Source organism: Anopheles coluzzii, chromosome X, assembly GCF_943734685.1.
Source record: "Anopheles coluzzii chromosome X, AcolN3, whole genome shotgun sequence".
Classification (NCBI taxonomy): Eukaryota; Metazoa; Arthropoda; class Insecta; order Diptera; family Culicidae; genus Anopheles; species Anopheles coluzzii.
The window spans coordinates 17,578,571-17,722,219 of NC_064669.1; the positions used below are offsets into that span (position 1 = coordinate 17,578,571).

At 45.0% G+C, this 143,649-nt stretch overlaps 8 protein-coding genes across 30 annotated transcripts in view; 2 read left to right on the top strand and 6 right to left on the bottom strand.

The window, feature by feature from the left end:
* Window positions 1-217: 217 nt before the first annotated feature.
* On the top strand, window positions 218-6,480 carry LOC120961729 (uncharacterized). The gene is made up of 3 exons (XM_049609415.1): window positions 218-584; window positions 1,210-2,578; window positions 5,545-6,480. The coding sequence occupies exons 2-3, from the start codon at window positions 1,304-1,306 to the stop codon at window positions 5,764-5,766; spliced, it is 1,497 nt and encodes a 498-aa protein (XP_049465372.1). The 5' UTR covers window positions 218-584; window positions 1,210-1,303; the 3' UTR covers window positions 5,767-6,480.
* Window positions 6,481-9,990: 3,510 nt separating this feature from the next.
* Window positions 9,991-11,415, bottom strand: LOC120954884 (uncharacterized). Its single transcript, XM_040375186.2, has 2 exons — window positions 10,889-11,415; window positions 9,991-10,791 (listed from the first exon to the last, which is right to left on the bottom strand). Exons 1-2 carry the CDS (start codon window positions 10,904-10,906, stop codon window positions 10,315-10,317), a joined length of 495 nt encoding a protein of 164 aa, XP_040231120.1. The 5' UTR covers window positions 10,907-11,415; the 3' UTR covers window positions 9,991-10,314.
* A 20,710-nt stretch (window positions 11,416-32,125) lies between these two features.
* LOC120949387 (inositol hexakisphosphate and diphosphoinositol-pentakisphosphate kinase) lies at window positions 32,126-79,359 on the bottom strand. 18 transcript variants are annotated; one of them, XM_040366727.2, is made up of 16 exons: window positions 79,066-79,359; window positions 78,517-78,931; window positions 76,893-78,178; window positions 56,889-57,215; window positions 55,955-56,045; window positions 54,937-55,855; window positions 54,739-54,857; window positions 53,200-54,515; window positions 50,053-50,175; window positions 49,529-49,985; window positions 49,337-49,423; window positions 41,907-43,982; window positions 36,263-36,688; window positions 34,673-34,817; window positions 33,704-34,022; window positions 32,126-33,637 (listed from the first exon to the last, which is right to left on the bottom strand). In XM_040366727.2, the coding sequence occupies exons 3-16, from the start codon at window positions 77,028-77,030 to the stop codon at window positions 32,699-32,701; spliced, it is 7,482 nt and encodes a 2,493-aa protein (XP_040222661.2). In that variant the 5' UTR covers window positions 77,031-78,178; window positions 78,517-78,931; window positions 79,066-79,359; the 3' UTR covers window positions 32,126-32,698. The 18 variants fall into 18 exon arrangements, with proteins under 18 accessions (XP_040222661.2, XP_049465267.1, XP_040222588.2 ...); XM_049609310.1 differs by lacking the exons at window positions 76,893-78,178; window positions 78,517-78,931; window positions 79,066-79,359 and adding exons at window positions 57,618-58,186; window positions 72,883-72,934; window positions 73,062-73,774; XM_040366654.2 differs by lacking the exons at window positions 76,893-78,178; window positions 78,517-78,931; window positions 79,066-79,359 and adding exons at window positions 57,618-58,186; window positions 72,829-72,934; window positions 73,062-73,774.
* Window positions 79,360-82,143: 2,784 nt separating this feature from the next.
* On the bottom strand, window positions 82,144-85,274 carry LOC120949463 (myosin regulatory light chain sqh). 3 transcript variants are annotated; one of them, XM_040366780.2, is made up of 3 exons: window positions 85,140-85,274; window positions 82,633-83,232; window positions 82,144-82,531 (listed from the first exon to the last, which is right to left on the bottom strand). In XM_040366780.2, exons 2-3 carry the CDS (start codon window positions 83,151-83,153, stop codon window positions 82,501-82,503), a joined length of 552 nt encoding a protein of 183 aa, XP_040222714.1. In that variant the 5' UTR covers window positions 83,154-83,232; window positions 85,140-85,274; the 3' UTR covers window positions 82,144-82,500. The 3 variants fall into 3 exon arrangements, with proteins under 3 accessions (XP_040222714.1, XP_040222722.1, XP_040222731.1); XM_040366788.2 differs by lacking the exon at window positions 85,140-85,274 and adding an exon at window positions 83,437-83,568; XM_040366797.2 differs by having other exon boundaries at window positions 82,144-83,232.
* Window positions 85,275-87,187: 1,913 nt separating this feature from the next.
* On the top strand, window positions 87,188-88,804 carry LOC120952016 (peroxisome biogenesis factor 10). Its single transcript, XM_040371082.2, has 2 exons — window positions 87,188-87,940; window positions 88,040-88,804. Exons 1-2 carry the CDS (start codon window positions 87,425-87,427, stop codon window positions 88,430-88,432), a joined length of 909 nt encoding a protein of 302 aa, XP_040227016.2. The 5' UTR covers window positions 87,188-87,424; the 3' UTR covers window positions 88,433-88,804.
* A 109-nt stretch (window positions 88,805-88,913) lies between these two features.
* Window positions 88,914-115,808, bottom strand: LOC120951985 (sushi, von Willebrand factor type A, EGF and pentraxin domain-containing protein 1). 4 transcript variants are annotated; one of them, XM_040371044.2, is made up of 11 exons: window positions 115,730-115,808; window positions 113,872-114,518; window positions 99,406-99,582; window positions 98,679-99,248; window positions 98,445-98,597; window positions 95,825-96,151; window positions 95,225-95,755; window positions 94,559-95,152; window positions 90,497-90,850; window positions 90,246-90,425; window positions 88,914-90,148 (listed from the first exon to the last, which is right to left on the bottom strand). In XM_040371044.2, the coding sequence occupies exons 2-11, from the start codon at window positions 114,077-114,079 to the stop codon at window positions 89,628-89,630; spliced, it is 3,615 nt and encodes a 1,204-aa protein (XP_040226978.2). In that variant the 5' UTR covers window positions 114,080-114,518; window positions 115,730-115,808; the 3' UTR covers window positions 88,914-89,627. The 4 variants fall into 4 exon arrangements, with proteins under 4 accessions (XP_040226978.2, XP_040226995.2, XP_040226962.2 ...); XM_040371061.2 differs by having other exon boundaries at window positions 113,872-114,514; window positions 115,566-115,782; XM_040371028.2 differs by having other exon boundaries at window positions 115,566-115,782.
* Window positions 115,809-121,141: 5,333 nt separating this feature from the next.
* Window positions 121,142-133,275, bottom strand: LOC120955671 (uncharacterized). The gene is made up of 4 exons (XM_040376752.2): window positions 131,278-133,275; window positions 123,428-123,727; window positions 122,909-123,339; window positions 121,142-122,829 (listed from the first exon to the last, which is right to left on the bottom strand). The coding sequence occupies exons 1-4, from the start codon at window positions 131,833-131,835 to the stop codon at window positions 122,382-122,384; spliced, it is 1,737 nt and encodes a 578-aa protein (XP_040232686.2). The 5' UTR covers window positions 131,836-133,275; the 3' UTR covers window positions 121,142-122,381.
* A 3,808-nt stretch (window positions 133,276-137,083) lies between these two features.
* LOC120949772 (filaggrin-like) overlaps window positions 137,084-143,649 on the bottom strand; it is a 10,524-nt gene continuing 3,958 nt past the window's right edge. The window contains exons 2-3 of the mRNA XM_040367276.2: window positions 142,146-143,649; window positions 137,084-139,173 (exon numbers count right to left, since the gene is read on the bottom strand). The exon at window positions 142,146-143,649 is cut by the window's right edge and continues 2,711 nt beyond it. Coding sequence (XP_040223210.2) covers window positions 137,797-139,173; window positions 142,146-143,649 — 2,881 coding nt within the window. The 3' untranslated portion in view covers window positions 137,084-137,796. The remainder of the gene's footprint in view (window positions 139,174-142,145) is intronic.

Below are 143,649 nucleotides of genomic sequence, written 5' to 3' on the forward strand. Positions count from 1 at the left end.
ATTTGTGGCACTTGGGTTTGTAAAGCAACTTCTTCGGTAAAAAAAAGTTATATTTAATTAAAAAAACACAAATAGATTTGTTTTCTATTATTCCGTATTAATTTGGCCAAACAAATTTGGCTTTTAAATGGAGTCAATGAGAGATGAATTCCGGAATTATTCCTGCAATGTAATAAGGCCTGAATAGGGTTAAATGCGACGGCACTGGGACTTTGAGGAGTTGTATGGAGTGCGAAGGCTCATGCGAGCTCGCAGACTGCTCGAATTTGTTTAGCGGGTGTTCGGGGAAATTTTGTCCCAAAATGTGACCACTTATAGCCCAGTGTGCACCGCGGGACGTATAGGTCACGAAACGGGTTGCCGTTTGACAGCCGCTTGCTGGAGCGAAAACGTCTCAGCATCCATTGTCCGTGCACGCACACACGAACGAACCACAAAAGCATCACAATTCTCAAGAAAAGCAGGCAGGCCACCGCATCAGCCATTCTTTTGTTCCGTGAAGAAACCCAGGTCCCGTCGCTGCCGGCGCAGCTGTACTGATATCCCGCAGAAGCATTCTATCGTCAAACAGCGCACATTGGGAGGTAAGTAATGCTGGGCGGAAACATTTCACACCAAACTGCTTTTCCCCTGGCCGTCCCGATTCCGGTGGGCTTGGGATGTGTTTGCCTTTCTGGCCTGTACCTATCACCTAGATTCCCCGTTTTACTGTATCGACCTTAAGTGCGGGAGACGCCGTGACAGGATTGTTCATGGAAATTGGCCATTTTTTCGCGTAGCTGTGTGTAGTTTACTGCTCACTACAAGCATTGTGTGGTTATGTGCGTGCGTGTGTTCGTGTAACAACACTGGTAAGCCCTCAAACGAGCGCCCCTATGCATGCGCGCGTGCGCTTGTGTGTGTAATTATTGTGCCTTCAACGCGTTCCGTCCGAAAGCCCGTTGCAAACACTATCAACCATTAGAACAGCTATTCCAAGAAAAAATCAACCTTAAACTTCTACAATCCAATGCCTGCCGCCATACTGGCGCTCCATGACCGGTGGGACTTATGCTGCTGCTGCCCCGTCAATACTAGAAGTCTGGAAAGTGTGTTGAAACTCGGTTTCTGCCGGCGTAAATGTGTCAAGTTTGCGCTTACGGCACTTTAGGGAAATCTTAAATATCATTTTCATTTATTCCCTGGTACATTGTTTCCCCTTTTCGACAGGCTGCTCGACGCCATCACACACTCACAGACACACCAATACAGCAGCGCCGTGCCACACATCGTAGCGCAGCCATCAGTGTAATATCAAAAAACAATGGACGAGGACATCAATCTCAGCCTGGATGAGATAATCCGGAAGCGACACGTCGCCCACCCGAAGGCCCGTTCGGCACCGGCCGGCGCTGGCGGCAAACAGCCCAAAGCCGTGGGTGGTGCTGGTCCGCGGGGCGGTGGTACATTCCGGGAGGAGAATGGGGGGTACCGTGGGGCAACCAAGCCCCGGCCGGTGAGGGACGCGCGGTACAAGATCATACGCAACAAGCGCGCCAAAATCCGGGACGCACGCGACCACCTGACCGAGCAGAAGCTCGGCCGGGTTGAGCGCTACCGGCAGCAGAAGCGGGACCGCCAGCTGCTGGAGCATGGCTTTCGAGCGCTGATGCTGCCACCGTCACCGCCGCGCGGTGCATTGGCCGCCTTGTCCTCCAACCAGCGGAACATCGGCGGCTACGGGCCTGCCGAGCATCTGCAGGTGCAGCTGCACAACCGCCGGCGCTACGTCGAGCCGGAGTACATACCCGGCGTACACACCGGCATGGTGCCACAGCCAGCGCCCCTGTCGATGTCCGCCCTGCCGCACTTCCGTGGCAACCGTCACATCTCGCTGATGGCCGTGGACGACGAGGACATGGACGACGACGAGGAAGACGAGTACGAGGCGTACGGCGTGCTCGAGGTCGACCGGCTGGCAATGAGCAAGTCGCTTGGTAGTGGTGGCGGCGGCGGTGGACTGCTGAACGCTTCCCGGACGCTGCACAACGATATGTACGCGCTGCCGAGCTCGATTCCTCCGTTTCCCCGGTTCCGCACGGTCCGTGCGACCGGCAACACGATCGCGAGCGCCACTTCGGCGGGCACCGCCGGCAGCAACGGTTCGTCGATGCTGAGCTACTCGGCTGCCCGGCCGTCCAGCTCCACCGTCCACTCGGACGACCCGTTCGACCACTACGAGGTGAACCAGCGGCCTAACATGAGCGTGCCGCCGCCGCCGCTCCCGGTCAGCAGCAGCAGCAGCAGCCGGCCGCTGCGCAGCATTCTGCGCACCCGGCCCAGCACCACGCCGCCACCGACGGGCAACGGCGGCGCCGGCGTACCGGCCAATCTGTCGCCGAGCATGCGGGCCCGGCTCGAGCGCGCCCCGAACCCGAACAAGTCGATGGGCATCTTTGCGCACAATTTCAACGGTGATCCACCGATCAAGAACTACCGCACCCGGACACCCTCACCTCCACCACCGCCCACACTGACCACTGGGTACCGTATCGTGGTGAGCAATCTGCATCCAAGCGTCACACAGCTCGACATCAAGGTACGTAAAAGAGAGAGGGGGTGAATGATGTTTGAAAAAAAAACGGTAAAATACGAAATGTGTTATTTCAATCGTGGCACACATGAAGCACGTGTTAGGTCGCATGGTCATGCTTTTCAAGTTTTTAGTTTAATTCATTCCCGTGCCTCAGCCCGTAATGTGATAAACTCGTTATGCGGGAGGCTCTTTTTCGTGTACAGTGGACCCGCTCATAACGAGTTTAATCCTTTCCGGTGACTCACTCGTTTTACGTAAAACTCATTTGGGAGACTTTCTATTTTGAATGAAAAGTGAAATAATTGCTTCCACCTCAAAAAAACATATACGCCTCTGAAAAAATGAATAATGTCTTTATACAGTCGTTGCCGTTAAATGTTGATTATAATTAACCTATGTTTTGTCTCGAAGGCAACACATTTTTGAAAATGAGTCAATTGCTTTACTTACAAAATCCTCTTAATTTTGGAAAATAAAGTGATAAAGGTGGGCATGTATTTTCAGGTGTTAAGAAATTGCTTTAGAATTTATTAAATTTCATTATTTTTCCTTAAAAAAAAACAATTAAACTACACAGTTTTTGCATTGCATAGGTGCTTTAGAGTGAAAATTTGTTGGCAATGACAGTAATACCTACAATTGGGAAGATAATTGTAGTTCACTATTTCATTGTCATTATTATTGATCCATTTGAATGATTAAGAGATCGATTGCTTTAGTCTTTTATTTTACAAAGCACGGTTCGTGTCGATGTGTTGCCTAGACATTCGAATTTTTTATATTTACTCCAGTTACATCAGCCATTCAAATTTGTTAAGGAAAAAAAAGGTCATTAAATATTGCGATAATTTTATTGGCATCAAATCTACAACACTTGCCCACCACATATGTAGTCATATGAAATTCCTACAAGAAACACTCGTCATACCACACTTGTACATCACAATGTACGACTCGTTTCCTCCGCAAAAAATATCTTCTCTTTATATATATAAATCTAGAACTGTTGAAGCTAGTGCGAAATTTGCATTTCGCGCTTAATTTGCGTTTGGCGCGGATTGCGCGCAAAGCAGTGTATTTTCAATTAACATGATGTTTTGTATATTGTTCCCAACCTACTACAGGCCAGCAACTTTACACCAATGTGTATAGAAAACATTTTCCGTTGCATCAATATTTGGTACGCTTTACAGGCGGTCATCGAGATACACGGTACCTCTTATACCCGGATACGGAGCAAATGCATAATAATTCCCCTGCTGGTCGAACTATATAATTTTTTAACAAGGTTTAAAATTGTTTTTTTTACTTTTCATTCCCACTGGTGTTTTACTTGGTTTGGTTTTGATTTTACTTACCATTTTTACTGGTGTTTAACTTTCAAATAGTTTTATCGATTCTCGCGCTTTTCGGGTATGGGGTGCATACTCATTCTACCTAGCACTTTATTTCTATAACCACCTACCCGGGTATGTTTAGCACTTTTAATTCCAAATAACTTTTGATAGAATAGAGCTATCGGCATGAAATTTTAGGGATGTCTAGAAAACATGTTTTCTATTTCATAGCCAAAAAAAAAATAGAATTTTGCAAAAAAATTAAACATTTTTAATTAAACATTCGATTTGTACCCCTTGCTTCCATGACCGCCTACCCGTGTAGGTAATGCATACAATAACTGGGTTTGGTTTCGGTTTAGTCGTTAATTTTGTGATGATATCTATAGAAATGTATATACCCATATTCATAGATGTTATTCCAAATGTTGTCTTAAATGCTATTCCCAATATTCTTCTTAAATCATATAGCTTGAAATGCTTGACTTGATAATCAAGAGGACAGGACGGTTTACAAGTGTCAGTTGAACTATTTATTGTGAATTAAACCTAGTAGCCAAAAACGATACATCTTGCAGTTATGACTTCCAAAGAAGTATTTTTTACCAGTTCATTCGGATAATAAAATTTTTCAACCGGGTAGTGGAATCGTGCAAGCAATGTTCTGTGGAGGTTTGCAATCATGTTATGGAGTGTTGCAACCGAATAGTGTACTTTTGCATTTAGACAAGCGTTATCAGTAATTTTTATTCGTTTTGACGGAAGGTTAAAATGCTATGATTTTCCAGTGGAGCAAGCAATAAGTAATGCAATTCTATGTCGAGGCCTAAAACGGATTCTCTGTCGCTACCATTTTCCATATGTTAAAATATCAAGTATGAGAAGTAATAGTAGTAAGGGGAATAGTAGTGGTTTATAAAATTAGTACATTGTCATTTGTATTGTAATATATAATGGGTCCGTCATTGTAGGCTCTCCTCATTGTTCTTTAAAGTTTTTGTTTTATCTATCTAGACATCATTGGGCTACCCAGACTGCTTGGCACTGTTTATCAAAATTGTAAAACCCACTCACCTAGCCCAAGAACTGCTTGGGCTTTTTGCCCATGAGGTTAACAGGGTTAACCTCTTAAGGGTTAAGAGGTTAACAAGCAACGTTGTAAGGGGTCATTATGGCGTTAACTTTAGCCAAGGGCCGTTTATATCTTGTTTTGATTTTTTGTTAAACTGAAAATTTTTTTTTTTGAATGTTATACGGCTTTCTAAAGTTAAATATATAGTTCCAATTAAAAAAAACAAAACTATAATTTTGATTAAAGTAGCCAAAATCATAAATTAATTAATTATCTGTCATCTCGGGTCACATTCTCCCTGATCTCTCTGTCTATATATTTTTATTACACCCTGTTCCAGCTACTTTTTAATCTCGGATCGTTTATATCGAATTATGTGCTGCCTACTTCGATCCGCAGCCCACTATGATCGAATACGTGTGGTTAAGTTGCGTGCCGTTGCCATTGAATTCTTGACAACTTCAATCTTTACCTATGTACAGCTCATAGCAGATGCAAATTTCACCATCTCAATCTTATTCCAAATCTCAACTGTTCAATTACCATCTCCCCAAAACCAGGAGCTGTTCGAAGACATTGGCGATCTGCTAGAGTCACGTCTCGTCCGTCCGGGCATAGCCGAGGTGATCTACCGCAATCTGAAGGACGCCGAACGGGCGGTGGACGCCTATCACAACCGTCAGCTGGACGGGCAGCCGATGAACTGTCTGCTGGTGAATCCGCGCGCCACATACAAACCCACCGCCACCACAACGTCTACGGCGATGAAGTATGGGCGGTAAGTTGCCACGAGGATGGGCCGGGGAGGAGGCCGCCAAAGCTCTAGACATCGTTAGGGGTCGCGCATCGAATACAAACGCATTTTTGTATGGAGCGAGTTAGGGGATAAGATTTTAGGGAGTAAATGACCGCATGAATATTGCTATCGATAAAAAAGGAAAGGTTAATATAGAATGAAAGTGTAGAATGGTTTGTATCGTGCCGATGAATTATTATGAATTATGTATCGTTTGGCAGAATTAGGCGAGATGGAGGAGCTAGATAGAGTAAATGAACAGAAACGACCGCTGATACGTTAGAGAGCTAGAGTGTTCCGTAGCAAAACAGGAGATTGAAACACGACGTCATCAACATGCCTATCTAAACCGAGCGAAGAATGCTTACGGGAATTGGTCGTCTTCACTGAATATTGCTATCCATAAAAAGAAGGGATCATACAGAATTAAAGGGAAATATGGTTTGCCGAATCACGTTTGGAACAATTAGGTGAAATGGGGAAGCCAGATACAGTAACTTAACAGAAACGGATACGTTTTTAGGAAAAGACGTAAGAGAGCTGGAGTGTTCCGTAGCAAAAAAGGAGATTGAAATACGCGTCATCAACATGCCTATCTAGGCCGAGTGAAGAATGTTCACTGGAAAATGTTGTATTCACTGGATTCACAAATAAAAATAGCCGGAAAATGCATTTAACAGGCGCAATGGCAGAAACAAAAGTATTACATTTTTAATTGATAAATAACAGCTCGGGCGTGTTACTTAAGATACAAATTCTTAAGTTCGACTTTAAACGTTCTATTGGAAAGAAAAAGAATCGAATCGATAACTCCATCCTCACGTAATACCTACAACCATGCAGCGAATGTCCGCTATTTTCAGGCACGACGACGTTCAAAGTACATGCAGTTCAGCAATAAGTTCATCTGTGGTGCCATCTGAATTAATTACCGTGATGCGCTTTAGCACGACCCAGCACTGTTTTCAGTCGGTCGAGCGCCCGCTCCGGTGTACTTTAAACCAAATGCTTTCATCATTGTGATATGCTTCTCGCTGACTCGCTGCATCTGGAGATTCATACCCAAACCTTTTAAGAATGCTACATTATCTCTCTCTCTCTCTCTCTCTCTCTCTCTCTCTCTCTCTCTCTCTCTCTCTCTCTCTCAAATTTTAACTTCATTTGCGCTTATAAGACTACTTAAGTTGTTTAAATCCTCACAAAAATCATAAAAGCAAATTGGATTCGAATGAGTACAAGTTTAGAATAGAATAGAAATAGAATGCGCAACGCAGGCTGCAAATTTGCAGATTCTCATTGTCTGGATATGTCAAACGTAAGATACCAAAGAGAATGCGGCAAGCAGTCATCCCGCAGAATGACAACAACCTTTTTCAGAAGCTCAAACAAATTTTAAGCAGATGTTAAATCGTTATTGAGATGTTAAAATTCATGCGCAGTTTTATGTTCCAACATTTAAGTAATACGAGCATATCAAACGTAACAAAACTATTTCAAGTGTACCACTCGTACACCACTCGGCGGGTATGCTTGCATAATGTTGTAATTTTGCTGCTGTTTTATTTTTTATAGATACATTTGAGACTATTTTACTTCTTTAAATATTAACGTAAATTTAAACTTAATATCTAACATTTTTCTTTGCCAGCTTTTTCCACATGGTCATTATCCTAGACGTACTCATTTTTGTTTTTTATCATGACATTTTGAAATTGAATGACCACTGTCAAATCATTTCTTATTGGATTTTGTTTTGCAGAAAGAAGCTTTGCTGTAACAATTTTTCAACCTGTACCATCATAAGCATTCTGCATATTTTTTTACAAATGAGTTTTATTAATGTATTTGAATAATGTTCCCACAGAATCTTGGTGTGTTTTTGAGCGCGTACCAACAAAATTATGCCAAAGGACATGGCATAAAAAGGGCTGTTGATGTTTCTGCTGCTGCTGTTGCTGCTGCTGATCTATTGTGTAATTTGGAACTGTTCCGCGAATTTCAAATACATCACTAGAGGTCCTATTGCTACGGCACCTTCTTATCTTGCTTCTTTTTATTGTTCTTCTCGAACAGTCTTACGGCCATCCGGAAGTTCTAGCTCGTAGATATGCACCCCGAAACGGTGATAACTTCATCCCGAGGGCACTGCTGCGTCCCGAGCTCATCGTTTCATGGCACTCTTTAATGCGTTTTGGCGTAAGCAGAAGGAGCGCCTGTGTTCGAACAGGGTATTGGTACTGTTGCCGTTCGCTTACTCATGCACATGTCGATGCAAGTGGTGACATCATGATCCTGCTCTTCCGTCGCGGCCGCTGTGATCTGAGGGTTTGCGTTAACGCCAACGCTTTAGGAGCATACTTCAGGTAGGAAAGGACATTCTTACCATATTGTAGTTGGTGATCAATGTTATCCTTTTTCTCTCACTCTGAAGGTAGCAGCAGGTAGAATAGGATGGTTGCTTCAAAGACGCAGCTAGTCAATCAGTACAATCGAAGAGATGATAAGGTTTACTGTAGATAAGCCTGTAGCCAGTTGAAAGCGAAGCCTAAATGCCACTACTGTCCGGAAGCAATCATCCAAACCAACCGAAAGGTACACTTTAAATTTACTTTGACATGGATGGCAAGATAGGCACGAAGCGATTCGTTCTCTCTGAGCTTTGATCATACGAACCTGGAAGAGAGTTGGATCGCATCAGGCTTTATCGTCCTGGTCTACCACGTCGATACTACTCGTGTCTGATTTCCATGGGTATTCACGGAGTTTGAACGCCCTGTGGAACATACATATCTTAATCCGGAATTACAGCTATTGCATATGTATCGATGTGATCGTAACTCGTCGCGCAGGTTCAAGTTCTGCCAAACTGTAGCTGCTGTGGATACGGACGCATGCATTTGTTTCGTCCAAACAGACACAACGTAGTGAATCTGCAACTGTAAGCAAAACTCGATGCTTCATTAAACCGAGAGGAGCGGTTTTACGGACAAAAAGAATGCGAATGTGGTTCCATGCACCTGTACGTTTCATATTGTTCGTGGAATTTGACACTCCCGCCCACCAACTGCGGATTGGTCCCATTGGCTCATGCTAGCAGTCCTCGTGGCATTTAAAAAGCACTTTAATCTTCGAAGAAGATCCGAACGCGTAGAATGGGTCCAATAGGAATGAGACTATTGAATATGTCTGTGCCGATTTACGTATCGTTGAAACTGGACTGTAATTGGATTGTAACTTATAGTTTTGGGATAAATAAAGCCAAGATGCTATGCACGCTTTTGTTGGGAAGTGTCTGAGCGTTTTGTTGGCGTTTTTCATAACGCTTTGCTCAGTTTTGCGTGAATCCACGGTCACGGTGTGGACCAATTAATAAAATAGCATCAATGTAAGTTTGACTATCTGTCCAACAAAGTTAAATTTTTTTATACGCATAATTTGAAGAATTTGGAAGAAATCCGAAGTGAACCGAATTAGAGGTATGTAAATTTACTTATTAAACATATGCTCACACTCATGCTCAACACATGCTTAAATTCATGGACATATGTGGTGCAGATTGGAGTGGAGAGCACTACTGAACAATTAATCAAACAAGCCAGGGATACTTATGTCACAATGCTTTCTTAGTTCATCCTCTTGAAGATCGCTTCTAGAAGCTCCTGAGATCATTTTCGTGGTTTTTCAAATCCAGTGCTATTCTCAATAGTATTCCTTTTTGCCAAACATGTATCAACTGTGTTGGTCAATCCGGTGAGTTCTTTTGTGATTCACTGAGATAATGGCCGGTATTATTGAATCCGTTTGTAGTGGGGACGTACCGCGCTCACAAGAAATTCTAGGGATGGCAACACATTTCTTGAGCCCGGTCCTACAACGCCGCGGTAAATAACTGTAGCAACCATCTAGTACGTTAGGAAAATGAGTGTCGGGACGTACGCCTCCGCTACGAACGGATTCAATAACACCAGCCAATCACCTGATCAGCAGGTTTCTGAAAAAGCATCCAGAAATGATGCAGCTTTTGAATGAATCGATTAGTACTCCCTGAACAAGAAGCCAAATCAAGATACGGTCTAGATTTGAACCATGAATGGTGTTTCGGAATCGGTTTTTGTCGTAGCTGTAGTACTATATTGTTCACTGGTGCGCCCTGTTGTTGAGTACGGATCTGTTGGTTTCTGTAACAAGATGTTCGAATGAAACACGAAACTTGAAGTTGTGTAAAGGCACTTTAAAAGTTGCTTATATTATCGCCTCTGTGTGGCATTCGTTAGTAACCTGTTACGTAAGAGTGTTGATGCTCCAGATTAGACTACCCTTTGCGAAACCTTTTCGTACTGCAGGCTTTGCCACTAGCGTCCCGTTGCTAATGTTTAGCTTTAGTTTAGTAGCAATACGTAAGTTTTAAGCAAATATGTTCAACCGTAGAGGCAATCTTAATAAAATCAAGCGATGTTAAATTAACTGAAGTTAATTATTAGATATCATTCGATCTCCGTCCAACTTTACTATCTCCATTTAAGGTCACCTATTTTTATGGCAGGCGATCAGGGATCACCAAGCACCGTTTCTTTTTCGGTACCGGTACACGCTTGGGTTCGATCAGACAACGCTCCGCAATCGGCCGTTTTGCTGTCTGTTGCATCGGCGTCACCAGACACCGGTTCCCGTCCTGTTGAGTTTGGGGCACCGGTTGGTACGAAATCACAACCGTCGTTCCCGTCTGACGCTTATCTACAGCTAGTTTCCGTTCTACAACCCTAGGAATAAAGCGGAAACGTTGGGTGTTGACCGTAACTTCTCTCTCCGTACATGCCCCCGGAGACGGGTTCTCATCCGGCTGGGTGGTAGACATGGGTTGGTGACATGGGTTGGGGATTGTCACGTTGTTTGGTACCAGAGGACTCCAACGAGTACGGCGACGCAGGGGAATTGCCTGAGGAGATATCTCCGATGTTTCCGATCCGGTAGAACGCAACAAGCATTCTAATTTTTGGTTCTTGTCCTTCATCTGGAAGTTGTCAAAAGCAGAAACCCGCTGTTCAGAATCTACTCACACCAAATTTCAAGCAATGGAGTTCCAAAGATAATAAATTTAATTTACATACCTTTAATGTCTCTGCCATTGCACAAATTAGAGCTGGAGTAGATAGACGCTTTAGAAATGGCGGCAAATGGCTCCTGGAAACGTCAACCGAGTAACAACAGAAACACAAGGTGCATTGAGGATATCAGATGCAAGGTGGATTTAAAAATATCAGGTGGTGGAATCTCAAGGTGTTATAAATGACAAGGTGAAGTTGTTCAGAGCAAAATGACATTTCTCGACTTGACATTTCTCTTCCGGGGGCTCCGGTATAAAAATCGGGGAGGGCTGGTGCGGGGTAATGAAATTTGTATGCAGAGAGTGACAGATGTCCCCCACAATGTCGCCCAGCAAAAGCGATAAAAATCAACCTTCTAAATACATTATCCTTGGTGGAATCTAGAGTATTTTGACAATTCGTCACTTGACGTAAGGTCCCCAGGGTTCAAACATTGTTTACATTTTTTTAAATGGTTCATTTAATTTTTGTACATCTTTTTCTCGATTAAATATTCTTTAAAAATATATGTTGGGCTTTGCGAGTTCATATGTAACATTAAAACATAGATTTAAGTGTGTTATTTTGTGTTATTTTGTAAAATTATTCTATAATTCATTGTGTTTGCGACAGTTCCCAAGTGCCACAAATCCACTAAACGACCACTAAACGGCTTCTAAACGACTCAAGTTCTCTACCTAAACGGAATATAGAAAGACTTCGTTTAGCAGACGGCAAACGACTCATGCATTCTAAAAATAGCAAAAAAAAGCTGGTGGCGCCATCTGTTTGTGGGATACCCAACCAGTTGAGCTTCATCGCTTGGAGGAGAGCTTTCTCATTTCCTCTGTACTGCTGTATGGTTTCGCATTGAAGTTATGCATCGCTAGAACTAGAACGGCGATGCGATTGTTTAAATACTAAACTCCAATGGAAACCACCAGCACTGAAGCAAGTGAGATTTGAGTAATGGTCGTTGGTGTTGATACCCGCGTATCTGACCACACGACCATTCATAGAGATTTTTGCTCGGAAAGTTAGAAGGCTATATAGGTCATGATAAGATGAAACTTGTCGAAACACATTGCAAGAAAAGGCTAGCAATATAATTATGAGTTGTAATACGCCATCTATTGATCAAACCAATGAAGCTGTGGAGCTTTTATTTTTTTTCTATGGATACTCAATTTTCCAGTCGTTTAAGCTTAATCTGTGGCGCTTGGGATATAGCCTTCTAACTTTCTGAGCAAAAATCTATATGAATGGTCGTGTGGTCAGATACGTGGGTATCAACACCATCGACCGAAACTTCGAAACCATACAACAGTACAGAGGTAATGAAAAAGCTCTCTTCCAAGCGAGGAAGCTCCACTGGTTGGGTATCCCATCAACAGATGGCGCCACCAGCTTTTTGCTATTTTTAGAATGCATGAGTCGTTTGCCGTCTGCTAAACGAAGTATTTCTATATTCCGTGTAGGTAGAGAACTTGAGTCGTTTAGAAGCCGTTTAGTGGTCGTTTAGTGGATTTGTGACACTTGGGGTATTTCGTGGTTTTTATACTGCCGCTCGGAATCCTTCCACAGACATGGATATGTTCCAACCAGCTGGATCAGGTGCAATACCTTTTCCGTTGCTTGTATTGGCTAAAAACAAAGGAATTATAGGACAATAATGATTATTTATTTGGGAGAACAAATAAACTTACGTTTTTTCTATTTTTATATGAACCAATTAGTGTTTCCATGTCGAATTAATCTGTCGATGGTATCTTTGACCGGCGTACCAAATATGTCTGTCTTGGATGTTCATAAGAAAACTGATAATAATAGTCCCAAATGTGTGCCCAACAAAAACAAGATATTTTTTCAATAATTGTGTTTCCAACCTACCTTTACTCGTTTTACCTACCGAGACACACTGTTTATAATTTTAAATTATTTTATAACATTTTCTTTCATATTAAATTTAAATTTTTGAAATAATTATGCAATTTACAAATAAATTTTATTTTTCAATGTCACTTTCCAACACTTCAATGTATGGTATAAACATGAGCGATAACAGATATGTCACTGTGTAGCCGCTCGTAACCCGCATACATCAGGTTACGAGCGGCGACAAGCTGACAGTTATAGAACAAAGGATATCGGTAGCTGTCATTTGTAGCCGCATACAAGTAGCTATCCTCTAGCCTTAGCTTAATGCATTTTGATATTTGACGAGATAATTTGACTTGACATAAGGTCCCCGGGATTCAAAGCATTAGGTGCAAGGCCACGCAAGTGACAAAATCAAGGACTGTGTACAACAACCAAGGTGTTATAAATGACAAGGTTAAGTTGTTCAGAGCAAAATGACATTTCTCGACTTGACATTTCTCTTCCGGGGGCTCCGGTATAAAAATCGGGGAGGGCTGGTGCGGGGTAATGAAATTTGTATGCAGAGAGTGACAGATGTCCCCCACAATGTCGCCGAGCAAAAGCGATAAAAATCAACCTTCTAAATACATTATCCTTGACAACAACATCAAATCCTATACAAAAGCATGCGGTGAAATTGCATTCGGCCAAGGTGTATAGATATTAAGAGGTTAAGTGTTTCAGAGCAAATTGACATTTCAGGACTTCACATAACAGTACTTCGGTCTCCGGTATTAAAATCAGGAAGAGCTGGGGAGGATATAGAAAATTGTATGCGATTTGACAGAACAATACTCTGTGGTGGCGCCCGGCAAACGCGCTAATAATTCACATTCTAAATAAACACAACTTGCATCCCAAGTGCCACAAATCCACTAAACGACCACTAAACGGCTTCTAAACGACTCAAGCACTCTACCTAAACGGAATATAGAAAGACTTCGTTTAGCAGACGGCAAACGACTCATGCATTCTAAAAATAGCAAAAAAGCTGGTGGCGCTCTCTGTTGGTGGGATACCCCAACCAGTTGAGCTTCATCGCTTGGAGGAGAGCTTTCTCATTTCCTCTGTACTGTTGTATGGTTTCGCATTGAAGTTATGCATCGCTAGAACTAGAACGGCGATACGATTGTTTAAATACTAAATTCCAATGGAAACCATCAGCACTGAAGCAAGTGAGATTTGAGTAATGGTCGTTGGTGATGATACCCACGTATCTGACCTCACGACCATTTATATAAATTTTTGCTCAGAAAGTTAGAAGGCTATATAAGTCATGATAAGATGAAACTTGTCGAAACACATTGCAAGAAAAGGATAGCAATATAATAATCAGTTTTAATACGCCATCTATTGATCAAACCAATGAAACTGTGGAGCTTTTTTTTTCTATGGATATTCAATTTTCCAGTCGTTTAAGCTTAATCTGTGGCGCTTGGGATGCGGCGATGTTCTGGTCGTTCCCTGCATCCTGGATAACTTATGTCATGTGATGAATTATCAAAATGCTCTAGATCTCCCTATTGAAAGTATGTGTAGTGTTTAAGATTTATTTAATCAGAATGAACATTAAATAAGATATAACTAGCCTACTAGGCAACTCTGATATGTTGCTTCTTCCAATACTCCTCCTCAACGTAATCAGATAATTAGGATTTTAAACCCAATTGTAATGATAGTTTGACTATCTTGATTTCTCCAAGCGGCTTGGTTAGCATGTCAGCTAACATATCTTCTGTAGGGCAATATTCCAGTTTAATTATTCCATTGTTGCATAATTCACTCACAAAGCATTCCCTTGTATGAATATGCTTCGAACGTCGATTTATACGCTCTGACCCTATGAATTTTCATTTCATTTCATTTCATTTCATGTCATTTATTAATTTCAATATGTCTGCCTCTGGGGTTGAATTGCTTAAAACCTAGTTAGCCCTATTGGTACTAAACTAACTGTAACTTAACTAAACTAAGGGGAAATAGGAAAGGATGTAACAGAATGGAAATCCATAGTGAAAAGAAAATAAGCAGCGGATAAGAAGAAAATATTAAAACAAAAAAGAAATTAAGAATAACAGAGACATAATTAGAAAGAATAACAAAGAGCCGGAACATAAAATTAGAAATTAAAATCCCAGTAATGTTCATTGAATTGACGCAAACAAATTAGCCACGGGTCGTTAATGCCAAACGCTGTATTGCGGAAAGGTATTTCAAGAGCAGTCCGATTTCTTAAACACCTGGAAGGAACATACCAACTAAGTTGGGAAAGCAAGTCTGGAGCATCTATATTCCCTCGTAACAAATTGCTGATAAATGACACACATGTTTTAGTTTGTCTAGATTCGAGGGTGTCGAGATTGAACAATATGCAACGATCACTGTATGACGGTAATGCGGAGGTGGAATTTCCAAAGAGGCGACGATATAGACACCTAGTGAAGCGCTTTTGCACGCCTTCGAGTTTGTTATTCCAACCTGCCCTGTTAGTACAGAAGGCAACAGAAGCATACTCAACAACAGGGCGCACTAGGGAACAATACAATGCCTTAAGGCACCTTAAATCGGTGAAGCCCGACGTCATGCGAAAAATAAGGCCAAGGTTTGAATAAGCTTTACCGATGACCAATTCAAGGTGACTATCGAATGATAGCCTTTCGTCTAACATAACACCTAAATCGCAAACACATGACACCCTGTTGATAACAGTGTTATGAAGAACATAATCGTGAATAAGAGGGGAATGACGACGACAAAAAGAGATCACGCTACATTTACTAGGACAGAGCTCTAAGAAGTTTGACGCACACCATGAAGAGAGGGAGTTAAGAAGAGATTGGAGTGCGCTGCAATCGTCCTCTTGCATCACTGGAACAAATACTTTAATGTCATCTGCATATAGAAGGAAGTTAGGAGATGGGAGAATAAAACTAATGTCATTTATGAATAACAGAAACAAGAGGGGACTTAATACACTTCCTTGAGGGACACCAGAGGAATTGGAAAACGGTAAAGAAAAGGACGATCCGTAGCTTACATGAAGATTTCTATTAGAGAGGTAAGACCCAATCCAGTGAACGAAAAACGTAGATAAGCCTAATTTAAAGAGCTTCATCAACAATAGTTTATGAGATACTCTATCAAAAGCAGATTTAATATCAGTATACACTGTATCAACTTGGTAACCTGTATCTAAGTACTGGAACAATTTGGATATGAACGACATAAGGCTAGTGGTAGTGGAACATTTTGGCATAAAACCATGCTGATTAAACGTTATATACTGCTTCGATAAAAACAAAAGCTCAGAATGAACGATGATTTCCAATACCTTGCCACTAGCGGGAAGTAGGGAAATACCACGATAGTTGCTTACTTCAGATTTACTGCCTTTTTTAAAAATAGGACGGAGCCAACCTGTTTTCCATAGAGCAGGGAAACATTCATGTTGAAAGGAGAGATTGAAAATGAATGTCATTAAGGGAGCAATAGCGTTGGAGCACTTTTTAAGGATGATTGCAGGTATACCATCTGGGCCAGGAGAATAAGAAGGTTTCAAGGACAATAAAGCTGTAGCAACATTTTCGACGGTACAATTTAGGGAACGGGAATACAAAACATCGCGAGGTGTAGTAGAAAGTCCACCCTCTAACATTTCCTCTTCATTAATGTAATCAGAGTAGGCGTTGGAGAAGTGATCGGCGAAAAGTGCGCATATCTCTTGTTCGGAACTTGCTGTTGACGAACCATAAGACATGGTACTGGGCAGACGATGATTGTTACGAAGGGAATAGATATAGCTCCAGAACTGTGTTGGGTGAACAGTAAATCGGTATTGCAAGAAAGCTATGTAGGACTTATAACGGGCCCGATTATAAATGCGATACGCCGTTACTGCATATTTGAACAGTCGTTTAGTGTATGGATTGTGGTATTCCCGATAGTCGCGTAAGTAGCGCTGCTTATCACGTTTCATGGATCTAAGGATTGAATTGGATCAGGGAGGAAAAGAAGGGGCTTTACGTAAAGGACAGCACAATGGGAAAGCTGAAAACACTAGCTGTGTGAAAATAGAGACCGCCTCGTCCAGCGAAGGTGCCGAGTGCACACGGGACCAATCGGTATCTAACAGCAAATTATTAAGTTTTTGAAAATCACACTTTCTAAAATTATATGAGCGATTGAGGTTCCCTGCATTACTCCTAACATGAGACGACAATTGATTAACGGATGTGTGATTAATAGAAGTACACAATTCTAATGCTGGGTGGTGCTGATCTTCAGGTAATAGAGGAGAAGCGGCTAATGAAGGAATGCTGACGTGAGACGCGTAGTTATCATCTGAGCTTACGCAAGTTATAGAAGCGAATAATGTCGAAAAACGCATCAACGGATGTAGGGGAAACTTGTGCACGAAAATACTGATGAGTTGTGTCGTGTATCCATGAAATATCCGCTCGATCCGTCTCCAAAAAGCAGCATACGATCATGTTTTTTCATCCTCGACACTATACTATCGATCGTTGCCTCAAGTGCACTGAGCGTATTTTGATTTTTGGCAAGAGAAGGGGGTATGTAGATTGCACCGATGAAGATAGAGCAGGAAGGAAGCTTGATTTGTAACCAGCACTGTTCGAGGCAAGCGCTCGGCGGTATAACCTCACAGGTGTTTAGATGACGAGATGCTGCGATGAGAGTGCCTCCGCCCCGAGAGAGAGAACTGTTGAATGCCGTACGATCACCGCGGGTTACTGTATACTCAGAGCCGAATAGAAGCGAGGATGGAATGTTCTCATCCAACCAGGTTTCGGTGAGTATGATGATGTTGTAGTCGGACTCCGATATAGATAACCGCAATTCGTTAACTTTGGTACGCACACCACGAATGTTTTGATAGTAAATATTGAATGCTGTTGAATATTGCGTATGACCGAGAAAGGGAGCAAAAGTAGATGGGGCCATAACAGTCAATGTAGACGGAAAGGCAGGCATTGCACATACTGCTGCTACTGTTGATATTGATGTTGTTGAATTAGTTGAAGTAGCTGTTGTTGTAGTTGCTGTTGTTACTATGGATGTTGTTGTTGGTATTGTTGCTGGCGTTGATGTACGTATTGTTATAGACGTTGCAGCAAAATGTTCGTCTATGGTGGGTTGATGGTTTGGCTGCGTAGGTTGTAATGCAGTGTCGGGGATACTGGCGATGATGGGGACGAAAGATGATTTTATACAACTTTGGTTGTCTTCCATCACTACGATAGGTTGTCGTGGAGCTTCACCAAGATCTTGCAACAGACGACGTAACCAAACGATTTCCTGGCTCGCTTCGCTCAACGCCACGAATTCTGCTTCCATTGACGATAATGTGACGCATGTTTGTAATCGGCTAGCCCGGGAAATAGCCCCTCCTGCCAGCAAGAATAACATTCCAGACGTCGATTTTCGGGTCTTCAGATCTCCAGCCCAGTCAGCATCTGAATATACAACTAAACCTGTTGCCTTGTCGTCATAGTGTAATCGCCAATGTTTCGTCCCTTTCAAATAACGTACTACACGTTTGTCCATTCTGCCTCAGTTGGTGAGGCCACACGTCGTCCAAGTAGTGATGTACTCACCGCTATGTCCGGTCTAGCACACACTGCGATATACAAAAGTGCTCCGACTAGGCTTCTGTACGTAGACGAATCTTGCAGTAGGACACTCTCGGTTTCCATCTTTGCGAATGCTTCTTCCATGGGTGACTTTGCAATTTTCGCGTCACGGAGTCCAAAACGTTCAGCAACTCGTTCGATGTAACTCTCTAGTGAAATACTATAATTTCCATTCTGTCGATGAACTTCTAGACCTAAAAAATAGTTCAGGTCTCCTAGATCCGTCATTTCAAATTCCTTTTTCAAATAATAATAAATTTCCCCTATATGAGCTTCTTTCTTACTTCCGACTAAAATATCATCGACGTACACTAAAATGTAGATTCGATCGCCGCTAACATCTTTAGTGTATAAGCAGTGATCCGCACTACTTTGCAAAAATTGCATTCCAACAAGAACGTCATGTAATCGATGATTCCAGCACCGAGCGGACTGCTTCAGTCCGTAAATGCTCCTCCTAAGTCTGCATACTAGCTTTTCTGCTCCTTTCTTCTCATATCCAACAGGTTGTTTCATATATATCTCCTCTTCGAGATTACCATACAGGTATGCAGTCTTCACATCGAAGTGCTTCAGAATCAGCTTTTTCATGCTTGCAATGGCCAATAAATTCCTCAGGGTTGTCTGCTTCGTAACGGGGGCAAAAACTTCATCATAATCTTCCCCATATTTTTGACTAAATCCCTGTGCCACCAGCCGCGCTTTGTATTTCAAAATATTGCCAGCTGCGTTTCGCTTCCGTTTGTAAACCCATTTACAACCAACTGGTTTACGGCCTGCGGGTAGATTCACCAAATCCCATATACCATTTGTTGCATGAGATTTCAGCTCATCGGCCATGGCTTTCTTCCATTCAAAATTGTCCTCACAGTTTAGCGCCTCCTGTATGCTTCTAGGTTCCTTCTCCTCCTCTTTGGCGATTAAAGCTTCCTCAATCAACCGCTTGGGAGGAACACCCTTATTAGATCGCAATGATCGTCGAGGAATTTCGTCTAATTGAAGTTCTTGAAATGACTGTTCACCCTCGGACGCGTTTTCATAAACCGTATCGTCCAGTTCATCCAATGGTTCATCATGTATCATTGTTTCGAGTTCCTGTGTGATGGTGGTTTCATGATCTTCAATCTCAGCCACTGCTTCGGTTTGTGTTTCAATACTTTCGTAGTTTTTCATCAGTGTGGTCCTCGACGATGGTAGGTGCACCATTTCGATAGTTGGTTCAATCGATTCAGTGTTGTTTCTCTCCAAATCCGTTTCGGGTATTTCTATAAATTTGGCATCTCTACTAATCACTATCTGATTAGTTTTACGATCCAAAAAACGATAGGCTTTTCGTTCTTCAGCATATCCAACGAAAACCATTTTCTTTGCCTTCACATCAAGTTTAAAATGCTTCTCTTTGGGTACATGTACGTATGCTTCCGAACCAAAAATTCTGATATGACTATATGATGGTTTCTTATTAAATTCATACGGTGTCTTCTCAATTGATGATGATGGTAGCCGATTCTGCAAATAGTTTGCAGCCGTTATTGCTTCCCCCCAATACTGCTTTCCGAGACCAGACTCAGCAAGCATGCACCTAACCATTTCCACAACATATCGATTCTTTCGTTCCGCTTTTCCGTTCTGTTGAGGTGAATAAGGAGCTGTCTTTTGATGAATAGTCCCGCTTTCCGCTAAAAACTTCTTCAATTTTGCTCCAGAATATTCTCCTCCTCCATCCGTGCGTAGGATTCTTGGATAGCACCCAAACTGATTTTTTACTAAGTTAAAATACCCATGTATATTATACTCAGCCTCTGACTTTGCCTTCAACAGATAGATAACAGTATATCCACTAAAATCATCTAACATCGTCATAAAATATCTGTTACCTCCCGGTGTAGTAACTTCCATAGGGCCTCCAATATCAGAATGAATTAAATCACCAACTGTATGCGACTTACTTGAAGATTCTTTCGGGAACGATAAGCGACTCATCTTTCCTACGCAACACACTCCGCAGACACGCTGAACATCGCACCTCTTGATTTATAGTCCATATCCAAGTTCTTTTCGAACAATCGCAGAGATGGCTTTGGGATCTCTATGGCCTAAACGACGGTGCCACAGATGTTCACACAATTCCGGGTGTTTCGATTTTGTAAGTACAGGCGTCCCCCGAGTTACGACCCCCTCGAGTTACGACGATTCGCAGATACGACGATTTTGATTTTGACAGTTAAAAGTTGTCATTGACAAGAAATTGATGTATTTTTTTGAATATCTGGGCTGATAACCGTTATACACACATTTCCAAAGATTCCACAACTACCCTATCTTGAATATCTATATTGTGTACTGTTTTTAAAATATAATTATTACATTATCAAACATTATTTTAAATAAAATACACGATATCATAAATTCCAACTCTTCAACTTCGGTTATAAACTTAATATTCATAGATATTCAACATACGACTTTTTCGACTTACGCCTTGCTTTGGGACATTTTTTCGGTCCCAAATACAGTCGTATCTCGGGGAACACCTGTAGTACTTTTTCCACGTAATTTTTCAGCCGATAGAGTCCACTATGTCGCTCGCCTAAAATCATTGTTTCTTGTCCTCGCATAATTTTGAAACCGTTTCTATCGAATAAAATGTTGAATCCAAGGTCACAAATCTTACTCACCGACAGCAAATTTCCAGCAAGTGATGGAACAATCATAACATCGTTAAGCGTAACCTTCACTCGATCACCATTGTCTGTTTCAGACACGATTGTTCCAATACCAGTACCTTTACACGCTATATTCGTCCCATCAGCTAAGCAAATCTCCAGTTTTCAGGACGAATTTTTGTTTTTCAAAAAAAAAAAATCATTGTTTGTCATGCGTGACGTCGCGCCAGAATCCAGATACCACCAGTTTCCTTCACATGCTGATGTGACGTTCAAACACATCTCCTTTTTAGGGTGAACTTCTTTAACTAAGTTGGCTCTGGCACCTCTCCGGTTGTTTTTCATACAAAAATCTTTTCGAACGTCAGCCATCAGTGGACAATCTCGAATAAAATGTCCCTCTTCTTGACAAAAATGACAAACGCCACGTTTCTTCATCTTTGGCTAAACCTTGATGCTGGTTCCAATTTTCAACGCCTTTTCATCACTCGGGCCACTTTGAAAATCGTAACATTCTTACCTGCGACGCCACTCGTCACGCAATTTATTCTTTACAAAATCCACCGTGATTTGATCCTTCGGGTAGCTTTCGATGACGTTGATGAGTGTTCTGTAGGACATAGGAAGACTTGAAAGCATTACAGCCACAAACTTTAAGGCTTTAAGCCCTCATCTGCCACTTCCAAACGATTGTGCATCGCCGTCAACTGCTTAAGATTTCTCTGGAAGATTGCCGTCTTCTGGCAGCTTCAAAGAACACATCTTTCGCATTACCGTCATCATCGTATTCATAGATTCTACTTCGTGGATGCTCATGAGAGTGTCCCACATTTCCTTCGCGGTATTTTTGCGGCAAATGTGGACCAATTGATCGTTTTCCACGGCCAAACCGATCATATGACGCGCCTCTCCGTCTTTTTCAGACCAGGCCGCCATCTCTTTTTCCTCCGTTGGCTTCGATTCTTTCACGGTTTTCATCAGCTTCTCCTTGGTCAACTTCAGCTCCATTTTGAACTTCCATATTTCAAAATTCTGGTCGTTAAGTTTCTCAATCTTGTCGTCCGCCATTTTTTTTCTTGCGACAGGGTTCAACCTTTTTCGACCAACCAAGCACTTATGAAACTCCGGAAAAAAATGAAACGATGAACTCCACTGATTCTAATTCAATTTAATCCGCTTTGCACTGGACCTATAACCTATTGAAAGTATGTGTAGTGTTTAAGATTTATTGAATCAGAATGAACATGAAATAAGATATAACAAGCCTACTATGCAACTCTGATATGTTGCTTCTTCCAATACTCCCCACCTCATCTCTTTAACACACCTTGGCCCGCGGGGACACCGTGGCCTCACGCCTAATTGTGTGTTCCGGGGACTGAGGCCCGTGTCTGTGCTCCATCGCATGCAAGGATAATGTATTTAGAAGGTTGATTTTTATCGCTTTTGCTGGGCGACATTGTGGGGGACATCTGTCACTCTCTGCATACAAATTTCATTACCCCGCACCAGCCCTCCCCGATTTTTATACCGGAGCCCCCGGAAGAGAAATGTCAAGTCGAGAAATGTCATTTTGCTCTGAACAACTTAACCTTGTCATTTATAACACCTTGATCGCATGCGATTTTATCGCACGTGCTGTCAAACGCCTTTTCGTATCATATTGCGATTATTTGGATGATTTTCATAAAATAACGATTATGACAAAATTAAGTTGAGATTGTTCCTACAAAACACCATACATTTAGTTTGACAGATAAAATCGGATGCGGCGTCCGACGAAATCGCACGTCCGACGTTATCTGTCAAATCTCATATAAAATTTTGACAGGCCTTCCGATAAAATCGCATCCGATGGAGCACAGACACGGGCCTGAATGTATGCAATTTCACCCACACGAGCTGTCAAACAGCAGTGCTGGCATTTCCACTAGAATCCGACTCCAACTGAGACTTCAGTGCCTGATGTTAACCATGGCAGCGTGTAATACAGCTTTTTCGATTGAGGATTTCTGTTAGGCTGGAAATAGACGAACCGAGATCATCGCGGTACCGCGAAAATCGCGTATGACTTGAGCTGTCAATTATGTTATAAAATCTGACAGATAGGCGAGATAATCGCGGTTCGTGTATGGAACCATCCGATGTCTGGTGACGATTGAATGTGCCAAGAAGAAATATTTTTCTATCAATTTGCGAATCAAATTATTTATTTCACATAGTTTATGCAAAATAAAATACAAAACTCATTTTTTGACACGAGTTTTCACACAAATCCGCCAGAAAAAGTAAAAATAATCGGTTCGCGCTACCGCGAAAATCTCAGCAATACCGAAGTTGGGTATCTCTGCGAAACTGCAGGCGCCATTGGAGGCGCGGAAGATTTGACAGCTCTACTGTTATACAACTGTTATAAACAAGGCGCGAATTTCGCGGTACCGCGACGATCTCGGTTCGTCTATTTCCAGCCTTACAATCAATTCTCGGTTGCTAGTGGATTTGCAGGATATAAAAACGACATTATACGCACGGCACAAGAGGCGTAAACTCAAAAAGTTAACGCTTGATTTGTATGAAAGAGCGTAAACTTTCTGACAAAAGATATTTACGCTTCGTATGACGTCCGTATTAGCCCTGCAAAACGTGCCCAAACAACGTTAAATAGTGACGCTGGTTGTGAGCTCCATCAGAAGAAAGATGGATGGTGTTGTTGTGAGGCACAACAAATAATCCTTTAATATGTTCGAGTGAAGCAAGGTGTTATAAATGACAAGGTGAAGTTGTTCAGAGCAAAATGACATTTCTCGACTTGACATTTCTCCTCCGGGGGCTCTGGTATAAAAATCGGGAAGGGCTGGTGCGGGGTAATGAAATTTGTATGCAGAGAGTGACAGATGTCCCCCACAATGTCGCCCAGCAAAAGCGATAAAAATCAACCTTCTAAATACATTATCCTTGGAGTGAAGGTTCAAAGATATTTTTCAGCTTCTTGTACCAGCTAAATTGATACTCAACAAAATAATAGACTAACTCTTAAAGAGAAATTCGACTAAATTAAACTTATAAAATTTAAGTATCGAGTTCGCAATATGGCGGTCCTCGTATAACTACAAGTTTTACCACGTTAACGCGACTGTTATTCCGATTGTATGTTAGGCCGCAAATACACGACGCGCGTTTCCGCGGGCGCGTTCAAACGCGTATAACAGTTCCGCAGAGATATCCAGCTGAGCATCTCTGCGTTTCCGCGGTAGCGCGTTCGAATGACATTTCATTTCTATGGCTGGATTGTTATACGCGTTTCCGCGGGCGCGGAAACGCGCGTCGTGTATTTGCGGCCTAAGAATGAAAATTAATGCGTTTATTTGCTCATTCTACAACGAATGCTAGGTACAATATGCTTGCTGATCGTTCTTTATTATTTATATTTAACTCACCTAAGTTGAATTGCACACAATCGTTACGATGATGATGCGACGACTCTGGCGAAGACTGCATTCCAATCGTGATGATCAATTATATTTTGATGGTGCGTGGGTGCCAGACGTGGATGATTTTGGATGCTTGTTGTTTCGTTATTCAACGCTGCGAAGACGGATCTTTTTACTGTACGTTGATTTGTGCTGATGGTTGTTTTCTGTAGCTACGATTGGAAGGCTAAATGTTGAGCTAAGTTAAGTGCCACTGGACGCTGCTGAGTTCAAACAGAACGCTAGCATAGATTATAATCTATGATGTCCTTAAATGTCGATGTTATTTTTCAGGTGGTTTTTCTGAATTGCAGCATTCTGCTGATTTATACCATGAATACAGAACTGATGTAGTATTTCAGTGGAAATTTGTAGCAAATGTAGCATTGCTTTAGTATATTGATTTATATGCTTGAATGGCAGTATTTTTGTTTAACCACTGCCGTGTAGCCAGAATTATCGCTACCGATGCATACACATTGTGCATTGTGTAGTGTCATTTAAGATAACTTTTGACAACAGTAGATATGTGAAGAGATCCAGGTTTCTCCCATTCACGATTGAATGTTCGAAATGCGATTGATTTCTTCATAGATGATCTCGGAGTCGTTTCGTTCACACTGTCGTTGTAAATTCACTTCCCAAGTAAGGTAGCCGTAGTATGGATCCAAATACAAACCGTATGTGTATCGTATGTGCACAAACGAGCAGTGTTACCTGACTGGTAACCCGATCGCATCTACCCAGGTGGAACTTGGCGTTTGATACAGGATTTTCCAGGGGAATCATAGTGGAACTCTCCTTTGACTCTTTCATATGGGATGTGAACTTAAAATAATGGAAATTGGACTCTATGGCACCCTGTTTGGACAGGCTCCTTGGAAATTCCTATTAGATTTGTCCAACAGAGCTATAGATTCCAAATCCCATTACATAAAGTGCATTTATCGTAGAATTCAATTAAGTGTACCACAGCTATCAACTCCTGGAAAACCCTGCACCCTGCTTGCTGAACCATTGACGCTGCCAACGATATGCACTTCCCCTCTGGTTATGTGATTCCGGTGCAATTCCCTAGATTTTACATTCATCGATAAATAAACCACACCAGAAGAATGCAAGTTACCTCAAATTTTGAGATAATTCTTTCAATATATACGCATAGCCAAATGTTCAAATGTGCACGAGAAAACGCCACAATTTTTTATTGATTGATTATGCCGTGTTCCGAAGTAACGACCATCCCAAGATAGCAGAGCTCCTTTACTACCTCGAGGTTGTTGCCGTCAACTAATACCTTGTTTCCCAGATTGTTGTGGTCCGATCAGACCTAGCCTTTCTGTCTACCTGGGTGTGCCACTCACCGACAGCAGTCGACGGCTGTCGTATGATGTGTGCGTGAGTTCCCGGGTCGCTGACCAGAGAAGCAGAAGGGGGGGGATAAGGGAGCGAAGAGAGAGAGTAGGGACATTCGTGCGGCTGAGCTAGGGCAGATAGGATTGAACACGGGCCCGTGGATTAGTAGTATATAATTAGGGAATAAAGTTTTTATACGTTATGTCGATGCAAAGTGAATCGTCTTCGCCGTTGTAATTACGTCCATGCATCCGACATAAAAGTGGCGACGAGGTTTTTAAAGTGTTATTTATTCAATTTTTAATTTATTACTTGTGTGTGTGAAAAATCGGACACAAAGTTCCGCCATCGCGTTGCGTTCTTCGTGCTCGTTACCATTAATCCGCGTCGTAAAGTCTTTCGCGCGTCGATCTGTGTGAAAAAATTCCGCCGTCAAGGAAAAAGCGCAAGATGAGCAGCCCCGGAGGAGACCCACCAACGGAGGAGCAACGACGTTTATCGGAGCTGTTCAACACGGCTTCCGTATTTAACTACCAGCCAGCCGCACAATCCGCGAACCCGCCATCGCAAAATGCTGCCAACCCGCCATCATTGGCCCCAGCTGCATCAGCATCATCAGCCGAAGGGACGATCATGTTGCAAATGCTAAGTCTGATGCAGCAGCAAATGAAACAGCAGCAGCAAATTATGGCTCAACTACTGCACCAGCATTCTCATCCAACACCACAGCAACAGCAGCAGCAGCAGCAGCCACCTTCCGCAACACATAATCCAGAACATATTATGGATGTCTTAGCGAATAGCATCAGTGAGTTCAGGTTCGAGGCTGAGTCCGGCGTAACGTTCGAGGCATGGTTTTCACGTTACGAAGACTTATTCGCAAATGATGCCTCCCGGCTCGATGAAATGGCCAAAACCCGATTACTTGTGCGTAAATTGGGAACAGCAGAGCATCAGCGTTATATAAGTTTCATTCTGCCCAGTTTACCGCGAGATTTATCGTTCAATAGTACAGTGCAGAAGCTTAAGCTTCTTTTTGGCCACGCAGAATCAGTATTGAGCAAGCGGTACAAATGTTTGCAGATCGCAAAATCAGGGAGAGAGGACGTTATAGCTTACGCCTGTAAAGTAAACCGAGCATGCGAGAATTTCGAGTTGGCAGGTATGAGCGAAAACCAATTTAAATGCCTTATATTTGCATGTGGTTTAAAGAACGAGGCTGACGCAGACATGCGAACGAGGCTGTTAGCAGAAATTGAGCGACGGAGTGATCTAACACTTGAGCAATTGGCAGCTGAGTGTCAGCGTATCGCCAGCTTAAAGAATGATAGCAACATGATAGCGTCGGGCAGTGAAGAGCAAGTGTTAGCAATTAGAAGAACAAGCCATAACTCATCAACACGTCACATTCAGCATGATCAGAATGCACAGCATAAAGTATCTTCATCAGAAAATCAACCATCTAATCCATGCTGGTTGTGTGGAGCGTATCATTGGTCACGCGATTGCACATATAAAACGCATAAATGCCGCAATTGCAATCGCATCGGACACCGCGAGGGGTACTGTCTAAAGCCTCATCAGCGAGGGGGACGACGCGGTTTTCGGAGAAGGTCACAAGTAAGCGTCGTAGCCATTAACGAATGCAGAGCTGTAGGAAAGCGTAAATATGTTGACCTTACTATTGGGCGCGTGTCGGCCAAACTTCAGTTGGATACAGGATCCGACATAACGATCATCGATCGGCAACAGTGGCATCGCATCGGGAAACCGCCCTTGAGTCAACCAAAAGTTCGAGTGAGAACAGCTACAGGCGATAGTTTTACTCTATGCGGCGAATTTCGAGCTAATGTTACGATAAGGAGCGTCACGAAGCTGGCTACGATCCGAGTGGCAGAGGCGAACATTTTGCTGCTTGGAGCGGACTTGATTGATCTATTCAATCTGGCAACAGTGCCGATGGACAGTTTTTGCAGTCAAATCTCAACCCAGCCCACATTGAGCAACAATCGTTCGGAAGATAATTTAAAGGTTTTAGCCATTCAAGCCACTAATCCGTTTCCTATTACTTTTGTAGATGCACAGCAAGTCAATTCATCGGAGCCAAAGGTGCGCAAGCTAAGTAAAGAAGGATGGCCACCAAATGCATCTCTTGAGTCAAGCTCAACACACTCTTGCCAGCAGAAGAAATCGTTTCCTTCGGAGGACAAATGCATTTTACTCGGGGAGCGAAGGGTCATGCCGCAAAAGCTTCAATTACGTGATTGGGCCCAAATGCAGCAAGGACACCCCGGCACCGTACAAATGAAGGCTTTAGCGAGGAAATCTGTGTACTGGAAACCTCTCGGCAGCGACAGGGCAGACATCCCGAGCACTTGTCAATCTGGTACAGCTACAACCATATACTCACTACATTCAGCTTTGGTACCGAGCCCATCACGTATACATGAAAAAAACAAGCCCGTACAAATTTAGATTTTTTATATTCTAATTCTGCCCCTTCGAATCCATCTAAACCAGTAGCTAGGGAGCAAATGTCAATTTAGCCCAGGAGCAGTAACATTGAGCTGGTACATTCACCACGCCGCTCTTCTATGCTTAGAAGAATTGCGCGTAGGTTCGACGAGTATCAGCTCTAATTAAAAGGGGGAGATGTTGTGGTCCGATCAGACCTAGCCTTTCTGTCTACCTGGGTGTGCCACTCACCGACAGCAGTCGACGGCTGTCGTATGATGTGTGCGTGAGTTCCCGGGTCGCTGACCAGAGAAGCAGAAGGGGGGGGATAAGGGAGCGAAGAGAGAGAGTAGGGACATTCGTGCGGCTGAGCTAGGGCAGATAGGATTGAACACGGGCCCGTGGATTAGTAGTATATAATTAGGGAATAAAGTTTTTATACGTTATGTCGATGCAAAGTGAATCGTCTTCGCCGTTGTAATTACGTCCATGCATCCGACATAAAACAGATCTAAGTTTCCGACAAGCAGATACTTCATCTTCGTCGCATTGATTCTCAATCCAATACTTGCTGCTTCACGTTTGAGTCGGGTGTACGCATCACACACCTTCACTGTCGTCTTGCCGATGATGTTCATGTCATCCATGTCAAGAAATTGGAGAGACCGGTAGAGGATCGTGTCCCGGATATCGTGGTTTAGCCCCGCGACTCGAATGACACCTTCCAGGGCGATGTTCAAGAACAGACAGAAGAGTCCGCCACCTTGCCTCAGACCCTTGTGAGATTCGAACGATTCCGACAGCATGTTCGATACTCTCACTATGCAGCTCATTCCGGTCTATGCGTCGTAGGACGCCTTTAAATCGATGAGCAGATGATACGTAGGTATCAGACGCTCTCGGCACTTCTGGAGGATCTACAGAAAAGTAAAAAAAAAAAATGGTCAGTGGTGGATTTGGCTCCGACAAACCAAGCTTGGAAGATGCCGACGAAGTTTGTAACAAGGGGCAAAGTCTGCAGAACAGGATCTGGAACAGGAGTTTGTCGGCGGCATTGATAACTGTGATGGCTCGAGAATTCGATCATTCCAGCCTATTGCTCTTTTTGTATATTGGTTGAATGACAGCCTGCTTCTACTTCTCCTGCTCCCAGAATTGGCGGGGCATTCATCCAGAGATGGTGGGACACCTCGTCTGTCAGGAGATTTCTTTCTTCGTCGGACTATTCCTTTTGCTCTCTACATTGTAAGCGGCTGATCTTCTGTTCTGCTGCAGTTCTGATAGCTCGTAGCAGCATAAGCCAGTGGTCTGCGGGAGGTATCACGGCAATTTTGTTGTCGGCCGAAAGTGGTCGAATTGTGGTCCCGAAGGGTAAGGATGATATCCGTCTCGCTTTAAATCTCAGAAGCCAACAAAAAAAAAAAAACAAACTTTAGGGCATCATTTAGAATGCTCTCTTTGGAAAGGATTCTAGGTCAATTAAATGGTGCGTCCTGGATTTCTACGATTGATCTTACGAGCACATTATTTCAAATTGAATTACAAAAACAATAGTAACGTCAAGTCATTTTTTGCTGACAGTGGAATGTAAAATGCTCCTTTTTTGACTTTGTATTTCACCAGACCATAGGAGTTACTTATTAATTAAATGACATCCTTGTATAAAAAACATCAAAAACAGATCATGTTAGAAAGCTCGAAACAGGCCTAAAGCATTGAAAAGCTCATAACGTACGTTTTAATTTCAAGAAGTGTGTTTTCAGCTCAAAGTCTGTAAAATGTTTGGGATATATTTTATCTGGTGAGGGCTCTAGAGTAAAAAAGCAAACTAACAAAGAATGCTGTAGAATTCGTAAATAATTGCGATACGCGCATCACAGTTTGAAGAAAAAAGTCACTAGTCCCTCTTCGCAGCGGGTCATATATGAATTATTCGTATCCTAAAGTATCTGTATAATGTACATGTATATATAACTTTGTAATGTACCCTTAGCTGGTGTATAGGCACCAGTTCATTATACATACACTTTCGGCTAATTTCTTTAAACATGCTGAAGGTACCAACTCTATGATTATTGTACGCGTGTCCGTGTTGCTTACGCTTTTCGTTGAACTCAAGCATCGGACCATTAAAGTACTTAACAAACTTAGCCGTTACAAACATTTTATTACAAACTTACCAGTTGCTGCCGCAACAGGGAGATATCGATGAACGATGGTTCAGTCTAGAAATGGAATTACGAGAGGAAAGTTCGCATTGACTATTTTATCATGAAACACTTGGAAATCCTCATGAAGTCTAAGCAAAAATAAAAAATATATACATGGGAGATCACGAAAATGTTACTTTTTAATTTTGCAAAACTATATAGCTAATTTTCTCATCCTGTTTCTGTAAATTTTTGCACTGAAAAGGTTTCTCTTTACGAGAGTTAATATATTTTCGGATCAAATGATGCGAACGCTTTGAGTTCCAGATTCTAACTGTCTTTATTTCTCCTAGTTTGGTTCCTATCAACTCTAATCCTAACCTTATCTTGTATGTATGAGTGTACGGCTTATCTTATATGAATATGGTACTTGGCTATAGCTATTGGTAAATATAGTGGTGTGTCACATACACATAGGATGGTTAACTCGAGTAATCACTACAGTGATCACATTTTAAACGTGACGGTCAGTTACGAATTTTAGGCAAAGGAAACGTGAGGAAAGGTAAGGCAAGATTTTGTAAAATCAACAACGTGGCCGTTTTTTATCTGTACCTAAAGTAATAAACTCTACACAGGAAATACCGTACGAACATGCATGATATAATTATAAGGTTCTGATTTCTTGAAAAATGCAGCAGAGAAAACATTGCAACAGGAAAGCACAACATAATAGTACAGTTCAGTATAGCCGAAACAGTACATAATTAGGGATCATTATCACTCTTCAAAATAAATGATAACCTCTTTAAGGGTTGACATACGAAATAAGCATAACATGTTCTGCATGCGCGCACAACTTGGTACACAACTTCGGGGAACGAACACGAACCACAATAACACAAGCGGCCTATTCCCACACACCTAGATATGAAATCAGGTGCAATAAATTGGATCGACAGAATCCAGACTAGAAATCCAGTTTTTTTTCTTCCATAATTTCGCACTAACACCACCTCAAGGCGTGTCGGACATGCACGTATACTATTACAACTATTAAGATATTGTAGAAAGAATATTGTAGAAATTAACTGAACTCCACAATTCTAAAACGAACCAGTGCGGTCGTGCCTCGCGTTTTATTTTACCTTCCTTAACACGTCTTCGTAGAAGTTCCATGGAAACTTACAGGCTACGTGATACTGAGTACGTCTCGAAAACCTTTATAGGCTGGTCTACACCGTTTAACATCCTAATCCAGATCCGGTAGGTTGCAAAAATAGTGTTTGTGTTCTTGGTTCGCCTGCTCCATCTGGAAGTTGATAGAGGTAACAAACTCACAGTTAAGTGTATGCTCCCCCCAATTTCCAAGTTGAACCTTTGAATGCTGTTGCTATGTAGAAAATCTGAGTTACAACGAATGGACGCGACGCGACCCTACAAAATAGCAAGGAACTCACTTTTTATTCATCGTTTTGTTTTCTTTCGTAACTCTTCTTGCCCTCATGTCCCCAGTTTTCCACGATTAATTAAAATGCGCATTAGTTTTCACAGAGGAATTAAAATTAGCGCAACTGTGACACTCATTTTGACATATTCGTAAACAAATAGTTTTATTTGTATCTGTTTTTATTGCTGCAATAATTCCAATAGTTGCAAAAAGTATGTGTTTATGTTATTGTGTTGCAAATATTTCTCTAATCCTACAGTGCAGGGGACTCCAAACTGTTAAGTTCGCGGACGGCATTGCCTCACAAATAACTTTGTTGAAAGCCATTTTAACGTTACTTTTAGAATGGGTGAAAGTTCAAATCTCGATTTGATTAGCAGATACTAACTGAATATATTAAACATTCTTTTATTGAATCGTGAAGTTCGTCTTTCAAAAGCAAATATTTAAATCTTGAATAATTAATCGAAAAAAAAACTATTTCATTTAACTTTTGCAAAGTCATCGCGGGCCGCCTTATAGGCTCTTGATGGCCGCATGCAACCCGCGGACCGTAATTTGGAGACCCCTGTTAAAAAGCACCACCCCAAATGTATGGACATAGCCACCGCGGGATCTACACACCGTTCGTAAATCTGTTTCTCTTTAAGGCCTCTTTCTTCCTCTCTCTCTTTCTTCTCTCTCTCTATCTCTCTCTCTCTCTCCCTTTTGCATCCCTCATTTCGTCTTCGAAGAAGCAGCGGAAGGTTCCGTGTCCGGTTCCGTGGCCCTCAACTGTTCCGGTTCCTGCACGATCGACGTGGTAAACCGGCTGCTCACACCGGCAGCACTGGAATGTTGCGGGCGAAGTGTGGTTTTGCTGTATCGTGCTGTGCCCGTCGTCGCCACCGGACCATCGCTGGCTCGCCGGTATCCTCCATCCGGTGTCGATTCTGACCCATGCTGCTGCTCCTCGACACCGAACCGTTGATGGTTGGTTTTGCCGTGAAAGCTCTTGGTAACACGCGTCAGCCTCGGCGGCTCTATAAAGCCTTCCCGTATGACAAGTGCACCGGGAGTGTGTGGAATTGGTGGTGGTGGTGGTGCTGCTGCTGCTGCAGATGACGTAATTGATGACTGTGCCAGGCGGCCAGCTGGAGTCGTGTTGCGATCGCTATGTGTCAGCTCGTCAAAGGACATATGCAGCCGGGACAGAGGCTGTTGCTGCTGCTGCCTACCGCTTGCAGGGAGATCCGATTTGCTACCCCCACCGCCGCACCAATCGTGGACCTGTTGCTGTGACACGCTTTTACCCTCCTCTTTTTGATTTTCGTACAGACTAATTTGACGTTGGATGCGGAAACCGCGCACGACACGGTTTTCTGATTTGGAAGTGTCGAGCTCGTGCGGGTCACTCCCACCGTCAGCCGGATTTAGCGGCTCGTCGAACGGCAAGGCTCCCCGGAACGGCGAAACCTTCTTCCCGACCGCACTGCTGTTTACGCTCACCATTCCACTCCCCTCCTTGATGCTGCTGGAGGAAGCGAAAGAAGCGTCCATGCCCGTGCAGGGCATTAGACAGCATTGCTGGTGGTGTTGCTGTTCGCCCACACTCAGACACGTGTCGGTGGAAATGGTGGCATCTTCATCCTCCTCCTCCGTCGTGTTTGCCGTGGTCTGGGGAACAACGCAAACGCATTAGCTCGGAGCATGCGAGCTCTGGTTGAGAATGGAAAAGCTTACCAGATCGTAGTTGGTGATCGATCCTTTCGTCGCGTCGTTAGTGTTGCTGTCTCCCCAGTCGGAGCAAGCGCTCACCGGCGTGAGATCGCCAGTGCTGACATCCATCGCGGAGCCACGACGTCGAGTGCCATCATCGAGTAGCAGACCGGTGGCGCCCGGGGGTTCGTCTAGCTGTCTTGGTGCTTCCGGGTCCTCGCCACCCTTGTTCAGCTCTACCGAGCCCGGATGCTTCGGGGAAGATATTTGGGCACTGGCGCTGAAGAGGTGCGGCAGTGCTACCAGCTGTTCACCGGGGCCGCTTGCAATTGCCGCCAGACTGCTGAAAAGAGTGTAGTGTTAGGTAAATCTGATTCAGATTCATGAATCTGAATGAATCTTTGCAATAATTCAATGAATCTGAATCTGGGTTGGCAAGATTCGTGAATCTCAAAGATTTATCAATCTACAATCTACAGATTCGGCAATCTCGAGTTTCTTATTATTCTTCTTTTTGCCGTAATAACGTGGTCATGCGAGCCTATACAGACTTTCGAGACTTCTTGGCAAGTACCACGCAGCCGGATAGTTTGTTTTGCTACGGGGAGACGGTCCAACTTAATATTTTGAACATCATACATCTCTAAAGATTCATGAATCCCTGTAGATATATGAATATTAATGGATCCAGGAATCTTTCGAGATTCATTAATCCTAGAAGATTCAAGTATCTTTTGGGATTCATGAATCCCTGAAGAATCATGATATTTTTGAGATTCATAAATCCTTGGAGATTCATGAATGTTTTGAGAAACAAGAATCTTTGAAGAGTCGATTTGAGATTCGAATCACTCATCACTGAAGATTCATATGAATGAATCTCAACGAAAGATTTATGAAACTCAACATTGAAAAAGTACAGAAAAAATAAATAAAATTCGGCGTTAACTGCTATCAAAGCATGTCAAAGGCTGATTGTCAAAATACGCTTACCCATCAGTGCTGCTGGTAATGCTAGCGGACATGTCACTGCTTGGGCAGCCACGCGAATATACCTCCGAATAGTTTGGTGAGGATGGGCCACCGCTCGACAGCGCACTGATGCTGCTGGTCATACTGCTCGAATGATCGCTCCAACCTGTAAGGGAAACGAGAATGGTGTCCCCGTCCAGCCCGGTGTGCCGTAGCGAACATTACCAATTGCGAAAGCGGTCGAGGAAGAGTAGAATAGAAAGAGAGAAAGGGATGGTATTATGTGAAAACGAAGTTAGTTGGATTAGAAAGTAAATTTGAAAATGTTTGAAAGTAGCGTTAGACGAAACAATGTTATTTTTCACACATAAACACACACACACACACACAAACAAAACACCCATCAACACCTCAAACAGAACCAAAACCAAAACTTACATGAAAACGAGGAAGAAAAATAAAACAACTTAAAACCAACAATAAACCTCATCGACTTTCGAACTCAAAGTAAAACGATAAACTTATTCTGGTGTTGAAAAACATGTACGTTTACTTTGCTCATTCTAGATCACGTCATACACGATCACACTGACCCCTAGATAAAGGTTTACAGCCGTGTACGTTCCTTACGTACGCTCGCTCACCAATTTTTGTTTGTTTGTTGTATCACAAATCAGTTAATTTTTTTTTTTTTCTAAAGATAGCATTACAACATTGTTCACATCGATATTTCCAAGTGATGCTGATCATCCAGATGCAGTATGATTGCTGGATGACCACAACCATTAAGTTAGTCTGTTGCTCAGCCGGTACGTCAGAATCATATTGCTCAACATTGATTATGTATTGTTTTAAACTAGTTTCTCCAAACACCCTGTACCGCTTCTCTTTTTATGCATAAAATATTATTTAGCAAGCTCTATGATGATCGTTGCACAGGATCACAATTACATTTAGTTAGATCGTTGCAGGCTTGGGGCTTTGATTCACAAAACGCGTGTATTCCAACCAAGCAGCATGGTGGAGTGGAGTATGAAATCTATATGTTGCAAATCGCGTTTCACGTTTGACACGGAGAAGCAGTTTCGCACGTACTGGACGGACACAATAGGCGTACTCGCGAGGTGGGTTGTTATGCATACACAAAAAAAAACGATTTCTTATATTCTACAAAGAATGGGTGTAAACATACATTTATGCCTCCGGGGATGTTGGGACAAACAATAAATGAAAGAATGAAACTCGGTTTTTTTCAACCGACATAACCGAAATAAAAATGTACATAACTCAAGGCAAGGTAACACAGACAACACACGTACACTAATATTATTGTGTCCTAGGGCATTGAGTTTCAAATTACTCATGTCAAAATAACCGGTTGCGCAAACCGTTTTTTTTGCAACCACCGTATATGTGCGTGTGTGCGCACAAGTGCATTAACGCAATGCACAGCTAGCTCTCGCTATAGTTTTCCTGTGCTTTATCTTCTGGAAAAGTTTCAACAGGCGAAAGCGCAAAACAAACGTAACAAGACAAGAAAGCGTTGATGGTTCCGTGTCGTCTCCGCTGTCGCGCTGTGCGCCTATGCATCGTCGTCCGAGTCGCACTTACTCTGCTGCGCGCCACCGTTCGCCGGTGTGCTGTTGCCGTTGGGTCCGGGCATTCCTGCGGCCACCGTTGTACTGCCAACTGCCGCACCAGCGTTGCGTGTGCCTGCCCGCGATGCAGCGGTGCGTTCTTCTGCCGTCTTGGTGCCACTACCAAGCGTGGTGGCGGCAACAATGGACGATGGTGGCTGCATGCTGCCACTACCGCTGCCGATGCCTTCGCCGATGCTGTCGTGGCTCACGACCGACAGGCTACCCTTGAGGGCGATCGGGCCGCCACTAATCAGTGGATGTTTCGGGGGCGGCGACGATGCCGGCGTCTTGAACAGCGGTCCAATCGTCATGCGCTCCAGGAACGCGTCCAGTTGCTTGAGTGAAAGCGCATTGTGCAGCGTTTCCAGTGGGCGAATCGGTGGCACACCGCCAAATCCTTTGGAGCCGTTTGGTATTCCGCGAACGCATCGAGAAGATAGGCGGGAATGAGAGTAAGAAGGGTAGTTATTTATTATAAAGTTATTTTAGGTATTTTTAAGTTCTGAGACATCAAAGCATTCTTTGTCACAGCCACTCTTACAGAGCTACTAATGAACGTAGATGAAAATGTATCGTTGCATGCATAGAAATGGTAATCTCTTCTTTCACTACAGTTTCTACACCGTGAAGTTGCCAATATTCCGCTCGACTTGAATGCAAGATATCACCAAGTTACGCGTGCGTAAAATCCAATCGACCAGTTCGCAGATGTTGATGTTTAAGTTGGAATTGAAACCAAACCCTCACGGAAGATGTTCTCAGAAGTTGTGCTACAGAGGCCGGAATTCCAATAAGCGCAGCCTGCGAAGCCAGAATTCCAATAATACCTGCGGGCAGTTGAGTACGATCTGCAGGCTGGAAACTTTAAAAATTGTATGTCTAATTGGATATAGTATTGTACAGAGTGAATTCTACAATTCGTGTCAAACAGATAATAAAATGTTATGTTTTTGTGTTTTTTTAAACTGCCGTCGGCTATAATTCGCGTTTACTTTAAATTAGCAGGCTTACTAATTCATTCGTGACGGACAGATGACAAATACGCTCAGAGAGTAAAATAACGATTTAATCTAATTTAAATTTTTTTTCTTTAATGTTACTGCATCAATTTTTGTATTTTCGGTGTTGAAGTGTTTTAGTTAATTATAAAACATGCTAAGAACATACCAGACACGTACCAGATGTTTCATAGTGTAAAAAAAAACTGAAAATATCTCATTGTAATGTGCGTAATTATCGTTAACGATCGCTTTCTTGCCGGGGTTTGAATGTCGAAAAGAAGACATTAAAGAAGACTGGTTAGTATCGTTGCCGGTCTAGTGTTACAGTCCTCAACTCGTACGACTTAACAACATAAACGTCATGGGTGAAACCCCCAAATGGACCGTGCCCCCGTACGTAGGACTGACTATCCTGCTTTGTGTAATTAGTAAGTCACTGATAGCCAAGCCAATGGTAGGCGGCAGCAGGCCTTGACCGACAACGGTTTTTAGCCAAAGAAGAAGAAAAAGGCTAGTATCGTTCCTCAAATGAAGAAGACCACCTAGAGCAGGGTAAACTTCCAAGAACAGGACCACATTGAGAGTAACTGCGCTGGGCCAAACTATGCGGAGAATAATGCTCCCAATGCCTAATATATTTTAGGCGGTGGTGCAAATTTGGCTAAAAGTAGGTGAATATTTCAAACATTTTCCCTAACCTTTGAAAGAATTATTAGTTTCATTTACATTAAAATATATAAGCAAATGCAAAACACGCAGAGCTGAAATGTTTTGTATCGTAGAATATAGTACCTGTCAGCAAGACTTCAAATGTGCTTGCCAAAAACTTACATTTATTGATTCAATTAGTACCCAGCACACAACCACGTACGTAGATAAAAAAAAAATTTGCTTTTGACTCTCATCGCTTGGCTAAAACATTTCAGTCTCACACATATTACAGGGTTTTTCAGGGGTTCTCATAATTGTGAGACTCTACTATGAGTAGTGTGTCTACATAGTAGTCTACTATTAGTAGACCATTTTTGTCTGTCTTATACGAAATGAACTTTATGTATGGGAATTGGACACTATAACACCCTTTTTGGACAAATCCAATAGGAATTTCCAATTAGCCCGCCCAAAAATTGTGCCATAGAGTCCAATTCCCACCATATAAAATTCATTTCCCGAAAGAAAGAGCCAATAAAGAATCCCACAGCTATGAGAACCTCTGGAAAACTCTGTAATACAGCAAATATCCAAGGACCTGTAAATACTTAACATTGAGTTTTTTTTGTACATTGCAATTGAAGAACAGGAGGGTGTAATTGTTCCACAATTATCATTGTACTACTCAATCTATTCTGCATCTAAAACCGTTGCAATACACTGTTTTCTGACTCAGTGTCTAATATGAACGTCGCCGTAATGTGAACATTATTCAACAAATCACGCGATTTTTTTTAACAGCCCAACAGTCACAAATAATGACAGCTGGTGAAAAACATATTGCATGTTTTGAATAATGTTGTTCACATTGAAAACTGACCCGGACAACAGTGTAAGAAAATAAAACCTATCCTTGAAACTGCTCTCCGAAGTGAGGTGTTTTATAGGCACACAGTTTATTTCTTAGCAATGTTCAATTCGAAGTCAAAACATTTCGATTATGAAAATATAATTATTCTGTACTCCAGAACTCACTTTTCTTGATTTTTTTAAAATAAAATCGATCATACTTATATGCGGCTTTTCAGTAGCGTTTGACTCTGTTGTAATATAATTAACATGAATTAATAACCTAATTAATTATATTTGTAAGATCTTTGAAGGTTGCTGAGTGATTCAAATTTCTCTCTACCATTAAATTAAAACTTAGCCAGTCCCGTGGCACTCGCGATCAATCAACATCATTCAAGCGATCAACGCCACGTAAATTCAAGCCTTCATGCATACCTCCTAAACGTATCACTGACTATTCTGTAAAGGATATATCAATCAGTCACAGATAGCCAAACTCATTAGAGGCTAATGCGGGAGCAAGAAGCAAAATCAAATATTTCTAATGCTTGTTGTTCATATTATGTTCGACAGAACTTTTATCCGATACGAGTAAAAACATGAAATGTTTTGTGTCTCAGTTTTATTAGTTGGGCTGATCAGGATGCATGTCATAGTCAGGATGCAAGACTCACATTTTGGGGTTTTACAGGGGTTCTCTCAAATGGGCAATTGTTTCATGCCACTTTTATACAGGAAGGGACCTTTATGGGGCTTTTTCTATTCTTTTATTCGAATATTTGTCTTTTGTAAGATGCTTATTGTTTTAGACGTCTGATAGTCGAGAATGACAGCAGTAGGCGACAAATAGTCAGATGAACTCTCGGAATTACAAAGAGGAGAATGAGGCCAATTGGCTCAAAGTCTCTATAAAAATAAACAAAACAAACTCTTGGAGATGACTTTAAAACACGCTTACAACACTGAAATATTAGCCAACAAATAAGGAATTTTGTTATAGATAATCAAACAAAATTATTTTTTCTAATCTAATTTAATTAAGTTATCGGTTGTTGCCATGTTTGTCCACCAAACTTCGTTTTACTGGTTACATGATTTCCTTTAATTAATTTGAACACAGTTCAGTACTATATTTTTCATTTCAAGTAAACGGAAATAGTTTACTTCAAAAGTGCCAAAACATCGATTTTGATCCATTTCCCGCTAGGGTTTCGATAGCGAGAACAAATGGCTTGAATCGACTCTGGAATCAAAAGAACACGCAGACGTTTTATGGCTAAAACTCTACGACACACTTTATGGAAACCTCGAAACCGCAATTACAAGCGGGACAGGTTAGTAGCAAAGTAGACCTGATTTGCTTGACAATGTTCAACTCGACATCAATACATCTCGACGTTCACTTCACATAAGAAAGAGTAATGGAATTGTCCCAATATTTTCTTCTTCTTCTTCTTCTTCTTCTTCTTCTTCTTTTTCTTCTTCTTTGGCTCAACAACCGTTGTCGGTCAAGGCCAGTCTGTACCACTTGTGGCTTGGCTGCTGCTGGTGTGGGTGCCGTACTCGCGTACCACCACATTGACTTATTAGTGACTTATTGATTACCCCCCATAACAGGATAATCAGTCCTACGGCGGCACGGTCCATTAGGGGTTTAACTCAAGACGGGCATGTTATTAAGTTGTACGAGTTGACTACTGTACCACGAGACAGGTTTAATTAATCCCAATATTATAAGAACCCCTAAAACCCCTGCATTATAATTATTCACTGACACGAAAGGCACTTCCAGTTCTGCAAAATGTCACTGACATAGTCATGACAATTTCTGACTAAAACAAAATCATGTCAGCGTCACGAGTTCTACAGTGATGAGCAGAGACGAGACTTAAACAGTTGGTACGACCATCACATCCTTGGTGACATTTTAGCAACCAAAGCTTGGTCAGTCACTATGTAATGACTTTTTTTTACTTCGATCAGTTGTGAAAAATGTCACTAACATTGTCATGACAAATTCCGCCTGAAACAAAATAATCTTCTACGGTGATGATCAGAGGTGATCCTCAACTCAAACAGTTGTTACGACCATCACATGCTTGGTGACATTGTGTGCAACCAACTCTTGGTTTAGTCACTTGGGCGCGACATTTTCAGATGGTGATAGTCACTGGAGATATATGCGGTGCGTACGAGTGGTTCCAAGAAACAAAATGAGCATAGTTTTTCGTTCTATTTGACCCGACAGACCATCAAAACCATGCTCATCATGCTCATTTTGTTGCTTGGGACCACACGTCAAGTATATTCCAAGAATGTCATGATTATCACCGACAGAAAATGTCGTAATCAAGTGAGTCATCAAGAGTTGGGTGCTGAACTAAATGTCACCAAGCATGTTTTTGGTACACCAACTATTTGAGTCTCACCTCTGATCATTTCAGTTGTGTACGTTAACTGATTTGAGATTTGTTTCAGGCATATCGGTGACTCGTGACAGCATTAAGCTCAGCTTGTGAGTCAGAGTATCGCGGTTGACAGGTCAAGCACTCGCATGTCGTGTTCGGCATGTCATGACGCACTTTCAATGCAATGAGTATCATCAATGAGCATGAAGCTTCCACGAATATGTTCGTTGTTTTCGTTGGTGAAAATTTCGTGATGCTCATGACATTTTGCAGCACTGGATACTTCGTTGCTCTATCTAGCTTGTTCATTGTGACTTTCAAAGTAAACCTATTGACCATGCGCTTGTAACAATTTCGCGGCTCAAAATAGATTCTTCAGTAATAAATAATAAACTGGTTCAAACATTTGCTCAGCAATGAAAATACGCTTAAAAGAATTTTGACACTGTGTATACACATGCACAACACAAAGGACGTTGCATTTCTTGGGTGGACTTCTTTTCAGCATGTATCGTTGGGAGATTTGTATTCGAACAGAATTCGGAATCGGAACCACGAGGGGCACATATCTCAGACCGCAGGTGAGCGTGTGGTTCTCAATTCCATCTTACACACCAAGCAGCCGTCTAGGGCGGTCGATGTGCCACGGTGTGGGGTGGTTCCGCTGCAGGTAGAATACCCTTCCCTTTCCATTACCCCTTACCTGACGGCGATGCGGTGCTCGGTATCATGTCGCGCAGGTTCGGCGCGGACGAGCTGCCACTGATCACGGCGGTACTGAACAGGCTGTTCGTGCTGGTCGCCATCTTCTTGCTGAACGTACCTAACATTTTAAAGTAGCTCATCTGGCCAGCAATGCTGTGCCGCTGGCGTCGGACCGTCGCAGCGCTCGATCCAGTACCACCACTGCCGGCCGGTCCGGCCCCTGTGCCGGCCCCGGCAAGCCCGCCCGCGGACGACGAGGGCGTCGAGCAGCAGCAGCAGCAGCAGCAGCAGCAGGACGATAGCGAGCCCGACCCGTGCGACGAGCCGGGGTATCGCACGGTGCCCCCGGTGCCGCAGCAGCACGGCGGGCAGCCACCACCACCGCCGGCGAGGGTGGTGGTGCTGGTGGCGAGGCCAGTGTCGGCGCCACCGTCGGTGGGTCCGGCTGCCGCTGCTGCTGACTCGTCCGCTGCCGACGCCGTCGTCGTCGTCATCGGGTAGCCGAGCAGCCCATCACCACTGCTGCTGCCGCACCCGTCTATGGTGTACGATTTGACCAGCACGGGTTTGGGGGTCGGCGAGCGGGCGGAGGAGAGGGTGGGGTTGCGATTGGTGGTGGAAAACAGCGGACCGATCAGAGCGGACGTGGCGGTGACGGCAGGTGTGGTGTCGGCGGTGTTGGTGGTTGTGTGCACATGGGAAGAACAAGTCGAAGAGAAATTACTTGTGTCAGCAGACAGACAGATGGTGGTGTTGTTGTTGGTGTTGGTGGTGGAAGTGGAGGAGGTAATGGAGACGGAGAAAGACGAAAGCACAGCAGTGGGAGGGAAAGAAGGGGAAGTAACGACCGGGGCCACTTTGCTGAGAATGGTGATCGGCCCGGGTTGCGGAACATCGCGACCGGATGATGGCGAAGAGATGTGTGCAAGGGACGGGGAGGAGGAGTTTGCTGACGCGACGTGCCCGTCGTTGCCATCGTTACAGGTGCCGGAAGGGTGATGCTGCTGGGCTCCCGATACCGCGCCGCCATCACCATCGGCGGCGGCCTGGAGCAGCCGGAGCAGCGGTTGCTCACCGTCCTCGTCCTCGTCCGGCGGCGGCGTGGTAAGCGTCACCAGCACCGGCTGGTTCCGCTGGTCGGCCCACGGCCAGGTTGCCCCCGTCAGCGATCGTAGCGCTTTCGCCCGGTCCGAGGGAGCGTGGGCCGCCTCGGCCCAGCCACGCCCGAGCGGTAGGGAGGGATCGCTGGCGAAGCGTGCCATCGCACGCACCGGATAGCGCACCAGCCGCACCGACGTCGGCCCATCGTCCGTTGCGGGCGGTACCTGCAGCAGTGCGGGCGACACGCCAGCGGTAGTGTTGCTGCGCAGGCGGCGCACGCACGGTGGGCTCAACGAGCGGCTGCGACGGTGCATGCTGTCGTCCGCCGGTACCGCCAGCCAGCAGACGGGGCAGCAGCAGCCGGCTGCTGCCGTGCCGCAGTCACCGTGTCGCTGTCGATCGGCTACTGACAGCTCGTCCGCGCTGCGCGCCATCAGCGTCCGACGAGCGCGATGCTTTGCTGCTTGCTCGTCTGCCGTCCCTCCCGGATGGTAGCGGCCGGGATCGTTCGAGAAGGTGTACGACAGGGAGCGCCGAAGGTAGGTGCCGCTACAGTCGTCGTGCTGTCCGAGCGCACTGTAGTAGCGGGACTGGTCCGAGCCGCTCGCCGCATCGTCTGCATCCTCTCGCTGCTGTTCGTCCTCCGACTCTGAGAACGACGACACGTACAGCTCCTGGTCGTCTAGGTTCGGGGTGAACTCGCTGATCGAATCGCAGCTGTAGGACAATTCGGGCGGACCAATGTACAGGCTCGGCCGTACAGCGCTGGCCGGCGGCGGTTCCGGGTGAATGTCGGGCACATCGCTGTCCGCTCCGGTTGCAGCTGCGCGCTCCTCTTCCCTTCCGGTCGGCAAAGCTGACAACGACGAGCAGGTCGGCAAGGCTGGGGCGAAGCATGCCTGTGCCTGCAGTGCGGAACACTCGCACCCGACGCAACGTTCCTCGTCGTTCAGGACAAAGTCTAGGGCGAGATCTGCACCAGCGCGATATGTACAATGGGGCGGAAGAGTAACATCAAAGACCGAGTGGACATGATTCGTTCGACCAAGGTGAACCACCAAGTTTGTTTTTTTTTTTCATCGCAAAAAACAGATCAGAAAAAGAGGCAGATTGGTGTGGAGAAAAAACAGAACGACGCTGGCGGGGTGTGTTTAGAAGAGCATGTGGGTTTTTGGTGACATGTTCAATTTTGGAGCATTTATGTACAACCAAAGTCCCAACAAAAACCGTGATAGTGACAGAAAAACAAAACACACACACACAAACAAACAAACACCATCAATCACACATCGAAACATTAACACACAGACACACCGGGGCACACGCATCAGTTGGCACACAGGCGGCATGGAGACACGTGTTCGCATGAGATTTGAAAATGACCGTTGGTTGTGAGTCGAAAGAGATAAAACCATACGGATGAACACGCGGGTCGCGCAAATTGGCAAAACAGAAAATATCAAACCAATTGCAAAAAGAAAACGCAACATAAACATGGATTTGTTTTGGTAGAGAGAGAGAAAAACGGAAGAAAAATAATGCCATTCCAGGGAAAAACATTTAAAAAAAATTGAAAGTACCACACAAAAAAAACATACACACACAGATACATACAAACGCGCATACCGTGGGTATTTTGGGAATAAAAATCAGGCGCGGGGGAGAAAGGGAAGGGGTGGGATGTGGATTAAAGAAATAATAAATTTAAAATGTTAGCAATTGCCAAAACCAAATTCAAACCATAAAACGTTATTATTTCATTTCGTAAATCAAAATGTAAACGGCACCATAGACGCGCACACACAAACACACTCACACACGGGCACAAACCGTGCGCGTAAAACACATGGGCCGGAAACGTTCCAAAACCGCCACACGAAACAGCACACGGGCAGAGAAAAAAAAAAACATAACACAACATAACGTTGCAAAGAAATATACAGTTACCAGTTTTTAGCGCTCAAGTGTGGGTTGCGACCGTCCCCGAGACGGCAGATCGAGCAGAATTTGTTTTCGTGTGTCGTGGAAGGAAGAAGAAGAGATCACACTAGACGCGGGGGTGTGTAATAGAAAAAAAAACAAACGCCGAATGGATGTGGCAACGTTTTTTTTTTTTTTTTTTTTTTTTTGGAGTGCATCAGATTGCAACAATCCGAAAGCAAAGTAAATGCCAAGGGGAATAAAAAGGAAAAAGAAAAGAAAAAGTAACAACAAAATTAGATCGGGCAATAATAGGAAACAACTCGACGTATGCTTGGACGTATGTTTCAGTGATATGTATCGGATTTGCGGGTTTTAAACAAACAAACAAAAAAAAAAAACAAATGAAGATGACTGTGAAGGGACAGGAAGCAGCAGATCATACTTTGCGGTGTAAATTAGTCAAAACGAAAGAAACTTACAAGACAGCCAAAGATCGAACCACGTTTGAAAAACAGATACGATACTACAACAAAGTGAAACATAAATATTAACGACAGTTAAACTTGACGATAGCAACAAACAAACAAACAAACAAACGGAAAGTGGAATGTGTTTTAAATATTTCTAACAGAGGATTTGATTTCTTGTTGTGATAATTTCACTTGCATTTTCAGAAAAAAATATCAACTAAACCAAAATCCAAACGACTAAACTGACCAAAACTGTTGTCAGTAGATGCATGCAACTGCGCGGCGCTGTGTGGGGGAACATGTAAGTGTGTATGTGTGTATCTGCGAGTTAATCAAGGAAGAATAAAACGAATGTGTGTGTGTGTGTGCCAAACTGGGGAAAAGCAATGGACTCCTCGATCCTATGGTCAAAGTTGCTAAGATGCTAACTGGGCGTCCCCTACCAAAAAGCCAACACACTCATGGGACTCAAACAGGGGAAGATGGGGTCTGGCTGGGTGTGGGCAGTTCGGGTTCGGAAACACAAACAGTCGGGTGAAAGATCAGGCGACGCCATCGGCGGGAGATGATGGTAAAAGCAGAGGAACGAGCAAACGTCTCGTGCTACTAGCGGCCGGTTGCCGAGCGAACCAAGGACACGGAACAATTGCTGGCCAGATGAGTTAATTAGGGAAAAATCATTTGTAACAACATTAGTAAGTACTGTTTCGATTAGCGCGCGGTCTCTGCAGGATAGCCCAACACATGCACATTCTGCTTGAGGAATCGAGGGGGAATGGGGAGAGTTTGTACTGTATGTGAGCACCTGTAACGATAGATGTGTGTTATTGATCTCGCGCGCCTTTCCGTAAACGCTCTAGTGTTGTGCAGGTGTATTTGTGTGAGCATAGAATTGTAATATAAATATGTAGCTTATTACTTTGTGAAAGTTACTTCGAAAATATGTTACACGAGAACCAAACTATGGGATAGTTGTTATATAATCACGACACGTATGTATAGCTTTTCTGAATTGTTTAGAGGATAAAGCAAACTTTATATTACACAAAATCCGAGTTTTTCGAAAACAAACTGGTGTGCGTGTCTAAAAATTCGTCAAAACGACCAAAAGAGGATATGCCGTGGATACAAATGTTATTTAATTGATAAGCAAAATACAAAAACAAAAATATTTAAAAAAAAAAACAATAATTTTGTATGCGATATACATGGAAAGCTGAACAAGTATGCCCACATAAGTAAATTATCAGAGAAAAAAAAACGTTCAAAAGGAAACATATCACAACAAAAAATGACCGTACTTTTGGGGAGTTAAGGCACACTCTAGGAAAAGTACATGAATCACGAGTAAACACTAACAATTCAAATCGTAAATAAATTATACACCATATGCTTACGAAAGCGGCAATTAATTGAACATCTAATTAACATTCCCACACCAAAAAGCAATTATTATTATTATTATTATTTTTGTTTCATCTGTATAGAACCATCATCAAGTAAAACACAAAATTTAAGAAGCCAAGGCGACAAAATTTGCAAATTTTACATGAATGATAATGAAAATATGTACGAGTCTAGCGAGAGGCGAATGAATTTGATGCAATCATGCCGTTCCCTCAAGGTAAATCAAGGTAAAGATAAACTTTAAAAAAGGATCGCCTCTCTACGGATCCCTGAACTGTTAATGAAATGACATACCAATCCAGAGCACAATTAGCATAGGGTAAACGTACCTATAGTGGTGCTAGTACCGATAGCGGTGGTATTACACTAAACGATAATTTAAGAGTAATTAAGTTATTTATGTTATTGTAAAATGTTCTCTGGTATTTAACAAAGAGTTTAAAAGTTAAATGGGACCTTTCCTTTACATAGTTACAAACAAATCTATTATTTTGTTAAATGTGTCAAAATTTTTCCAAAATCCTTAGGATTTCACAACGAAGTTCATATTTTTGGTAACGCTGGAAATTATCTCATAACCACGCAATTATTATTTTTTAACATAACTTTTATGAAATTTTATTGATGTACTGAATTGCTTTTTGACCATATTTTCGTATTTTTAGTTGTTTTTTTATTATTATTAACAGAAATGAGCAACAGAAATGAGTTTGCTGTAAGTAATTTACCAAAAAAAAAGGGCAAAATTCGCATTTCTCGCTAAGTGAAAAATCGACTACGAATCAAGCACTCTTCCCGGCGTGGATATACTACAGTCGTTATAAAGTACTTTAGTCAATCTTTTCATCACTCAAATGTATCCATTTTTTACGATCAATTTCGGTAAGAAATCAATATTATGCAATCATTTATATTATACACAATTTAGAGGTATCTTTGTTTACCACCACTATAGGAACAGAATACGACAACTATAGGAACAATACCACCATTATAGGTACAACGAAGCAACCACAAAAAGATATATTTTTTCTTAAATTTATAGTGTTTGATGGAAAAAATAGTTGTGATTGCGAAGATAAAACATATTTCAATTGTTATGTGTTAAAATATTCATAAATTTCCTGACACTTAAAATTTATTAAAGCACAACTGAACCCATACAAATTGCTCCATTATTGAGACATTTACTGTAATTAATTAACTAGTTGAACAGCGTATTTTACCCGTGATTGACCGTATTTTCAGTGATTGACGGGAGCAAGGCTCGAGCAAAGTTTTTGTTCTCCGTTTCGAATCATTCGTCGCGTGGGGAGAGAGGGAGTAAGATATAACAATGATAATCAAGCTTATTTTATCCTTTTACTCGATTCGATTCATTTACTGTCGGAAATGATTTGAAAATACTCTCACGTCTCACATCAAAATTTGACCATAAGCCAAAAGATAAGGAATTTACTAATTGGTAATCAAAATCAATCTCTTTTTCTTATCTTATTCGATTGAGTTATCTCATTTTTTTTCAATCTGGGGCATCAAATTTGATTTTAATTGAGTTGAAAAGATTTTCTTATCATTACATATTGTTTTCATCACAGAAAACTGCAACAGTTGACTTAAAAACTGTCAATTTGATCCATTTCCATCCTAGCTTGATATCGAGAACGGCTGGCTTGAATCGACTCTAGAATCGAAAACACGAAGACGCTTTTATGGACTACTTGACACATTTCTACGGAAACCTCGAAACCACAATTAGAGACAGGATAGTTTAGTTTCAAAGTTAATCGATTTTTTTTTTTCTAGGTAATATTCATCTCGACGTAGAGAAAGCTCGATTGCAAGAATAGAAAAAGCCTGAATGATTCATGTTTCAGATTGTGTAGTTTGCAGAACAGACATGAATTATTTTCTTCTAAAAGTTTGTTGCCATTATTCCATTATGGGTCTGTGCATTTTCTAAAAAATAGTGAGACTGTCAAAGTGTTAGTCTTAAATCGCTAGTTTATATTTGTCTGTACATAGCTTTCCTCTTCTCTGTCTAGTTAAGGATTAGATATGGCAAATGTAGACTATGCACTAGGTTAGATATTCTAAGGTTAAGGTTAACAACAACTCAGCTAGTTTAACTCAGCTATGCTACACAAACATTCTCGGTTATTGAGGAAAGCACCTTGCGAACCCAATGTTAAATAATCCATTATACAACTACAGTGACTTACCAAACAAAGCAAACAAAATAAATTGATTTGATTCCAAATATGGTAAAAAAAGGAAGCATTCGCTCAACTCATGTACAAAAGGGGTGAAAAACAAACCAAAAATAGTAATGCATCATGAACAATCCGCGTATGCGCGCGTGAGTGAAAGAAAAAACCAGTGTACGAAGGAGACAGAGACAAGAAACCTCGAATCGAAACCTCACTCGTGTGGGTGAGTGAGGGTGGGTGGGGTGGTAGTGGGTGGTAGTGGGTGGATTATTCTTAAAGTAGGCCAAGCCCTGCCAGCAGGTCCCTGATAACATTACCTGTCGCCTCGAGTAAATCCTTAACCGACTCCATCTTAGCATACTGGCAACGTTCTGCCGCCGCACGTAACGTGTTCATCGTGAGCGCTGTGTGTGTAGCCAACAAAGAGGTTTCATGTAAAGAAAAGTCGAACGAAAAGAATATAAATAAAAAAGAGTCATCGTTACAAGCAGTATGTGCTTGCTACTTACCACCCTTTCCACCTTTCGAACGGTGGTGATGCATTTTGCCATGATGGTGATGGTGCTGGTGGCCATGATGGTGGTGCTGCTGCTGGTGCTCGAACGATCGGGCCCGCGGCTCACTGTCCGGGCTGAGCGGGCGCGTGATGTCTTTCGCGTTGCCACCGCACCCGAACGAACCAGTCAGATGGTGGTGGTGCTGCTGGTACAGATGTTTCTGCTGCTGCTGGTGATGATGATGATGGTACGGATGCTGCTGCTGCTGCAGCTGGTGCTGCTGTTGCTGTAGCTGGTGCTGCTGCTGGACGGCGAGCTCTTCGCTGAGCCGCTTCGCCAAATCCATCGCCTCGTGCCCGGACACGGTGTGACAGGAGCCGATCGGTATCGGGGAGGATGATTTCATCTTCTTCACCCGTCGCTCCTTCACGTTTGCCGAGCCAGCGCTGGCCACGATGTTGCCAAAATCCTGCGCAAGCAAGCATAGAGTGAACAGTGCGTACGTGGGGAGATGGGGAGAAACATTTCCTAATTACCGCATCGGTGCGAGGCAGCGTCTTCGAAGGCGTATGGTGCAGCGAAGAGTTGTTCGAAAAGGAGCTTTCTTCTTCCGTGTCATTTTCCTCATCGATACGGGACGTTGTGTCTTCATCTCCACTCTGAAAGATTTGAAATAAAGATATTTAGTATAAAAATGCTGCCCAATTCAACCTGTGATCAGCGATTTAAAAGAAAACCGTCAAACAGTTGTGTCTTTTCAAATTTGAAACAGTTGAGTTGAGCTTTGATTGCTTGATTGAGGTTGTTCACGCGTTGAAAGATGTAACTCGCATTGGTTGATTGGGTAATGAACTATAAGCAGCTATCGGTAGAGTACGGCTCTTTCATTTTGAGATGGTGGCTCTTAACAGTTCATATAATCACACATAACTTTCACACATTTTTGCTATTGATTCGTCTATTTGCTACTTCACGTGAAACTCTACGAACATTTTTGTAGAATTTGGCTCTTTCGTTCGCAGTCGGAGTTTGCCGACCGCCGAACTATAGCGATGATGAATTATAGCAGCAATCAGTTACCGATAATCAAATATGCTACAGCAAGTTTTTAAGAAATAAGTCAGTTTACGTTAAACCATAGTCGAGCAAGATTCTGTTCATCATTTGTAGAGCTACAGAGAATCAGAGGTGTTTAGAATCTTCTCTGTTGTAAATGCGATAATTTGAATTAAATAATCTTAGTTTAAGGGATGTTTTTAAATAATTTTCAACCGTCGGTCATGCGATGAGCAACACAGCAGTTTGAGTTAAAAACAATAATTGATAGCATGCGCATTCTTCATAACGCGGCACAAAACGAACCGCAAAAAGTAAGAAATCCATACACTCAGCCGGCTCAGAAAGAAGATATAAATATCGCCGCGATAAAACATAAACATAGATTGCACACAATATCGCGCATGATCACGACCTTTGAGCCTCAGCGCATCTCTCGATAAACGTAAACAATTGAAACTAGATAGTGTCTCTCACGCAAACCATAGTCACGATCAACCATGAAACATACTATAGGTGCATCTCTCCTTAGGAAATAATAAACAAAACATTTTGCTAACCATCGAAACATAATGACATTCTACGAAAGCAAGAGTAATATACTAACACCATGGCATATAGCATGAGATTGGATCCTAGTCAACTACGTCTGAATCGTTTTCAACTACGTTTGGATCATTTTCAGCTAAGCTTGGATCGCTTTGAGCTACGCTTGAATTTCGCAGTAGCTGCGCAAGTTTCATTTCGGCACACAGTGACCGCTCGGCGTTCCCGTGGTGTACTCCTTACGTAAAAAAACGATTTTTCATTCTCTATTCTATTTGGCGTAAGGTCCTACACGGACATATCGGCCTATACAATACAGGCTTTCAAGACTTATTACCACTCAGCCGGATAGTCAAATCCTTGCTACGGGGAGACGGTCCATTCTAGGTTTGAATCCATGACGGGCATGTTATTGAGTCGTACGAGTTGACGACTGTATCACGGGACCTCCCCAAATTACATAATTGCCTCCATTTTTAATTAGTAAGATTCCTCCCAAAAGCATCGTTGTAAAAAGCTCAATAATTCGAAAAGGCTTTATCTACATTCGGGAACTTTGGAACAGTAAATAAGAGCCCATTATTTTTCTATCTTCAACTGTATCTTTTACTTATAGCAACATGGAAACTCGAAAAAACAAACTGACTTCTAAGGAAACCCGCGAACGGATAGTGAAAGCCTACCGCAATAGACCCAACATGAAAGAAATTGCGATTATATTGAATAAGAAGCATTCCACGGTTCGTAGTATATTAAAAAAAATAGAGCCACTGGGGCAGCCAGTGCTACTGTTAGAGCTACCCCAAACACAAGGAAGCTCAAAGAAGAGCACGTTGAAAGCTTGCGTTGTTGGATATATAAAGATAACATATCAATCACATTGAAGCATCTTGTCACTCAACTAAATAAACATCATAACGTGACTGTTTCAATTCCAACAATTTCACGGGCTATTGAAGGTTTCGACTATAGATCAACAAGAATCTATAACGTTGCCATACGGGCTGTTTTACCATTTTGCTGTACGGGCAGACGGAAGAAAAGAATATGCCGAAAATTTCATGGAACTACGCAATAAATATGCAGACAATTCCATTGTTTTCATTGATGATGTTGGATTTCAAGCTCCAATGAGGGTGAATTATGGCCAATCGTTGGTAGGTCAAAGAGCAGTCCAAGTGGTGCCTGCTTTACGTTCGCGTAGTTTCTGTTTTACGTTTCGCGGGATGCTTCATTATGAGCCACACAACAGAGCCATCAATCCAGAAAAAATCCAGGGGATGCACCATGTGCCGTTTCATCGTAATCGCAATGTAAAAAAACGCCCAGTTTTGAGAATAACGGCCATACATTCATGCTTTAACCGCCATATTCTCCATTTTTTAATCGAATAGTCTAATATGTATATAATAGTATAATATGTCTATTTTAGCGGAAAACCTTAGTTAAACGATCGAAGCCATTGCATGAAGATGAGCTAATGGATGCAGTAAGCAGCGGATCATCTTTATAATGTTGTCGAACATTCAAAAATGTATAAATGGTGAAGTAAGCTTCACATAGCAAAAATCTATTTAAAAAATAAAACATTTAAATTGGATTTTAGTAATGAATGCATTAATTAATTTTTTCTCTAATTATAAGCTTAATGCGTCGCGTGGTCACTGAATAAACGAAGCGCTGAAATGAAACTTGCGCAGATACTGCAAAATCCAAATGTAGGTGAAAGCGATCCAAACGTCGTCGAAAACGATTCAGACGTATTTTACTGCGTTCCATAGCAACCGGTTAAGGATTCAAAAGAAAATGAGAACAGATGTAATAAACCTCTTGCAAATCACAGTCGAAACAGACAAAATGCGACAATTTTCTACAAACAAACAGTCATACAGCCAGCGCGTGGGCAACGGTCTCTTTCCGTCTTTTGATCGAGCCAGCAAAACGATGTAAAGCATTCTGACTGTTACATTCTCGTTTTAGTTGATAGTTGAACTATTTGATTGTTGGAACAGTTGATGGAGGTATCCTTTCACACTACACTGTCACTAGCGCCGACATCCTAGCGCGTACAAACCACTCACCGCATTTTTCGATGTCACCGAATCGTTGCGACTGTGCGGCCTGAAGCCAGGACCCGGGGGCAGATTTTTCTGCACGCAGCAGTTCACGCCCGGGCTAAAGTGCAGCTCGACGTGGAACCGCTCCTCCGAGCTGGGATCCTTCATCGGGTCCTCGTACAGCATGATCACGATCTGCGACATGTAGTTCAGCTCGGACACCATCGACACGTAGTCCATCGCCCGGCGCCACTGCTCGTCGGTCAGCACGTTCAGCAGCCCGCCGTGCCGCAGCACGGTCAGCAGCGAATGCACGTGGCTCTCGCTGGTGAAGTAGAGGCGCGTGCGTACGTGCCGGCCCGGGCTCGACACGCCGTGGCTGTAGCGCGGGTTCAGCCGGTTGACGCTCTCCTCCCCACCGAGCTCCTCGATGTTGCGTTGCAGGTCGGCCCGTATCTTCTTCAGCAGCGGCGTGCAGATGCCCTGCCCGATCGTCAGCTTCTCGTGCATGGTCAGCCCGTACTCCTGCGGGATCACGATGTCCGCGAGATACTTCGCCGAGATGTACAGCTCCTCCGCCAGGTCGAACTGGAGCGTGTGCTGGTTGTGCTGCAGGTCGTACTTGATGCAGTCGTAAATGTCCGGTATCTTCGAGATGTCGTAGTTTTTGTTCTTCGTGCAAAAGTCCTTCTCGATCTTGCCCCAGCGGCGCCCCATCAGCTCCCACGTTTCGCCGTGGTACAGCACGGCGTCGCGCGTTTTCGGATCGTCCCGCTTCACCGCAACGACCGCCATCAGCGAGCGAATCAGCGAGTGCACCTGGGCGCAGCACTGGACCGGGTTTTTCACAAAGTTCATCGCCAGATTGATGCTGATCGCGTTGCCCGGGTTGATCGCGTCCCGGTCCTCAGCCGTGAACTCCCGATCGATCTGCATCAGCTCGTGCAGGCGCGACTTGGCCATGTTCTGGTACTTGCTCGAGTCGCAGTCGTTGTCGAGCAGACCGTTCGTGTTGGCGCTCTTCACCATCTGCACCAGGATCGGGGTCAGCTCGCCCTCGAGCGCCAGCAAACCCTTGGCGAACGCGGCCGCCGTCATCTGGACCCGGCCCTCGTCCGAGGCGTAGATTTTCAGATCGTGCCGAAAGGTGGAGTGCAGCCGCAGCAGGCCGAGCCCTTGGGCGCCTGGACCTTCGCCCACGCCCGGCTGTCGGCTCTGGCCGCCCGGGTACATGCAGCGAAAGATGCGCCCGAGCTCTTCCGCCTGTATGCGGCCGGCAGGCGTCAGCTCGCCGCCCCATTTGAGAATCAGCACCAGCGACGGTTCCTTCGGTGCGTCGGCTGCAAAGAAAACGACGAAATCGATCAGGAATAGTGCGATGGAAGCGAATTGCGAAATAAACAAGGGCTTAAAAAAAGAAACAAATCCCACAACTAAGCCTTGTAAAACCGAATCACCCTTTTGCTTTGTTAGATTTGACACAAACCAAACATTCTATCCACAAATAGAATATAAAGAGCTTAAATGCATACGTGAGTTGAAAAAGAAATCAAACGAACATACACACAAAAACAAACGTACTGCAATCTTGTTTACCATCGTCTGAGCTTGATCCTCTCGGTCGGCCCTTGGGTTGATATTTCATCTGCACCTTCCGGTTGATGCCCGAAAAATGGCCGTACCTGCCGAACGAAAGAAGACAAAGGATTCGCCATTCACTAAGCATGCCGTCCGTGCCCCGTCCCCGCAAACTTCACTCACATCTCCAGCACGCTCTTCAGCTGCTCCAGCTTGCTCTGCTTCTCCTCGATCTCGGAGTCGGCCGCCTTCGTCTGTATCTCGGCGAGCAGCGACCGGGCAATGTCCAGTATCTCCTGCAGCTGCTTCGGCCGCTTCAGCTTGATGTGCCCGTACCGGTAGCCGTCGTACTTTTCGAAAATCTCGAAAAACTTTTGGTGCCGCACCTCGACCTTCATCTTCTGCTTCGGCGTCCGGTCGCCGTGCCGGATGACCGCGGTCACGCACCGCAGCTCCATCATCTTGCCAAACGTGGTCGGCACGATCGGCGGATCGTCCAGCTGGAACGGCACCGACCACGGTATGTGCAGCTGGGGCGCCAGCTCGCGCAGGATCATGTTGCCGAGTATCTTGGCGCAGTCGTCGTAGTACTTGTTCGAGTTCTTCACGAAGCTGAACCCGTTCACGTCGCACACGAACGATTTGCCGTTCGCGCGCAGCAGATCGAACCCGCACACGGTCTGCTTGAACGCGAGGCACACCTTACGCGAGATCAGCTTTTCCGCGTTGCTCAGGATGACCGGGTAGCGGATCTCCTTGCCGTCGCTGTCCCGCTCGACCTTGCCGTCCAGCGCGGGGCTCTTGCGCGCCTCGGCATGGGCGTAGTCCGGCCCGACCGTGTACACCTTCACGTCCGTGCCGTCCGTCGGCATGAAATCTTCGTAGATGAACGAGCCGGTCTTGCGGACGCGCGACTCGGGCGAGTACACGCTACTACGGCTGCCGATCTTGCGAAACAGCCGCTGGCTGCCGCCGCCCGCCGACGTCGGGTAGTAGATGTAGATGTTGTGGTCTTCGGCCGAGACCGGCTTCTCCACGAACGGTTTGTTAAAGACGATTCCGTTCACCTCCACGTGGTCCTCCGACTCGACCAGCTCGTGCTCTGTGTTTTACCGGCGTTACACAGGATGGAGAGCAAAAGGGTGGGAAGCGAACGAGCATTAAAGGCTGATTGTTGCGAGGAAAAAGCAGCATTACTTACGCTTCGGGTCCGGTGAGTCACGGTCCAGCACAGCGTAGCGCGGTATTTCAATACCTTCCTGCTGGAGAATGGCGTACACACGTCTGCGATCCTGCCAATAAAGTAGTTTGAAGAGAAAAGATCATTACACACCGACACAACGGACGAGAGGCTGTAAACTGGTAAAGATGATTACATGCATGCCTTGCTATTTACACACTTCAAAACCGACCAACTTGCAAGAACGTCTCGATTGCTTCCTATCAGCCTTCTTTTCCCCTACACAGTTTGCAAGTTGTGCATTGCGACACACATTTCACACTATAGCCCCATTCCCCTTTTTGCACTACAGGCGTCTCCCGGGGGACAATTCGCACAACTTAAGTTTGTCCGCATATCTCCGTCAAAAGCAAATAGAGCAGATGCCGTCGAACCACCGTGGACGCAGCCTACCGCAGCAGGGAATGGGTACGGAACGGGGAGCAGGGAGTGCGAGGAATTAGATGGGTTTCGTAGGCGGGCACAGGACCGTTGCGAAGGCGTTCCCCCTTTTTTGCGTGGCGCATTACCTCCTGCGTGTCAAAAGCCGCGTCATCCGCCGAAATTAAAGGAAGAGAGAAATGAAATCAGTGAGCAGCGAGGGCGGAAGGAGGGAAGTGAAACACAACACGTACTATGGTGTCGACACGAGGAAAAGCCCAGTGTACCAATGAGGCGCGCCAACCCTTCACATGTCTAAACTAAGAAGAAGCGCTTCAACATGGCCGGTCTGGTTGCGCTACACTACACCCTAACCTACAGCCGGCTTCCGGTTTGCTTTTTTCCTTACTTTCTGCTACTAATAATGGTCAAAATCGGACAGTTACACACACACAGCGTTATGGTTGCGATGAGGGTTAAAGCTATCAGCTACCGAGCAAAACAAGACCGAACCCGCACGGACGGACCCACGTACCTGGATGTCGAACTGCATGTGCAGATTGTTGATGACGTACGGCTGCCGCAGCTGGGCGTACTGGATCGCCTTCTCGAGCGGGAAGCCCTTCGAGTGGAACGAGATGAGACAGTCGCACAGCGGCCACCGGTCGACCGGCTCGTTCAGTATGATCTCCTCCCCGATCACCACCATCCGGATGTACTCGAACTCCTGCAGCCGGGTCAGGATCTCCTTCATCGGTTTCGACTGCGACTTTTTCGACATCGCGCAGACCGCCACCACCACCTGCTTGCCCGAGGTGGACGAATCGTCCGAGTCGAGGCCATCGGTCGGATCGAGATCACCCTAAAATGAAACCCACAGTGGAAAGGGAGAGAGAGAGAGAGAAAGAACAATGCAACAGTTAATATGGCGGCAAACGAAGGTGGTGAATTTGACTTTTGTGAATTGTGAAGAAGTAGGCAATGGTGTGTAACGCAACGTCGTTTGATTAGACGTTAGACAGGTGCTAAAAAAATAAAAAATAGTGTGCAGTCGGCGAAGGGAGTGGGGATCCAGAGGAAGTAGGTGTTGGAGAGTGCTAAGGAGGGACACCACTCACGCACACAGGAATGGAGAATTTAAAAAAAAAACTAAACGATTTGGTAGTGTGAAATGAAAGCAGAAACACACAGGGGAAAAAATGATAAGAGAGCGCAAGAGCGACAGTGAGAGACAGACAGAGAGAGAAAGAGAAAAGGATCGTACATTCAAGCATTTTTCACAGTCACAGTACGGATCGTCGTAAAACGCGTCCGTTGCGCCAAAGTACAGATGCCGGTCCGGGTGGTGGTAGTGGTGCCGCCGCTCCTGCTCCCCTTCTTCACCGTCCACCGCCGGCCGCTGCGCTGCGTCGTCGTCGTCGCTTGCGTCGTCGCACGAGTCGTCCAGCCGGTCGACAAAGAACCGCACCGGTTCCAGCTCCTGCATCGAGTCGGCGATGTCGGGCAGAGCGCTGCCGGTAAAGCCCGATACGGCCGCACCGGACCCGCTGGCACGGCGTCGGTCCCGCTGGCCTGCCGTCATCGGATCGGTACGGTCGCCCCGGCGGAACTTGGCCAGGCGCCACCAGTCGCGCAACCACGACCACTCCATCTGGCGCGCGCCTTCGACTACAACCTCAGCCCTCGGGGATGGATTAATTTATATATTTATCACTGCACTGTAGCTTCACTAACGAATTTTGTCACGACGTCGTTTCAACGGTTCACGCGATTCTGTCCGGCTTCAAACACCTAACCGTGCGTCCGCACCTTCCTGCGTGCCGTTTTGCGTAGCTGCAAAATTTTAAAACGTGAGCACTTCCGATACTGCCGCTGCTATTACGACAGAATGTGAATGTGTGTGCGTGTGTTTGTGTGCGAGAGGCTAATAGGACACATATTTGCATCTGATTATTGCAATTGTTGACAATCGGCCATCGGACACAGTCGCTTCTCTTTCGTTCTCGGGGGCCGCCGGTCCGTCCGTTACATAAACGTTCTCTTCAAGGGCTTCTCGCGCGCACGTACCCTCTTCTCTGCGACTAACGCGTCAGTTTTAGCCATTCTTAGACATTTAAACCCATGCTTCTCTCGTTGGCCTGATGGAGAACGCCTGTTGCAGTGCTCAAATGTACGGCGTCAGTCATTTCAACACTATCAACGTACATTTTTAAACTCTCGTTGCGTTTTATTTTTGCCTTTGTCAGGTAAGTCCTCTTGCTGGTCATGTCCCACGTAGAAGAAATGAGACAATACCAAGGTATCTAACTATGTCTCTGTATAGTTCGCTTACGAACCGGTACCAAAGTATTCGATAGTATAATTTATTTTAATTAGGGTAAATGCACCAATTATGGCTGTATTATGGTAATCAAGATACCGATTCTACTTCTGCATAAATGAAGTATGGGTACAATTTTTTAAGTCAGTATGTTTTTTTGAAGCCTAAAATGTGTAGAACACGAGACTATTTTTTATTTTGACTCAGTGTTAATTTCGTGTAGTAGATAATTTCGATTAAAAATTGGATCTCAAGGAACCAATTCTGGCTATAGTGGCTAATTGATAACATCGTGTCAGGACACCCTTCATATCTCCTAGTGAATCCTTCATATCACCTGCAAGCTATATCGAAGCCAGCTATCATTTCAGCACGAGCTGCACTGGAGTGCAAATCAGGGTGCTTTGTTTGAATTGGTTTTGCCATTTCCCAACTATCTTGAAAATAGTTCTGCCACGAACAAGACTTACTCTTACTGTCGTCCAGGAAAGAATAAGAGCGCATTTGGCAAATAGGACGCGTTTTTCATATGAAAGCCATTCATGACTGCGTTATTTTGATGAAACTGATTCGATTTTATAACTCTTAAAAAAAATCATAAGTATATGATGTTTGAACCCATAGTAATACTTTAGATTGCGAAAATAACAACGAGACCCCAGATTCACTTAACTTGCAAAACAACGCTCTACGACCAAATAGACAGTTGTAAACAAAGCATCCATGGTATACTGCGATATTTGGTAAACCGTTGGATAATTGTAACAATGATGCACATACCGAAAAAGGCACATTTTCGATTTAACGATGGTAAATTTTTATGTGAAGTCGTTAAATAATTAATATTTTCCATCACTATGGTTAGTTCACTACATTTTGTATCACTATGGTTTTAAGGAAAACAAATGGTTAGTTATTTCAAAATCTCTAAAATTCTACAGTGCTACTTTTATTAAAATGGTAAGAGATGGCAAAAATCTTGGCAACACATTTCAAAAGGGCGATATTTAACAAATGGAAGTGGCCAGAATGAAACTAATAATTCACAAACGTGTTAAAATGATCATAATTGAAATAAAAAAAATCCATCCGAGGTTTCAAAACGCAAATTGACTGTTTTAAAGCAAAAATATTGTTCGAGCTTTAGCCACAATTGGTACACTTAGCGGAATTTAGGGCAAGTGTGCCACCTTAAGCATTTCAAGTTATAACTCACTAAAACGTGTTTTTCAAAAGCCGATTTAAATCTCATAACTATTTTACATCTATTTCCTCACTTATAAATGAGTTTCGCTTGAAAAAAGTGCAAACAAAACAGTTTTTGAAGCGTTTTAAAAAGGGTCCAAAAAGACGTTGTTTTTTGGGCTATGGGGCAAGAGTGCCACTCGTATGGGGCAAGACGGCCACCTGGTTAAAATAACCGTATTTCTTAGATAATTGGAAATTATTACGTTTGTACCACTAGTGTATGTATTCCTACATGTCTAGCGTCACCAATGAACCTCTTTTCATCACAAACTGTATCGCAATATGGGTTGTTGCTGGTCCGTTTTTCCGGAGTAGAAACCGCTCGTAAAAGCGCACCATACCGCTGAACGCTACGACAATGTTTACATTTTTGACAGCTCGCGCCTATGAAAGATGGTGGTACACTTGCCCCAAATAGAGATGGCACACTTGCCCCAAAAGTTGTAACTTTTTCAGTGACAAAAAGAAAGTTTTTTTTTTAATTAACCCCACAAAAAAATTCACGTTTTCTCAGCTATACGGTGGTGTAAATATTTTCTCGGTTGATTGTTCGCATGATTTTTGAGAGCTTATTTGGTTGGATTAAAAAATTATAATATTCTGCTCAATTTTGAAACTCAATATAAATCAGTTCAAAACAATGGGAAATATCGATTGGTCTATATGAAATTCGGCTCAGTATACCTAGTCATTGGAAAGCAACCAACTGTATACACAATTGATCATTAAACTAAAGTTTTTAAGGAAAAATGCTTGGTGGCACTCTTGCCCCGTATGGCACACTTGCCCCAAATTCCGCTACCCAAAATTGAATTGGAATTGGATTGTTTTTTGTTTTGTTTGCCAAAATTGAATTGAAATTTTGTTAAGCAAGGTTGTGCAATGCCTTTTCGTTTCCCTATCATTAATCCTATGCATTTTATGTCCTCCATCATGCTTTCCTTAGACATGGAAATGCAGTTGGTCATCTTTTACAACTTAATCCCAGAGAGCTAGGTTTTTGTTCCCACACTGTATCTTCATTACAAATCCTTTGTTAAAGCAAATTCCATAGCTAAACATCTTCTTTCGCTGCTTGTGCCCCATGTTTTGTCCAACAAGGAAATTTATAAAGTAATCTTTTGCTTCTCCCCTTCATTAGAAACGACCAAATCATATTTAGTTTTGCCTTCTAATGGTCGATTACTTTGCGGAAATGTTAAAAAAAAAAATGATGCATGATGCTAGCATGCGCTAATATATGCATATAAAGAAAAAGCCGTTTGAAACATTTTCAAAAAAATTTTTTTGAACCTTTTCAATGCCGCCCGCTTGATAGGCTCTCGAGAGTCACATTTGACCCGCGGGCCGAAGTTGGGAGACCCCTGCTGTAGGAATGTCTCTGCGAGTAGTTGAGTAGTGCAACAAGCATTTATACTCCTACTGAAATATCAAGTGATACTGTTTTAACGTGTTTGATTTGAATTTGAGCTTTTAATCGAGTCATAGATCCTCCTTTTTCGAATCAAGAGGCGTATCTTCTTCCACATTCCTTCCGTGTGGTATTTGATTGTCTCATCTTTTGCAATGATTTTTTTTCTGCCTTAACTATGCATTTTCTGTTTAGTTTTGTTATGTTGTTACTTGATTTTTCAAGTATACACCCACAGTCAATCGCAAGAAGACTTACAACGAAAATAACCATTCGCTTAATACATCGACATACATACGCTGGGACATCGACAAATGAATTTCAATTGCAATTGAAAACACATTCTATCAGTTGAAAATGAAAATAGTCAACAACAAAAAATATTCAGAAGGAACTGCTGCAGCTGTATCACTTATGTACAACATTGTTAAAACTAAAATTTGCAATCGAAAAGCTTCTAGTCAAAGTTTATCGAGTGGCAAAATGATTCTTCTAATGACGACGCTTACAGAGTTGTGAGCAAATTAGTATATGACCAATACAATGGTAACCGTAAGGAAAATGTAGGAAATGAGTTTTATAATAATTGTAAACACAAATAAAAAACAAATCATTTATCTATGCTAATTTAAACCTTTGGTAGAGGTTATTTGTAAAATATCAGATTAATGTTAAAATCTAAGTGCTTCGAAAACGCATTAAATCGTCACACAATGGCCGGTAAGGGAGTGTTGGCGCCATACAGGGTTTCGAATCATATAAGGGAATAGTTCAATCACTTAGGGGAATGTTGCAAATCGGTAGTGGAATGTTGCAAGTAAGCAAGCAACATCGGGGAATGTACCGAGGAAAAGGACAGCCGGACTCACTAAAAAGGAACTCACTAAAACAGACACACAGTGCACACACAGTCGTTTTGTTTGGATTGCCTAGAGTCGCGACGTACTGGTCGATCCTTCGAAGAGCTGTCATCTGCTCTCTCATCTCTCAAAGAGCAATTAATAGAGGAATTTGAGAGGCGCGTGGCTTCGGCTTTGGACGAAACTAAAAAAGCGTTAGCCACTACACTTGGTGATATGGTTCCTCGAGCAATAGCCCAAACCCATTCCACTCCACTTGCACCGACAACGTCACTACGCAGACCATCACTCACCGCACACACAACACATCAACAAGACCTGTCCAACACATCGAAACGTAGACTCATCGATCGTTCACCGCTTTCATCGAATGTGATCCCTGCACTTCTTTCGGGTACAGCAGCACCGCCAACATCGTCTCACCCTATTTTGACGGTACCTCCAGCCCCACCAAGATTTTGGTGCTCCTTCCTTATCCGAATCCGAGGTTGAGACATTCGTTAAGGAACAACTAGGGATTGATGACGTCATTATCATCAAGCTGACACCGAAAGATCGTGATACTGGCACACTAACATTTGTATCCTTCAAAGTTGGGATGTCGTCAGCACTAAGGGACAAAGCACTCTCTCCGTCCACTTGGTCATGCACTATAACCTACAGGGAATTTATTGATAATCGCAAACAATAAATAACAACATCGGTTTTACGCGTGAAACCTGTCGTAACCACTACCAACAATCATACACTAATAGCATCACCGCTGGCCACTGCTCACACATCCAATTTATAACCCACACATTCGATCCCTCGACATCAATAACTACAACAACTGAGAGAACTCCAACAGGATATGTCAATCGCAATAATCGCTCGTCGAAACGCAACACTCTCACGATCTACTATCAAAATGTGCGTGGCGTTCGTACGAAACTGGATAAGTTACTTCGCGTGCTCAGCGATCACATCTATGACGTCATTGTTTTTACCGAAACGTGGCTAAACGAACAAATACCGTCTTCGCTCTTCTCGGGTAACAAATACAACATTTACCGTTGCGATCGCTCTCCAAATAACAGCGCATACTCTCGTGGTGGTGGTGTACTAATTGCATGTGCAACGGATCTGATCACCGAATTGATTTCATCTCCAGCCAACATCAAGATGGTTTGGGTAAAGATTAGGATGCAGAGAGTATCTCTATTTATAGGCAGCATTTATATCCCGCCAGGTATGATACCAAATAACGTTTGTTAAATAGCTTTAGCGATAGTATTGATGCGGTTCAACAGCGCCTAAAAAGAAACGATTCAATGTTATTGTTAGGTGATTTCAATATGCCTTCTATTGTTTGGACGCCCATTGAAAACTATTATGTTTCAAGTAATGCACACTCATCAAGCAACGCTCAACATAATGTATTTTGCGACATAATAACAGAGTGTAGTCTCCGTAAAATTTTAGGGATCAAAAACAGTCTGGGACGTCAATTAGATCTAATTTTTGTTAATGAGAGCGCAGTTGATATAAACATTTAGGTGCTATGGACTGTAGCACCTTTTATTAGACCAGATGATTATCATCCAGCTTTAGAATTCTCTCTCTCTCTCTCTGCAAATATTCAAAAGGCTCCGCGCTCAGTATCGTCAAATATACGTAGATATAACTTTAAAAAATGGATTACTCTAAACTTTCAGCTATGCTTTCGAATATTAACTGGTCGTTCTTAGATACAGATATTTCAATTAATGATGCGGTTACTACTTTTAATGCTAATATTATTTCGGCTTTCCCCTCCTGCTGTCCTACCTATAAACCTAACAACTCCCCTCCCTGGTCTGACTCTACACTCCGCTCCCTCAAAAAAGATCGCAATCGCACACTACGTAATTATCAAGACATGCCAGATCCTCATCATAAGCGCATATTCAAATACACCTCTAATGCATATCGCATATATAACAGGGCTTGCTTTGGATCTTACGTCCACCGAGTGCAAGCACAGTTTAAAATTCATCCTAAAGCCTTTTGGGGATATGCTGATAAACGTCGTAAATCTAATGATATCCCTTCTCATCTGACTCTTGGCAATCTCTCTGCATCCGGTACTGACGGCTGCTGCAACCTTCTAGCTGAACATTTTTCAAGTGTGTATGCTGAATCAATCAAAACCAAAGCATCAATCTCTAATAGCACTCATAACACGCCCACCGAAGTAATCAACGACAGTAATCTAAACTTACACCTTAGCACAGTTTTACAAGCAATAAAAAATCTGAAACAGTCATATAATCCCGGTCCAGATGGCATTCCAGCAGCAGTATATAAGAAATGCAATACTGTGCTCAGTTTTCTCCTATTAAAACTGTACCGTATATCCATTAATTCATGTTCATTCCCGGACACATGGAAATTAGCTCATATTACTCCTATCCCTAAGAAAGGTAATAGTTCACTCACATATCCTCTTTATTGCAAGAAACTGCATTATACCTCAGCAACACGGTTTCTTTCCTAAACGTTCTACCTTGACAAACCTTATTTCCTTGACTCCCTTTATCACCTCTATTTTAGACAGCGGTTCTCAGGTTGATATCATTTATACTGACTTTAAAGCAGCCTTTGACCGTATTCCTCACCCTATCCTTCTTGCGAAGCTATCCAAAATGGGTTTCATTGACTCACACATTCGTTGGCTTGATTCGTTTCTCAGCAATCGCTCTTGTCGTGTTAAACTAAACTCCTGTTTTCCAAATCCTTTTCATCCAAATCGGGAGTGCCTCAAGGTAGCGTGTTGAGTCCTTTATTGTTCGTTTTATTTATTAATGATGTTAACTCAGTCATTCCACACGATTGTTTTCTTTGTTATGCAGATGACCTAAAGATTTTTAAATCTATATCGTCTGTTGATGACTGCGTATCGTTCCAAAACACCCTCAACCGATTTGCATCATGGTGCTCATCGAACCAGCTAGTTCTATGCCCCGAAAAATGTCATGTCATGTCCTTCAGTCGTTCACGTTGTCCCGTTACGACTGCTTATAACTTCGAGGGTATAGCAATAAATCGTGTACTCTCGGTAAAAGATCTTGGTGTAACTTAAAATGTTTTTCATTCAATTCATTCAATGAGAAAAAGTTTTTCAATCCGCATAACCGACCCTCTGTGTTTAAAAGCGTTATATTGTTCGTTAGTAAGACCGATTTTGGAATACTGTGTTGTTGTTTGGTGTCCCACCTCATTTACATCGATTGACCGCATAGAAAGAGTGCAGAGATCATTTACTCGGTATATTGTCAGCAAAATGCCCGGCTTCACGTCAGATACTCTACCGGACTATGAGCAAAGATGCCATCTGTTGGGTCTGGACTCATTGGAGAAACGCCGTCACATTTCCTAAATAATGTTTGTTGCCTCGCTCATATCTAATGCTGTGGATTCACATATCATTCTTTCATCCCTGCATTTCTATGTTCCATTTCGTTCCTTACGCCCTCGTACTCCTTTATTTGTTCCAAATCGACGCACTTCAGTTGGTTTAAATGACCCTTTATTACGTGCTGTGAGATTGTTTAATTCCTGCGCACACCTGTTTGACCATCACCTCTCCTTACCATCCTTCCGATCCATCCTCCGAGCAAATATTTAATAAGTTTAGTTAATAGGTATGTTGTTAAGTATTCAATTCAGACAACAGTTATGTAAATAAATAAATAAATAAAAATCTGTCAATGAATTCGGGCTTTTGTCACTCATTCCAAGGTTATCGCCTTTACGGTTGAAACAAAATCTGGGACTTAATCGCATCAAAATCATCATCAGATACAGCTCACGATTGTGTTCCGGAACAATATAAGAAGCAATTTCAACAAGAATCTCTATACACATTTTGAGTTTTGAAATTCAAATGTTTCGCAAAGCCTGAAACATATTAATGCATATTTGAATGTAATTCGAAATAAAAAGGTTCTTATTATTTACGTTCCGTCAGGAATTCAAAGAAAGGATCTAACTCTTTCCTGACGGCAGCTGCTAAATTCGCCACTGCTTCTTCGTTATCCAATAGGGCGGCAAATGGCAGTGCCGAACTAAAAAGCAACTATCTTCCATTAAAAATTAAGAAAAAGAATGAAGATAACATTAGACATTACGACTATTTTAACAGGTTCGACAAGCAGTCACTTCGCATAGGCCAGGCCCTTTCTAGTAGCTAATTTTGACGTTTTTTAATTAGTTTTTAGGGCGATTATCTAGGATTAACGGAAAACAAAGCGGGCGTTTACAATAATGGATAATGTTGAAAATAAAAATAAATAAAATGGGAATGGATTGGTCATTCATTTTTACAAGAAAACAAAATGTTCGAACAAAATAGTCTGTTATTCTGTGTACAAAAAATCATAACTACTGCTTGTAAACAGGACCTCCCCCTCTTCCTACGTCCTTAAAAGGGGGAAAAGCTAAACAAAGGTTGTAAAAGACTGTTCTAGAAGAATAACAACACACGTTACTGGTTCGAATGACTTCATCTTTGCAGTGTGGAAAATGGTAGCTGCTGGCCAAAGTGGTTGGGAAATGTGTCACAATCCGATTGAAACCACTTCTGGTAAACACGTGCACACAGGAGCATTGGCAAAACTTTCCACCCAAATATACCGCACATTCCGCACCGTAGGTGTGTGGGGGGTGTTTGCGGCTTGATCAATAAACCCGAACTATAAACGCCTACAGCAGCACCCCACATCTCGAAACGGTAAGTATTCCGGCGTGAGTCACGACAAGCAAGCTGTGTCGCCAAAACCGCGATGGTGTTTTTCCATTAGCCCCGGTATGAGCCGGCGCGCGATCAAGAAAGTGGAAATGTTTTTGTTCGGCGATAGGCAACTGAACCCGCCTGCGATGGCAACACACACATACATGTGCATCGAGAGTGCACGCATTGCCGACCTTCGGGCCCGAAGGGAAAAGAATGGCAAACACACATTCCAATCATCCCCCCTCGTACTACAATGCCAACGTCCACAAAAAAAAAAACATTTCTTCCCGAGTGCATTTTCCCCAAACAGTTCGATCGCCAACCAAACGGGCTGCATTACTGACTAACGAGGGGAGCTGGGGGAGCTAGTAAACCGCCGCCCGATTATAATTAGATTCCATCGCGTTCCCTGGGTTCAAGTACACGCGCGCGCGCTCGCTCGCGCTCACTTTGGCTCGGCAGGCCACTCCAGTTTGTGCGGGGGACAGCAGTGGGCAGTCCGATACTTCCAATGTCAATTAATGCCGGCATTGGCCAAACAGGCAGCACGCATCAGGCGCACGGGCCCGACCGGGCGGGAATCGATCGGGTCAGGTTGCACACGGACGCGCACAGCGTAGCTGTATTGCGCCTCACCGTCGCGGTAATACATCAGTGGTTTTGCATATTTTCCAAATTTCAATTACAACAAATAAATAATGACTCGCGTTTAGCGTTTAGCAGCTCTTCTAACAGCCTGTGTGTGTGTGTGCACTCACAACACTCATAGTGTAACCGAAAATAAACGATACGGTATGTGCGCACGTTTGAAGGTCCACAGCGCCGTCCAACCAACGGGCTTGAGAAAGAGGGCGAGAAACGCCGGGGATGGAAGTGGAGTTTTGTTGTTGTTGTTGTTTTTTTTTCTTCTACCCTTTAGAGCCGTTAATAGAGATGTCGACTTTGCTTTAAGGCTAATTGTTTAACCTTTTTTTTTTATTATTGACCTGCGGACGAGCTGTAAACGATTGCCGAGGAACGTTTTATGCAAGGCAGATGGAGATATGATGTACCATCAGCACGCGCGCCCAATCGTGTGTGTGTCCAATAATGCTTAGCCATATTAGCGGCCGTTTTATTGTCAGCTTGAGGAGGCCAAGCGGTACTAGAGAGTCAATAGGAATTGAACATGCTATTGAACAAGGTATTGGCTGGTATTATTGAATCCGTTCGTAGCGGCGGCGTACGTCCCGACACTCATTTTCCTAACCTACTAGATGGTTGCTACAGTTATTCACAGCGGCGTTGTAAGAGCGGGCTCAAGAAATGTGTTGCCATCCCTAGAATTTCATGTGAGCGCCGTACGTTCCCGCTACGAACGGATTCAATAATACCAGCCATTGTATTAAACAGCATCATATAAAAATAAAAGATTAGTTCCTGCAATAATTCGTTCCATTACGAATGTGTGTAAATTGGCCCTTTTTGTTAAATGCCATCCTTAAACCATTGATAGTCGGCAATTCTTCTTGTTCAAAAAAACAAAAAATACGAAAAATCAAATTGAATGTCGTCAATTCCACACAAACCTGGATGGTCGTAAAAGGAAACGTTCAGGTTTTTTATTGCATTGTGTGCACATAAAATTGTAAAGTAAGTAAGAAGGGTAAAGTTGGGATGTTTCACTACCTTTCACGTAACATGTATTATTTTGCTGTTTCTTTTTCAGAGAAGCATAACTTTCGCATAAAAAAGAAAGCATAAGCAGCGTACAAATTCACTTTCTAGCCAGCATTCACTAGCCATTTTGGTTAAAGTTTAGGTGCATTAAAGCCATGTTTCAATAGCTGTACATTTCGAAAGCTATAATAAGATTGAATGAAAACTGTCATTTTGAAAAAAAAAAAAAAATCGCATATGTTTTCCGTGCTATATCTTCTACAGCTCATTTCTAGAAGGCAAAAACAGGATGAAAAAGAATATGCGAACCAGATTTCAGATAATGTCAAACATAAATTCAACTGCTTATAGTTAATCCACAGATAAAAATCTAACATACGCAATCTCAAACGGTTTGCATTCTTCCAGGACAGTGTGTAAATTTGGAGACAAATCGAATCCCTGAGCAGACCTTTATATATTTACCCAATTTAGAACGTTGTGCCCTTTATTAGCCACTTTGGGCCACTCTTTACGCTCAGGCAGACAAACGGAATCCTCTAGCACAGAGATGTCAAACTGTTGGCCCGCGACCGCTTGAGCAAAAGTCTATTTTGAATTTCTGCTTCAAACGTACATGTCACTCCATATACCAGACATCTGAATTTGAAGAGTTTTTCAACTTCACTAATTTCTCTACTAATTGACTAATTGCTAATTGAATTGATAGTTTAACATCCATAGTCAGAAAATCTTGTCAGTTTTTTTCCTCTTTCTTCTCTCCATGCATGTTGTGTGCAAAAAAAAAAGAATTCCAAAAGCGAATTATAGAACAAAACCCACAAATCTGATTTATTTTCTGCAATCGAGCATTGAATTTTGAACACATTATTGAAAGTAGTACTTTTTTTTAACGAAACAACTAACGTTTTATCTTCAAAAAATCGTAAATTTCAAACACTACTTTTTCTTTTAATGATAACCAATCAATCAGGATACTTGGTGGCCAAAAGAGCAATTTTGCAAAAAAGCACAAAATTTGCTGAATCAACAGGAATAAAAAACGCTGCCGTAAACATTCCATTTCATCAAAGCGTTAGAAATTAGCTTTTGATAGGATGCTACGAATGATTTGAAGCGTTCCATGAGGCAGAACCGACTAGACAGGCGACTAGACTAGACTACAGGTGAGCTTATAGCTCTGATTTCATTTGCCATAATAAGATGAGGTTCGTTCTTTAGTAAAACGTTTCTTAGATTAGTAACTGTTGACGACGTATTCCAATATGAAACGACAGGTTAACTTTAAAGGTTAATATGAAACGACAGGTTAACTGTTAACGATCCAATTTGTGTATCATATCATTTCATACAAAAACTAGGTTGCGGCCCGTGCTACTATTTGTAGTAGTATTGTGGTCCGCGTGGTCGAATGCGTTTGACATCGCTGCTCTAGCATCACCATTGGCCGGCGCCGTCCAAAAGTGCGTCAAGACACTACCGTTCGCTACGCTTGCACGGCAGTGGGCTAGGGACGGGAATGCATCTTCGCCCATCAGTGCCCCCTGTCAAGCGTGATGACGGCCAAAACACCCATCGGGAATCGGCACGGTACATGATGACAAATTCTAGACAGCAAAACAAATTCCACCCAAAAGACACACACAAACAGACGGTTCGAGTGGCCACATCACATTGTCGTGACGAAAGAGGGGAGGAGGACACCTTAACCATTCTGGTCACTCCCAGGTTTTCTTTTTCTTTTTCCACCAGAAGGGTCGTCGTCGTTCCGAACGTTTCGCGCCGCCATCAATGATGCGCTTGAGTAGTGTTGTGCTAGTTTTGGTGTTTTGTTTTTCAACGATGCAAAAAAAAAACACACACACGCTCTTATTAGAAAGCGGGCGATAACGTTCGGGTGAGTATAGGGGGGAGGGGGAGGATGTTACCTCGCTCCTCTCAGAGCAATTCAAACGTCAGGTCGCGTTTCGTGACAAGCGGTGGCAAATAGATTACGTCCAATATAGAACTCGGCCGTAAAAAAGGCGCTAGATCTCCTCCCTCTCACTTCCCCTCCTCGCACGTGCCTTCGGACGCGCCGGGACGGGTTTCGGGTAGGGTTTATACCCAAAAACGAAGGGGGTGAAAAGGAGGGCAAGGTAAGATATATGGTCAAAGCGGGATCTTACGAAAAGAAGAAGAAAAAAAAACATAAACACACACGCACACAACAACAAACTTGTTGGGATGATAATTTAAGTGATGCATCCACAATGTGTTATCTGACGTCTCCACGACACTAACGTAAAGGTATATCTGTGTGTGCGTATGTTCAATGGTGGTGCCGGGTTGGGTTGGGGGACATGGCACCGTTTCCTGTTTTATCTTTCACTTCAGCAACTCCCGCCCGATGGCGTGATGTGCGTTACCTCACTGTGTCGTTGTGTGTATCTCGTTTCAAAACAATAGTGCGCACACACGAGGAGAATCTTCTCTCTATGTGCTGCTGCTGCTGTTGTTACTGTGTGCTTCTAACTAGAGTTGGGCAACTTCCCAAAAAAAAAACAATCAGAACTGGGCCCTGACGGTTCACACAAATGTCGTACCCAATTCCGAATAGTAGGTTCAATCCTACAAGCCGGAACCATCCAGAATCGCCCAGAATCGTCCGAAATCGTCCAGAGTCGCAGGAATCGTTGGAATCGTCGGAATCGTACTGAATCGACCGTAATCGTATTCGACCGATATCAGTTCTTGTGGGAAGACACATTTGATATATCTTTCACTTTCTCCGTCATTGCATCGCGCGCACCTCTGCCTGGTTGATAGAACTTCTTAGCACACAGGCAACAAAACGGGCTTGGTATGACCGCGTAGGTTGTTGATGTAAAGCCTAAAGGCGATTTTGTTTAGAGATACGCGAATACGTACGACTTTAATAACATGCCGGTTATAGATTCGATTTTGGTATGAATCAAGCGCACATACCTGCAATGTATACACCAATAAGTCACAGATACATCACAGTTTAGTTAGTCCAGCAGTATGGTGTCAAGTGAACTGCGCCTTAGTTCGTGGTGGCAATTTTGGAATGTAGGTCAGCTTTTTCTTTTGTCCATTTTCAGTGCAACGAAAGCAACGGAAAAATGCAACGAAAAATGATCAGTTTACCATTCCAGAAACTACCACGGAGTGATCGGAGTTCACTACCACTTGTACACCGTAAAACGGGCAGGCCCTTTTGTTGCCAGTATACTAAGACGCTCCAAACATTTTGGGGAGGACATAACTACCGGCGGTGCACGCACAACGCAATGGACAGAGAAAGTGAAACATATATTAAATGTGTCTTCGTACATTCACTAATATCGACTACGACTCCGGATGATTCCGGACAATTCTTGATGAGTTCCAAGACTTGAGACGATTTCCCACGACTCGGGACAACTCCGGACGATTCTAGACGATTCTGACGATTCCGATGGAGCTAGCGATTCTATGTCTCTGCAGTCGGAATCGAAATCAACCTTGCCAGAACCAGAGCGGAACCGTGGGTGCGATCCGGAGTACTCATCTCTACTTCTAACCCGCACAATACACACACTCACACACTTGAGAGCACCGCCGATAATGGAATTATCGAATAGATACCCCTTCGCACAAACCATCCCCCCCTCCCCCTATCGCCCGCACATAAAAAAGCGTTTCGCGCGCACACACACGTGGGCCACTTGACGGCGGCATTGTCACCCGACGCGTGGTTCTTCCCAACCCCGAAGAGCAGCCGCTTTGCACGTTGCCGCTAAATGTGGCTTCGAAACGGTCTTAATCCCCACTGCCCTTCCCGTCCCTGCCCTCAGCCGCACCTTGCCGGTTGCCACCGGTGAGCACTGTCGGGCAGGATAATGCTCGCGCTCACTTTGCTTGGTTGAAGGTTGTTTACCACACAAGGGTGGTTTGTTTTTGTGATACAGAGAGTGCGCGAGCACGCTCGCAGCGCGTACGCCAGTGTGAGACACTGCACGCTTATCGTGTGTAGATATGTTTATCGTAAGATCGTAAGAGACACCGTGGGGGAGAAGAAACCTCGAAAGACACTGGCCAGCGCACCCCGTCCGAGAATTCACGTGATTTTGCCTGCACAAGGCTGGCGAAGAAGAGCTCCGAGGTCGAGTTCGCCGCAAGGCCCAAGTTTTGCGGCGCGTTCTGGCCACCACTGCCGCCAGAGTTCACAGCATTTACCTGACTCTAGGCCGATAGCTTCCAGCGCTTCCTAGAAGATCATTGGCCACATACACTTACACATACACCCACACACACACAAACACGCTGCACAGGAACACTGAGTCTAAACAAAAGAAAGCACGCCGAAAGGAAACCGAAATGACGTTTTGTTTGCAGTTACACAGAGAACCCACAACCGTTTGCATTGGCTACGTTTGCAGCTCAACCATTTCAACACTTTCTACCAATACCGCGTAGTAAACAAACAGAACTGCAATCCCCGCCCGCGCGCGGAAAGTACACGTATGCTTCTCGCGCAATGCGAGAAAAACCGTTTCAAGTGCCGCTGCTGCTGTTGCTGCACGTCCTCGTAGCTTGTTGTGTGACAGTGAACTGAAAGGGCCGCGCGCGCCGTTTTGATTGCAGGCAGACCACAACAGAGCTGCTGCTGCTGATGCCGCTGGACCGTATACACGCCGGTCTCGGAAGAGGCTGCTGCGAAGCGTGGTGCGTGAGTGCGCGCGCGCACGCGCGCACACTCACACACGCTCGCCGTCGTCGTTCGGCTTTCTTTCCGCAAGCGGCACCGCGTGTGTGTGTGTACGCGGCGCGATCGATGCTGTTGCGGCTATAGTTGTTTGTAGCGGAATTTGGGGCAAGTGTGCCATACGGGGCAAGAGTGCCACCAAGCATTTTTCCTTGAAAACTTTAGTTTAATGATCAATTTTGTATACAGTTGGTTGCTTTCCAATGACTGGGTATACTGAGCCAAATTTCATATAGATCAATCGATATTTCCCATTGTTTTGAACTGATTTATGTTGAGTTTCAAAATTGAGCAGAATATTATAATTTTTTAATCCAATCAAATAAGCTCTCAAAAATCATGCGAACAATCAACCGAGAAAATATTTACACCACCGTATAGCTGAGAAAACGTGAAATTTTTTGTGGGGTTAGTTGAAAAAACTTTCTTTTTGTCACTGAAAAATTAAATTTCAAAAAAGTTACAGCTTTTGGGGCAAGTGTGCCATCTCTGTTTGGGGCAAGTGTGCCACCATCTTTCATAGGCGCGAGCTGTCAAAAATGTAAACATTGTTGTAGCGTGCTGCGGAATGGTGCGCTATTGTGAGCGGATTCCACGCCAGAAAAACAGAACAGTAACAAACCATATTGTGGTACGGTTGGTGGTCAAAAAGGGTTCATTTAGTCACCAATCCATGTAGGAATACATACACTAGTGGTACAAACGTAATAATTTCCAATTATCTAAGAAATACGGTTATTTTAACCAGGTGGCCGTCTTGCCCCATACGAGTGGCACTCTTGCCCCATAGCCCAAAAAACAACGTCTTTTTGGACCCTTTTTAAAACGCTTCAAAAACTGTTTTGTTTGCACTTTTTTCAAGCGAAACTCATTTATAAGTGAGGAAATAGATGTAAAATGGTTATGAGATTTTAATCGGCTTTTGAAAAACACGTTTTAGTGAGTTATAACTTGAAATGCTTAAGGTGGCACACTTGCCCTAAGTTCCGCTATCGCGCGATCCCCTGCGCTGCGTCGGTTTCGTTGCGCTTTAGCGTTTTAGCGCGCGGGCCTGACAAACATCTCGTGCTCGCTCGCTCACTCGCGTTCCGTAGATTCCGTCGGACTGGGAATTGTCGTGTGGGAGGATGAATTTGCTTTTGCGCTCCAAAGAAAAAAACAAAAGCGGCCACAAATTTCCTCCCGTTGGGGGTGATCACGCACTGGGGTGTCCATCAAAACGGCCAGACGCACGCGTTTTGGAGTTCAGCGCAGGAAACGCACTAAGCCGGATGACGATGCTATGGAGGAGGGATGTATCCCTCTGTTCACTAGCTTAACGTATTACCACCCTCCCCCAAGCCCGAACTTTATCTTGAGTGCATCCCTCTCTCAAGCCCACACACACCCAAACAGACACACACGCGCGCACCACTTCTCCTGGTAGTTTCTTGTGGCGTATTTAACCGAAATGGTGTTTTTTTTCTTCTCTCCCTCGTGCTCATTTCTTTGAGTGGGTTTAACACCGCGCGATAAGCGCAATCGAACAGCAATTAGACGGTCAGATTAGATTACAGTCACGACACGCCATGGGAGGGGAACAAAAAAAAGAATTAATCCATGAATTGAAATTATTAGCACGCAAAAGACACTCGGGGCAAAAGGCACAAACGATTCCATCACTGTGAAAGCTGACAGATGGGAATGGTTTTGAGAAACAAAACAAAACAAAATCAACATCAAAAAAATTGGGTCCGGAACGGAACGGTTCCCTACAAGAACCCGCACTTCATTGCTCAGGTGCGTTTGTCCTATTCCGCGCGTGAAGGGAGTTTTTTTAATGGCGTGCACTAGTGATGGGTAAAATTGGCAAAAATCCGGAGTCGACTCCGATCCGACTCCGATAAATTCGGAATCGACTCCGGAAGGTAGGTCCGCGCCCGGAGTCACCCGGAGTCGCCCAGAGTCGGAGTCATCCGGAGTCGTTCGGAGTCGTTCGGAGTCGTTCGGAGTCGTTCGGAGTCGTTCGGAGTCGTCCGGAGTCGTCCGGAGTCATTCGGAGTCGGAGTCGTTCGGAGTCGTTCGGAGTCGTTCGGAGTCGTCGACTCCGGACGACTCCGGTCGACTCCGGACGACTCCGACTCCGGGCGGATCTAGTGGTTCCATTTTGCCGGAGTCGGAATCGAACTAACAATAGTCGGAGTCGGATCGGAGTCGTGGGTGCGCTCCATACAGCACATCACTAGCGTGCACACGCCGTCTAACCTTCTGCGAGACTATCGGACCCGAGCCTGGGCGTTGCATCTTCACATTCTCACTAGAACGCCGCGCCAGCAGTAACACTGTTGCTCTTGATTTCTCTCTCTCTCACACACACACACACACACTTTAGTTTTGTGCACCACACGAGGAGATGCAGCGTGCTGCATTGATGGAAGATTTTGTGCCTGTTGTTGCTGTTGATATTATTGCTGTTTACTAGGATGCAGAAAGTGCAGCATTGCATGTCGGTGGTGCATCGTTCATCACCGGGACGACTTGGCATAACTCCTTGCCACTTGAATTTGTCGTCGTGCTGTTTTCCAACTGCTGGTTTTGTTTGTAAACAAAGGGCACACACTAGTGTTGGATAAAACTGGTTCATATTCATGAATCTGAATGAATCTTTGCAATCATTCAATTAATCTGAATCTCTGTTGGAATGATTCACGAATCTCAAAGATTCGTGAATCTCTAAAGATTCATGAATTTCAAATGTTCACGAATCTCAAAAGATTCACGAATCTCGAAATATTAATGAATCTCGAAAGAATCATGAATCTAAAAAGATTCATATATCTCGAAAGATTTACGAATCTCTAGGGATTCAATAATCTCAAAATAATACATAGAGCTTGAACTTCTTATTATTCTTCTTCTTGGCGTAACAACCTACATATGCTTTCAACATTTCTTGGCATGTTCAACACACCCGGATAGCTTGTTTCGCAGCGGGGAGCCGGTCCATGCAAGGTTTGAGCCCACGATGGGCATGTTGTTAAGTCGTGCAAGCTTACTGTATCATTGGATCGTTCAAATTCAATATTTTTAAAATCTTACATCTCTAAAGATTTAAGGATTTTGGTAGATTAATGTATCTTACGAGGTTCCCGAATCCTTGGAGATTCGTGAATCCTTGGAGATTCATGAATCTTTGAAGATTCGTGAATCCTTGGAGATTCGTGAATCCTTGGAGATTCCTGAATCCTTGGAGATTCCTGAAACCTTGGAGATTCCTGAATCCTTGGAGATTCTTGAATCTTCAGAGATAAATCTATAGAGATTCACGAATCTTTAAAAGTCATTTCGAGGTTGGAATCACTCATCCCTGAAGAGTCATATGAGCGCATCTCAACAAAAGATTCATAAAACCCAACACTAGTACACACTGCACAGCACACTACACTAGGGGCAAACAGAATCGTGCGGGGGTGGGGTGGGGGGGTTGGTCGAGTGGGTGGTAAAAAGGGTGAAGGGATGGAGAGGTGAGAGAGCATAAGAAAGCGCGGTCACTCACCTCATCGCCGACGTAGAATCCTGGCCGACCGGACGGCGTTTGCAGGGCACCAGCGCCACCACCGAGCCCGTCGCCGGTGGCGGAGGAGGACGCCTGCTTCAGGCCCTGGTAGCCGCTCTCCAGCTCGGTGTACGACATCGTCCCAGAGGGAAAGGGTGGGATGGTTTGGTGGACTCAAAATTAGTAAACCGAGGGAGGAGGTGGGAGTAACGAGTAAGGAAGGTTGGGACAGTCACACGTATACTTTACAGCACACCGAGCAACGGAAGTAGTTCTTCTTTCTCCCGGGAACCTTCCCAAAAACGCGCCTGATGATGAAGGATGAAGGATGGAGAGAGATACAAACACACACATGCAGCGCAGCACACAGCACACAGAGTGAGAGAGTGTGGCCACCGGAGTGTGTTGAGTAGTGCGCTCGCGTAGCCTCCAAACGCCACCAAACGAAGTCAGCGTGGGTGTGTTTGTGTGTCAGGTCAGGTGGCCGATCGAACGCCACGCGCTGCTCCACATCACCCTTTTCGTATGTCGTAGGATGGGTCGTAGATTAAAAGGAAGGAGGAAAGGGCTCGAAAGATGGTTTCCGTCTCTGTCGGCCGCACCGCGCCGCTTATCACTCCCGTACGTGTCTCGGTGTGTGTGCCTACGTTAGAGTCGCCGTGCCTTGATAAAACACTGTCGTCGCTATCGGTTCATGTGCTCGCTTCGCTTCTCGCTTCGCTTCTCTCTTGCTCCGTCAGTCCCAGATTGCAGGTTGTAGCACGTTTGTGTGTGAGTGTCGGTCGGCGGGATGCACTTGTCTACCACCAAGATGGTCCACCTAAGCACCCGGCTCTCTAGAAAGGGTTTCTTTTTGCAATCTTGTCTTCTATCACTATGATTCACCGTCAAAAGTGCTGCTCTTTCACCTTCTCCTCCTGCTGCTGCTGCTGCTGCTGCTGCTTGGCCGGTGGTAACATTTTACGAAACACACCACAAATCATACCAAAACGGGGGCGACACGACACATAGATGCACAGCGAGGGTTCCCGGGAGGGACGATACAAGTCCAACTCACACAAACACACATACACACACACACAGCAAAGACACTCGTGTACTCGCCTCGAGGGGTTCTTTTTGATTTGCCGTTCACCTGTCTTTTTCCCCGAAATGTTCTAATTAAAGTTCACACCGGAAACTCGATCGGAGGGACACACTCACACACTCACACACACACTCACTCACACACACACACACACACACACACAAACACGCGCGCGACAGTACGAGTACGGGGAAAGTCACTTCACATATCGGGAGAGAAGAAAAAAAAAGATGCAAAGAAAACAAGAAAGAAAAGAAGACATTACAAAAAAACGAAACCAAATTGGTGGAGATAAAGGGGGTAAGGAGGGGGGCGGCATAAAACGAAAACTGTGAACGGAAATTAAAGAACTTTAATATATAAGCAAAACAAAAACCCTACACACATACAGCCAAGTTAACCATTTATAGATGGGGGGGGGATGTATGAGGGGGGAAGAAAACTGAGGAAAATCGATTCGACGGTTATTGGTGGATGGGCGGGTTGGGGTTTGGATGGGAGAAGAGTATAACGAGAAAAATCTGTGCAAACACTTACATACAACAAGTAGCTGCCCGCTTCCGGATCGTACAGAAAGGTCATTGTGTCGAACGAGGGGGAGTTGGGGGAGGCCGCCGCTTCTTATACCTTTCCTGCGTTTCCCCTTGCACACCTGGGCCCGGTGCTGTCACGGTACGAGGCGGCTCACCGGTACCATTCGCGCCTTGTACGGGTTGGCCGACACCAGACACCGTAAACACCGTTCAGTTCCAGCTGGAAAACATTCGTGGTTTTCCCCTTTCCTTCAAGTGGGGGAGGGGTGACTTATCTGTTTGCAGCAGTCACAGGACGATACTACAAACACACACACACATACACATAAACACACTAATTGGGTTTTTTATTGCTTGCCTTTCTTTCCACTTTCCCTTTGGACAGCTGTGGCTCGTTTTTTTTTCTCACTCACACTCGGCTGTTGGGCGATGCGAAATTACCGAAAAGAAAACCAACAACCAAACGAAACAATTTTCAGCACTTTCCGGCGAAATCATTCGCGAGCACCGAAAACGAGAACAAACCAAAGCCCAAAACCCAAAACGTCCTTACGCAAACATACGGAGGACATGCGTTTTTCCTCGCGAGACCTTCGGAACGGTCTCTGGCTCATCCCCTCCGTGTTATGTCATTTGATATGTCAAACTGACGCGTTCAGATTTGTTTTGATCGAACTCTACTCGATGTGTGTGTGTATGTGTCTCTGTGTGTGCCTGTGTATGTGCCGATAGAGCTTGCCCAGTGAATGGGGGATAGAAAGAAAATGCACCAGAGGTGTATTTGCTGACATTGCTGCAGTTTTTGTTTTGTTTCTTTTTGCTTGAACCGCGGTTTCATTTCTACCACTACCGGTCTGGGGCGATACTGCGGTACCTGTGGGGGGGGGGGGGGGAGGGGGTCTGATGCGTGGAACAAAGTGTTATTTTTCCTCTGCTTTCCGCAATACCCCAACAGCTCCCCGTGAGTTTTTACGCTGCTGATGGGGGTCTGCCGACCCGGTTCGGATTTGCTCGGATGACGTTTCCAGCGCTTAAGGTGGCTGTACACCGTTAAGGAACGGCGGTTACATTTGTACGTTAAATTTGAAATGATGTTTTTTAGCTTGATGATAAAATACAGTATAGCGCCGTTTATCCGGGCTCATCGGGACTGGACCTTGTTCGGATATGCGAATAACAATGATAATGAGTCAAAGGATATATTTAATCACAAATTCTTGATTTTTTTTTGGAAATGTATCCTATGTTTTGATAAAAATTACATAGCTTTTATCAAATTCATGTTTTTCCAATATTAATATTTGAAATTTTCTAGTTGCAGTCGGATTCCAATGAGACAGCCGGATAAAAGGTACCCGTAAAGGTAAACGGCGCTCCACTGTAATTGGATAAAAATAAACGACGTTGCAAAACGTCTGAAAGAGTGCAATACGTTAATTAAATGTCTAATTTGGTCCTAATTTTGAAGAAAAGCGAAAAGAAGAATTGTTCGTGAAATATGTTGCCAAATGTTTTCTAAATTTGTTTCGTTCAAGCAAAACATAAAGCAAGAGAGATGTCAATTTACAACAGACTACTATTCAAGCTATGGCACCTAGGATTAATTATCACTCAAAACAAATATCATATTGCCAAACTGACGTCAATTTTAGGACAATTCATGTAACCGAAAGATGGCTTTCGAGTCATCATGCATGCCTTATCAAAAGTGAATGGTGTTTTAAACTTATTAATTCCTCGACAAAAGTTGAAATCCCTCCTGGTAAACCGGCACTTAAAAAAGAAGGAAGTTACGTAATTTTCAAAAAAAAAATCCTAAATAATTTTGAACATCTACAGTGGTGGGTATTCAAAATCGGACACTATCACGAAATTCACATCGGAAACCGGTCGCTCATCCTACTGTGCGATCCATGTATCAATTTCCTACAATTATTATTCATCATGAAAAGCGTGCATTGGGCTTCTTTTACTACCCTTCTACACGGTAATGTGAAATAAGAATAAAAAAATAAACTTTTATATGAAAATAACGGGGAGAAAACGATGAAATCGTTCATGGTAGAAAGAACATCAGGAAAGTGAAATTGTCCAATTTTGAATACTCAGCACTGTACCTTGCATTTCTACACTCCCTAGCTACTATCATATACTACTATTGACTACACATTCAAAATAGTAAGGGAATCTCCATGTCCACCTAATTTAACCCAGCAACAGCAAGGCAAGTTTACAAAAATATTGCAAACTATTTGCCCCGCACAAGGACATGGACAGAGGAGGCTTGGTAGGCCTAAACTGAGGTGACAAGAAGGCGTGGATGCGTCCGCCATTGAGGCCGGGACAACGGACTGGCAGACGAAAACCATGAGTGATTTCGGACACAGCCAAGACCGCAAAGCGGTTGTGGCACCGGATAAGTAAGTTAGTAGTATTTGCCCCTTTCACATACGGTCCAAAATATCCCAGCATGAAATGGAGAACTTTTTGGAGAAACATTAATAGCAACCACTAGAAATTCGAATGAAAGAGGCACTTACTATGTGTTGGTTAATCGAACAAATAATACAAAATCAACACTACAAAAGAACTTGAATTACGGATAGTAGATAACGATAAACGCGTCACTTGCGGTAACAGTGAAACTACATAACACAAATTTACTGAAATGAAGTAGTTTAAAAAGTGGAATAATTTAAATAGCATAGCAAACGTATTAGGTATGATATTGCCTAATTTTGAAGCATTAGCGAAACCCTATTACAAGATTTTAACAAAGATATTTGAATATTATTTGACATATGTATATAGAATTCATACGCAATCATAAAATGTGCAATTTAGCTATCTGAAGGGGAAAAGTTTTACGCAGACTGAGTTGTTTGTAAATAAAAAAAGATAGCAATGAACAAACTAACATGGCGCACTAGTTCCAAAGCCAATACAATCCGAGAATCGAGAGTTATGGCCTGATCACGGTGTTCCAACGGCAGTCGAATGGATCAGCGGGCTTCAAATGGAGCAACAAAATATTGGAATCATGTCAACTTACTAGAAGAGATGAACGTTTAATTGATTTTGTTTAAGCTATTTAACTATACAACACGCATAAACATGTTAAAAATTTAATCTTTTTGGCCAAAGCTTCACTCAATTTTCCGTGTAATCTGCCGTTCGACATGCCGTGATCAGGCCGTCAGGCTTTATTTTTTCCAATAATCAAATATGGCAATAAAAGATAAATTTATGTGCATGTAAATTGCTGGAAAACGATTGATGACATCCATTCGATGAGCTGCATGCAACGAATGACGACGAGAATGATCTTTGTTGTCGTTCCAGCAACTAATTAACGCTTTGTGTGAAGATTTGCAAAACGTGTTTGTTCTCCGGTGCTTAGCACTTTTGAAGGTTGTTGAAATATCGGCCATGTCAGTCGTACGAACAATCATGTTACTTAGTTCCCGCATCGTTTGGTATCGTTTCGTCGGTTCGGCCATAATTTGTGCATTGCTGGAAAACCGCAAACAAACAAAAAATGTGCATATTTTTTTTTCATAAATGAGCAACAAACGGCGCGCGTGGCGGTTCGGATGTCTAGAAGGCACAAACAAACAGAAAGGATCGCCGCTTGCCCCGCATCAAAGTTGGTAATGTTTCATTTTCGACAAAATACAGGTCTACATTCTAAACGAACGCTCGACAAAACATCTGTTAACATTCCTCTCTGTACCGTGTACTCCGTGTGTGTTGCTAGGCGGCTGGTGGTTTTGTGTGCCTCGCTCGTATAGGGATTAGTAGTACGTTCGCACCGCAGGCCAATTACATTTATGATCGAATTAGTCGAGTGACAGGACAGCTTCGTTTGCGACCGGCAAACACGTGTTTCGAGGGTTAGCAATACTGAAGAGGGGATGGGGTGTAATTACTTGCGTAACGTGAATAAATGTGTTAGTTGGGGATGGTTCTTTTACTTTTGTCTGTCTGTTCATGAGTCTTCTTGCGTACTCGCGCTCTCCCTAAATGCAGAACGGGAAGGGGGAAAAAGGTGAGAAAAGAAAGCTTGGGTGAAAACTGGTGAAAAAAAACAACAACCGCTTGGTTAGTCTGTCGCGCTCACTGCTCATCCTTATCCTTGGCGCCGTGCTTCAGGATGCGGGTGAACTCGATGTAATCGAACAGGCTGTTCTTGATCGGCGCCTCGCGGAACATCTCGTCCACGTCCTCGTCGGTGAACCGGTCGCCCATCGTCGTCAGCAGCTCGCGCAGCCGGTCCTCGTTGATCACGCCCGTGTTCTCCTCGTCGAAGCAGCCGAACGCGTTCTTGATCACCTCCTCCGGGTCGGTGCCCTGCAGCCGCTCGCCGAACAGCGTCAGGAACATGGTGAAGTTGATCGGACCGGGCGCCTCGTTCATCATGCCCTCGAGGTACTCCTCGGTCGGGTTCTTGCCGAGCGACGCGAGCATATCGTGCAGGTCGTCCTTCTCGATGAAGCCGTCCCGGTTCTGGTCGATCATGTTGAACGCCTCCTTAAACTCGGCAATCTGGGCCTGGTCGAACATGGCAAACACGTTCGAGGTGGCGCGCTGGGCCCGCTTCTTCGTCGTGCCGCGGCGTCCGGCAGTTTTGCGCGACGACATGATTGTTGTAGTTGATGCTGCTGTCGTTGTTGGGCTTAGAGTGCAAGCTTGCTTGATGGCGGGCAGGGAGCTTTATCAGCTGTTGTGCAATTTCCCCGCGTCGATTTGAGCCGTCGTTGATGGATGATTGAAGCGTTCGGTTGAGCGATGGATGCGTGGAGCAAGCATTGAGAAATGAAAGTAAAACAAAAACTTATTACTATCAATGGTTACTCGTTGTTGTAGGCACTGCCGGACAGCAGGAAGTGTGTTTAGTTGAATAGATGCTGGATCATAAACTAACCACGGATGTTTGAGCAAAAGTTACACAAACACAGGTTGTCCCCAGCGTGGTACACAACTCTCCACGTAGCGAAACGAAGTTGACCAACGTGCACGGCTACTAATTTGCGACTAAGGAGTGCTTCTCCGCCACATCCACAATGGCTGCTGTGGGTTTACAGTGTACAAGGCAAACCTTACCTCCCCCCCCCCCCCCCCCCCCCCCCATTGAACCACTCGTGAGTGTCATGCCACCGATCTTGCCCCGTGAAGACTGAGGGCCGACATTTAAACCATTCGAGTGGATCGCAGTGGCTGCACTGCCGTGGTAGTGGTGACCGATGTGAGTCACGGTCCATGCACGCACACGCACACATATATCCACAGCCGTTGTAGAAAGTGCAGGGTTTGTGGGTTGTGGATGGGGCAGGCGTGGGGCATTTCGTTATCTCGTCACCCATTTCCAGCCAATTGCTCATCGATGCGACATGTGTTGTGTGTTACGTCGCGCGCAATAACAATTCCCGCTTCCAGATGGTGTGCGATCAGGTTTTGTGCACCTTCTTGTGCCCGCAGGGCCACACTGCCTCCCTCCTACCGATCGGGCTGAATCGAGGTCGAGTGGGAGCGACAGAAAGAGAGTTCGCCTTGCACATGGTTCAATCATTTCGCCGAATCGGGCAAAACGGACCAGCGGGCCGCACAAATTCATATCCTTATAAGGCGAACCATTATGGGGCCGCCAAGATGACCTCTCCCTCTCCACTCGCTGCATTCACGGAGGGAGGGGAACACACATCTCTACACCGTTTGCCGTTGAGCCCTGTGACACACAAACACAACCGTGGACACAAGAAACGTACTGCTTGCCTCTCCCTTTCTCATGATGGCAAAAAAAATCTTTCGCAAAGCGGTACAGAGATGCCTTTGCGGGACGACCAGTTCCTTTTAAAGGCAAATCAAGCGTTTATGGTTTTATGGGTTTGTTGTTTTTGTTGCTTTTTATGTGTTACTTTCATGCCAAAGTGCAGCTGGCACAAGAAGTTACCATTTAAGAAAAAATAAAAAATAAAATAAACCTTAGGTGATGCGGGCACGGTGCGGGTTTGTATAATTGTTGGCGAATGCTTACAAAAAAAACTGCCGCTCGCAGTAGCGAGTAATGTTCCAGAAGTTTGCCACAACACATTCCATCTGGAACCGGTGCGATAGAAACGCAAAAAAAAAAAACCGAGGCGTAGGCCAGTCTGGGTCCGCCCTCGGTCCGTAGCTTGGGGCCAAAAATAAAGCGGAACAAAACATTTGTAATAACATTTACTCGATGCAGGCCGCGCGCGGTGGGGGGGGGGGGGATCGGCAAAAACAGTCACACCCGACGACAAAGGGAAACTAGAGTTTGTTTAAGGTTATGCATGTGTGTGTGTGTGTTTGTAAGTGCAGGAAATGGGTGAATCATCTGCCTTTCCAACGGTTGCAACCGCCCCAGGAATAATTGTGCACGCGTAGGCAAGAGACAGCGAACGAGCGATAGTGCCGATCCCAAAGGAAATCGTTCTCACCCTCTCACTCACATGCCCTTTATAGATGGTGCGTGACGTACTTTACTTATTTTATTGGCCGTTTTCTGGCCTTTCGCACCAATTTTGGCATACCATGCCGGCCACGAAGCAATCAAACACTTTCCCGCGACACTCATTGTACACAAAAGGGGAGAGAATTACTCACCGAATGTTCGCAATAATGTACAAAACAGCGCAGCGTTTGCAGATCGTTTCCTTCTTGCTTTGAGTACGCGAAAACACAATGGAGTCACGGACAAGGCACTTGATACAGTGACAGTTTGCTGGAATTGTCTATGGAATTTCTTGCTCCGCATTGGCGCATTACACACCGTCCAGTAGCCGTTTGACAGTCGCGTCATGGAGTGCCAAGGTGCATTAAAAGTGGTGGTAGCGCTCATCCGATGCGATTTTATCGAAGGCAGCTGCCAAATGCTGTTTCGGTTCATATTGTGATTGTTTGGACGATTTTAATAGTTTAAAAATAAGAACAAAATAAGTTAATGTTTTCCTATATAACCTACATACGTAGCTGATTAAGAGATAAGAAGTACATTGCGGAACTATGGCGCTTTTTAACTAGCACTTTGTACTCTATGGAACCTTGTGGCTGATTAGCCTGATGTTTATGATTCATGATGGAACTTGAAGGCTTGTTAAGAAAGCGTACCGAACTTGGTGGAACTTTACAGCTTTTTAATGCATGACATCGGTACGAGGTGGCTCTTGTCAAAGTGTCAAAGACTGGTGCCGTCACCTCCGGTGCTTCTCCGGGAGAAGCGGCTGCTCAAGTCGAGTTTGCTAAAAAAATTGTAATCGTTTGTATAAGTTAAGAAAATTGATTGAATATAACCATTAAACTGTAATATAATAAATTTCGTGTTATTTATAACCAATTTGGCCGAAAACAATGAAAATAAAATAGAGGAAGGCATACGATCTGTGAAAACTGCTCGAATGGGTAAATTTACGACTGCTAATTTACCATTAAATTACTCTTAAATTACCCGTAATTTTCCTATAAGAAAGAGGTAAATTAAGTCCGATTTGTCTGACTGGGTATTTTTTCTAGAGCACGGCTGTTAAATCGTTCGAGATAAGCCCGCCTGTACAGGCGATCCCCGAGATACACGGTACCTCTTATACGCGGATTCGGAGATATTCCAAATTTGACAGTTCTTTGAGCAAATTGTACTGATTAGACACATTCATTGTGAAATACCAAATAATTTCCGTATTGATCAAATGTAAAATACCATTTAAAAAGGTTTAAAACTGTTCAATTCAGTAGAAACATATCATATAATTCATTTGGTGGCTAAAACCATCCCCTACTTGCAAAATTACACGAAGATTAATTATATTTTGGCTGAAAATTACGAGATTCGACTTACGCGGAAATTCGAGATACGCGGTATTTTGCGGCCATTTTCGGTCCCCATCAATCGTGTATCTCGGGGACCGCCTGTATATTATAACCACATTTAGCGCGTGGCCACAGAGCTGAAAAAAGGTTTAAATTTTTTTCAACTTTGTCAAAATTGCTTGTCAACTGCAAAAAAGAGCTTTTCTCGTGGCCGCACCAAAAACATACTCAAGAGCGACAAAAAGCTCCAACATCTGAATATCATCGATATTTTGTTTAAGAAGCACTAACTAGGTACATAAATCAATTAGAATCATGCATTTTAGCATTACAGTCTGTTCCCGAGTTACATGGTTCTCGACTTACGCGGATTCGGAGATACGCGGTTTTCTAAATTTGACAGATTAAAAGTCAAATTAGTACAATTTGCTTAAAGTTCGGTATAAATTGCATTTTTCTTAACAAATTGAAACTGCTTAAAAGCCAGAAATATTAGAATTTTCTGCACGAATCATATCAAATAAATGATAAAGTGTATAAAAGTACTAAATTAAATCAAAAACTCCAAGTAATCAATAGAATTTTAATAAAAAAACGTGAAATTCGACCTACGCGGATATTCGAGTTACGCGGATTCGTCGAGAACGCAGAAACCGCGTAACTCGGGAACAGACTGTATTCTCATAACAATGGGTCACAACTGCGCCAAATAGCTGTTTGCTTACGCTTTTCCACGAACGTCAAATTTTGTCAACTTTTTTTCCTGGCTGCTCCAGGTCACAAAATTTTGACAAAAGCTCAAAAAAGTGACAAAAGCTCACATTTTGAAAAATTTGTCAGCATTTTGTCACTCCCGTGGCCTTTCGCTTATTGGTTTTTCGGTCTGTCCGGCGGCGGCCTGAGAAAACGGTCGATGCACCTTGGTTGGTGCTAAATCGATCAAAAAGAAAACGATCATCGATTCATTTGACAGCTCTCGGCTGTGCTGTGTTTACATCACGCGTTTGTTTACATCGGTCGTTTGCCCCAGCGAAAAGTATGCCGAACGCGCGATTCACCAACGAAACACACCCATTCCTACAATAATGTCGCTGTTTCACGCAAATGCTGGCCAGGCGGAGATTATACGCACCGTGCAGAAGGACCAGGAACACATCGAGTACGTCCGGGCGGCACTGAGCGAGGTGCTGCTGCTGCTCAGCCAGCGGCACTGGTTCCGGTACAATGCGCTGTGCAAGCTGGTGGCGGAGGTGCTCTACCACCATTACGCCATCCTGCACAATCTGCAGACGCTGGGCGAAGAGTACACCGGCATCATACAGGTGGACGCGAACTACGTGATGCTGCCGAACAAGGCCCTGCAGCTACTCGCCATCCTGCTCGAGTACGGCGGGGAGCATGTTGTCGACCGGGTGCTGACCTACCTGCAGACCGAGATCGATCGGAGCGAGGAGCTGCTCGAGTCGGTCAAGACCGGCCTACACAAGCTGATTGACACACTGCGCGTGGTGGTCCCGTACGTGCGCGGCTTCCACACCAGCCTGTTCTACATCCACGGCGGAAAGTATCACATCTCGAAGCGCTTGACCGGCATAAACTATGTAAGCTTCTTTTTGCGGGATTTGGCAAGTTTGTTCTACCGTGTTTTACCGCCCGCTTTACTTTGTCTCTTTCTTTTACCCGTAACACCCGGGCTGCAGGTGCTGATACGCAACTGGCTCAAGGAGGACCATTCCGTCTACGGATATAAGGCGCTGGGATACGTGACACTCACCCAGCTCGTGCTAGCGCTTGCCGCCCGCTACCAGCAGTACCGGTCGCAACCGAGCCATGCAAAGGTGGTCGCCCCGTCGGTACGGTCGGCGGAAAGGAGCCGGACGGCATCGGGGACGCTGCCCGGGCGCAACTGTGCGCTCTGCATGGACACGGCGCAGGCCATCACCGTGACGCAGTGCGGCCACCTGTTCTGCTGGCAGTGCATATTGCACTGGCTCGATCAGCGCCAGGTGTGTCCGATCTGTCGCGAATCGGTCAAGAAAACGCGCGTGGTTCGGTTGCAAAACTTTTCCGTCGACCCGGAACGCACCAGCTAGCCGTGTGCAACGAACGCTCAATGCAGACTGAAGGGTTTTTAACGCTTCAAAAGAGATTTTTACGTTCCAAAGAAGCTACTGGTTAGGTAACATGCTTTATGGGGTAGGATACACTACAGGGAGTGCTTCGTGTGCAGCATTCTGCTCGTTTCGGACTGACTGTGCTTAAGCATGCGTTGAAATTTAGTCGATAGGCAAACATCCGTTATCGTTAAAAAAAGCATAATATTCAATATTCATCGTACTATGTTCGGAACAGTTTGTGGGTTTGTTTGTTCTTTTTCGTTACCGTTTTTTATGGTTTAGTTTCAGTTTTGGGAAAGCTTGGCTCTGTTATTTACAAAGGAAATAAAAACGTATCATACAACAATACTCAGTGCAACATTGTGCGTTGGAAAGGGGTGGCTGGGGGATGCGAATGGTGCGAACGTGCGTTACGGCTCTCGCCGCACCTCAGTAACAGGTTCTACTACTAGGCCGCTAAGATATACGTTTTCCGTTTGTCTTTATTTTAGGATTCGTCGGCATACCGGCTCGGGTAAAGTAAAATGGAAAGAAAAGTGGAAAGTTCTATATACACTTGTGCGCGTACTAATGCGCCTATCTACTCTTTTTTTTAAGTTTGCTTCTTCCTTCTCACCCGCTACCAGACCCCGGTTGGTCGGCAGTTTTAGATTTCGATTATAAAATTGGTTTCCGCTCCTTGACACGCGGTCTATCTAAATTCCCGTCCGCCTCGCTTGGTTTTGCTTAATCTTTGTCTCGGTGCTATCATACTTAGCTCAGGTCGGGCCATCCCGCGCATTTCCCGACAACAACACAACAACAAAAAACAATCCGACACCGCGTGCAGCATGCTGTGCGCGTTTCTATTTTCATTTACAGCTGCGCAGCAACGTAATGTCACGCGCCCACGTTGCGTTTAGTTTGCTTCCTCTGGGAGGATCTATTGGCGCACACATACTCACACATACGCACACACTCACATTCGCGCACACGCACTATTTAGTTCAAACAGTCAGTCTCAACAACCGCGCCGTTGTTGTCTTGATGCTCATTAAATGTTCTCTCCCTTTCAAAAAAAAAATTACAAAAGGATTTTAAGGGTTCGTCGCCTGCTTCTTCAGGTTTTTCTTCTCTTATTCTGCTCAAGGAACTCTGCGGGCGAGGGAAGGCCCGGCGGGCGGCGAACCGTTCACCGGACGCTCACGCCATTGATGGTGATGATGTTGCCGCGGCTGGTCGGTTCCGGCTCGTACACCTCCTCGTTCGTCCGCATCTCGTACGGCGCGTCGTAGAACTGTTCGCTCGGTATTTGGTCGTAGATGTTCTCGCTGCCGGTGCGCGAGCTGGCAGTGTTGTTGTTGCTACTGCTAAGATGGTTGTTGTTGTTGTGGTGCGTCAGCTGGCTCGGCGGGGGCGGATGGTGCCCCGCCCCGGACTGGTGGAACGTGTTGAACGTGACCAGCCCGCCGCCCCGGTTGGTGAGATCGAAGTTGTGCCGCCCGTTCTCCAGGCTCGAGTACGACATGACGGCCGCATTCTGGTCCTCCTTGTGTTCGGCCGCCTGCACGTTCTCGGTGTTCTTCACCGGGCGCGCCTTGTTGCGGTGCAGAAACAGCACGCCGATCAGGATGAGCAGGATGACGATGATGGCGGCACCGATCGCGATCCCGGTGCCGAGACTGTTCGTCTCCTGCGCATCGTTTACGATCACTGGAAAAGAAAGAAAGAGAGAGGGACAGAGTTAGACAAATCTCGTTTCATCAGTTTCGCACAAAAAAGTTGCACAAGAACAAAAACAAGCACTTACATTCACACCGTGGCTCCTCGCCACTCCATTTGCCATCGTCCATACATTTGCGCAGGTAGGGCCCGATTCGATTATAGTGCGGCACGCAGTGATACTCCGCCGAACCGCCGTACACGGTCGATTCGTTTACCACGATGACCCGTCCATTCTCGATGTCCGCCGGGCGGCCACAATCGATCACTGCAACAGAAAAAAGCACGCGCGTGAAATACTCCTCCACCTGGCAAGACTGCGCCCCGTGCACTACTTACGCTTGCACACTGGATTCCTGCCCGACCAGTGCCCGGTCGGCAGGCAGGTGCGCGTCCCGTTCCCGACCATGTACCGGCCCTTGCTGCAGCTGAACTCGGCCTGCACGCCCACCCGCCGGCTGCCGTAGCTGACCAGCAGCGCATCGGACACGTTCATCTCGTTGCACGTGATTTCGACGCACGCGGGCGTCTCGTGGCTCCAGGTGCCGTCCTCCAGGCAGAGCCGGCGCGACACACCGTCCAGCTTGAAGTTGCCGTCGCACTCGTACAGTGCTGCCGCACCGTAGTAGGTCGCGTTGGTGGCCAGCGTCACCTTGCCGTGCGTAACATTCTGTGGCATCTCGCAGTCAACGTCTGTTGGAAGGGGATGAGAAGATAATCAGTGAGAGCACGGGCGGATTTATCCATCTTGGGACCCTAAGTGGGGAATCGAAATGGGGCCCTTAGATTCCTTAAAAGTCCCCAAAATATAGCAATAGCAACAAACAGTACACTGTTCGCATTTTGTATGTTTTTTTTTTGCGAATACCAAATACATAATTCTGTATTCGTTGAGGATTCATTCTTATCTGTCCGTTTATATGGCAGTTATTGGATTATTTTAATGATACCTAAAGTTTTCGTACAATCAAACTTAGGTATTTTGCATATTTTTAGGTTGTCCATCATCGTTGTTTCCGGTAGTGCAAATATGTCAAAATTACATTCAAATATTAGTATTTGGTGTAAGAAAATATTCATTTTCTAGATAAGCCTTTCATAACCAATCCGCATGTGGTCATTTTTTTAAAGATAAGAGTCTTTGGTATGGAAATGAATCACACAATGAAATGAAAAAGTTTCGTTAATAAAATTCCTGATCTAGTTGGCCTTCCTTGATTCAGTTGCCCTGACCTTGACCAATTTGACCACTGTAAGAACCTAGCAATTGGTCTGGTGCTCTCCAACCTTTTTAGGTTCGTGGACCACTTGGCTTTGAAACTTCATATGCTGTGACCCACATCTATTGCAGGCATTCATGTGATAGACTTTGTTCAATAATTTTAATTAAACTTATGTTTAAATCTTATTCCAGGCGCGCCTGTTGAATGTTGTTGACATGTGGAGATCGAAAATTGAATCTTCCTTGTGGGAAAACAAATGTACGATATGTATCGTATTAGGGTTTTATTTTTGCGTGAACCACTTCTGTTAACGCCACACGTACCACAGGTTGGAGACCACTCATCTAGTACATATAAAAGACATTTTTGGAATGCATAACAAAAGAAAAACGAATTTTACGAAAAACGAAAGTTAGCAGATCTTTTGATTTCATTTTGGGATGATAGTTACGTTACAAAATTTTAATCATTGGTGTAAAAAAGTAAAAAAAATAGCTGTAGCATATTATTTTCAATTTATCATAGGCCTCTCATATTTGCAGCATTTGCATAGTTTTATGGCATCTAACTAGATTCAGTACGCAAACATAATGTGCAAAAACTTGCCATGACTAAAGTGTTAGTTTCAATACATAGCAGTAAATTTTTGAAGTTGATATCGGTGTCATTTTGATTATCACTATTTTTAAGCAGAAATTAAAAAGCGAATTCTTACTTTTGATGCTGTCTAAAGACCATAAATTACAACCGGTCATTCAGTCCAGTTAAGATCTTCATTTTACAGAGGAGGGAAGGTGTCATACAAGTCCTTAGTATCAGTTATTATCTTCCTCCATAGAAATTTTCATTCATTATGGCGAACAAAATCAGAGTCATAAGCCCACCTGTAGCTTATCTAATCACATTGGTCTTGGTAGGATGCCTGATGGAAAGCTTGAGATCGTTTGTAACATTCTATCAAAAGTAACACGTGTTTGTGCTGACATCCGATTTCATCTGGTTTCTAAACGTATTGCAGAAATATAATGTTCTATCTTTAGTATATTTAGTAAAAATGTGAGTGATTTTTTTACTTAGTCTTTTTCTTATAAAATGGCTTAATTGATCGCCAAGTGCCTTGATTGATGGGTAAACAAAAAAAAGTAATGTTCGTAAACTACATACATATGAGTAAGTCATTCACAATTTTGTATGAGGTTGAAACTAAATCGTGAGTTGTTTCTTTTAAGAATTGTTCATCAAATACTTGTTACTAACAAATTTAATCATCGGAAAGGATAATTTACATTACATAATTTACATAGATTTTTTAACCCTTTTATAAAATTGTGCGGAATTGAAAGCTTAGTTTCATCAAAATAACTGTTAATTTTCCTTCTATGACTACAACAGTTTTTGCAATTCTTATCTTTTTTAATGCATACATGCATAGAGAGGATGTAGAAAAATCCGACAAGGTTTTATGACGATGCATGGTCTGATAATTCATATAGAAACCTGCGAAGTTGAAAATCTCTTCATGTTTCAGTACAGTCTGTTCCCGAGTTACACGGTTCTCGACTTACGCGGATTGGGAGATATGCGGTTTTCTAAATTTGACAGATTAAATGTCAAATCAGTACAATTTGCTTAAATTTCGGTATAAATTGCATTTTTGCTAACAAATTGAAACCGCTTAAAAGCCAGAAATATTAAGTTTTCTGAACGAATCATATCAAATAAATGATAAAGTGTATAAAAGTACTAATTTAAATCTAAAACTCCAAGTAATCAATAGTATTTTAGTCAAAAAACGTGAAATTCGACTTACGCAGATATTCAAATTACGCGGATTCCTCGGGAACGCAGAAACCGCGTAACTCGGGAACATACTGTAGTCCGGAATTGACTGACTTGTACTATAGAAGCAGAAATGCTTCTACAAATAAATTTCACTGAACAAAATTTGTATGATTTACTGTTTCACTGATTCTTTAAAAAATGGACGACAATTATTATCCTTTACTTGCGTATTTGTAGACTTGTCCTTGCAATCGAAACTATCGACGAAGTCCCATTAGCTTTTTCATGTTTTATCGTCATGAGAGGTTTTATTGTTAATATGGAAGAATGCGAAAGTATGACAAGTTTTTCTAGACCTTCAAAAATTATCTCAAAAGTTTGTAACAACTTTTAATTGCTATAAACGTTAACAACACATTCCACACACTTACTTGTAAGAATGTACTATTTAGAGAAAGATTTAGTTTTCCGTTCATATGAGCAACAATAAAAAAATGAATCGCTTATAAAAGCGAACTAACATGTGAAGGTTTAGTTCGGGCCGCCAGCAGCATTCCGCTTGTAGGAAAATTCGCCTCTGGTTGAGAGTTTGGAGATGTGATGATGATGATGACGACGATGATGATGAAAACTTATCCATTCGTTCAGTTCGCTTTCAAGGCTGTAGAACGCTCAAACGAACGGATGAACTAATGTATGATTAACAGTAGTGTTGGGTTTCATGAATCTTTCGTTGAGATTCATTCATATGAATCTTTAGTGATAAGTGATTCGAATCTAGAATAGACTCTTGAAAGATTCATGAGTCTCTAAAGATTCATGAATCTCCAAGGATTAATGAATCACCAAGGCCCCGTAGATTGCCATTGTATAGTATGCCGTATGGACAGAGTACTAGCGACAGGCTGGCGAACCATTTGCCCATTTGAAATCGAGATTCAGAATCAATGAATAATTTCAAAGATTCATTCAGAGTCATGAATCTGAATCATATTTCTTCTTCTTCTTCTTTTAGGCTTAGCAACCGTTGTCGGTCAAGGCCTGCCTGTACCACTTGTGGGGTTGGCTTTCAATTACTTTTTGGGTTACGGCCCATAGCAGGATAGTCTGTCGTACGTATGGCGCGCAACGGTCTATGTGGGGCTTGAACCCATGAGACCGGCTATCATATTTACCCAACACTAATTAACACCATGGGATCGGTTTTGTAAACTATCCATACAAAATGAGAACGATAGGCAACGAATGAAGTTGATCGCTGCAAATATTGTGCTGAAGAACGAAAGATCTTCCGCATTGGTTAAGTTTTTTTCACGAACGAACTAATTGACATTCTCATAGAAAGAAGTCAAACCTAGTAATAATGTAAAGCGCCCAAATTGGCCCTAGTACTTACAGACACATTCCGGTATTTCGCCACTCCACAGCCCGTTCTCCTCGCAGGTGATCAGCGCCTCGCCGACGATCTTGTACCCGCGCTCGCACCGATACTTGGCAAGCGCACCTACCCGGAACGTCTGGGCACCGCTGACCGTCGCGTCCGACGTGCGGATCAGCGTGCGGCCGTACATGCGATCGTTGCCGGTCACGCTGACGAAGCTGTGCGGCGTCAGGGTCGGCTCGGTGCAGCGGATCTCCTCGCAGCGCGGTGCCGTCTCGCTCCACAGGCCGGTGTCGAGACAGAGGCGCCGGTTCACGCCGGCCAGCCGGTGCGAGTTGGCGCACGAGTAGACAACCTCCGACCCGAGGAACGTGGTGTTCTGCGTGTAGCGGTGCGACCCGAACGGAATAGGCGTGAGCGGGCCGCAGTCGACGTACTCGCAATCGGGCGCATCGCCGCTCCACTGGCCCGACTCCAGGCAGGTGAGCGTATCCTCGCCGCGCAGTATGTGTCCCGGATCACAGTGGTACTGGATCGAAGAGTGGATGTTGTAGTCGTACCCGATCACGTACGAACCGGGCGGCACGTGGGGCGTCTCGCAGGTGATGACTGTGTGAAAAAGGGAAGAGCTGTAGAGACGGTATGCAGAGAGAAGCGATCCTTCAGCAGCGAGCTACTTACGTTCACAGGCGGGCGCACTGCCAGACCACTTGCCATCCTTCGTGCAGTAGAGCTCCTGCGGCCCGACCAGCCAGTAGTCGTCGTCGCAGAAGTAGCGCACCACCGATCCAACGGTGGTGGAATCGTTCAGCAGCAACATGTTGCCCCGGTCGGGGCGGGCAGGCATGCCGCAGTCCACGTACCGGCAGACCGGTATCTTGCCGGTCCAGTTGCCGCCCAGCCCGCATGACAGGACCGGCTCGCCGATCAGCACGAAGCCATAGTCGCATGTGTACAGGGCGGTGGAACCGGCCCGCCGGCCCGACACCTTGATCCGGCCGCCCTGAATCGGCGGCGGTTCCGGACACCAGTCGATTAGACATTTGGGCTGCGTGCCGGACCAACCGCTCGCCTGGCACGTCCGATTCTCGTTACCGATCAGCGTGTAGTTCTCGTGACAGGTGTACGAGGCCTGCACGCCGAAGCTGGTGCGCTGCTCCGACAGTATGATGCCACCGTGCTCAATCTCCGGTAGCGGACCACAGTCGACGTCTGTGGGGGAACAAGCAACAAAGTGCGTTAAACAAAACCGCCTACCTCCCCACAAGCGCTTCGACTCACATTTACAGGCCGGTGGAGTGCCGCTCCAGACACCGTTCTGCTGGCAGGTTCGCATCTCGACCCCGATCAGCGAATGGCCGACCGGGCACTGGTAGGTAATGTTCGCACCCACGGTATAGTTCCGCCCGACGATGGTCGTGTTGACCAGCGCTTCCGGCGAACCGCACGATAACGGATTGTGCTGGCAGATGTAGTTGAGGTAGTCGAGATTGCAGCCCACATCGTTCCACAGCCAGCTGCGACCGCCGTCTAGCACGACGCAGTTCTGCTCGCCGTTGTAGTTGTTCGGTTGATCCTTGCCCCAGGTTGGCTTCAGTACCGTGTCGCCTGTTGATTTGTGAAGCAAAGATGCCGTGAGATGAGCGTAGTGCAGCATGGATAACAAAACGAAGAAACAAGGGATCGCTGTCGCTAGAACAACCTCCCCAGATGGCAGAACAGCAGCTCTGTTAAGTTTTCTTGCCATCTCCTGGATATCGGAATGACTAAAGTTACTTCAAGTATAGGTAGAGAGGACCTTTTGATACTACCGTAGGTCTGAGTCATTGGACGGTGGTGCTAGAAAAAGATATCCAAGACTAAAATTTCTCTGCAGACTATCGTATATTAACCATCTTAGATCTTGGCGGGCGGTTTTGATATAAACAGAATTGGCCTGCGACTCTCCTAAGCAGCTGAAGTTTACTAAGGGATCGAGTAGACGACAAATAATCTCCAATTATAGTGTATCGAGAAAACTAATGATTTGACCGTGCAACCATCTACTGATTTACAAACACGATTCATTCCACTTTTAGGAACGGAACACACTTTTGAAGTAGTCTAAAGAAGTTCCATACAGTTGGTATCATAACTTGTGCCGGAGTGTAGTCGTCGACTTGCACGATATAATAACATTTAATAACAACTGCGTGGTACTTATTAGTCTAAAACGCCTGTTTATACCGACATTTCGTCTCATCACTTTTCGATACAAATTGGTTGATATGGCTTTTTTCCCCTTCAAATTCTTTTCGATTGTATAGGAAAGATTTCACAGCAATCTTTCACGCAATTTCGAAGCATTTACGAAAGTATAACTTTTCCGATGGGTACGAAATTAGCACTTATGTCTCTAAGACATGGACCCTCTCCAAAATTGGAGGAACCTGTCTTGGGCAGGATCTGGAGGTAGATGAACAGAAGAATTGTTGGTTTTGTATGTGTAGAAGGACTATGGAGGACTCGCTACAAGAAAGAAAGAGAGGGCTCCCTATACCCAAGACTAGTGATGGGTAAATCACTAGTTACCACAAGACTAGCTGGCAAAAATCCGGAGTCTACTCGGATCCGAGTTCGATAATTTCCGAACCGTATTCGGAAGATACGTCTGCCCTGCATTATAGGTCGGAATCGTCCGGAGTGATGCGGAGTTGTCTGAAGTCATCCGGAGTTGTTCGGCATCGTCTGGAGTCGTCCTGAGTCATCCGAAGTCGCCCGAAGTCGTCCGGAGTAGTCCCGAGTCGTTCGGAGTCGTCCGGAGTAGTCCGGAGTAGTCCGGAGGCGTCCGGAGGCGTCGGGAGTCTTTCAAAGTCGTCTGGAGTCGGAGACGCCCGGAGTCAGAGACTTCCGAAGTCGGCTGGAGTTGGATTTCAAAACATAGCCCTTTAGACGAAGTGCAAGCGCAAAGTGGGAGACAAACAACATAAACGAAATGGAATGCTTGATAATAAGGACTCCGGATGATTCCGACTCCAGGCGACTCTGGACTACTCCGACTCTGGACGGAACTGGTGATTCCGATTTTTCTGGAGTCTGAATCGGACTTACAATAGTCGGAGTCGGAGTCGGATCGAAGTCATGGGCGCGCAACAGAGAGCACATCACTGTACAAGACAGCCATGTAGATAACAGTCTATGGCAAGCCTAGACTGACTACAGTTATTGCCTCAAACATGAAGAAGAGAAAATAACTGCTCATCTTCTCCTTGAGATCTGTAGCTCTGAACAAAATCAAGTTAGCTGTAGCGTTCCAAGATTTAAGCGGTGTTTAAACGGCATTAGCGTATCATGTATTTCAAAATGGTATGACAACGACGAGTGGGAATGGTGCACGATACGAAAGGGAAGTACTAACATTTGAAATCTTCCCCCCCCCCCCCCCAGTTTGTGATTGATAAATGCTTACAAACAGGTGTCCCTGTACCACATTCATCATCACCGCAATCAGCAGCAGTAAGAAAACGTTTGCCTATTGTTTCTTTTTTAGTTTTCGGTTCTCACCATTGTCCCGTACGCGCACTTGCGGGGATGCTGTTGAAAATGAAAGCACCATAAAATGGCCAATTATGACTGTATGCTGTGCCCTGCAGCAGGCCGTGAGAATGTTGGCCCTTCGGGTCGGATTTGCATCGGCCGCGTGCGTTGCCATTCGCAGCCGATAGATTTTCCCTCCCGTCATTCAGCGCTGACCGCTACGTTTGATAACCGATGACATCGCACGAACCGCTCCGTGCGATTGTACGATTGTGTGCAAATGATGATGCCACCGCCGGCCCGCTGTTAATTATCGACACTGACCCCCTACCGGCCGGTAGTTTTTGCTTTGCGTTTTGCCAAGTTTGCAAAGTCTCGCGCTTACCGTTAACCCACTTCCAGGTGCGTGACGTAATGCCCGGCTCCTTTTGCGCCCCGATCCACACGAGTTGCGTCCGAAGGTCGGTCTTGCGCCGCTCCAGCTCCGAGATGATGTAGTCGGTGGTGACGCCACGGAAGTCGTGTATCAGATCGCCACCTGCCAGTGTGGAGGGTGAGAAAAGAGTGTGATTCGTAAGGACCAAACGTAAGGGGATTCGACCGAGCGTGCGGGACCTACCGTGCGATTTGCAGACAGCCCGCGCCTTGTCGAAGCTTTCGCCGCGCGTAATGTGGAACTCGTAGCACGTTTTCGCGAACGTCGTCAGCACGGTCTCCACGCTTAGGTTCGGCGAGGCGCACCGGTCCGACGAGAACTCGTCGTTGGAAAACACCTCCACCTCGCACAGGCTGAGGCTGCTCTCCACGCCGACCAGCTGCACCGTCACGTACTGGCCGATTAGGGGCCGGGCGCAGGTGAACGATTTGGTCGTGCCCTCGTCGACCGTGCCCGGGTACCAGGCGCACAGCGGATTCCGCTGCAGATCGCTACTGCTGTTGCCGACACGGATCTCCAGATCCTGCAGAGGCTGGTGGCCGCAGCAGCCGCGCGTCGTAATCCGCACCACTCGCACCGCTTCCGGCGTAAGCAGATCTACCCGCCACCACGGGGACACCTCCTTCTGCGTTTCCGAGCACTCCTGCCCGTCCGGATTCTGGTTGCCCGGTTTGCCATCGTTCGCGTACCCGGCCGGTCCGGCCCGCGTCGCCGACGACTGATTCACCGGCTTCCGGTATGCCACATTCGTACCTAAATGGGAGTAGCGAGGCTCAGGTGAGTCAGATGCTTGTGCGCGTTCGGACGAGAGTGCGCTAGTCAATTAGCGCCCTCCCACGGTCAGTGGAATGTGCTAAATTGGAAAGTGGGCCTGTCGGTACCAGGTCACAAAAAGAGGTTCAACACTTACCACAAAATGGCAGTTCGCGGACCCATCCTTTCACCGGGTCGCAGCGAATCGTCTCCGACCCGAACAGCTCATAGCCGGGATCGCAATCGTACCGGGCCGACTTGAGCCCTCCGCTGCCGTCGGTCGCCTTCTCCGTGTGAACCCGCGCATTCGCTGGCACTGCCGGGGGACCACACACTGGAAGAGAAAAGAGAGCAAACGACAGAATCGGTACGTTAATAAATTGGACAGTAACTTACAAGATGCATACAAAAAAAAAAAAGAAATCAAATACGAGTGCAAAATATTCTGGGAAGACGATCATCTTTTTTAACGAGAGACATGGGATTGAAAAATGGCCGCTTTACCTACTATGATGGCATACTATAATCCCGACCAATGCTAATCTACTAAGTAATAATTTAAATCGGGGTTTTTGCCAAATAAAATAAAACCCTTCAAATTGGGTAACACCGCACATTAGAACCTAGAAAATTCGCAGAAGGCGTAATCGTCATCATCAATAAGGAGAAGAAAAAAAACACAATATAAAACATCCTCCCAGGAAGGTTCGTGTTTTGAAACGCATTGAAATCTCCTTTACCCATCCCCAAATGTGGGGTTGCGTAAGGCAGCACTGAATGCTGGTTCATTGGCCTCCTCCCCCCTCCTCCCCTGCCGGGCCTGCATGCACATACGATGAGCTCAGAGCGAATGTTGCCCGGCCAGGTGAAAAGGTGACTTCAACGGTATGCCGGCGGCGAACCCTCCGAGCGCCGGTGGAAGATTCATTCAACTTTCTGCCGATCGGCGATGGTAACTAATGAGTGTGTATGTGTGTGTGAGTGTGTGTTTTTTTTAGTTCGGTCAAGCTGCACCAAACGAGTCGCCCACGGTTCGGCGTTGGTTATTTCACCTTTTTTCACGGGACCTGAAGGTGTTCAAAACAAATGTGAACAAAAAAAGGCAGAAATATCCATTCCCAAACCTTTTTGCTTTTTGCTGTACATTGGGACAGGCTGATGTATTGGTCTAGTGGGGGTAGAAGGAAAGGTTAAAGGATTAAAATGTATCACACAAGCTGTTTCCTAACCTTTTTACCAAAACACCAATCTTCAGTTGTTTCTTTTAGATTGCATATCCCCTCCCTTTGACACATTTACGTTTCTCGGAAGGATGAATAAATCAAACCTTTTTGAGGGCATTTAAATAACGAAAAAAAAACAAAAGCAATTAAATATATTTCTCGTCACCAACTGGGGCAATAAGCTGCTTCCCTTTATCTACATCGGCCACAGACAGACTTAGCGACCAAACAAGCGCAAACCAGGCCACCTTGGAGGATAGGGTATGGCACTCGCACAGTACTAACTTTCGCTTACTAGCTACGTGACACCAGAATAGGTTCCAAATTTGGTCTGCGCGGTAATTATAAAGCGTTTTTGTCGAACGTTTTCGGCCACTAACCTTCTCCAACGAAAAACAATGGTTGCACACTTTCACTTTATGAGCGAGCGTGCATAAATAATTAATCGAATTTAATTTGTGTGCACTCACTCTCCCACACATACAAACGCAACCAACTCGCGCAACCATCCGGTTCAAATTCTTCGCCGTTTGCTTGATTGCAACAAGTTTATTGTTATGCAGGTTTGAGCGCTTATGTGGGTCTGTGCTTACGTTTCTTGTGTTGCCCTTGTTGTTCCTTCATTTTCCGTACCGCACACCCGGCCCCCACGAAGGATAGCTGCCGAGCAGGACCGCCCTGAGAGCGGGGCAATAAAATCAATAGTACCCAATTCAATAATCCCATCCGGAACGACGAACGTAACCTCGCTAGGGCTCTGGTTGTCGGCGCGGGACGGAAACAGAGACTCCAACAGGGCTGCTTGTGTATGTCTGTATGTGTGCGTGTGATCGTTCGTTGGGAGCGCAACTTCGCAAGTGAAACCGAAAGTTGCCGCCGCTTGCAGCTCGGACGTCATCTCCCGCATGCCGCATGCTTCCGCCGCCAGCAAAGCTTTCTCGCGCGCAGCCTCCGCGATGGGTGGCAATATAAAAAAACGCAGGGCCCGCACCGCAAACGGCCCGTGAGGATGTAGAGCGTGTCGGTGCGGTAGGAAGGGCGGGCGTTACGTGTGTTACGTGCTTTCCCATATGCCGGTCCTTCCGCTCCCGCGGCGCAGCGAGAAATGGAAATCGATTTCTTCATTTGCATCGAATATAATCGGGCGAACCCGAGGGGCGGGATGTGCAGCGTGCGATAACACGGAGCACATAGCATGTGGCGTGATAAACGCTTCGTCGCGAAAGGGAGAGGAGAGGATAGGGAATGTGGTTGCAAACGCAGCATTGCAATTTTGTTGTTGCCGGCGGCTTCGGCCATGAAAAACAGATTTTCCAAACACGCTAAGTTTCGTTTTCGTGCGCGAGAGCATGTGTGAAGATGACGCTCGCAAACATTCGACGAGGAAATGTAAAAGACAAAGAGAGAGAGAGATAAAAGAAGGTAGAGAGAGAGAGAGAGAGAGAGAAGGGAAGAGAGAAAGAGAGCTATCCTTCAGCTATAATAAATCATTTTCCTTTTCAACGTGGGTTTTGTTTTCTTGTTTCCTTTCGAGGCCTCGATCGGTACAGACAGAGCCATATCCAAATTGGAATGGAAAATGGTTTTGCCAGACGATGATGAGCCGCCATCGTGTATGTGTGTGTGTGCGTGTGTGTGTGAATGCATGTGAAATGAAGATTTAATTGAAGACCTCTCTCTCTTTCTCTCTTTCTCTCAAAGATCGTTTCAGCGTACTCTTTTGTTTGCGCGGGGGTCTATCTTGAACGTTTATGGGGAGTCTGTTTTCCTGATCGCGCATGGGAGAATGCATCTTTTTAAGTGCAGCGGTAATAGGTATTATTATTATCACGGCGTACATCAGCCACCCACAGGAAGGTGTTGTGTGTTTCAAAGGGATTTCGAACCACAACCGCTACTTTGGTTTGAAATTTACGCGTCCTGATTCGATCGTTACATTGTTGAGAGAGCAACACGTTGCCATTAAATTGGACTCTTAACGCACACCGCTTCCAGCTGCTCACGTAGCGCCATCGTAACGTAATTAGTCTCTCACGCCGCAGGTCGTGAGTTCGGATCTAGTTTAGTGGGAGGATTTACGCTGAGTCCGAATTTTAAGTTTAACAAAAAAAATCAACTCCCAAAAAAGGAACAACATGTTTGCATCAGATAATGGGTATGTGGTTTGTGTGAAATATTAAAAAGTGACCACAAATAAAGAGTGACTAATAATGCACAGGGGTCGGGCCAGTGTGTGGAATGGAATTTATTCAGTTGATGCTAATTATATGTTCACGACCATCTTTACCAGGCACACACACACACATACACACACACACACACACACACACACACAGTCGTAGCACAGACCTTGAGTTGTTTCTAACTAGCAACACCACACTTAAGAGGCTTGTTGCCGTGTGCGTGCCTTGGCTATTGAACCATCCATCTAAGACGCTTCAATCATAAATTAAAAAATAAATGTGTGAGCCAGCAGCAGCATCATCCACCGAAAAAAGAACCCTTGCACACACAATTTCACACACACACACACACACACACACACACACGTACAAAGTTACTGTCAGAGATGCGTGTGGATAGATTTTCGGAGGGAAACACACATGCTAATCACTTTTTGATTAGACCGACCCCGACACGAGGTGGCCTTTTGCTTCTTTTCTCTCGTGTGTCGCGCACACATTGCGTTGACCTTTCGCGTACACACACACACACACACACACACAATGTACACTGTGATACGCATCAGTTGCATCACGGTCGCCTCGCCGCTTGTTTTCCCACCCACTCCAACCCCCGCCTGCAGGTGGAAAAATGCAAAAATCCGTAAACCGCAAGAAAAATAATGAGATGCTAAGCGGGTAGGTAGGAATGGCAATGGTTGGTAGTTAGTGTTGCCTGGCGGTTGTTTTTTTTTTTGTTTTGTTTGTCCTCTCCTTTGCATTTCGTCAGTGCGCGTTTCCATCCGATCCCGAGTGACGAGTGACATTTTGCTGTGGCAACCCCCGTTGTCAACATTTTCACCACCACGCTTTTGTTTTTGTGCAGCCCGGCGTGTTGCATTCGCGCGTTGTTTGGCGGCCATGGTGGCCTCGATGTGTGCGCGCCGAGTGTTGCGCACACACATTTTGGCCCGGAACACGGATTTCGATTGGCCAGTCGAAAGGGAGTTGGGAGGATTCTTTTGAAAGCTCTTCTCTTCAATTAATTAGCTTACCGCTGTGCAGTGGTCCGATTCTGGCACGAGCAAACAAAACAAAAAAAACACCACCGTGCCATGAACGAGAATAGCGCGCCGAATAAATTTCACGGAATAAGGTTGCCAACGCAAAAAAAATAAAATAAATAAATAATAAAAAAAGCAAAACCCAGCCCATAAGGCACGCACAAGGTAAATTGCGCAGAATCATGCCGGGCATCAGTTTTGCGCCACTCTAAAAGAGAAACGCACCCGTCAATAAGCGGGTCGAACGCGCGGTCCGCGCGCGACATCATTCCTTTGGCGACATGTCATCAGGTTCTCGCCCGTTTTTTTCACACGCACACACACACCGAAAAACCTCTGCTCGGGGAGAAAACTCCTGCCGGAGAAATTGGATGCACCGCAGTGAAGGGAGGTACAGAAACCGTTAGATTTTAACGCCCCCCTCCCAATCGAGTGCTTTCTTGAGGCCTTTGTGGCTCTCGTCTTGCTTCTTCTTCTTCTTCTTCTTCTTCTTTTTTCTACCACAGCGTCCGGCAGACAATGCGCAAGCGGAGCGTGGGTGTGGATGTCCCTCGAATGTATAATTTCGACCGTCGGTTGACCCCGTTCTTCGGGCTCCTGGGGATTCCTTGTGGCCTCACGGTGGCCTGGCTGCAGGTGACTGCCTGTTCCCAACGCCGCTCCTCCAGCTGCTCGAGCAGGCGTGTTTAATAATGGGGTCTCGGCATTCCTCCCTCCACGGTGTGTGCACTGTGCATGCAAATTGGAGGGTCGGCAATCTGTCAATTGTTAGGAAAGCGAACGCTCTTCTTCCTCTTCTGCTTTTGGCCCTCCAGGTTGGAATGGAAGTAGCCGGTACGCTACCGAAAATGCCCCTTTACCGATCTGGCTGCCGGTATTTGGTGTAATGAAGCAATATCGTCCAGTCGAAGCAGGCTCCATCATAAAAAAAGCTCGATTGCGTGCTGGGGAGGTTACCGGCCTTTCGAGAGACGTTCGTTCGTGTGTTTTTTTTTCGTTACGATGGCTTAAGATTTTAATCATCGATTCGATTGGACGTATTCGACAAGATCAGCGTCACGAAAAGAAGATAGTCATCAGCTAAGTCATCAGCGCAGCGACAGCGAAGGACAATACTGGAGCGTGATGTGCAAGTGCAAGTCAAGGCTTCATCTTTGAAACGCTCGTAAAACGAAAAAAAGAGCGCTTTGCTTCTTTGATTTTTATAAGACTTTGCACATTTTTCTTACTCAGATTTGTGTTAGAAATACAATATAAAACACACTTCACATAACCACAACAAGCTACGTACAAGTAATGCCGCTCGAACCGGGTGAAAGCACACGGGTGTTTCTAATGGTTTTGCTGCAGAAACGAAACAAAAAAAAACCCAAAACCCTTCGCTTTCGATTGCGCAACGCAAACCCACGGACCCTCTCGTGGCATGTTTCTTTCTCCGTTTTTTGTTGTTGTTGTTGCTATTGCGTTTGCATGATCGTCATCATAACGAGTGCGCATCACGAGTTGCAACAATTCGATTATCAATTGCCCTACATAACATTGGCCGGTTCTCACCTGCACCACCTGTGTCAGTGACGGAGTACACGATTTGCAAAAATAGACACGTCAGACACTCACAAAAACGCTTCAACGTACCTTTCTCTCTAAAATGTACACCTATATGTGTGTATGTGTGTGTGTGTGTGTGTTTGCACTTGTGTAATTCCGATGTAAAGACGCGGGTTTCAATTGAAGCGTGCTAATACGTATGATGAATACGAAGGTGCGAAAATTATTTGAGACGCATAAAAAATGGGGCAGCAAAAAAAACGACAGCAACCCAAATGGAACAAGATTTTATAATTACGGCGGCAGCGGCCCGAAACCGATAATCAGCGCGCGTAATCGAAATCGAAAGCAGTCTGAGACGTTGGCAGCGAGCAGCTCCACGGGCCGGGAACACGATGCAGGAAATGAGCGTCCTGTGCAGTGCAGCCGTGCGGTTAGCTAATTTCAACCAGACCAGTGAAACGAACGCACAGCGGAATGTGTCCCGGATTTTAGCGGATCTTCTTATGCTGCCAATTTGCGAACACCCTTTCCGGCACAACAATGGCGCAAAAAAAAACCAAAATTCACCACCTTTGAACCTGCCTACTGAGGTGAAATATGAAAGACTTCAATGCGCTGGCAAAGCGACGAACTTTTTGGTTTCGTTTCTCGCATCGAAGTCGTTCGTTCACTTGGGGTGTTTTTTTTTTTGGTTTGTTTGGGTCTCACGGGTTCTTTCCTGTTCCTGCAACCGAAAGGGGTTACATTTTAAGATCAACACACATGCACATACCCATACATGCATACGTTGCATATAAGCGAAAGTAACCCACCCTGAACGAAAAACATGCTTCACACGGCAAACTGTACCAAATGCATGTACACCTTTGGAGAGTGGCAGCAGGGAGTGCTCCCCTTCACAGCAGCTGCACTTCTCTCGGCGGACGGGTCGGGATGGACGGGCAGAGATGCTTGAGAATTTTGCGTAACGTCCGGAAGAGCGTGCGTTTCAGTTGCGCGGAACTGTTTTCGCATATTATTAATAAGTGAACGAGGAAAAGCAGCCGTTTTTTGGTGTGGTTTTAATTTTCCTGTTTCGCACAATTTAACTCTTCCCAATGAGGCAGTGATAGAGGGGCCGGAGGGAAGGAGTTTCACACACTATTACTAAGGGAATCAATTTTCTATTATTATGAGCGTGTGCTGAGGGCACTGTGAAAAATGTGATTAGACATAGGTCGGCTCCCGATTCCCCGGCCTCAACACGGTATACAATTAATGGATGCCTTCACACGTACTTTTGCTTTCGGAGTGTATACCGTACTTGGGTGCTGGTGTGTGAGTGTTTTTTTTTTACTTTTTTGATGGTGAAAACAATAATTAAACGCTGCCGATTTCAATGCCCCGATAAAGCGTTGATTGGTATGCATTGAGAGAGGGCAGGAGAGATGAAAAACGTTCACCCCTGAAGCACATCCACTCCCTCCTCTTCCCTATGTGCTTGTCTATCTCTCCCTCTGTTTCGTACTTCTAATGCTTCTCCAAAAAAACTTGCCCCGAAGAGCCGAAAGCCGAACCCACGAAAAAGAAGAGAAAAAAAGCGCAGCTGTGAAAGTGAAAGTTATTGCTGCACGCTTTCCGTTGCCCCCTGTTGCTGTTGCTGTTCTCCTCGCACCCGGGGGGAGGGTTGAGTATCTCGCACGGGGTTTTATGTGCCACAGCAATGAGCACTACCGAGGGCTATGCAGCAGGCGCCATTTTACTGTACTGCGTTGTGCAAAATTGTGCAACGTGAATCCAATTTCAATGCTTCGAATCGCACCGAACCTCAAATTACATAAAGAAAAGCAGTCGCCAAAACGTTGTCATGCTTTTCGCTCACTCTCTCTTACTCTGTCCGTCTGTTTGCTGTTTACCGTCCGCCCTCCTGCGAGAGGATCTGAAAACCGACACCAAGCTGCAAGGTTTGGTTTTGCGGTGTTTTTGTGTTGTGTGTTTGCGTGTGATCGCTCGTGTCCAACCTCTCCAACTAATACCGACTTGCTCATCAATTGGCAAAACTTGTGGGGTTTTGCCACCAGGCACTACCACATTACTGCAGGCGATAATGCTGCTGCTGGCCAATTAGTAGCAGCCAGCGTGAAGGCAGTGCTTGGGTGAAAATTGCCCCAAAGCGGGATTGCAAACTCAAACCAGAACAGATGGTGGATGTAAATGAAGTTTAAAGACGGTTAGCGATCGGTCACGTTGTGACAGGTACGGGTGGCCGCCAGCGGTTGCAATTTAATTGAAAAAAAAACCCGAATCGAACCAATGCAGCACTCACAATTCAATGAAACGTGTCTTGTGTCATGGTTTCTTCTCGGGCGGTTCGTCGCTTTCGCGTCTGAAGTCTTTCGTTTGCAAACGTTTCGCATACGGTGCGAGGCGGTCGCAAACAGACAGTTAGAATGGCATTTGGCACACATACAGAGCAAATATGTAATGCTCCGTTATTCTCAAACAACATTAATCAGCAACAATAAACAATAAAAATTGCTGTAGGAGAATAACCCGATTTAACATTCAACTCATTGGCCGCGAATTCTGAAAGGCTATAAATATTTACTGCCATGATTAATTCCATCCCCCGTCACACTGGATTCAAAATTACAGCTGAGGGTTTATTGTTGCTGCTGCTTGCTTTAAACCATCTTCAAAAGAACAACAACACTCTATCATATCCTTTAAGCTTCAGTCGAAGGTGCTTTGCTTTGCGATTCTTTTGCCTTCTTCCGCCACGCTTGATGGGTTCGCCGAAGTGCCGGCAGTAGATTTGTTCTCTCTCCCTCTCCACGGTTTGGTAATTTCTAGACGCTGTGTGTGCATGTGTGTGTGGTGTGTTACCACTAAGAGTAGCACAAAAAACGAGAACACCTTTTCCTGCGATCGGTGAGTATCGAATTTGATTTGCTATTTAGTCCGGTTGGGTGTTGTTGGTACTCCACTTAGCGATAGCGACACACTTGGTGTGGTAGTAGTAAAGGCACAGGCCTAGTAAATCGTGCTTGCTCAGTAGTAGGGGAAGGTAGGTTTCGGTGTGTTTGTGTGACCGGGTGTTTGAATGGCCAGAGCAGCAGCAGAATTGGTGTACACGCGTATATCTCCGCTGTGGGGTACGTGGTTTATTTATTCATCCATTCTTTGCAGCCTAGCGTTTTCTGCTTCGTTTTCTTTCCGCTCGGACGATACGCACACAACCACCCACGGGTACTTAATAGAGAAAACCGCCAACCCAATACTGTTGGCAGCTCTGACGACGGTGAAACAGGTTTCTCGCTTGTGAGGCACAAAAAAAAACAGCGTGACAATTCAGGTTGTGAAACGGGCAGAAGGGAAGAGATCTTGAGGAATAAAACACAGATATCCTATATACAAACAACGATTTGATCCATCATGCCTCCCTCGCTTTCCGTCTCCTATTAATCGCACACAGCTAAAGAAATCCATTCTTGGGGATTTAGAGTTGATTTTTTACATCTCTCTCTCTCTCTCTCTCTCTATCTCTCTCTCTCTCTCTCTCTCTGGCTACCCTTTGAGCGCAAAGCAAATGGATATTCCTCTCTCTACCCTAGATGCTTCAAATGTCACCCCTTAGAGACATACGGGGCGTCGATTTCCTTGACACTTAAGCGCACACAGAGGCAGAGATACCCCAGGACAGGAGAAGTACAACCAGATCTCTTTTTATGTAGATTTTGGGCAGCAGAGTGTCTTGTCTTTACCACACACACTAGTATACAGCACTACGCTCTGTTGCTGTGTGCTTGTAAACACCCCCCTTCACCTGCTGAGCTAAGCTGCGCGCGCACTTGAGAATTGAACCAACGTGCAAACCATTGAAACGGAGGCACCGTGCGTGCTTGACCATCGCCTAGCGATTGGGAACGGGGTGTTAGTAGCGGCACTTAAACCGTGCGTCAGAATCAGAGCGTGTAGGCAGAATCCAACTGACTTCGATCGGTTTCGATCGATCGGGCGGGGTTCGGTGGCGGACAAAACTAGTTTTAATTCATCCCAAACTGTTGCAAGACCGTCACCAGACCGACCTATGCGACGGTATGGGTGTAGCTTCTAAGGATTCCGGTGTGCAACACGGCGGAGTAGGACCCTGATTCTCGCTTCCCCAGTCGCGCTTCTCGTTTCTTTGCGCCGGCTCGAAATTATTACCCTCAATACCGATCACCTCGGCGCGCCAACCACACCACAGGACGGGGTCGTATTGGCGAACTGTGGCTGTGCACCATGCGAAAGGGTTGTACCTGTTTCGCGCTATAAAAGGTGCGGTCCGGGAGTGAGTGTGGACGCAGGTTTTTTTTTTGTATTAATTTATTTTTTCGCCTGCGTGCTTGTAGCCACTAGAACAGAACTGAACCGATCCTCACCCTACCGTATCAGTAGGTGAAGGGAAGAGGAGGTGGATTGGTTTAATTTGCTACCACTTACCGCTTCGCTGGCCGTTGCTGTGGCGATGAAAGGAAGCAGAAAGAAGTGGTTGTACTTGAACGGCGACGGCCGTTACGGTAGAACTCCGTTCGCCATTACTTTGTTCCAGCCAATAACCCCGCACACCCTTGTAGTGCGAAAGGACATTGAAGCGGGAGCATGGTTCGCTCAAGAAGGATATCTTGGTTTGATTTTGAAAGGCACTTTTGGATCGTCGAGCCGCGCACGTAAATCTAGAGCTCGTCGAGGTGTGAAGTCACGACACACTCGAAAAAACGATGGAATCGTGCCACATAAATCAATCTCCCATCTCGAATTGCGAGAGCAAACAGATTGGTTGATCTAGGGGGGTGGGGAACAAAACTTTCCCTTCGTTAATCTGCTGAATCTTCTGGGCATTCGAATTGCCGCCAGTGGTGTAATTCTGACACTAATAACAATGTAGGCCAACCGAAAGGAACGACAATCTGACACGAAGATGTTATTTGCCTATAACGGAGACATGTTGGACGGAGAACGAGTTTTTAGGTTCTAGCAACTCATGCAAGGTTGGAAGGAACCGTTGCAGTCAGCCTATTTACAACAATTAAAACGATGGAGCGCATTTCCCAGTGGCTTTTATGCTCCAACGAGCAGAAAGCAGTAAAATGAGAATGAAGCTAAATTGTACCAGTGAGAACAACTATGTTTCCCTTAGGATTTAGTAACAGCCACAGTACGCCCCAAAACAATGCCGCCCTGAGACAAACGACAGTGCGCGTGGAATGACCACACCGCCGGAGACGAAAAGCCCGTGGACAGCGGACACCATGGACTGCTCTGCTGCCTGGAGAGAGCAAGAGAGTACCTTCTTCGTACCCATTAACAGATCGTTGCCCTTGATTTGAAATTCCGGACACTGTTAAGATGTGGCTGGGTAACGATGCAATAAAAAAAACACACAAATTCTACCGCCTTGTCCGTTTCCCACTACCGCCGTGGAACGGGCAGGAGATTTTCCAACTATTTCTTTTGTTGTTTTCCAACCGCGGGTTGGGTCAGAACGTTTTAGTGCCGCTTCCGGCTTGCTACTCGAAATTAACCTCATTTACCTCCCCTCATGTCCGAAAGCGAAGAAAGGGGGAACAATAACTGAAAAACAATAAACCCATCAAATGTTGGGGAAAAGGAAAAATTAACCCCACTTCAAAAAATGCTCCAAAAATTGATGTCTTACTGTTGCTGGGGTCGTTGGCGCCTTCCAACCTACGTAGGTGACGCGACTGCATTGTTGATGTGTGTTTTGGAATGCAGGGACATTCATTCCCATGGCATTCCCTCCCCGCGGGCAGCCGAGAATGGGATCAGATAGAAAATTGAAATACCACGCTGTACACGCTGGTGTGCACGCGGGAAAACTGACTCCCGGGAAACCCCCCCAGCCCCCCCCCCCCCCCCCCCCCGCTCGCCTGTGTGACGCTTCGGACCCAAGGCACCGGATGACGGATGGCCCAAACTGGGCTGCAATGTGTGAGGCTTTTAATTATCGCACATCCACAGCTAAACCGCCTGCGGCTTATCTCTGCCACCGGCCACAGCGCTGCCACAAAGTAAGCGTTCGGCTGGCACGCGGGTTTAAGGGCGCGTTTCCCAAGCCTTTTTCCCACTGACCATTGTATGGCTGACGAGCCCACGGAGCAGAGCGAACATTCCCAAAGCCCTTGAGCCGTACGTTCCTCAAGCCGCTCGGTAGTATGGCCCGATGGAAAGGGGCAAGGTATCGCTATCACAAGTACGCGGTCTGCGCGCGCTAGAAAAACGAGGACAACTGTTCGTCATTCCATCAAATTACCACGCGGCCCGTCGTACGTGGGATTTCGTACGGCTTGGAAGGGAGCAAAAAAAAGGGAAAGATTTCTCCCGGCAACCACACAGCCAAGAAGAAACGGAGAAAGAAGTAAAAAAAAACTGTCCATCCTCGGTTGGCGTTCGTACCAGACAAAACGACCAATCGGGCGTACCGGACAGACTGGTCGCAGTTGTGACTTAGCAATTACAGGGCCCGGTGTGTACCCGCTCCAACTGTGCCCCCACCGTTCGGCCCCAAACACCCTCCCGAAACATCTAGGCCGGGGGTCAGATCGGTTCTCGTGAAGATGTGCTTCGTAGCTTGCTAGGCTGCAGAAGCCTCTTCTTTGCTGTTGTTGCTTTCCTTCTTCACTCTCCTTTTCCTGCTTTATCCATCTTTCATTTGCTGGTGCGTTTTCTAGGTCACACTGGGGGCAACGTGGTCGTTTGTCGATTACGGGCGCGCTACGGTGAGAACGTTCCGCGTGTGCCATGCAGTGGGCCTGTGGTTGTTGTTGTTGTTTTTTTTTCGGCTTGCCGAAGCGGGGAGCCTTCTTTTCGAGTTTCGGTCTTTTGCCGCCCGGTGTGGGACTGCTGACGCTAATTAACCGATGCAATTCTTCCGAGTGTGGCGACGCCGACCTTCGCCACACTTTGTCGATGATGGTGAACAATTTCCGGCGGCAACTTTTACAAAGCAACAAGCAACAACAGCAAAAAACGGTCCCATTTTACACCAACAAGCGTCAGTTTCGATTGTGCCGAATGCGGAAATAAGAACGCCCTCTCTTTGCGGGCAGTGCCAGGGGTAATGGATGGTGGGGGTTTCGGTATTGCAGGCAAAAAGTAAACGGTTGAGAAGCTCCATTTAAGAGAACGGCACATCCTAAATGCGTCCAATATCCACCGATCAAACATCGATTCTGTTGGAAACTGTTTTGACAGGTGCGTCCGTGTGTGTGTTTGAGCGAACTGTTTGAGCGCGTTTGAGACGACTGCCGCCGTGGTGCGGCAAAAATGGAAACGCATTCGGTGGTTCCACCTGGCCAGCTTTTGGTACGTACTTTGGTTGACCTTTTGCGATGCCAGCCAAGGTGCGCTTCCGTTGAACACTATTCTCCAGCCACATTCTCGAATGTCACATTTGATGCACTTTTTGCTGTGCACTTGGGTCGCAGCTACCGAAAAGTGGATTGAAAAAAGCTCCCCCAATTGAAGCTGTTTACAACAGCAACAGCAAAAACTGAGCGTCGTGCGTTGTGCCAATGCCACAATGTTTTTTTTTTAGTACGTGTAGCACGATGGGTGACGCGGGTTTTTCGTTTGCCCAACGACATCGGCCCCAATCTTGGTCACGCTGGACCCCAAAACCTGTCTGAGTGGGTGGCTGGACGTGAATCAAAACCGTGGACAGTGAAGAGAACAGAAGAGAAGAATAAGCAACAAAAAATGCAAGATACATCCGTTACTCATGTTTTGTTTGTTGTGTAGATTACACCGAAAGACAGAGAGAGAGAGAGAGAGAGAGAGAGAGAGAGAGAGAGAGAGAGAGAGAGAGAGAGAGAGAGAGAGAGAGAGAGAGAGGAGAGATAGAGATAGAAAGAGAGGAAGAAAAAAAGGAGAAGGAGATACAACTGCTAAGATCTAGTGATCTGACTAATTGCTACGGTGTGCGGTGGGTCCAACGGTGAGCGGACCAGACTTAGACCTCCACAACAACATCACTGTCACGGCACGACGAGTGGTAGGGGCTTTTCGTGATATCATTACCATCGGTTGTATGGCTGCAGGGCTTACGAGTCTTAAGGTTGCAACCCAATCGCCCCCTTCCCTTAACATATTCTTTTTTTTCAGACGATAGACACTCGAAGAACCTTTACTTTTAGTCGAGATGCACGGGAAGGTGCATTTGCCAGAAACAATTTAAGGTACCGCAATGATTGCCCGGCTGCAGCTGTTGCTGCTGCTGGATGGTGGATCAATTAATAGACATTAAGAATAATGGGCCGGTTTAAGGGAGACGAATGGGTTTGGAGGTGTTAGCAACCGATATGCAAGATGCGAAATCATTGGGCCGATCTTACTCCGCTATTTCGCTAAACCTTTTGTACTATACGCTCACACTCGTACTCGCTCTTTCCCGTGCAAGCGCTTCTCGAAGCGTTCCGGTTCGAAGGACCAAAAAATCGTACCAATCCATCCGTCGCACGGTCGGCGTTCAAAAAGCTGCTGCTAAAGCCCTGAAGTTTGCCCGGGTCTGGGAGGAAACTACACGGTATACGGCGTGTGCCGTATCGTGAGCAGGCGAAAGGACAGTTCGTGCACCACTCACCTTGACTGCTGACACCGGCACAGGTGAGGTTGATCGTAATGGCGACGGTAAGCAGTGTGGCCGCCGTGCGCCAGGTGGCGCCACCGGCCGGTTGCTGCTGCGGTTGCTTGCTGCGGCAGTAGCGGGCAGTTGATCGCTGTTGGTGTTCACCCGGACTGTTTCGGCCACCGTCCGTGGCACCCCGTGGTGGGTGCTTCCATTTCCTCATGCTGGGGACGCGCTTCCCGCCGCGTGTAAAACGGTCGCGATGGTCGCGGTGGTGTCCACCGAAATTAGAAAGCCCGCAGTACGATACGCTGGACGCGTCTAATGATCAGCCAGACCTCTGCCAGGGTACGGCCATGTAAGTTGCGGTGTACTGTACGAACGCCGCTATGCGCCGGCAATGAGGAAGTGAAAGGACTGCAGGTCCACACACAAACACAAACACACACTCACACATGCACACACACACAGCGTGTGCGGCCCGAGAGACCTTCTCGTTAGGCAGTGAACGCTTACACTTACTTTAGCAGTTGCACACACTTTTACACACATACACAAGTACACAAACAACACACACACACACAGCAGTTCAGGTTTTCGACTGCGGGGCACTGGATCACCGGACACTGCCGCTTACCAAACACTCAATTACGGCACACTACCTAGAGTTGAAGAGTTAAGAGAGCTAGTTAAGAAGGTGGTCGAGCTAGAACCGTCACGAGAACCCCTCTCGAGAAATACGACGTGTACTCAAACGTACAAAAAACAACCCATTCTTTAGCAACTGTTTGTACACCAAACAGATCCTAAAGTTGGCGGAAAGATCCGGAGCTGAACAACCCAAACAAAATCATCCCCCCCCCCCCCCACCTAACACAGCCTTGTAAGCTGCCGAGGAGCTGCACCGAATGCACCGGAGATTGCGTGCAAGAGAGCTGCAGCTAGTAAACGTAGCCCGACAATTTGGACGTAGCCCCAGTATCACCCAGCAATGCATTCCCCGTCCCGCTTGGATGACGGGAATCGCAGGAAAGGCGGCAGCGACTGGTTTTTCCTGTTGTTGGTTGGTGCGGTGTGTGTCTCTACGTCTGTCCTCGATCCACCACTTCCTACGGGTGTCTACGCTCACGACTGCAGCTTGGTTGATTGTTACGGGTGGTGCTCGTTAGCGGGCACTCTTCCTAGTTTTCACTTTCGCTCAGTGCCGGTTTTTCACCATCTCGGTGTGATCGATACGATGGAGAACTGGGCGATGATGGGAAACATGCACCGAACCCTATACCTGCAGCATGATTGACAGTGGCAGCGCCACTTCCTTTCCTGCACGGACACGGTTCTGTCCCCGATTCCCTATTCTGGGGTTTGTTGTTGCTGCGGTTGCTGTTGCTCTATTTTCATTTTTCGTTTTTGATTCTTCCCAAGTGCACAATGCACAAACACATGCACACACACACACGACAGCTGCAGTCGACCCCAAAGGCAGCCGTGCAAACTGGTTCAGGCTCAGAACTAGGGCAGTGGGCAGCCCTGTCGCAGTGCACTCCGCGGGGGAGGGTTCGTCGCCTGTGGCAGCAACAAATCTCCGAACGATTTCGTGCACCAGCGGAATGCCAAACGTGTCGGCTGGCGAAGGGGCAAATCAAAGGGGAAGTTGCAAAAAGGACTCTAAATAACGCACTCACACACACACGTACAGGGGCTATGCGTACCGTTTAGCGTCCGTTTTGAACCGGATTGATTGTAATGTTTTGCGCACAGCGTCGATGCTGTGCCGTCGTGTGTTGCTTTCTGAGCAACCGCTCGGTCGGTTACGTGTGCGGAACGATGCTTTCGGTTCGGACTAGCACACTGCCTTACGCGCTGAACCGCTCACCTTTACTGTCGAAATAACACAAGCACCACGCGACCGTCCGCTCTCTCAAGCGACATACTCGAGGCACTCGACTGGTGGTGTGCTGCTCCGAGACGCGCGTCAATCGGCTCGCGTTGCCCATAGTGCGCATACAACCTGTGAATGTGAGAGGGGGACGATGTTCTCTCAGTTACGTTATGCTCCACGCTGGAGCATCGATCGGTGATCGCACCTACGCTCTCCGCTCTTGATCTCGCGCTGGGCAAATGTGTAAGGCCAACCGACATCAAAGCCACACTGGGCCTTGCGGTGGGTATAAATCGGACAAACTTCGTCGCAAGTCAACCCTTTGCGAGACGATAGCATACAAGTTGTGTGCAAGCTGCAGCGTTACAGTAAATGTTGAGCGTTATGCATACTTTGGGGCGCTTAAGCTGTCCCTTTTTACAACACGGCGCTTGGCATGTGTGCTTTCAAAACGTGACCATTCATTAGTGACTTATACACTATTTTTTATGTATAACGAACCCCTCATAAGTACCCCTTATAATGAATTTTTCGTATAACAAACAAATCTAAATGCTCAACAAATACCTCTCATAACGAATAAAATATCTCATAACGAGCAATATCATGTGTGTTTCGGGTGTGTTTTTAGTGCTGATGTGAAATCAAGATCAGTATTGGTAAACATTGGTCATTTCTATGATTTTTATTATAGTTCAGGCAAATAAGAGCTTCGATATTAAGCATCCCATAATATAAAACTATAGAACTAGCTAGCAGGAGGAATTTGTCCTATAATTGAAGCACAATCGTGTGGTATACGTTGAGGAGTATTTCTAGTTCGTTATGTTGGATCTACTTTTCTACAAAGGCGAGAGTTTCCCCTGCCAATTGCTACCACTTATAGGAATTTTATATGACTACATATCTGGTGTGCAAGTGTGTTGCAGATTTGATGGCAATACAATTATCGAAATCTTTAATGACCTTATTTATGCTGAAGAATGTTTACCATAACAAATTTTCAATAAATTTCCAATAAAGAAATTGGCTTATTTGAGAATAAGTCTAGCTTGAAATGTCTAACAGCGAAACACGCCGAGACAAACCGTGTTTTCTGACATAAGGGATAAAACCAATCGATCACTTTTTAATGAAAATGGACCAATACAGGGATTCAAAGACACTTTCTGATATGTCGCAGGGAATATATCTTGAGAAAAACACAACTGCTTTATTCCTTAGTTCAGAATGGAATCGTCTTTATTCACTCAATGTGTACTCTGATCGAGTCTTGCAATGTTACTGCGTTATGCGTGTTACTATGCAACATCTCCCCCCTTAATTCACCAATACGGTTCAAACCTGGCTGGTGGCCTACGAATTCTTCGAGGTCTTTCCGCTTTCACGGGTTGAGCAGAAGATGCAGGCATCGGTGGAGTGGCTTGAGTAGTAACTGTGGACGATGATGTTTGCCAATTTTCTCCTTCAATTTCTTCAGCGGACTCTTCATCAGCTGAATAGTAATGTTCTTGTTCAGTCATTTCAATTGAGTTTTCAACTGCCTGTGGAGTTCCCAATTCAAATTCGTCAAAGAAAATAGTTAACAAATTTCCAGTGTCGTGACAATTTCTATTTCCACACGATGTTTCCTCCTGTAGACGCTTATCCTCGTCGCCAAAATGATATGTCGCAGGGAATATATCTTGAGAAAAACACAACTGCTTTATTCCTTAGTTCAGAATGGAATCGTCTTTATTCACTCAATGTGTACTCTGATCGAGTCTTGCAATGTTACTGCGTTATGCGTGTTACTATGCAACACTTTCAAATGTCAACATTGTTATTCATCGCTTGCAAGATGTTTTTCTAAAGAGATTTTGAGCCGATTGGCCTCATCCGCCTCTTAACAAGATGTTAATCCACATTAATCTGATATTTAATTTCCAACATCATAATTTTTAATTTCTTCAGCATGATTTTCAACACTTCTATGACCTGTTCCCATAGTATTTTTTTCATTTGAACCCGGATAAGGTAACTGTAGGAAATGGGTTTCAATTACGAATGATAGTTTTGAAAAAAAAATTCAAATCGATCCCAAAACCCGGTATAGAGTCTATTTGGATTACCATAGTCAAACAAATAATATGGCTTTCCTACTTACTAATACGGCGCTACTACCGCTTTGCGATCTTGGCTTACCTCTGAAGTGTCCGAAATCGCTCACGGACTCGCGCGTTCGTCTGCCAGTCCGTTATCCCGGCCTTAATGGTGGACTCCTCCACGCCATCTTGCCACCTCAACTTAGGCATATCAAACTCCCATCGCAATTTGTGGACGGACTAAAAAGACGTTACAGGGCCAAAAATACATCCGAGCATCTTCCCCTCGTACACGGCTAAGAGGGTTTCTTCGGATTTGGACAGTGTCCATGCCTCAGATGCGTATGAGAGTACCAGTGCTATATAAGTTCTATAAAGTCCCAGCTTCGTCCGTCGCGACAAGTTCTTTAAGGTTAACTGATTTTTCAGGCTGTAGAATGACCGGTTGGCAGCCAGCATCCTTGCGCGCAACTCAGCTTCCATGCTATTGTCGTTGCTGACCTTTGACCCAAGATAGGTGAATTGTGGGACGACTTCAAAAGTGCGTTCATCTATCTGTACGTCACGCCTACGTAAGTTTGGATTTTTTTATTGGTAGAACGGCTGATGTTGCCGCCATCAGTTTGGTCTTTGCGTCTTTTATCTGCAGTCCGAGGATATTTGCCGCTCGCTCGATCTGTTGGTAGGCTTCTACCACATAGGAGAGCTGCAGACCAATGATGTCTATATCATCAGCGTATGCCAGGATACGGATTGATTTATAGTAGATGGTTCCCGAAGTCTCCACGGATGGCCCTCTCTAGCACCAAGTTGAATAGGAGACAGGCAACCCCGTCCCCCTGGCGCAAACCTTTGCTGGTAGCAAAAGGGCCTGGGAGTTTTCCATCCATCTTCACCTGGCAAGTGACGTTGGTCATAGTCATTCTAACCAGCCTTATCAGTTTGGCCGGGATTCTAAAGCAGCTCAATAGCGTCGTATAGTTTTACCATGGCTATGCTATTATATGCTTTTATACATGAAGCGGCTTTGAAGTCAATGAAGAGATGGTATGTGTCGTGTCTGTATGCTGCCATCATCTCCAAGATCTGCCGCAAAATCTGATCAGTGGTTGATCTTCCGTTTCGGAATTCTGATAGCACCCAACTATCTCTTCGACGTGCGGGACAAGTCGATCCTGAAGGATTCGGGAGAATATTTTATAGGCGATATTCAACGTCGTAATACCCATGTAGTTGTTGCAGTCCAACCTGTCTCCCTTCGCTACCTACAAGACATCGATTCACTATTCCTCACCTCAGTAACAATTTGATGAATCTTGTAAGGAACAATTTGATGGATAAGTAAGGAAGATTTTGGTGGATAAGTAAGGAGCGGTAGCCATTGGTGGATTTATCCATCTCGAGGCCATAAGCGGGGGGTCGACATGGGGTCCCCAATCGTTCCCCAATATATATGCAGTATGGGATGTGTAAACATTCAAGCGTGGTTTCATTCAATGGTTTCTTTAAAAATACCAAAAATAAACCCTTTTCGTCAATTATTACACTGTACGTATTTTTTATGAATATCTTTTTTTACGAATAAAAAACACCTCATCATGAATTCGTTAAGGATAAATTTTCTTTTGCCCTTTTATATTCTTATATTAATATATTATTATTCATATTTTATTTAAATGGTATCGATCTTTTTGTTATCAGGCTAACATAATTCGTATACTTTTTGTTTATCCATCATCGGTGTTTCTGGTTCTACAAGTTTTTTTTTTTTTCAAAATTATAATTAAATACTAGTTTTATTTAAAGTTCATAAAAGATAGGAAGAGATAGAACATTTAGTATACAACATTGACTATTGCTATAAGAGACTGCGAACACGATTGCAGATTGGACCATACATCATGCAATGCAACCATGGCAACACCATGCAAAAATAAGAGGGATATAATATTAAATATTGGATGTATTGGAGAGGTCTCAGGTTAGAGAGAGTTAGTAAGCCTAGTAAACCTGAGAGGTGCATTTGGAACTCTTAGCATAAAAACAGAATTTTATTCATTTGTTCTTCAATAGAATTTGTTTGCTCGTGTTCATGAGAGGTTTGATGGAAAGTTTGGGTTTCATAGATACAAAAAATAGCTTGAAATCCAAGTGTCTCATTTTAATCATTCGGTACTTGTTTATATCGAGGATACCATCGAAGAAACCATCGACAAACTTCTTTAAAATTAAGCAGCCCTTCAGCAAAAGCTTCAAGCTTTATCGTCATGAGCTGGTGTTATCGCTAATAAGGAAGAGTGAAAAAGTATGTTGAATTAGTCTCGACCTTCAACATTTGCTTCAAAGTTATTAATAAATTTTGATTGCTGTAAACGTTATCAATACATGTCACATTGGGGAAGGAAGGTAAAGTCGGACACGTTAAGGAACATGGAAAAATCTAGGGATATATAAAAGCAACGACCATGAAAATGTTCATACCTTATGTTACACCTTATGTTTTATCAGAAGATGTGTAGACATTATTAAATTTCTATCGATTTTTATATTTTTTTAATATATAATATGTGTACGTGAGTTTAAAAAAATAAAAAAAAAATCGTGTAGTTTTAAAATGTTCGGGTCAGACGGACACTTCATATGGGAAAGATGGACACCATGTTGGATAGATGGGCACCCGTAGAAAACGTTGGCAATTGAAGAGGTTTATTATTTTTTCTTGAAGAGGTTTACAGTATATAACATATCCCATTGCTTCCTCCACTTCCTACGTACATAAACCAATTCTTGGCCAATTGCAAAGACGATTCATTCAGCCGTGAATTAAGGAATTGTTCGTCGCTTCTAACACCTCGTTGATTGCACAATCTAAGGCATTATTAAAAATTCGGGCAGTAACAGCCGACGTTACTCTAGCTTACAGAACAACAGCCTCAACTTCGCTTTAGGATATTACTCCACGGAAAATCCGCGACTCCAGCAGATTCGAGGGACTTGTTAACAGATCAAGTTATTTTTCCATCATTGTCAAAATTCTTTTTGATCTTTGTTATCCCATGGAAACTTTCATCTATTCCAGGACGATGTCATATCATCGGTGTCTCTTCTTTTTGTTGATTAAAGTTGCCCAAGTCGTGTCAAGATATTGGGTTTTTTGAAGTGCCTAGAAGTGTAATAGTATAACGCATGACTGCTATTTTGACCGGTGTTTCATGTCTCGCTTATTTCAATGCTTTCTCTATTTGATTGATGGTTTATATCTTCCGAATACTTTTATTTAGTCATCAATTGATATAAGAAGTAAAAAAAACCGGTGTCCATCTTTTCCTACGACAGAGTGTCCGTCTTTCCCGTTTTGATCTTAGGATGCATAAATCACCCGAAAACAAGTTTTTTTTTTATTGTTTTCTATCTCGTTCTTTTGTTTTTATTTTGCTTAATAATCACGTCAACTCATTCATTTAATAAAACATCCAAAAATTTAAACAATACAATTTGAAGAGCTTAGGATCTGTCAAACTAGATCCACAAACCGCACGATTGAATCTTTGTTTTGTTCATATATTTCACTTTTTTTTGTGCATATATTATGACAAAGGCGTTCTCAAATGTGTTGTTTTACTTTCAATTTGGATGCTGCATTCTTGAATTATTCGATAATTCTTCTTCTTCTTTGGCTCAACAACCGATGTCGGTCAAGGCCTGCCTGTACACCCAGTTGTGGGCTTGGCTTTCAGTGACTAATTGATTCCCCCCCCATAGCAGGATAGTCAGTCCTACGTATGGCGGCGCGGTCTATTTGGGGATTGAACCCATGACGGGCATGTTGTTAAGTCGTACGAGTTGACGACTGTACTACGAGACCGGCTCATATATTACGAAATTACGATAATTACAAGGCAGTAGCCTTGGAACGCTACATGACAGAGTTGATGATTAATTAAATTAAACGTTCTTCAGTTGGCTATCAAAACAATGGAGTTTTGTGACATTTCATCGTGAATATTGTTCTTGATGTCTGGTTATTATCGCCCCAAGTGGCAATGTATGAAGTTTAGGTAAAATTTAATCTTGATACGTTCGGTATAATCAACTATACTATTATCAAGGTCAAAAGTACGATTGAACGTTTTCGGCAATGATTCTAATTCAATGAGTTTATGTTTCTGTTTCTTTTTATTCGCTCAAGATATAGTTTTAAAATTGTTTTGCGGGCCGCACGAGCCTCATGCCTGGCTTAAGTGCGTCTCAAGTCCGGGAAATTCGGACCAACCGTGGAAAAAAAACTGACAATAAAATCGAATAATCTTTAAATTCCATACACACGTACCGTTTTCGGCTAGACGCGTCTGTTTATTGCAATACCTTACTAGCTCACCAACGAATACTGTTCGTTACTGGGGTGGCTACGGGGAAGGGCTTGTCTCCCAATCCCGCCTAAGCACCCATTGCAGTTATCGTCTAACAGCTAACTTTTCTTCACGATGCATTTAAAAGTCTGAGCATGTATACTCTTATAGCACCGTCCGCGTTTCTCGCTGCCCTTCTCTCGCTAGCTTTCCTCACGATACTAACGTTTTGTTGCCCTCCTCACCCGCCTCCTCGGACAGGATCGTAATCAGTGTGTTTTCCTCGAGGGTCGTGTCCGTTTCCGGACGGCCGCTACTGGTCGTGCTGCTCAGTATGCTGCTGTCGGGTGCGGGTGGGCCGCGTGAGGCAGGTTTCGCAATTGCTAGTAGGGGCAGTGTGGAGGCGTCCGGCGCAGTCGCATTTGGGTGGTTCGTATTCGCCAGGTTACCGGTGGTGGCGGCCGGATCAGCGATACGCACCCCACCACCCGGCTGACCGTTCTTGGCGCGATGCGGCTGCCGGTCGGTGGACCGGCGAAAACACTCGATGCTGTAGATGACTAGGAAGGTGGTGGCCAGCAGACAGCCGGCACTGTTTAGCAGCGTCGAGACAAGCATCACGTAGTACCAGATGCTGTGCACTTCATTGCAGTTGAAGTCGCTGGAAAAGGAAGCGGATGTGCCCAGAGAGCACGATTAGAACGTTTGCCGAACGCCACACGTTTACGCACGCTCCCTACCGATACTCGAGCCGTATGATGCCGGCGTCGTGGTATGCGCCTCCAGCGGGCAGCGGTTCGTCAAGCGATGGGTCGGTCGCGTTCGCGCTCATCGGCAGCACGGTCGTTCGGGCCGTCGGGCGCGTATCGATCGTACACACGCACGAGGACGAGTTGACGTTGAACGTAAACTGGGGCTCGCAGCGCAATCCATCCGCGGACAGGTTGGTCGCGTGGATCATCGCGTAGATGAACGCTAGCGCGGTGAAGAAGATGGTCAGCAGCAGCACAATCAGCGCGTTCACGCGCAGAAAGTGAAAACAGTTTTCCCGCCACGGCGACTGCGGCTGGTGCAGCCGGGCCACGTTCTGGGCGGGCGTTCCCTTGTCCGTGCCGGTGCGGGCCCGCTTGAACTGAAACAGCACCAGAAACAGCACACCACAAACGATGAGCTGCGGGGGGAAAAAAGGGGGATGAAGATGAGAAAATCATGCCAAAAAGGGGGTCCTCCGCGCTCACACACACGCTCTCGCTACTCACGATCAAACCCGACCAGTACGGATTGTCCTTGGTGCTGGTGGACGGTGACCACACCATGATGTTCAGCCCGATCACGTTCAGCACGATGCCGATCAGTATCTGCAGCACCATGAGCGTGCGGCACAGGCGCAGGTGGCGCAGGTTCAGCGAGTTGCCGGGCGGGTACCGCACCGGGACGGTTTTGTTCACCACCAGCATGCGGCTGTGCCGGAGGCTGCTCCGGGTCGGCTTGTGGCGCCCGATCAGTGTGCTGGCATTTTTGGCGAAGTTTTGCGGCACCGTCGTCGTCATGTAGACGGCCTGGAGAAAAAAAGGAAATAATAAAAATGAGCCAGACAGGAATGGCGCGAGGAGGGCGGGATAGTTTGAACATTAACTCTGGGTATGATTTTCATTTAATTTTAAACTTAAATAACTTTTTATTGAACTAATGGATGCTACTGATTTTTTCATGTATCTGCAGGAAATTCAATTTTCATAAAGATCATGATGAAGTTATTTTTCAAAAAAATCGTAATTTTTTTTTTCTTTTGATACTCTTTATCGTTACGACCGGCATACCCGGATATCCCATACGTTTTGTATGTGCTTTAATATTTGTTGAAAAAAGAAGGCATTAGTTGGTGAAAATTCGGCCATTTTTGGTATGAAATGACTATACGACCCGTAATAAGAATTGGAAACGTAATTTCCCAAAGGATAGAGTAGAAAGCAACGAAACAGTCACATCACAGTCGATTTTAAAGGGTTTGTTCTAAGAGTCCCTTAAACTGGTGCAGTAAGGTCAGTTTAAGGGAAATAGTTCGACAACCCAATTTTCGAGCTAGGATTTTATGTTTGTTTATTTTTATAGAGACTTTCCTCAGAAATGTCAATTGGATAGTCTTATTCACGTTGATGAAGAAATGGGAATTTTTAAAACTTAATTTACTATTTTTTTTAATATTTTGTAATATATGACAACCAATTTATTCATGAGCAGCCTTTAATGCTGCACTATATGTACTATATGTATATGCTTACTAATTATGTACTTCATGGATGATTCTGATAATTTTATTTGAATATGAATAGAAAAGCAGAACATTTCCATAAAAATATGTTTTTGATTTGTTTCTGTTATTTAATTTATTGTACAAAAAATTAAAAGGCATTAGATATTATTTCAATATGCATCATGTTCTACGTTTTCCTCATATTTAATCTCTTCTAATCATATTTCAATTATAAGAAATATTACCAATAAAGAAAACTGTGGCAGAATTAGTATTCTATGAAATTCAAACAATACCATAAGTACGTAAGCATATAATTTTTGATAACATTTACTATGAAACAATATAAAGTTATTTATTTTTTATTTAAGTTTAGGTTATTTGGCAAATTATTGCCTACATGACAAATAATAATTGTATTGTAATAATTACAATATCCGTACCTATGTACCAAATTTGAAATTTTAATGGTTAATACAAGAGAAGCTATTGAAGTTTTAATGTGAAAAATACACTGCCATTGCAGTAACAGGTAGGAATTTGATTGAGAGAGCAGATTGCAACGCAGCTTGTCGATATCTACCTGATGTTTGCTGCAGAATGGAGGATCAAAATTAATCCATCCAAAACTCAGGCAATTGTCTTTCCCCATCGTTTTAAGAATACGCTGAATCCACCTCTGAGTCCGGGGGCTTATTGTTGATGGGACGACACCCCATGGTCGTCGTCGGTCAAATATCCGGGGTTGCGATGGACTATAAGATCTTCAGGGGATATGTTGAAATGCCTCTATCCACTGATCTGTCGTAGGTCTCGTTTATCACAATTAAATAAGTTGGCAGTTTATAAACAGATAATCCTACCAGTTGCTCATATAGAGAGCCCCAGTACGGAGGACATGTGCAAAAACTCACTTATGTAGGCTACCAAACAAAATGTTACGCATGATCAGTGTTGTTAATTGTCGCCATATTTATGACATTCGCAGCTTCGTAGTGGGATAGTTTGATCTTCAACTCTGCAACCGGATATCCGGGTATGATTTTTGTTTTCAAACTAAAATAAACTTTTTTTTTAAATGGTAGCTCCTTTTCATGGGTCTTTAAGAAATTTAAATCTTATGAAGGGCGGTCGAAATCATTTTTCGTTCATGATATTAACGATTACCACGACTTTCCAAGAGCGATAATCATTTGTTTAGTAACAGTCAGCGCTTTTGCGATGACATGATTGCAAAAAAAAAGTAGAATGAATATTATTTGAAATTTATCCTGAGACGCCAGAACTGCGTAATAGTGCATGTACCGATATTTTGCTATTGGACCACTTGATACTAGAGTTGTGCCTCAAGAACCAGAACTGTACGATTCATTCAATTCATCCTAAAGAACGCACGACCTACGTTCATCTAATCAACGTTCATCAATTATTTATAAATCAAAATATAGTTGGAGTTGGTCATGAAAATAACGTCCTACCCGTCGAAATAAAGAAAGCTTAGTCGTTCATTTCCTCCCATACAAATATAAACGTTAACAGTAATACCAGGACGTTCATCAAAAAACGTCCAACCCGTCGAAATGAAGAATGTCCTAATACGCTAGGTCGTTCGTTTCCTCCAATACAAATATGAACGTGATCCGTAATATCAGGACATTAATGAAAAGAACGTCGACGACCAATCGTAATAAAGATCATCCTGGTGTGCCTAATAATTTTCAAGATGTAATACACTAATTATATTCTTCTTGCAAAATGAAACAATTTACCATATTTTCTTACATACTACATACTGAAATGAACGAATGAATCGTAATTCAAGTTCGGTTCATCTTAACACTAGGTTTACGGAACCCGTCAATTTGACGGAATTATCCGCAGTACGCGATACTCGATATACGCGATACTCGATATACGCGAATTCGCAGTACGCGATTCCTCTAAATTTGACAACTCCATGTGTTTTTTGCAAATATTTTAATTCTTTGAAATATTTTATGATGACACAAGCCGCTTCACAAGGAACGCAGATTTATACACCATTGCTGGTGTCCTTCCCTTCAAAGGAAAGGTACAAAAACAGTCGGAAAACTGTACAATCGCTGTTTGGTCCTCATTTTTCCTCTAATAAATAGCCTCGCACAGGCATGAGTACAGTCTTTCCCCGAAGTTTTGGAAAAATTGCAAATTATTTTTCATTTGACAGTTGATGGAGAAAATTGTACTGAATTGACAGCTAAACTGTCCAAAAAAAAATTCGCCTAACTCAAATTTATGTAACTCGAGTGTCGCGTAACTCGGGGAAAGACTGTAATTAAGGGTAATCTAGAATATATTACACATTAAATTAATAAGGAAAAAACTTCATTTCCGGATTCAAACGCCCTACCATTTCAATGAGTAGAACATATTAATGCTTAGAAAGCAATTACAAATCATTTTGTAAAACTTTTAGTTGGTCATTTAAAAAAAAAAAAAAAAAAAAACAAAAAATATACAAATAATTGTATGTATATAAATGAGAAAAATAATTACATCTCGTGGGATACCCGGGCATGCCGGTCGTAGAGATGAAGGTGTAAATTTGATCATTGAGATAACGGTTTGAATTTGTTTACGAAGAGTTTACGATGGCAGAGAAAAAGAAAACAAAAATAACGGCCATCATTGGGAAGGTGCCAAAACGAGCGTCACAACTATTTAGGACTGACGCGTTGACGTTTGTCTTTGACCGCAAAGCGCCAATTTTCGTTCGATCAAAGGCGTTCGTGGTGATGGTTTTCCCCCCGCGTTGCTTTCTTTACTGATTTTCTCGCCCAACACACCCAAGCATCCCGACTGGCGGCACGTAAACGCAATGCCCTAGCCACGGTAACACGATCGCAATAATGTGAAGGTTCACGTCGAGGGCATTTTTTGTGTTGTTTCTCAAATTGCAAACATTTGTTGTTCGGAATGTTATTCGAAACTACCTCCAGCTGGAAGCGTTCCAGCCACCGATAAGAGCAACGTACAAACAGCAAAAACAAAACAAAGAACAAAAAATAACGACAAGTTTTACCCACCGTTTGTCGCTGTATGTTCAAAAACTGCCAACCATCAATACGCAGTGACTCACGGTTACATGTGTACATTCCAGCGCACACCACACACAAGTCGGCCAAGTCAGCAGAGTGAGAATTAATATGAGATCATTCCCGTGCAGTCTCGTGAGGGGAAAAGGTGGGGTGGGTGGGTGGCTTGAGCTTGGAATTCGAGCGAATAGTTCTCTCCTGCACACGAGGCCCGAAAAAGGGGGGAAAAAGGTCCGCTTAAGGGCAAATGCAGCCACCTGCACACATATGCACACACATATATATGCTCCAACATACCTCTCACCCCCTCTCATCCCCCTCCGCCCACACTTGCATACATACATTTTTCACGGTTGAGTACCACCGCGCGCGCGCGCGCACCCGTTCATCAGACGCGAGCTAACAAAACAAACACACCAAACAACGGCTGAAAGCGGAACCGATCGTAACAATAAGCCCTACACCCACCTCCCCGCTCCACCCTCCAACCATTGAGCCAAGGGCGGTTGGGTTTGTTTCGTACGACATCCGTTTCCGTTTTTTGCCGTTTCCAGTGTCGCTCCGCGGAAAAGCGACAGGGCCAGAAACATCCAACAATAGTCTATTGTGTGAAAAGCGCGCGCGAGCGCCCGTGTGTGTTGCGCTATGGCCAGTGCGCGTGGTCCGATGTTCGAATCTCGTACGGGGACTGTAATGGCCCGTGTTGCTAATTCAACCAACATGGATCACGAGGAAGTTTCCACTTTGGGCCGGGTGGCGTCATCCACCTCATGCCCTCCGAATTAATGAAAAAAAAAAAATAAGTGCCATACAGTGGAGCCTCTCATTACGGGTCCGGCGAACCAGTAGTTCGCATAAAGAGCAAGTCTAAATGGCCCACAAATACTACTGTAAACGAACAAATCTAACGAGCAACAATGTTTGCGTTATTGATACATGTTGTTTTTAAAGATTCAATGTTGTTCGTATGAAAAGAGAATTGAAAAAAAATGTATGTTTGCTGCTCACTCATAAAGGCAAGATTTTTGTATGTTTGGAGACAATCTGTAGCGGATGTCAGTAGTAAAAGTGTCGTGGAAGCTTAAGTTTTATAATTGTTTCAAAATTTTCCTGATTAAAAACATTACACAACAGGCAGGAAGAATGTGATGGTTGTGGAGGTTGCTTTTAATTGTTAAGATTCTAATTCATCAATGGCCAATGTGTTAGCAACAAATATTAATCGTTTTTAGTTTTTTTGTCAATTGTTGCTATATTGCCCCAATCGTCAATTGGGGCAATATGGGCCACAACAACTGCGCATAGGTAAAGATCTATGCTTATGCGCACGTTTCTTGAAATGTATTTTCGATCCATCTTTTGTTTTGCTGGTCAGGAAAGCCCTTAAAATTCTTGCTTAAAAATATGTTATCAAAATTAAAACAGTTTTTAACACGTTTAAATCTACAAAATCGAATCTTTTGAAGCTGTGCCTGTTATCATTATTGAGGCGACAAATACAACACCATAGCCTCACCAAGCGCCGTATGTAAAAAGCATCTGCCCATTTTGCGCCACGTGAAGCATTTTTGTATTTTTTGTCATATATATAGCCTCTGCCACAGGACCATCGATGCCGGCTCGCAGATCGACGCAGTCTACACGGACATCAAGGCTGCCTTCGATAGCGTTCCGCACGCCTTGCTGCTCGCAAAGCTCGAAACGCTTGGTCTGCCTGTGCAGCTGCTGGCCTGGACGCGTTCCTATCTTGCTGGTCGCACAAACTGCGTGAAGATGGGACGCCATACGTCGCGCCGTATCGATGCTTCTTCGGGGGTGCCGCAGGGGAGTTACCTTGGACCGCTGCTGTTTGTCATTTTCCTGAATGACGTAACACGGTTGCTCCGTCCTGACGGCCACCTACTGTATGCAGACGACGCGAAGCTGTTCCTGCCTATCCGTGACCGGTCAGACCAACTCCGCTTTCAAGCCACTCTAAGTGCCTTCCGGTCATGGTGCTCTTTGAATAGTCTTGAATTGTGCGTCGAGAAGTGTGTTGTCGTTACGTTTGCGAGAAAGCGGTGCCCCTTAGTGTATGACTATGCGTTAAATGGATCTACCATTGGTCGCAAAAGCTGTGTCACGGATCTAGGAGTGCTCCTTGACGAAAAGTTGAGCTTCCACGACCAGCTAGAGCACGTTGTCACTAAGGGTAACCAATTGATCGGCTTACTAAAACAAATAGCACGAGACATCACTGACCCGATCTGCATCAAGACGCTATACTGTGCTTTGGTGCGACCAGTGCTAGAATACGCTTCAGTAGTATGGTGGCCTACAGCTGCTCGCCCCCTAGCTCGTTTAGAGTCGATCCAGCGCAAATTCACGCGGTTCGCTTTGCGCTCCTGGAGTGTCCAACTTGACTATGAGGGAGATTCATGTCAAATGCTTCACCGTACAACTTTGATCGTATGAACTTCTTCGTCTTCTTTGGCTCAACAACCGTTGTCGGTCAAGGCCTGCCTGCCTGTACCACTAGTGGGCTTTGGCTTTCAGTGACTAATTGATTTCCCCCCATAGCAGGATAGTCAATCCTACGTATGGCGGCTCGTTCTATTTGGGGATAGAACCCATGACGGGCATGTTGTTACGTCGTACGAGTTGACGACTATACCACCAGACCGGCCCCGTTTATTAATTTATAAATTAATTATAATATTTCAATCGATACGTTTAAAAAGCACCTTTTAGCTACATAAATATTACACACTTGACCCCAATTTAAATTAAGATAGATCGTTAGCTAACGCATAGTGTTGAGATAGTTTATTAAAATTGCTTACACCAATGCAAAGGCGATAAGTAAATAAATTATTATTTTTTTTTTAATTTCTCGTAAGGACGGCCTGTTTGGCCGTATCATAAGGTAAATAAATTATATATTGAAGGATATTGAAAGTATACAAAAGGCGAATATTTTTTATCAAAAAGACACGTTTACTATTGAGGTACTTCCAACAGATTAGTTATAGTTTTTTTTTCTAACAAAACAGATTGGCGCAACAGCTAACATCAGTTTTGACCTGTTGATAGTATGGGTAGTACATGCCTTTAAAATTACGATTAATACAAATGGGACACTATTCCAAGGTACTTGGAACCTAAGGTGGACATGGCTTATCAAGCCGTAATGCAAGGCATTTGAATAGTTCTGGTAAAACAAATCTGAAAAGTGAAATATACACGTGGCAGCACTGATCTGTTCTATCGCAAAGGCATTAGCGTTCACAATTTTGGGTAATTTTCATGGCCCTTAAAGACAATATTGTTCCAAATTGAAGATTGAAAATGTTGCTCATCGCAGTCGCAGGGTAGCGTGTTAGAAAGCGTAGCAGAAAATAACATTACCATTTCAGTAACAAAGTAAAGGCAAGGTTCTCATAGTTGTCGGACACTTCCTTGACTCTTTCTTATTGGAAGTGAACTTCATATGACTATTCATTCATATGGAAGCTCCTTTGAAATTCCTATTGAATTTGTCCAACAAGGGGACTATAGAGTCCAATTCCTATTACATTTGTTGCATGTTGCATTACATGACATTTGTTAATTGGTATGGAAAACCCTGTATTGTGTCCCACAGCTATGAGCATTCCTGGAAAACCCTGTAATGTTATTTTTTGTAATATCGTTTTAACCCTGGAACTTGCCATAAAAATTGCATTGAAAAGAGTTTTTCGTCAGCATTTTAGTATGAAGGGAAGTTATCTTCTTCTTATTCTTTTTCTTGTTTTTTACATACCTCAGACGGTCCGCCGGCAGGGCCCGTGACCGGGTCGGGCAGTTTGATGGTGATGGTTTTGATCGTCGAGTTGGGCCGCGAGCAGCGGGGCGTACTGGTGGTGGGCGGTTCGGTTCCTCCGTCGCCGACCGCACTGCCGGGAGAGACCGAGGGTGACCGCAGCGGGGCGGTCGAGGCGCCGCTGGACGCGGGCGAACCGGTGATCGGTGGTGTAGCCCCGTTGTCGAACGGCCGGATCGGCGGAGTGACGGGCGAGCCGGAGCTCCCCGGCGGACTGCGCGGTTCGTCCAGTGTCAGGGCGATGCTGGTGGTGGTGGTGTTGGTCGTAGCTGGTGCCGTGCTGAGACCGAAAAAGTCCGACTTGGCCGTACTGTGCACCGAGCGGCGGTCGGGAATGTTCTCGTCGAACCGGAACTGTATGTCCGGAAACTGGATGGTCCGGCCGGTCAGGGAGGTGGAGGTGGACAGGTTGTCGTAGAAGCTGAGTGGCCGCTCGCCGGTGCCGGGCGGTGCCGGCGCACCGCCACCGGTCGGTGGCATACCGTGCGGCGTCGTCATTTCGCTCTGTTGGCCCTTCTTCCCGCACCGAGCGCTCGCAGCGCTTAATGGTGGCTGTTGCTGCGGATGCTGGCAGCCGAACGAATCGGTCGAAGAATAAAAAATGGCGCTTCCCGCACCGTCCACAGGCTACAGGTACAGGTGTGCACGGTGTGTGCGCGCGCGCGTATGTGTATGTATGTTTTTGTTTGTTCGCTCGCTTACAGGTGACCTTCGATGGCTGCGGCGATGACCATCGCGCGCACGAGGAGATGATATTTCCCTGCTTCAGCCGCGCACAGCGTCCGGAAAGGTTGTTGCCTCAGCTTCGCAGCGCCGAACCATCTGCGTCATGGCGCACACACAGACGCACGCAGCACTGGGCAGACACGTGGCTTTTGGATGCGATCTGCAACGGTTGATTGCGAGGAAGGCTTTTGTTTTCGCGGGGAGAGGAGGCAGGCTCGGCACGGTACCTGGCGAGGGAGATACCGGTTTTTGTCCAGCATTTCTCGACGGGCTGCCTTTTTTGCCTTTTCGGCTTTGCTTTGGCAGCTGACCCCCGGCCGCACGCTCTTCGGGGGCTGCCCCTTGTGTTTCTCGCTTCCACAAAATTCCACCAAACAAACGCACAGATAATTTGAATAATTATGCTTTAATGCAACACGGCCCTCGTCTTCCACCCTTCTCCAACCGCTCGATCACACACACACACACACATATATAAACGCACTCTATCTCTTTTTCTCTCCCGTTCGTTATGCTGCTTCTTCGATCACTCTGCTGCTAGCCAGCTTCAGTGAAGCGTCCACTACTTTCACTCATCAACGGCGGCCATTCCTCCACGCGGAGGCACGATGCCCGTCTTCACCTGTACCCCACTTCCAATGTACACACGCGCGCACCCACAACTCGTCCCCAAGGTTCCCGCTGTTGCTCTCTCGCACACTCCGCAAACACTGTGTTGGGGTTTGATTGAAGTTTGGTGTTGTGGTTGTTTGGTCACTTTACTTCCACTTGGGCTGGCCAAGACAGAAGGTGTTGGCAGGAGGACCGTACAACAATTCGCTAAGGACGGACGGACACACCACCAGTGGAAAACGGCGGCATGCACGCGCGGCGAGGGAAAACACCAGAATGCGCTGGCTGGGCCGAGGAACTGTATGGCCGACGGAGCGACACAAAAAAAGATGCCGTCCGCACGCACCGTGAGAGCCTACGGGTACGCGCATACATGCTCGCGTCGGTTTGCTTTTCTGAGCGATCGATCGTTGAGAGAGCGAGAGAAACGCGCGATCAAACTAGGGATGGGTAATTCGGTTCTTTTAAGTGAACGTGAACGTAGGTAAAGACGGACACTGTGGGAAAGATGGACGCTTATCAAAAATACACCATGACGGCCACCTAAAGTCGAACACCTCATATTTTCTCTTATTATCTGATTTTGCAGAACCCTGGACAGTTTCCCAGACCACTTATCGGAAAATTTTTTTCACCCATCGGTGTGGACACTCTTCAGCTATGTCCTTCCAAAAAATAAAACCGATATCTTTTAAAATCTCAGAACATAATACATAAATGTAAATGTAATGATACGTATGAAATTTATGAGGTAAACTGAAAGTCGGACAGTCTTCATTTCATACCAAAATGACCATGTAGCATGCCAATATTGACCAATATGGTTATAAAATCATTTGATATATGTTATTAAAGGCCCATCGACCAGTTTAAGGCAGCGCTCTAGCAGCAATCGAACACGACATCGAACATGAAAAATATATGAGATTTGACATGTTCGATTTGATAACCAACAAATCGAACATGTCAAATCCCATACATTTTTTCATGTTCGATGGCGTGTTCGATTGCTGTTAGAGCGCCGGGTAAGAGGTCATCAGCATATTACATGGGCTAGGTCAAGCGTTCTACGGTCTGAATCAGCCAAATACCGTTGGTGGAAGGCTCCAACGGAAATAGCATAGTAATTTTAAAGATATTGTAATGTGTTTTTCTCATAATTTTAGTGTTTCTTAATCTTTTAAAAGTATCAGGAATGAAGGAGATATGAAAATTTACTACCTATCCTGCCATTGAAACTTAATTGCCTCAATGCCGTGATTAATTAATTAGGTAGAATAATTACTGCTTCAAATTAGTTAGATAGTTTTAGTTTTGTTCCTGGCTTGGTTACTGAGCATTTTTGAACATGTCAATAACATAATTCGTATCTACTTTTAGCAAGGTAGTGCTTAAGATTTTGTGCTATAAGCCCTCATGTATCCCCACAAAAAACAATTGCCAACGTTTTCTACAGGGTGCCACTTAACCTACACTTTTCAAAACTGCAAAACTGCAAAACAAAAAAATATAAAAATCGATAGAAACGTTTCAACGAAATGTTTCAACACTTTGTCTGATAAAACATGAGCGAAAGATAAGGTAAGCACATTTTCATGATTGATGTATTCATAGATAGCTAGATTGTTAACATATTCCTTGTCCGTCTTTACCTAGCTTCCCCTACCTGTAGACAGTGGCGGATTATCTGTGTTGAGGGGGGGGGAGGTATAGGATGCTCTGTTACATACTGGACTAACGATCATGCCTAGAGCTCACCTAGTCCGCCCACCGTTAGATCAGTTACTGTTTATACAATTTGTAAATCGGTACTCTTGTCAAAAATCGCTAGAACTACAAAACTTGTTATGTCTTCCTGTTTTTTTTTAAATTAAAATGAAAACATACACTAATTTTGTGATTTTTTCTCGAAGTATCAAAAGAACCATTCTATACTTGTGAGCCGGTTCATTTATTTTTTCATGTGATCTGAATGAACCGTACGGTTCTGGTTCATTTGGCACACCTCTATATCAAACAAAACGATGGTATGTCGATCTCCCTCAACCTGCTGCTATTTGCGATCATCTGTCGATCTCGTTCGCGGGCTCTCCCTTTTTTCAAAGTAAAGAATTCAAACCGAGAGAACAACACAGAGAGAGAAGAGCGAGATGCGTTAACACGCTCTGCGCCAGGGTTGTGCAGCTCGATCGTGTTGCTATTACTACTTTTTTCCAGCACTTTACTTTTTAGTATACTTTTTGCTTATTGCATATTTAAAATTATCAGTGATTCTTAGACAAGAGAGAAGTCATTGTGTCCCAAAAATTCCGCCTGAAATGATTTCTGTTTCATACATTTTTTTCCAGAGAGATAATATGATACAAATAATTTAATGTTATTTGGTTCATTTTATTTGGAAACGAAATGTATGCGAATCAAATACTTTTTACCACGTTCTAATTGTATAATACACGCATTCTGCGATGATCTAAACAAAGGTCAGTAGTAAAGAATCGGTTCAAATTTAATATGAGTTATTGAAATTTATATCTCTGCGAGAGTTCAATCGTTGAAACTGTTTGATAAATATTGTTACGAAAAAATAACAGACAACTAACGATCGTTTTCAGATTGGAACAGACAGAAAAATTGGTGTAAACAATTGCAGCTACACAATTCTCTCACCGTGCTAGACAGCGTGTTTTGTATTAGCATTTTAAATCCCGCAACAACGAAACCCATTCCATTTCCGGGTTACTTCCGCATCCGGAGTCGAAAGGGCTCTTGGCGGTTGGGTGGCAACGTCAAAAATGCAAAACTGGAGAGGATGTTGATCTGCCAAAGTACAAACACACTGGCCAAGAAAGAAAGGCAGGAAAAAGCTACACTGCACGTATCATTTTAGCGTTTCAAACGCTGCTCTCAATGCACCTGCAACAACACGCACATGTAGCGCGTACAAACATAGGAAATGGAGAGGTCCGATTCCGATTGAAGATTCTGGACCGTTTCCGATGCCTCCACGAGGGTAGTGCGGCCGGTTCCTGCATGGTTTTAATCTTGCTCAAACTGTATGTTCTCCAACACCCACACGCCCCTATGCAATTGAGTTTATTTAGGGGGGCACAGCATAGAGCTCATAAACCGACGCGTATGATTACGGCACCAAACCCCGTAGGCCGTCCTCCTTGGCGGACAGCCCCTCGAAGTACGCCGTTCGAGCACGGAGAGAAGAGTGAAACGAATCAAACCTAAAGCTAATAAAAATTCCCCAGAGCTTGAAACGATCCGACCCGGGCCGGAGTCTTGTCCGGCTTTGCATGCCAGGAGTGTAATTTAATTCCACTGGAATTCGAGAAATCGAACCAATCGATTTCCAGAAGGAAGCGAAAAAAAACCGCAATCGGCGAGAACCGCGGTTTTACCGGCGAACTCGCAACGGCCGCAATTCGAAACCGCGTGCAGGCAGGAGAACCGGAGCTCATGCGCGTGCATAAACATAAACAAATGTCTAAAACGAGATTTTATCGCAATCATGCTGATCACCCACCACACATGCAGCAATAATCACCGAAAGCAGCGCAAGAGGATAGCGAGCACGGATTGCGAAGAAGCTGCCCGGTTTCTTCCTACTTTACTACGCTGCCATCCTCTTTTGTGCTGAATAAAACTAATTATAATCATCTCCAAAACCCCGCAAACATCTACTGCCCTCCTACCTTCCCACAGCGGCAGCAGCATCGCGGTGCATCGCTTCCGCCAGCGCGTTTGCCAAAGATCTCGCTCAAGCGATCGACACACGCTGACTCATCAGCACTCGCAGAGGAACCGGCTGGCGGGCAAAAATAGTACGTCCAACATCTGGATATCTGTCTGTCTTGTCGGCCGGTGCCTGGCCCGTCCACCCGCCCAGGGGCCCATCGAGGCAGACAATAGAGTCTATTTTGCTTACCGTCCCAGCACACGGTGCTGTTGGGCGGGGAGGAAAAAACACACACACACACACGCACAGAACCAATGCCAATGCTTCCGAACATTAGCTCGCACGTCGAGCGTCGGCTTAAGTGAGGTAATTAGATTCATTTTAGATGAGGTAACATTTACCCACCGTCACCACACTTTTTGCCTGTGCCAAGGGTCCAGGGTAGAGAGAGAGGGGGAGTGGGCCAATAGGCAGCTCATTAGCAGGCTGGCACCTGGCACGCTCGGAGGCTGTGCTTCGAGAACGTTATTGCCCGCGTTATCACCTTCCTTCGGAGCATTTCCACGCCCTTGCTGGTGTAAATTTGTCACGATAAGCGGACCGGCGGACGTACTACCGCTATCAGCACCACAACCATGCTGGGCGATAGGTTTTGCGACAGTGGCCGGGAACATTTTGTCATCGGTAGCGCTTACATGAATAAGCATGATATGTCTCTCTCTCTCTCTTTGTTTCTCTTTTTTCGAGAAGTTTTATTGTCGTTAAGAGCTAAACGGTGCTGGGTTTCGTTCGCAAACAAACGCACTATAATCGTACATTCTGCTACACACAGCACCCACACACAGGCGGGTGCTCACTGACTTTTACATATCTCCTATCTTGCAAGATACATTGAATTTAGTATATTTTTTTTAACGCTACATGGTTTACCGTAAAAATGTTTGAGGGATTTCCTAACTTGTTTGTTTGTTGTATTTTTTGTTTTGTTTTCGTTGACGAAGCTGTAATAAATTCGCGAACAAAAAAAGAGTGTACGCTCACAGTACGGCAGCATGAGTTTGTACGGCAGCATGAGCGATTCCACACGTAAACAGACAAACAAACAAATACACAAAGTGCAGGACTAATTCTAAGCTAGGGCTCCATATATACGCAAATACCATCAAATCATAGTATGTATCAAAATCGAAAAAAAAAACATAAATTTTACACACATTTTCCTGCTTCGATTCGCGAATGCTGCACGTTATCGAGGCTCGTTATGGGCGACCCGCATTGCGCAACAGAGCCGTCACATCGGCCACGCTCATCAACCGTGGACCGTGGTTGCGATGACGCCGCCAGTACGCGGCCACCCGCTGCTGCTGCCGTCCTTCACCTTCCGCTCGCGCTTCGCCTTGCCCGGCGACCGAACCGATCGGTCGCACCAGATACTCTCAGACCGCCTCGAGCGTGGTGCAGATGCCCTGGCTCGCCTGCTGCCGCTGCTGCGCCACCATCTGCCGGTACATCTGCACGATCTGCTCGTGCAGGGCGGGCGACGCAGTGCCGCCGCCCCCACCGAGCGGTGCGTCCGCGTGCAGCTCCTGGTTGAGGTAGCCGGCGGCGGCTCCCGCTGCGCAGGCCGCCATCGTCGCGAGGGTGGCGGGCGGGAACCCGCACAGCTGGCGTCGAATCTGCAGGTCCTTGCGTGCGCTGAGCGCCCGGCCGCACTGGTGCCGCTGTCCCGGGACCGGTTCGGTCGCGAGTATGAGATTGCGGCGCAGCCGGGCCTGCTCGCGCAGTGCCACGTGGATGGCCGCGATCGGGTGCAGGATGCGGTCCACATCCTCCAGCTCGCGCTCGACGCTGCTCACGCTTGCGGCCGGCTCGGCGGCCGCTGCTGGCGACGGCTTTTTCACGCCCACCGGGCTGCTGCTAGCCGTCCGCTCATCCGCACCGGTTTCCAGCTTGATCGCGGCGCTCTCGTCCGTCCCCTTTACATCCTGCTCCTTGGGCTCGTGCTTCCGCTCGGCCACCTGGTCCTGCTCTTGCCCTTGCTGGTCCCCTTCCGGCACCATCTCCTGCGTTTCCTGCTTCGCCACCAGCTGCTTCTTCTCCTCCTGCGGGGTGGAGACTGTGGCGCACGAGACTACTCCAGCCCTGCCAGCCACGATCGCCGCCCGGAACTCTTCCAGCTCCTCGCGCAGCTTCTCCTTCGATTCGGTCAGCACGCGCTGGGCGTAGTTTTGCCCCGCCAGCCGGGCCGAGATGCCGATGTCGAGCAGGATGTGGTGCGCCTTCCAGCGATTCCGTGCCGAAACGGGGAACTGCTGCTCCCGCTGCGCGACTGGCTTGAGCGGGCGCAACGCCTCCTGCGCCAGGCTGCCCCAGTCCACGCCGAGCGGATCGCCCAGCCCGCGACAGCGGCCACTCTCCTCCGCCTCCAGCTCGCCGTCCGAGATCTCCTCGAAGTCGAGATCCATCTCCTCCTTCAGCTCCTTGTTCGCGTGCAGCTTGCCAGCGTCCTTGCTTTGCTCGGGCGTCGGGCCGGCCAGCTCACTGCATGGTGCCAGCTCGGGCAGTACGCCCGGGTCGCCCAGCGCCACTGCTGCCGGCAGCGGTCCGCCGTTTGCGACCGTGCCTGGTGCCGCGTCCCCTTCCCTGGGCATGGCGCTGGGGCCGGCGATGGCCGCTATCGGCGTTTGCAGCACGCTCGCCTTGCCTGCTACTCCCAACTCCCCTTCCCCTTCCTGGCTAATCAGGTCAACCTGCTGGCTGCTGCCGCTACGGTCGGTCGATATCGAATCGCACAGCTGGTTGGCACTGATGTCCTGCAAGGAAGAGAGAAAGGAAAATAAAATGATTAGATAACAAAAACCAAGAAGCACAAAAATCTTGTTTGAGGTCAAGTATACAAAAAAAAGGAAAGAAAAAACAGCTCCATGCTGCTGTGGTTCTAATTATCGTCCTATTAATTTGAAAGCTTTTGAAAGAGAAATCATAAATGTCCGGGATGCACTGTTCACCGAACAGTTCGCAAACCAGCGGCAAAATGCACCCACAAAAGAATAAAATTCGGCAAACAAACCAGATTCGTCACTCCTTAACACACGGGTTTAAGAAGCGTGGAAGAATCTCTACGCCATTGCCTTTAGTTGTTCCCTAATTTGTCGAATCCATGAAAACGTATGAGAATGGAAGTGTTTGGTGATACGAGTGACAAATGTGAGAAAACTACATACAAATTAATATTTACACATAAACACAAACACAAAAATAAAAGAAAAAATTATAACAATAAACAACACGGCACACGCACGCTACAAAACTAATGAAAATGAAAGGAAACGAAACATGCAAAGCGCGATCGAGGCAAGCAGCAACATCAACGGCGATGAAACAAATCACGACATTGTAATATCGCGCAGGGCGTGAGCAGATGAAGAGTTGGTCAAAAAGAAATGGTGAAAACAGAACCGAGCTTACACAGGACGACAACAAGCGGGGCGACTTAAGGCCACCGACGATCGCATCCTCGTACGATTTGTAGCGGGCTTTCGACAGGAACGGTGGTGGCCGCCGATACTCGGACGCCGAACCGTTTGCGTTGCTGCTGCTGCTGCTGCCGATGAGTGATGCCCGTAGTTCCAGCGGTCCGGTGGGTGGCGCACGGTGGTCATTGATTTCCTGCGTTCCCAAACGTCACACACGCACGTACGAGGAGAACGACAGTGGAGGGAAGACGTCGCCAACGGTGATGATTAGGGATGAATATGGGAAGGGTTAGTAATGGAATGATTAGCAAGCCACCAAGCGCCATGAAGGAAATGATGATTAATGAGTAACCGATCAGGGACAACGGGTTTAATTAGTTAACAATTAATTTAATCGTCGGGATGGAAGTAGGTAGATTAACTTAAGACTAACGGAATGACGAGAGTTTATGGAGATGTAATGTTCTATCGATGACATGCTACTTATGACTGTGTGTGGCTAATGTACTCCAGGATTAGTAGAGTGCATTTTAGAGTGAATCTGATTCCTTTTTGGGGTAAGCAACTATCCTGAGTGCCATATGTGACTAGATGTTGGTGTTCCCATTGAACCAAAAAATAATCAGTCCTGGCTCGGACTATTTGAGATTAGAACCTACACGACTAGTTAGCGTCTCCCATGCTTCCATTTCCCGCACGATTTGCCGACTGTACAAACTAAATTTGATCATTCTGTTTATGTCAAAACGTTGACTACAAACAGTTCAGCAGTTGCTTGGTTTGCAGAAGTTCAGCCAACCAAAATATTCTGCACGCCTTTCATTACTACAATTCTTCTACTTCTTCTTGGCGTAATGTCCTGCGCGGACATGTCGGCCTATACAGGCTTTCCAGGCTTTTTCAGCATACCACGCATCCGAATAGTCAGTGGACGTGGGGACGGTTTATTCTAGGCTTGCTGCGTTCGAGTTGACGACTTTTACTACACCATGGAATCACTCCTACATTATGTACTACAATTTTTACTGCAAATCAGTATGCTGTTCAATTCCATTACAACAAATCACTGAATGCGCATCAATATACTTATACTCGATTGCTCTTTGAAATTTGTAACTTAATTTTAAGCGTTGTAGAGAAAATCAATCGAGACGGACCATCGAAGTAGGCGTTAAATCGCCCGAAAACACGAGTTTTAACTACTTTTGTAAGATTGGAACAAAAGCCAAAAGGTAAGGGATTCAATCTGGTTTGAATTCTAGGCAGCGAAAAAAAACTATTTGGAAAAAGTACAAAACATTGATACTAAACTCAAGAGACTGGTGGATTTTCGTTTCCTCAATGCTTCAATTTTAATTTGAAAGAGTTAGTTCGTGTACTGATTTCTGAAGCGCTTATAAGCATCCAACTTTGCCAGATGATTGAGTAAGCATTCCCAAACTTACAACTTAAATAATTTTGTCATATATTTGACTGAACTGCAGCAATAGAATAATAGTATGCACTAATATGCCTTGATCGAAAAGATCAAATTTTGCGGACAATTTGCCATGCATCCAATGGAAAGTCACCAAACTAGTGCTAGGAAAATCTGATTCAAATTCATGAATCTGAATGTGTCAATGTGAAATCTTTGAAATGATTCAATGAATCTGAATCTCGGTTGGAAAGATTCATGAACCTCAAAACATTCATACATCTCGAAAAATTGAGGAATCTCAAAAGATTCGTATGTCTCGAATGATGTACGAATCTCTAGGCATTGATAAATCTCCAAAGATTTATAGAGCTTGGGCTTCTTATTATTCTTATTCTTGGCGTAACAACTATGAGGTCATGGCAGCCTATATATGCTTTGGAGACTTCTTGGCATATAGAAGACAGCCGGATAGTTTGTTTTGCTACGAGGAGACGGCCCATGCTTGGCTTGAATCCGACGACGGGCATGTTCTTAAGTCGTGCGAGTTCTGTATGAGATCAAGCAAATTCAATATTTTTAAAATCATACATCTCTAAACATTCATGCATCTTTGGAGATGCATCTATCTTGGAAGAATCATGAATCTTACGAGATTAATGAATCCTTGGAGTTTCAAGAATCTTCAGAGAATCGTGAATCTTTACAGATTCACCATTCTTTGGAGATTCGATACGCGATTGGAATCACTCATCCCGGAAGATTCATATGAATGGATCTCAACGAAAGATTCATAAAACCCACCACTACACCAAACCAAAACCAAACCCCCCGTAAACCGATCTCGAGTGTATGCTCTCCTGCCACCCACGAGCCCTCTTTCGCAACATACCTCGTCACGTGTCAGAATATCATCGGGGTCGTCACTGATTTCGCTCAAGTTGTCCACCTCCATCGTGTCGAGCGCTTCGGACGTCGCCGTATCGATCACCGCACCGCCGGTTTCCTCCGCTGCAGGTGACGCGGGCGTCGCACCTGCCGCCGGCGCTACACTGCTACCCACCGCTACCGCCGGAGCTACTGCGGCCGGGACGGTTGCACCGGTGGCACCAGCATCGGCCGGTGCGGATGGTTCGTTGGCAGCGGCAAGCGGTACCACCCTCGGTCCCGCATCTTCCGGAGCAGGACTGGCTGGTTCGTCCAGTACGGCGCGCCGTGGAACGACTGGTGCAGCTGGCTGTGCTGGAGGAGGTTGTTGTTGTTGTTGCTGTTGCTGCTGCTGATGTTGTGGCTGTAGTTGTTGTTGCTGCTGTTTCGCTGGATCCTGCTCGTAGTTTGCAGGAGCGATTCGGTGGGGTTGCTGGGGTGGATGTTGCATCACGCCGCCTGCCGGATGCTGCTGCTGATGATGGGGATGGTTATGCGGATGATGATGCTGCGTTTGTTGCTGCTGCTGCTGCTGCTGGTGTTGCTGCTGGTGTTGCTGATGATGCTGCTGCTGATGCTGCAGCTGATGCTGCTGCTGTTGTTCGCCGTGCATGTGTGGTTCGTGGGAACCGCCGCCCGGTCGCTGATTCTGCATCGGATGCATACCGTGGTGCTGCTGCTGATGCTGGTGCTGTGCCTGGTTCGTACCGGGTGGCGGTGCTCCTCCACCATGATGCGATGCCGCCTGCATCGATGGACCACCACCGACGGGTGGCGTCTGCCGGTGGGCATGGGCGTGCTGCTGGCTAGCCGGCGATTGGTTCGGCCCCATGCCATGCCCGGCGGCCTGTCGTTCGGCTTGCAAGTTCGCCTGCGTCCGGTTCAGGCTGTACTTGTTCGGCGTGAAGCGATTCAGAGCGGGACCACCGCCCGGCCCCATATTACCGCCCACCCCGCCACCGCCGATAGCTCCGGCGCCCCCGACGCCGATGTGCGGCTTGCGCGGATGGCCATGGTACGGGCCCTGATGATGGTGGCGCCGGAACATGCCGCGCTCGTTCGGAGGTCCGGGCCGTTGATGGTGCAGAAAATCGCGCTCGTGCTCCGGCCCCGCCTTTGGCCCGTGCCAATCGCCCGGCGGTGCCCCACCGGACGGGCCACCGCTACCGTTCGGTGGCGCCTGCCAGGAGCGGCGCGCCGATGGACCGCCTGGTCCGCCGCCACCGTGGGACGGGGGTGGACCGGGCGGCCCATTGCCACCGCGGTCGCCATGCTCGTGCTCCCACTGGCGCTCCTTGTACTTCCAGTCGCCGTGCAGCATGCCCCGCTCCGGTTTGTCCGACCCATGCCACGAGTCGCCCGGACCGTCCTTCCACGAAGGCCGCTCGTCCCACGCCCGAGACCCACGCGGCTCGCCTCCACCTCCTCCACCGCCGCCGCTGCCACCACCACCTCCACCACCACCGCCG

Bases quoted from the DNA above. Each gene is read 5' to 3' on its own strand.
- LOC120952016 (XM_040371082.2), top strand. From the start codon at position 87,425: ATGTCGCTGTTTCACGCAAATGCTGGCCAGGCGGAGATTATACGCACC. The intron at 87,941-88,039 runs GTAAGCTTCTTT...CCCGGGCTGCAG, and splicing joins GCTTGACCGGCATAAACTAT to GTGCTGATACGCAACTGGCT.
- LOC120949463 (XM_040366780.2), bottom strand. From the start codon at position 83,153: ATGTCGTCGCGCAAAACTGCCGGACGCCGCGGCACGACGAAGAAGCGG. The intron at 82,532-82,632 runs GTGAGCGCGACA...TTCTGCATTTAG, and splicing joins GCCAAGGATAAGGATGAGCA to GGAGAGCGCGAGTACGCAAG.
- LOC120955671 (XM_040376752.2), bottom strand. From the start codon at position 131,835: ATGACGACGCCGCACGGTATGCCACCGACCGGTGGCGGTGCGCCGGCA. The intron at 123,728-131,277 runs GTATGTAAAAAA...TTTTTTCTCCAG, and splicing joins CTGCCGGCGGACCGTCTGAG to GCCGTCTACATGACGACGAC. The intron at 123,340-123,427 runs GTGAGTAGCGAG...TTCCCCCCGCAG, and splicing joins CGTACTGGTCGGGTTTGATC to CTCATCGTTTGTGGTGTGCT.
- LOC120949387 (XM_040366681.2), bottom strand. From the start codon at position 58,004: ATGGAGTGGTCGTGGTTGCGCGACTGGTGGCGCCTGGCCAAGTTCCGC. The intron at 57,216-57,617 runs GTACGATCCTTT...GTTTCATTTTAG, and splicing joins ACTGTGAAAAATGCTTGAAT to GGTGATCTCGATCCGACCGA. The intron at 54,516-54,738 runs GTATGTTCGTTT...TTTTCTTTGCAG, and splicing joins CAGTACGTTTGTTTTTGTGT to CCGACGCACCGAAGGAACCG.
- LOC120961729 (XM_049609415.1), top strand. From the start codon at position 1,304: ATGGACGAGGACATCAATCTCAGCCTGGATGAGATAATCCGGAAGCGA. The intron at 2,579-5,544 runs GTACGTAAAAGA...CCCCAAAACCAG, and splicing joins TCACACAGCTCGACATCAAG to GAGCTGTTCGAAGACATTGG.
- LOC120951985 (XM_040371044.2), bottom strand. From the start codon at position 114,079: ATGAGGAAATGGAAGCACCCACCACGGGGTGCCACGGACGGTGGCCGA. The intron at 96,152-98,444 runs GTAAGCGCGAGA...ACAAATCAACAG, and splicing joins CACCTGGAAGTGGGTTAACG to GCGACACGGTACTGAAGCCA. The intron at 95,153-95,224 runs GTAAGTAGCTCG...TTTTTCACACAG, and splicing joins CAGTGCGCCCGCCTGTGAAC to TCATCACCTGCGAGACGCCC.